The 144,179-nt window shown below is 44.8% G+C and overlaps 2 protein-coding genes across 2 annotated transcripts in view; one reads left to right on the top strand and one right to left on the bottom strand.

The window, feature by feature from the left end:
• Window positions 1-2,326, bottom strand: part of LOC147445138 (protein ANTAGONIST OF LIKE HETEROCHROMATIN PROTEIN 1-like) — a 2,397-nt gene extending 71 nt beyond the window's left edge. Inside the window, exon 1 of the mRNA XM_086527604.1 lies at window positions 1-2,326. This exon is cut by the window's left edge and continues 71 nt beyond it. Within this exon, the coding sequence (XP_086383730.1) occupies window positions 763-2,190 (1,428 nt within the window). The 5' untranslated portion in view covers window positions 2,191-2,326 and the 3' untranslated portion in view covers window positions 1-762.
• Window positions 2,327-28,884: 26,558 nt separating this feature from the next.
• On the top strand, window positions 28,885-136,442 carry LOC147445137 (biotin carboxylase 1, chloroplastic-like). The gene is made up of 17 exons (XM_086527603.1): window positions 28,885-29,097; window positions 29,518-29,566; window positions 29,704-30,104; window positions 30,177-30,318; window positions 30,408-30,506; window positions 30,587-30,643; window positions 30,745-30,816; window positions 67,336-67,425; window positions 67,508-67,567; window positions 67,635-67,820; window positions 67,904-67,996; window positions 69,153-69,234; window positions 69,328-69,434; window positions 70,512-70,587; window positions 134,003-134,049; window positions 134,130-134,192; window positions 135,937-136,442. The coding sequence occupies exons 2-17, from the start codon at window positions 29,540-29,542 to the stop codon at window positions 135,991-135,993; spliced, it is 1,659 nt and encodes a 552-aa protein (XP_086383729.1). The 5' UTR covers window positions 28,885-29,097; window positions 29,518-29,539; the 3' UTR covers window positions 135,994-136,442.
• Window positions 136,443-144,179: the final 7,737 nt, after the last annotated feature.

The raw sequence follows: 144,179 nt of genomic DNA, 5'->3' as shown, positions 1-144,179 counted from the left end.
ATACAAGGGTGAATCAGCTCTAAGAGAAACTTCAAAAAAAAGTCTTTTACACTTTATCGAGGCATGTATCTTTCTCAGCAAATCAATGAGAAAGATCCGATGCATATACATAGCTGCCGAGAAGTAATAGCTGAAAGGACACTGCTCTGCTCTGAAACATATTGAACCTCTCAATCAATGGTCATAAAGACCTGAATTATCTCATTTGAAGGCTCTTCTCTTGAACTTTCAAGTCATAAACCCCCATCTCTGCAGGTCAAGGCATGGAGCCGCTCTGCTAGGGAATTGCCTCCCATGCCAAACAAAGACCATTCAATACTTGGAAATAGTATCTTCAGTGGGAACAAGGGAAAATTAAGAGCACATCAATTTGACTTACAAAAAGGGGCAAGAGCCAAAAATAATCCACACAAAAATCAGAAACCTTCTGTATGCACAACCTGAATTTTACTTTTACCAATTTTCGAGATGTGTAAGTAGCTTCAGCTAAAGGAAACTAGCAAAAGTTGCCAACGAAGAATCCCTTAGGAAGACTGGCTTCAAAAATAACTTTGTAGTTCTCTTTTGATTTCAGTAAAGCCATACCTCTGCCACACCAATTTTGCTCTTTAAGGTGAAAAGAGCCAAGCGAGATGAAATTAAGAGCCACAATATACTCCACCTGTATCTGAAAATAATCATCCAAGGCTTCTCAAAAAGTATCCAATGAATCCTTGGAGCTTCTCCCAAAGAGGATAGAGTAATGGATGAACACTGGTTAAATTATTCCTGCATAATGAGGTTTCGGCAAAGACTTTCCCTTGCCTCATTCGCTTCATAACTATACGCATCCTCCAGATGGTCCAGATCATCTGAATCATGCTGAGTAATAGCATCAGCCTCAGGGAAATGAATTCCATCCACCCCACCTGCATCAATACACATGTTGTGCAATATGCAGCAAGCATGTATCAATTTTGGCACCCGCTCAAGATTTGGCTGTTTCATTGTACTTTGCAAAATCCTCCACGTTCCCTTGAGCCTTCCAAACGCACGGGCAACGTCAACCCTCGTGAAATGTAATTTGTCATTGAACATCACTCTTGCAGGTACTCTGATAAGTTCCCTTTGTGAATATGGTGTCATCAACCATGGCAGTAACGGATACTCCGAATCACCTACAACATACTCTCCTATAAAGGAGTCGCCAACTTGTAAAGGCAGCCCAGTCAATCTCTGCCCATTGCAGCACTTGATATAGAAGGATGACTCCTGTAAACATTTTGCATTACTCAAAGAGCCTGGATAGCCAACACACACATCTAGAAACTTTAGGTCTGTATCCACAACTGCCTGAAGCATCATACTGAATGAATGTGAGCTGTTCATCCAGACATCTGCAGGCTCTCCAGACGGCAGCTCCATGAGCACATGAGTCGCATCAATGGCACCACAGCAGTTGGGGAGCCTATGTTTCTCAAAGAAACCATCCTTGACCCGGGCTAAGCCCTCTGCTGTCATGGGCCATTGCAAAAAACCCGATGCATGTTGACGCACGGACGAGATGAATTTGTGGACTACTTTCACAACTGTAGAGAGGCCACATCCAAGGAGTTGGGAAATGCACTTGAGGGTATAACCTGTTGCTAAGCGCATGACAGCAATGGCAACCTGGCGTTCAACTGAAAAAATCCGACCTTCGACACACCGTAGAGACATTGGTATCTCACCCTGCTGCATATCATCTTTGCATAATCCACAGATATTGGTTAAGAAGCCAACAGGGAGCCGAAACACATCTATGTAGTCTGGATCATCTTCCCTAGCGAAGCCAACATGGTGATTCCACCAATGCACAGTGCGCGGCTTCATGTAAGAGTCAGGGCGAGGATTTGTGAGCATCGCATGATAGGGATTAGAGTGAGCCCCAACCTCTTCTTCATCCGGAGGGTCTTCGACTGCCTGATCCTGAGACATGTCATACTCTGGCGATGCATGCATGAAGGCATCATCTTCCTCGTCTTCTTCTTCATCATCAGGGTCATATCCATCGATGGAGAAGCCAAACGGATTCACAGAGGCAGTGTCCTGGAGAAGAAGGTTCCAGAAACGAATGCAGGATTGAGCACAGTGTGCTGCCGCATAAAGCGAGGGTCCAATAGAGCTTCGTTCCAGTGCATTGTCATCCACGCTGCCACGATCCGTAGCCATGGATAGAGCTCAACGCTCCAACCTGCGAGCCATACCTCTCCTCCCACACGCAGGCACGCACGCCTTCCCAAATGCCACCGCTACAACCCTGTTTCACTCTGTTGCCCAAACTTCATGATATAAGCGACAGCTTGGGTTGAGTCTTTAGGGTTTATAAATGCACTGAAAATACATGTCAGTAAGATTTGGTAAAAGCTGTTGCCCCAGTCAAGGGATCGACGGCTGAAAACTAATCAGCCGTTGATCTATTCCAATGGAAAAAAAATAATAGGGTTCCTTGCGTCGCGGCGGCCCACTTAACCCACGACCTCCCCCTCCACAGTAACCATCTGAGCTGCCCCGCGTCGACACTCCCCTATGTGTATAGAAACCAACCCCCCCCCCCCCCCCCCCCCCCCCCCCTTGCAGCGGAGATCCGACGGCCCAAATCACACGCGTCGCCGATAAACCGCCCCTCCCGTCCATCCCTTCACTCTCCCCCCGTGTACTTATATACGAGGTCACCCCCCCCTTATAAATGCCACGCCCAAAAGTAGAGGGATCAACGGCAGAGGTTTAATCTGTTGTTGATCTCATCTTCATGTAATAAAAAATTTAGGGTTCCCACCGTCGCAAATGCGCCTCGAGCCCTAGACCTCGCACTCAGCACTCCCATGCTCTATCCAACCCACTTGTCACGCATTGCTGCAAGCACCATGACTCCATAAGTATAAAAACCTGCCCCCCCCCCACACACACACAAAACAAAACTATATCGCACGGGGTCTTGAATGCTCTCGGGTTGTGGGATCGACGATGGTGGGTTACACACGTGCGGGGTCAACACCTACCAAGTGACTTAAACCCATGACTTGCTCACTGGCAGGCAAGTGGCCTAACCATGTGGGCGTGTAGCCATCCATAGGAAAACACACCATCATATATTAAACACACACAGGCAAAAGGAAACTCACTGACAGTGCGCACTAGTTTTGCCTTGTTTGCCCGTCGTCGATCCCACCGCTCCCGCTTCCATCAATACTCTTGTGTGATATAGTCTTAGCGCTGTGATATAGTCTTAGCGCCTCCCCCCTCCCCCCCCCCCCCCCCCCCCCCAAAAAAAAAACCCTAATTTGACAACCTCTTTCCTACAATCAACGCACTCTAGATCAAATGAGGGTGCCTTACCAAATACATCCTTCTTCTACTCCAGCATGTCATACACAAAGAGTCCTACACCACGTTGTTCACTAGCAAGATGCAGCTCTCTTGTTTAGTAGCATGGGATCTTCCTAAGAATGAGTCAGATACTTTGGGATGGAATCAAGCACGGTTCTTTGCAGTTGCTCTTGCAACTCTCTCCTCTCTTTGGCTAAAGCAAACTATGTCAATGCAACTCTCTGAAGTGAACCATCTGAATTTCTTACGGTTTTCACATGTGACATATCAATGGAGTACCTTGTTTTCCCTCATAAGAATGATAATTCATCTTCATTGACCTCAATTTCAAGTTCCTCTTCAGCACATTTGTCTTGACCTTGAACTCATTCTCTTTAGTGGTTATCATTTCTATCCATGTTGTTCCGGTCTATACATTCATCATTGTCACCGGTTTACCAGATATTTATCCCTACGATTATCATGCTCTATGTGAGTCCTTCAATCACCCTCCATATGGTTGCAATCCTTCTATATTCATCCTCTTTGTCATGGTCTCTTTGTCTTTCATACCTTATCTTCGTCTACCGCAATCTCCATCATCATGTCGATCATCATCTCTTCTGCAAGTTTTGTCATCGTGTCGATTGTCACGTTCACTTCAGCTATCATGCTCTTGCTTTTCCTCTTGCTCGGGTTTGTTGCTTCTTAATGAATGTTACTCATGCTTGTGTCTGCTTGGGATCACTCCTTGATGGCTCTTAAACGGTGCCAAAGGGCTCACTTTATATGATGTTGAATTGCTCCAGTGGAGGTCTTTACAAGGACACCATGCTTTTTGTTGGTTAAAATGCTATGGGCACAACGACGCCTTTATTTTCAATTGTAACTTTATTTTCATCATTGCCAGCATATCAATTGTATCTATCAAAAGCATGCAAAGAAGGAACCCCCTAGAACTGCAATGGTATCTATTCAAGAAGAGGGCAGTCTTCAACTTATAAGTCCCTTATGTTATGCATGGGGAGAAGTGAGAGAACGTGATGCACTCGTCCTCTTTGATTCTAGTTCCACACAAAATTATATATGTGTGGGATTATCATTAAAGTTAGGGATAAGTGCTCACGAGATGGGACAAACATATGCTATTGAAGGACCCTTTGAAGGCCAAGAGACTCCAATCACACCTTTGATTGGAAAGTTAAGGCTTCATGTTCAAGGGTATGTGGACAAAGAGGGTTTTCTCATCACTCCACTCAAGAATGACAATGTGTTGCTTAGAGCACCTCCATCAAGTTTCTAGAGAGGTCGATAGCATTTCAGCACAAGGGTAGCAACATCACTCTATGAGTCAATGAGTCTCATGATTCCCATTGTATCTCATGATTCCTTTGAAAAAACAATAAAGATCTATTTATGCTTACATGATATTTGTCAAGGATGCTCCTAAAAATAATGTTGTCTCTTCTAATGGTTCATCAAAAGTACAAAGTGATTTCTATTCATTTCTAAATGAACATGCTGATCTTTTTATCGATGACATCCCATGAGAGCTACTTTCTAGAAGTGGGATGACGATCGTAGGATTGAGCTCATACTAGGAAGCTCTCCTCCTAACAAGACTCCTCATCGAGTCTCACCAACTCAACAAGAGAGGAGATTATGTCAGAAGTCAATGAACATGTGTAAAAAGAAATGGTAAGACCTAGCTCTTCACGATTCTATTCTCTTGTTTTATTAGTACACAAACAGGATGGTACATACAGAATGTGTGTAGACTATCGTGCATTAAACAAGATAACATCAAAGAACAAATTTTCAATCCCAAGGATTGAGAATTTGTTTGATCAACTTCAAGCATCTACCTACTTTAGTAGAATAGACCTTAAAAAGTGGCTACCATCAAATACAAACTGTATTGGAAGATATTCACGAAACAGCCTCCTTTAGGATTACCTTTGGCTTGTATGAATATCTTGTCATTCCTTTTGAGCTAATGAATGCTCGAGCCACATTCAATCAAATGATGGAAAGAATTTTTTGTGTACATAGGGCTTACACCGAAGTATTCTTTGATGTTATCACAGTCTACTCTAAGTCCTTAGAAGAACACAAAGAGCATCTCAAAGCAGTGTTTCAAGCATTGCAACAAAATAAGTTATTCATTAATCACAAAAAGGGTGACTTCTTCTTGAAACAGGTTCAATATTTAGATCATATTATCTCAAAGCATAGTATTTGTAATGGAAATGGCCTATGAACTTTGAGGATAGAGGAATTAAGAGAATTAGAGTGAGCATTTTCATGAAACTACTTTGAGAACATAGGGGGTGAACTTAATTAGCGGTAGGCAACATAACCATAATGCCTAATTAACTTGGCATGAACAATAATTTTTGCAAGAAAGAGAGCTAGAGAACTTGACAACAGTTGAGGACCGCCTTTATGTGGAGCGCGTCCCCCCTTCAATAGGCTTTTGTATTATATATTCTCCCATCAAGAGAGACTTGGTACATGTGACCTAGGTGATGCAATGAAGATGGAAAGCTTCATACATCACGAGCATAACATAATCCTTGGTAAAAGAATTAACCATCCCCAGCCTCAGTCCCAAGGCCTCAAAAACCTTCGAAGGTGGAGAGAGCTAGCGGGGAATGCGGGTAGGGAAGAGGAAGAAGAAGTATCATACGAGAAAGAGATAATTCCTCACTTATCATCACTCTTCTTGCATTGCATAGCATAATAACATAATGATGATGATGAAGAAGATGGAAAACTTAAGCATTGGAGCATGGCTCTTGGTTGGATTTGCATTCCATAGCCAAGAGTGTTGGTGTAGGCTCTCAACTTCTTAACAAGCTTGGGGAACGAGATGGAGCTCTTGCACTTTGCACCTCACACAATGAGAGAGAGAAAGAGAGAGAGAGAGAGAGAGAGAGAGAGAGAGAGAGAGAGAGTGTGGGAGAGTATACCCCCCAAGCTAGCCATCTAATTGCATGGTCAACCCCCTCTTCTAGCTCATGCTTGTGGCTCATTGGCTCTCTCAAGCCTAGCCAATCACAAGCCCTGGTCACAACTAGCAATAGAGGTAACCTTTGGACAAGTGTCCTCCTTTCCCCTTAGAGAGAGAGGACTTGATAAATGCTTAAACAATTAGTTAAATTATCATTGGACCCCTTTAGAGACCAACCAATAGGATTTAGGTACACTATGAGGGCAACTAGCTAGGGGCTTGCCATTTGCCTATTTGAGCAAGGGGTGTCCTTTGGGTGAAGATGGAGTAAGTCAGCACACCCCCCCTACTCTTAGGGCTCTCCCCCTCCTTTGTAGGCTCATGCTTGACTTTTTGGAACACTTTAATCCCCTCTAGCATCTTAGTCATGAAGCACCTCAAGCACCATAGTCAACAAGCACCTCAAGAACCATAATCAACAAGCACCTTAGTCAGCAAGCACCTCAAGCTTTGGCCGGGTTCCCACCTCAAGCACAGCCCTAGCTTGCCTAAGGTTAAAGGAATTTTAACACTAACCTTTGAGAGGTCTTTAATGAAGCTAACCCTAAGGTCTTTAATTCTCCATTAGTTAACCTTGCTCTTTGACATACCATCTCTCATTTGGACCCCTTTAACCTTGGCCCCGTGTTGAGATAGATCCATAAGCACATGTCTATATTCTAACCCTTGTTCCTGTATATTCTCCCACATTAAATGATCAGTTTAATATGAGAAAATCATTTGGGTTGGTTACATATTATATTTTATGAAAGTATTTGTATGGATTCACCAAAGCTTGAGGTGATAAATGAATGGCCTAAACCAAAGAATCTACATGAGCTATGAAGTTTTATTGGAATGTGCTCATACTATAGAAGATTCATTGCAAAAGTATTGGGCATAGCAGGACCATTACTCAATTTAACCAAGAATAATGTCAAGTATGTATGGAAATGAAAAGGAGAGAAAATCCTTTACTAAGCTTAGAGAGAGACTCGTGTCTCAACCTATCTTGGTGCTAGCAGACCTCTCATAGCCATTTGAGTTCCTCCATTGTGATGCTAGTGGTGATTACCTTGGAACGATACTACTTCAAGAAGGGCATGCCAAATGCACTCTGATGAGAAGATTCTTGGCATCTATGAAAAAGAGCTTCTAGCTCTCTTACATGCCTTGGATACATGGAAGCATTACTTACTTGGGAGGCCCTTTATCATTCGAACGGATCACAAGAGTCTCAAGTACTTCATGAAACAAATCAAGCTTTCCAACAAACAAATGACGTGGGAAAATTTCCTTTCACAATTTCAGTTTCACATTGCTCACATTCTTGGCAAGCACAATCAAGTAGCTAATGCACCCCATGTAGACCTCGATGGAATGCCATGTCAATAGCCCCTCACAATGATCTAACCTCTATGCTAGATGAGTACATTATTGAACCAAATTTTTGAGATGTTATGTCTGTCATAGCACTAGGGAAGATGCAAGAACCATACGTGGTTCAAGATGGCTATCTTCTCCATGGCTCTTGGCTATGTGTTACCAAAAGTTTAAGATATAAGGTTATGTATGAAATGCATGCTCTACCATATGTTAGGCATAGAGAGATTCGGGCAACGATGAATGCAATTGAGGCCTATTTCTTTTGGCATGCAATGAAAAAGGACATACAATAATATGTGACTCAATGCATTACTTGCCAAAAAATCAAATATGACCAGTGGAAGCAACTTGGTTTGCTTTAGTCGTTTCTCCATGGGAGAGTATCACAATCAGGGATTTTATTAACATGATCACAACACGCAAACATGTTAACGGTGAGTGATCACTTTTTAAAACACGTGATCACGTTAAATATTCACATGACCTTCCCATTAACCTAGAAAAACCACCCAAATTGGTAGTCTTGTCGAGCTTTTCCATATCCCGGGAGGCAATCACAAAAATTTCACGCGATCACGTAATTATAAAAACCATGAAATTTGCTATGGATTTTATCTTTGGCTTAACAAAGTCTATCCGTGGGAATGCAGGGATATGGACAATAGTAGACAGGTTTAGTGTAACATTAGTAACTTGTGTGTAGCGGAAATTGATAGCATAGTGAGCATTTCATTAAGAACAAGTTCCTAATGAGCATAGAGAGAGTACTTAATTTGAGAAAGCAACATAACAACTTGCACCTATCTAATTTGGCATTGAAAATACTTGAAAAGAGAGAGAAATAGAACAATTGACAATAGTTGAGGATTGAATTTACATGGAGCCTGTCCCCCCTCCATAAAGGCTTTGTATTATATCTTCTCCCATCAAAGGAGACTTTTGTACAATACAATTCTTGTGTTACTTGATAAAACTCGTTGGTGCAATGAAGATGGAATCTTCATGCACCAAATTATGCTTGAAAAACACACCTAGTGTCCCTAGCCTCAGTCCCCAAGACCTCACACACCTTCAAAAATGGTGAGAGCTAGCAGGGAATGAGGAAAGATTGAGAGGAATAAGGTTTGTCTTACGAGAAAGAAGTATTCTCCTCACATAATCACTCGAATAGCATAGTTTAGCTTAGTAATTAGCATGGTAGAGGAAATGAGCATGCTATTGAAGCTTGGCTATTGATTGGATTTGCATTCCATAGCCAAGACTTGTTGGTGTAGGCCTCTACTTCTCAATGCTTGGAGAAGGAGACAGAGTTCTTCTTGCACACATGAGTTGTGTGTGTGTGCGCGCATGCATGTGTGTGTGTGTGTGTAGCATTGTGTTAGTAAAATGCAGCCCTCTCTCTCATCTTGGTTTACCCCTCTACTATTTGCTTATGCTGGCCTCCCATTGGCTCTTGAAAAGCTTAGCCAATTACAAATTAGAAGCATGATTGCTGATAGCCTTTTGACAAGTGTCCACCTTTCCCCTTTTGTTAGAGCTTTAGGTAATTAAATAATTCAATTAAACTCTCATTGGACCTCTTAGTCTTCTGGCCAATAGGAATCAGGTAAGTGCTCATTGGACCCCTTGGTAGACTGTCCAATGGTCTTCTAGGGAGATTAATTTCTATTGGTTCTTTTATCGAGCATTTTTTTTAATTGATTAGACTAACTTTACTCTAACCTAATTCTCATTGGTCCACCTCTATGGCCATCCAATAGGATTTGAGGGGAGATTGGGAGCAACTGGGCTAGGAGCCTAACATGTGTCCAGTATTTCCTTTGTGTAAAAAGGGAGCTTTGGAGAGTGTGTGTGTGTGTGTGTGTTTCTCTCTCATCCCCTACTAAAAGGGCTCACCCCCTCCTTCCTAGGGATGTGGGAAGACTTTTTAGTCTTCCCATGACCATCCAATTTTCCCCTTGCTTTGGCCATTGGATAAATGAGTTAATTTTTGGAACCTTAGCCTATGGAAGTCTTAATGGAGCTGAACCTTAGGTCTTTTAAGCCCCATTGAAGCACATTTCTCTTTTGCAAATTGTCCCCCTTTGGATCTCTATTTTCCCTCCTTTGGATCCGTGACAGAGACCGATCTGGCAGTCTTACGAATATTCTAGCTTTTACTCCCATGGTACTTCCCCATATTAAATAATCAGTTTAACATGAGAAAAATATTTGGGAGTATTAGATATTAGTTGTTACGACATTACCTCTCTCTTTTACCCTACGACACCATTCCAGAATGGATGACTAGTCCATTTGGTGTTTGAGAGCCTTAGCTGCCGCCGCAAGCATGTCTGCACTTTAGTACTTCCCCATATTAAATGATCAGTTTAACATGAGAAAATCATTTTGGGAGTATTAGATATTAGTTTTTATGACATTACCTCTCTCTTTTACCCTACGACACCATTCCAGAATGGATGACTAGTCCATTTGGTGTTTAAGAGCATTAGCTGCCACAAGCATGTCTGCACTTTAGTCCGTATCAATCTTCCATAGTAGAGTGACAAACTCTACTTGTTATTCAGGAGACGTCGTCCCCACAAACATGATCCTAAGCATGCATACTTATTAACATGTGCGCACAATATAGAAAAAGAGAGTCTTGTAAGACAAAAACTTTGTTCATTTAAACATATTTACATTTGCTTACTCTAGGGAATCATTGTAAGCATTGACAAGGTTTAGGTTATCCTTTAATCGTATGCCTTGCATCCATATAGCATCTTCAAAAGGATAATTTTTAAACTTGATAAGGTATCATAAGATAGTATAACCGCCTCGTAATACCTTGTCTTCATGTCGGAGAATGGACTCGGGCTGCAGCACCTCTTCTTGGTCCTCGATCTCTGATGGGTCTTCAATAATTGCTTCTTAAGGTGGCTCTCCTTTGTAAGGCTTTAGTAGGCTCACGTGGAAAGCATTGTGTATGAGCCAATGGCTGGGCAACTTGAGTTGATAGACCATCTCATTGATTAGCCTAAGAATCTGGAAGGGACCATAGTACCCCTTTTCTTAATTTAGCATAGTACTTTTGGTGTCCCGTAGGATTCTTTCCCTTTGTGTCCCTTAATTGAGCCTTGGGAAACTTAAGCAAGACCCAATCATTTTGTTTAAAGGCTAGCGATCTTCTGTGCTTGTCAATAGTAACCTTTTGCCTTTGATGAGAGGTGGATATAGCATCCTTAATCTTTTGGAAAGATTCTTACAGGTCTTGGCTATATTCATCTAGATCGAAGATCTTCCCATGTACCTTCAATAGTAGCAGGGGACTTTTTGATCTTCCCTCTATCACCTCAAAAGGTGCTTTTCCCGTGGAAGTATGTACAGTGTTATTGTAATCATACTCCACTAAGGGTAAGTATTTCTCCCATTGGGAATTTTGATCTATATTATGGCATAAGCTTTTAGTAGATCAAGAATAAGTTAGGTTGGCTATTTCACTTTGGACATCCGTTTGGCGATGATAGGCCGAAGAGAAGTTTAGCCTTCTACCTAAATTCTCAAAGAAACCCTTCCAGAAGTTACTCATCATTATAGGATCTCTATCTGACACTATGGACATTGGCGAGCCCTGGTACTTGAAGATTTGTGATATAAAGAGGGTTGCCATTTGATGGGCCTTGATAGTCTTTTTGACAGGTATGAAATGTGCTTGTTTGATAAACCAATCTACTTTTGTCCATATTCATGTATTCCCATGGATAGACTTGGGTAATGCAAAGATATAATCCATGGATATGCTCTCTCATGGTGAATTAGGGATTGGCAATGGTTGAAGCAATCCAGGTTGCTTCCCTCTATCAAACTTCGTTTTTTGGCATACCACACATTTTGAAACATACTCTTGTATGTTTGCTTTCATGGCAGGCGAATAGAAATATGTTTCCATCCCTTTTAGGGTAGACTGAGCCCCTCTATGCCCCGCATAAGGAGGAGCATGAGATTCATACATTACTTTTTCACATAGTGAGTTAGTAACGCATAGTTTATTACCATAGATAAGATAACCATCTTGTAGGGTAAATGATTCTTCCTTCTTCCCTAGTGCAAGGGCTGAAATCACATCTCTAAAATCAGGATTGATATACTCATCTATCATAGAAGATGGATCATTGTGAGTTGCTATGGATATTGCATTCACTCTCGGTCGTCTTGAGAGTGCATCGGCTACTGGATTATGCTTGTCATCAATGTGAGCAATATGAAAATGAAATTGCAAAAGAAATTTGCCCACCTCATTTGTTTGTCAGAGAGCTTGGTCTGCGTCATGAAGTACTTAAGGCTTTGATGATCCGTTCTCGCAGAATGAAAGGAGTCCCCAATAAATAGTGCGTCCACGAATCTAGAGCATGTAGAACTGCTAAGAGTTCCTTTTCATATATGCCTAGAGCTTGCTCAACAGGGTCAAATCTTTGACTTTCATAGGCTATAGCGTGCCCTTCTTGGAGCAAAACAGCTCCAAAACAATCACCACAAGCGTCGCATTGGACCTCAAATGGCTTTGAGAGATCCGACAGTGTAAGCACACATTGAGAGATAAGCTTCTCTTGAAGCTTTTTGAAAGCATTGTTCTCCTTGGTGGACCATATATACCTAATGTTTTTCTTGGTTAGGTCATATAATGGTCCTGCGATTTGTGAGAACTTTTCTATGAAGCGTCTATAGTATGCACACATATCTATAAAGCTTCTTAGTTCATGCAGATTCCTTGGATTAGGCCATCCTTTTATTACCTCTAAGTTTGATGGATCCATTTGGATGCCATCTTGAGGGATAATATGACCTAAATATTGAATCTCTTGTAAGAAAAATTCACTTTTCTTTCGGTTTATATAAAGCTTATTCTCTCGTAAAACTTGAAATATTACTTGGAGGTGTTGCTTGTGTTTGTCTAATGAATTAGAGTAGATGATTATATCATCAAAGAGCACTCTAGTAAAGGTTTGGTGAGGCACGAATAGCTTCTCCATCAAGCGGTTAAACGTGGCTGGTGCATTGGTCAAGCCAAAAGGAATGACAATGTACTCGTAAAGACCAAAAGTAGTCCAAAATGCGGTCTTTACAATGTCTTGATCAACTATCCTTATTTGATGGTAGCCACTTTTTACTCAATACTACTGAAGTAGGTTGACCCTTGTAGCTTATCAAATAGATCTTCTACCCGTGGAGCAGGAAACCTATTCTTGATAGTGATTCTATTTAGGGCTTGATAGTCGATGCACATACGATATGTGTCGTCTTTCTTTTGCACTAATAACACCGGTGAACAAAATGAAGATGAGCTAGGCCTAACCATGCCTTTCTCAACTAACTCATGCACTTGCCGCATAATCTCCTCTTGTTGAGCTTGAGAAACTCTATAAGGAGGTTTTTTAGGCGGTGAAATACCTGGAAGAAGTTCAATTGCATGGTCGTCATTGCCTTGTTTGGGAGGTAGTTCACAAGGGATGTCATCAATAAAAACATATTGGAACCCCTTGAGGAAGTTGGATAACTCTAATTTCTTTTGATTATTTATATTTTCTTTTGCTAAAGCATTAGGTTCATTTTGAGAATCTTTAACATAAATCATGTCCACGGAAATAGAGCTCTTTATTGACTTATTGAAAGCTTGCTTATGTACAAGGGGCATGTTACTACACAACTCCTTAGCATCTATGTACATATCTTTTTCCCTGAACCTAAAGTAGATTTGCCTTTCAGGGAATTAACATTGGCAGCAATGCGAGCAAACCATGGTGCCCCTAGGATTACATCCTCATGCTTGAAAGGAGAGATGAAGAAATCCTCCTTGTCCACATAGCTTTAGACATGAAGCCTCAATTTCCCAATTAAGGGAGTGACTGAGGCTTCTTGCCCCTTGAAAGCACCATCAGCAGGTAGGACATCTCCCCTCTCATAGGCTTGGATGCCTAGCCTGGTGGCCAACTATGCGGATATGAAATTGTGAGTAGAACTAGGGTCAAAGAGAATGAAAGCATCATGTTCTCTTACCTTTCCCCAAGCATGACATAGAGGAGATCCTTTGTGATGAGCATCTTCTTCTTGAATTTCGACCAAGGTAGCTCTAAGAGGCACGATAGGCGTGCCATTGCTCCCCACAGTTGAAACAACGGTTATCTTTTTGATAATGCTCTAGCTCTTCAGGAGAGAGTTTATTTTTGCCTTTATAAACTCAATTCTCCTTAGCTTTTTGTTGTTGGCGTTGCCTTTGGGGGACTTTTGGATGTTGTCCTTCCCCTTAGGCTCGGTAAGGTCCTTGTTTTGCATGAGCCCCTTGTTGGAAATTGATTCTTGAAGCCACCATGGTATGGTGTATAACCGCAGATATGGTGCATGGCCTTTGGGAGTTACTCCACCATATTCTCGGCTAAACCCACACAAAATTATCGGAGAGAGTCCTCTTTTGGAAGTCTCACTAGGAGCTTTCCTAGGTACTCTCTCTTCTTGGTGGGGAGTTTGGAGAATACCATGGGTGGGCAATTGTTGTAGCGCTTCACCTTGGAGGGATGGGTTGCCCAAGGCTTGTTGAAGCCTAGAAACAAGATAGTTTACAAGCATAGGGGCATCATTAGTTGCTCTTTCATTAGCAAAATCAAAGCTATCAACATTCATTTCAATATCTTTTCCCTTGTCAGCCATACTAGCAAATTTAAAGCGTAAATTTATACTTGTTCTTTGGCACTTCAAGCTGTAGTTGCTACTCATCTTTACCTTCAAAGATAAGCACTCAAGCATCTATACCCGTGGCTCGAATATTATTAATTGCAAGGAATAGAAGAGAGGGTTTAACAGAGCCAAGCCAGCACCGGTTCCTATCAAGCTTCTAATAGCTCAATAATGGTTAAGCCATAAGCAAGCCTTATAGGACTCCATTATTAAGACCATAGCTCTCGACAGTGTCCCCGTTAACTGCATAAAGCAGGCATGCTTCAAGGATGAAAAATCTATATTCTACTTACTCTTTTGCAATTAATAACACCAACCATTTGTAGAAAGCTTGAGGACCTCTCTTCTTGTGCAAGAAAAGATAAACCAGTAGCTTGATACCAATGTAACATTTAATGCACTAGTAACTTGCGTGTAGCGGAAATTAATAACATAGTGAGCATATCATTAAGAACAAGTTCCTAATGAGCATAGAGAGAGTACTTAGTTTGAGAAAGCAACATAGCAATTTACACCTAGCTAATTTGGCATTGACAATACTTGAAAAGAGAGAGAAATAGAACAATTGACAACAATTGAGGGCCGGATTTACATGGGGCCGGTCCCTCCTTCGTAAAGGCTTTGTATTATAGCTTCTCCCATCAAAGGAGACTTTTGTACAATACAATTCTTGTGTTCCTTGATAAAACTCGTTGGTGCAATGAAGGTGGAAGCTTCATGCACCAAATTATGCTTGAAAAACACACCTAATGTCCCTAGCCTCAGTCTCAAGACCTCACACACCTTCAAAAATGGTGAGAGCTAGCAGGGAATGAGGAAAGATTGAGAGGAAGAAGGTGTATCCCACGAGAAAGAAGTATTCTCCTCACATAATCACTCTAATAGCATAGCTTAGCAGAGATGATCATGCCATTGAAGCTTGGCTCTTGGTTGGATTTGCATTCCATAGACAAGAGTTGTTGGTGTAGGCCCCTACCTCTCAATGCTTGAAGAAGGAGATGGAGTTCTTCTTGCACACATGACTTTTGTGTGTGTGTGTGTGTGTGTGTGTGTGTGTGTGTGTGTGTGTGTGTGTGTGTGTGTGTGTGTGTGTAGCATTGTGTTAAGAGTAAAATCTAGCCCTCTCTCTCATCTTGGTCAACTCCTCTTGTTATTTGCTAATGCTGGCCTCCCATTGGCTCCTGTAAAGCTTAGCCAATCACAAATTAGAAGCATAATTGATAGCCTTTTGACAAGTGTCCCCCTTTCCCCTTTTGTGAGAGCTTTAGGTAATTAAACAGTTCAATTAAACTCTCATTGGACCTCTTAGTCTTCTGGCCGATAGGAATCAAGCAAGCCATTAGGCTGTTGGATGCTCATTGGACCCCTTGGTAGACTGTTTAATGGTCTTCTAGGGAGCTTAATTTCTATTGGTTCTTTTATCAAGCATTTTTTTAATTGATTAGACTATTTTTACTCTAGCCTAATTCTCATTGGTTCACCTCTATGGCCATCCAATAGGATTTGAGGGGAGATTGGGAGCAATTGGGCTAGGAGCTTGACATGTGTCCAGTATTCCCTTTGTGTAAAGGGGAAGCTTTGGAGTGTGTGTGTGTGTGTGTTTCTCTCTCATCCCCTACTAAAAGGGCTCGCCCCCTCCTTCCTAGGGATGTGGAAAGACTTTTTAGTCTTACCATGACCATCCAATTTTCCCCTTGCTTTGGCCATTGGATAAATGAGTTAATTTTTGGAACCTTAGCTTATGGAAGTCTTAATGGAGCTGAACCTTAGGTCTTTTAAGCCCCATTGAAGCACATTTCTCTTTTGCAGACTGTCCCCCTTTGGATCCCTATTTTCCCTCCTTTGGATCCCTGACAAAGACCGATCTGGCAGCCTTACCAATATTCTAGTTTTTACTCCCCTGGTACTCCCCCATATTAAATGATCAGTTTAACATGAGAAAATCGTTTGGGAGTATTAGATATTAGTTTTTATGACATTTAGCAAGCATGCTCATTTTGTACATATAAAAAAAGACCATTAAGGAACCACATGTGGCACAACTATTCATCTCTCCAATATTTAAGTATCATAGTTTGCCAACAAGTATTGTTTCCAATAGAGATCTTATAATGACCAGTAATTTTTGGAAGGGACTCTTTGAGAATCTTGGAACAAAGCTCAATTTCTCTTCAACCTATCATCCACAAAGGGATGGGCAAAGTGAAATTGTGAACTCATCATGTAATAGAAGTAGACCAATGCAACCAATGGGAGAAGTATCTACCTTCAGTAGAATATGCATACAACAATATTGTGCATGGAAAAAAAACCTTTGAGGGAATCAAAGGAAGGTCAAAAGTTTCCCCCATTTTGAAAATGCATGGGAAGATCTTCACCTACCGATGAGTATAGCCATGACTTACACGATGCTTTTGATAAGATTAAATTTATCTCTATGACACAACAAAAGCACAAGGCTAGTGTTGACAAGCATAGAAAAACTCTTCAGTTCAAAGAGAATGATTGGGTTCTCTTAAAGTTTCCCAAAGCTTGCGTAACATACACTACGGGCAAAAGTTGACATGGAGAACTTATAGGTCATCCAAAGTACTATGCAAAATTAGCATGCAGGTATTATGGACTATTCTAAATTCTACGGCCAATCAATGAAAGGGATTATCAACTTAAGCTACCTTCTCATTGGCCAATTTATAATATATTCCGTGTAAGTCTACTAAAGGGCTACAAGGGTGATCCACCACAAGAGCTAGTAGCAGAAGATCCTCCATAATTTGAAGGGACTGAAGAGATAATGCAACTCGAGTATATCATGTGTCGATGACAAGGTGCTATGCAATGGTTAAGTACTACGTAAGTATCTCATTAAATTTAAAAAGTACCCTTTTGAAGATGTTGAATAAATGCAAGAGTCATAACTGAAGTATAGTGTGTCAGTTGTAGCATGATTCTCTCTTTTCAATTTTGTTGTCTTAAGTTCTTCATAACGTTTAAATGTAATGTGTATACATACCAAATGTTTACATACTCGCGGCAAAGTTGCTCCCCAATATTAAGAGTAGATTGCACATAAAGGTTTTAGTGCTAACAAGGTAGACATACTTGCAACAGATTTTCTCCCAAGTGCCAAGTAGATTGGTTATCTACTTTGGAACAATGTCCAATGTGCAAAAAGTGGATCCTTAGCAAAAAGCCAAGGGACCAAAGATATTTGTTGGCTTCCTCAAATCTTTCCAACACTGTCAACACAACTTTGATTCATTGAATCAAAATAAATTCAGCAAAACAATTGATTGAGTAATCACAACACACACACACACACACAGAGAACAACATAAACAAAAATCAAAACACAAAACACCATATTGGGTATCAATCATCCCCCTAAATCAATATGATTCTTAGGATCCATACAGATTCCTTCACCAAAGACAATGTGACTTAAATATTCAATTTCAATTTTGAAGGATAAAATTTTCTTAGGATTCAAACAAAGTTGGTTTCATGAAACCGTTTAAAAACCAAATATAAATGTGCATAATGATCTTTTGCATTCTTACTAAAAATAAAAATGTCATAAAAGAAAACTACATCACAATCTTGATGCTTCAAAAAGATGCAATTCATCATGCGTGAAAATATAGAAGGTGCATTTGTTAAACCAAAATGCATTACAAGGAATTTATAATGATCAAATTGTTTTCAAAATGTGGTTTTATGAATATCACTTTTCATCATACGTATTTGATGATATCCGTATTTAAGATCTATCTTACTAAAAATAAATGCACCACAAAAGTATCAAGTAAATGATGAACACGAGGAATAGAAAATGATTCTTTATCATGAATTTATTAAGTGCTCTATAGTCAATGCACAAATGATAAGTACCATTTTTTAAACTAAGAGAGCTAGTGCACCAAAATGTGAACTACTTGGCTTAATTAAACCATGATTTAATAATTCTTTAATTTGATGTGATGTTGAATTTCTCTTTGTTCAATTTGATTGGTTCTTGACAAGGTGTGCACTCCTTGGAATCAACTCTATTGTGTGGTCTTCCACTCTAGAAGGAGGTAATCCTGAAGGTAAATCTTCAACAAAAATTCTTTATATTTCATCAAAAAAATTTCGTGAGGAGACAATTGATCTTCATGTGTTTCAATTTCATTGATTAGAATAAAATATTGTTTGTTATCTTTTCAAGTTAATCTTTTAGTTTGAGTGTGACTAAGAAGAGGTTCTAGTTCTAACTTTCGGTGAGCTTGTAATGTGAAAGATTTTTTATTATGTGTGACAATGAGTGTATGCTTATCATAGTCAATCTTTGGATTGCCCAAAATTAAATCTATGTTTTGCAATGGTCAAAAGACTTTGCTCCATTCATTATCTTTTCATTACTCATATGCGTTTATTGTATGTTCATTACCGTATGTTCAATTGGGTTAGATTGCATGTGTAGCTTTCTCATGCTCTAAGACTCAATTTTGTGAAAGGGACCACAATCAGGTCCAATGGGTGAGAGGAAGAGTAGGTCAATCCTCGAGACAAAATGGAGGTGAGATGTCCTGGTTAAATCACATAGCCCGCCATCCTTGGACTAACTATCAGGGGGTTGCATGTTTCCTTGATGTAGGAGAAGAAGGTGACTAGCCTTTGGCACTTGAGAAGAAGGGAAAACATGGTGGGATGGTCCATGACAAAACGGAGGTGAGTTGCCCTAGTTTAATATCAATTGTAGCCCTGGTTTATCTGCATGGCCCGTGCTTGGCCTAGCTATCGTTGTAGGCCTATAGCCTAAAGAGCAGGGCATGCATCCTCTTGGATTTGTCCCACCTTCTAGCCACAGGTGGATCCAAGGAATATTTTTAAGGTCAAGGCAAGTAGAAACATGGACAAATCATTGAGAAACATTGATGAGAGTGAATTGGAGGATGCAAAAGTTACTATGGTGAGGGCCCAATCTCGTTCATCGTCTTTTCTTCGGTTGTATTCTATCGAAAACATACCTAATATGCTTTTTTATCATGCTTGCAGGATGTCAATTGCAAGGGAAAGAGGAAGCTTGAGGACAAGAAGTTGGAAGAAAAGGGGGTGTTACCATATATGTGGTAGTGATGTGTGTGAACGCACTTAGGAACCTCGGGGCACTTTCTCCCTCACTAGGAGGTTTTCTCCCCCTGCATTGTATATGCACCCATCACCTTAAGGCTAAATTATCTTTCTATTTCCACACTAAGAGATACACTCTCTGTTGTGTTACTTGAGCTTCTTCATCTTCTCCAAGCTATGTATGCATCCCTTTATCCCTAATTCCAACAATTGTTATCAGAGCAAGGTGCGTCTTCTAGGGTAGCATCGCCAGCAACCTCTGGTTACTTTCTCCACATTGGCTGAGCCTTAGTGAGAATCAATAGGCCTAGTAATACTCCTAGTAATCTCAAAGATCTTGTTGTGCTCATAATTTCTATTCGAGCTTATTTTGTCCTTTATTTCCACTATGAGCATTATTTCACAAGCAATTCCGTCCTTTTGTGTAGAATTTCTATCATTGAAATTTTTGCAAAAGAGTCCCTTTCAGCTCTCTTTGGGTTGAGCTATATAGAACATGTTAGACCTACTTTGGGTTAAACTATAAAGCACATTTTAGTTCCTTTTTTGGGTCAGTTTTTGCATCGAGTGTAGTCACTCGCCATGGCTAACAACAACACAAATGTTTTCAAGATATTTGTTGTTGTGGACAAATTAGATGGGGATAGCTGCCCCATGTGGGCTTACATGATAATGTATTTTCTTTTGTCAAAGGGAGTCTAGAATGTTGTGTAGGGCATTGATGTATGTCAACCTTCTATGGATACATGCTCTATTGAGGATGTTGCAGGTTCTAGCAAATCTATTACTGCTAGAGTTATTTTGCCTACAGTTGAGCAATCTTGTTGGGATGTTAGAGATGCATAGGCTTATGCATTGATTGTATTATATGTGGCACTATTGCTTCTCACATTCCCTCGGCAAAATCAGCAAAACAAGCTTGGGGTACTCTGGTTGGTCTTTATGCAAGTTGCAAACGAGGCTAAAATTGCATTGTTGCGTAAAGAGACGGAGTCAAAGATAATGCAAGAGAAACATAAAATGGACACTTTTTTTGTTGGTATCAAGGATATCAATGAGAAACTCATTTTTGCAAGTGAAGTTATTTATGACAATTCACTTGTATAAACTATTCTTGATGTGTTGCTATACTCTTACCAGAATTTTGCTACTACTTGAAGACTTATGACCAAAGGAAATTCTCCAAATGTCATGTTTCATTCATTATGTACATTGTTGTTACATGAGTCTTTTTCAAGAAAGAACATGGCTTAACGACATGTAGTTGCATAGGCTTTTATTGATGTTCAAAGGGAGGCCACTTCTTTTGTGACTAGCAGATCACATGTGTCTAGTGCTTTTGCTAGAAGATCCTTTGGGAATTTGGGTGAAAAAGGCAAGAAGAAGATGCATAGCCATTATTGCAAGGCTATTGATCACGTGTGTCTAGTGCTTTTGCTAGAAGAAACTCCTTTGGGAATTTGGGTGAAAAAGGCAAGAAGAAGATGCATTTCCATTATTGCAAGGCTACTGATCACTTGATAAAGCAATGTCCTAAATTGAAGGCAAAAGTAGCCAAGAAGAAAGAGGCTCAATCTACTACCAGTGCAACTATTGTAGTTACTTTTGTAAATGGAGATTGCGATGTTGATGTAAATGTAGAGTGGGCATTTAGTTCATACTATACTTAAGATCCTTCTCTCAAATGATGCATGCATGCCAATTGCGGCAGAGTCAAATGTTTAGTACTTTGATAGTTGTGCTACAAAGCACATTACTTCACTATGGGCTAGACATAGAGGATTTTGGGCTACTTTTGGAAAGATCAAGGACCACTATTGGTGGAAGAGCATGTATAGATGCGGTTTAGTTCATGAAAACTTGTGCCACATGTTAGATTTACCCAAACATAGGGCATCATGATGGTTTGCATCCTACATACCATTTGTGTATGCATTTTAAATGGGTTGTGGATTTCGTCACCCTACTTGTAGGTCTGGGGTATATTGTGTTTACAAGGACGCTTGCATTTTTGTAACCCCTCCCCTAGCGTTTTTCATAGCCAACCCTCAAGCGTTTTTGGTGGGTAGCCTTGACTCACTTATGTAGTAATACTAGGGAGCACATGCAATGTCCCTTCATTTAGGGTGATGGGCGGAGGATCTTTCCCTTCAAGTCTTTCCCTCAGGGCATCCCATCCTGTGGGCATCTTAGTAATAAGAGGCAGAGCGCCTTGCCTTGTGTGTCGGCCTAGGAGAGTAGATATTATCACCATCTCTAGAGGGCATCCATATTGGCGGCCTTGAGGCGTCTCTCTCTCTCTCTCTCTCTCTCTCTCTCTCTCTCTCTCTCTCTCATTCTCAGATATTCTATCTCTTTCTACCTCAATGACCTCTCTTCTCCACAGTTGGCTTGTTCATTCATTTGGCATTGTAGGGGTCCTCTAGTGTCAGAGGATCTTAACCGAGTTGATCCAAATCAAAGTTGAGGTGTCCATGGGATCGAAGGCCAATTCTACCTTGAGGATTGATTGGGTGCTTTGACTACCTACCAAGGTAGAAATGATTGTATTATTATTTTGAGGCACATTTGAATTTACTTCCAAAGCACATGGCAAGTAGTAAAGCCCAAATTCATTGCCCTCTTCATCCCTATATTTCAAAGTAAACTCCATCACATTCAAATAATTGAATATAATAGTCCTATTTGGAGCAGTGTTCTGGTGTATGGGCTTAACACTCTTGAGAGAGAGAGAAGCTTGAAGTATTTTCCCGTCTCATCTTTATAAAGCCACATAACCTTACATAATGAAACAGTAGGATGCGTTTGGAATTGACCTACGAACATGTGATCACGCATTTGTGGTCTTGTCTTGTGGACAATATTTGGCACTAGCTTTGTGGCACCAGGCTTTGGCTTTGTTGGGCCAGGGCTAGAAGCTTGAATAATGGGAGGTCTCTTATTACAAAGTACACTTCCCATCTAGGAGGAGACAACCCATAGCTAGTCAATTGGGAGGAAAATACACACCATATAAGACAGACAAACTCCAAGCATAGACACAAGTATCAAGTTAGGTTCCAAGTGTTGCCATGATTTTAGAATAGAAATATACCAACATTTTCATAAGTATAAAAATCAGAGAGAGGATCCCTACAAGCAAACTTTTAAGATGTGCCATGCCTTTTCTTATATGTTGAAGATGTTGCCATAAACCAAAACATCAAAGTGTTATCATCAGCCAAATGGGTTTCCCAAGGTAGATGCAAAGTTTGTTTAAAAACCAAACCATGTGAAGTAGAGTTGTAAAGAAATCATAAGCTAGGCATACAAGTAAGAGTCCACAACTAAGTTCTACCAGACCAAGAACACAACACAATAAGAAGTATAAGATCTAGTATCACAAATGTGTCAAATGTGAGCAAAAGTGCACAAAGCTAGACCCATCCGTCAACTAGATCACAATCAAAAGAAAATTTTCCACTACATTGAGCTCCTCAACTCCTTTGTCTTCCATTGCTTGTTCATACAATTTGTAGAATTTTGATATATCTAATACCTCAAACCAACCTACTTTGTCCTTGTTTCAAAGTCTCTCGCAATGTGCTCATTTAACAAGTGTTGATGATGTAGAATATTAGAAATTTTTTATAGGATTTTTTGCATCTTGTTGTCCTATTCATTTGACATGCTTTCAAGCTTCTCACCCTAGCCAATTTCACGTTGGATTCACCAAAAAAGATGTCATATAAGAATTTTCTAGCGAGGGGGTTGGGAAGGCATTGGGTCTCTAACTATGAGAAGTTGTGAGCTAGACAAATTGGAATAGAGATGAGATGACCAACAAATAGAGAATTAAAATAGCTTTTATTGGTTGAATCAAAATCAATAGAAGAAAGCATTGCTATGACAGACTGTAACCCCACAGGAGGTACATACCATCATCATATCAAGCTCAATGAGTGCTTAAACATCATGGCAACAGACACTTGGAGCTAAGGGATATCTTTGACTTGTTATGTATAAAAGTAGTCACAAGTTCCTGTAAGAAATGCGAAATACAATAAGGATCTAGTAGCAAGGAGAGTAAAGAGAGATATGATGCAAAGTAGACTAGTGGCAAATCAAAAACTTTAGATTAACACACTATTACAGTGATGGTGTCATCCACCCATGCACTCTCAAGGTAGAGCTTAGATGGCAATTTAGACAACTAGAGCAAGTAGAAATACAAGGGACTAACAATCCTTCAACAAGGATGTGTTGTGTGTGTCAAGTGTGCACACCATTCAGCGGATTACTCATGAGAAGGCCTCCTTATATAGATGTAAGGGAGCTTCTAAACACCCATGTGTAGCTGCCCTTAGATAGCCAAGTCCAAGTAGAACTCGGTCATGCGTCCATGTGTGTGTGGCTGCCCTTGTGTAACCAAGTCCAAGTAGGACTCTCCCAAGCGCCCATGTGTAGCCACTTTTGGGTAGACAAGTCCACCTAGAACTCAGTTACTAGCCAAGGAAATATGGCCACTGGCCAAAGACCACGAACAACCGGCCACCAACCACCGGGACTATCCCATTAGCAAAAACTTTGTCTCCCTATGCAAGCAAGTCACTATAAAGCTACTCATATCGAACAACTTTTGCATTCAATGGCTATATCTTAGCATCCTTGACGTCCAACCTTGCTTGCATAATTGCAATCAACTTCAATTGGGTAGCCAAGGTGACTTCCTCGCTTACCATCTCCAATATTGTCTCATAATCCTCTAGGCCGAAGCACAAAAAAATATTCTTGTGGAGCAGCTAGAGACCTCTTCCATGTGTGTCAACAACCTACAAACATGATAAATGCCGCATGGAGATCATTATGTATAAAGTGGTATACTCCTTAGTTGAAATAGACCATTAAGCATATCAAAGATATCATGTTGCACTATCGCAATGCTTCTAACTATGTCTTAGAACTCAAGATCCACTAGTCAAGTTCATCTCTCTATGGTCTTGATACACTACTCAAGATTGTCGCTACTCCAATATCTAAAATCAAACACAAGCAAGCACAACCTACTACAATGTAACTCATGTTTACCTACATCTATACTGACTTTGTGCTAGTGCTCGAATCCTTGTGACAAGTTAAACATTGTCCTTTGAGAGTCTCCACCAAGAGAAAAGATCATTTCATTAAGCACTATGGGAGAGAAGGACATTGAAAAGTTCAATGGTGAGGGCTTTCACACACAAGGAACCAAGTTGAGAGGCTACCTTAATTATATTGTCTCTTTCAGCCTAAGCAGTTGCTCCTTGGGTAGAGAAGAGTTGCTTGTGTTTTGTTCACTTCCACCATGCTCACAATCCCTAATCCTAGGCGTACACCACACATTTCAACTTGTCTCTAGTACCAAGTGTTAGGGGTCCAATCCCCCAAAGCCTTCCAACTATCCTAGATTCATGGACAACTGACTGTCTTTCAATAAAAATCAAGTTGTATTGATGAAAAGAACAACTGAGGGACAATCCAAACCAATTATAAAGGGATGCCAATTACAGTTCAAAATTATAGACTTTTAAAGTCTAAAATTATCGACTATACCATCCTTCACATCGAAATTCGTATCAGCCCATGGTGTGGTTTGCATATGTAGGATTTCTCATATGTGCAGAGAAACTTTGCCTAGGAGCCATGCCCTAGCAAAACTTCAAACCCAAAACTCAAAGATGAAGAAAGAGAGACTTCTGTCAGCTTCATGAACTTAAGCAAATAGCCGACCATGTTGAGCATGTTTGCCGCCTTTGACAAACCATAGGCATGACAGAGAGAGCTCTATCTTACCAGCAAAGAGCCGGCCATGCCAAACATCTTTAAACTTTTATCCATTCTAGCAATAGGTCTTGCCTTTGCATCCAAAATTTACTTTAGATACCTTTTGGAGACTTTCTTCAATATACAATCATATAAGAAGTTAAAAAATATCACATAATCATAAAAATTACCAACCTTATGGAACTTGCTCGGTCATGTGCTCTGCATGATGCCTTGGTTGGTCTAGAAACCTTGCTTGCCGTGGTGGATCCCTTGTGTGGTTGTTGATCTTTGACCTTGTGCTAGGCAAATGGTTATCAAATGGTTGCCAAAGTCACCCTGAATTTGGCACTTTTGTTATGCCACCATATTTGAATCATAGCAAGGTTCTTACGAGCAAGGGGTTTCAACCATGGTAACCACCCAATTCAGAGTCAGTGTATTATTGCTACGTTGACTGTGTACGCCCCTTATGAGCCAAATAGCCTTTAACTAGCCATACTCGGCCCCTTGTGTGGACTCTTAACCCAGCACCAATCAAAGCTCTTTTTTCAAATTGGACACCTTTGGGTGGGAACACCGCCTTGTCCACTTAAAGTGACAGCGCAACAATGAGAGAAAGATAGAGAAACCACCCGCCATCATAGCCTTGTCATTTAGCATCCTTGCAAAAATGAAATGGTTCATCCTGATCCTGCGCTCCCAACAAGCTCACCCACGCTCAATTTCATGTTGGGTTCGTCTCCTCATTGTGCATGTAAGGGCGGCTCCCACGAGGCCCTCATCCTCTGTTATCCACCTATGTTGGCCCCGCCTTGCAGGAGTTGATTCTTGCACGAGCTTGCACACCATAATAATGGCAACGAGATCGAGAGAAGAAGGGAGAGAGAACATCCATGCTTCACGAACTTTGCCTTGCTTTCCCCCCTCTTCCGTTCCCCTTCTCCCCTGAGCTCTAATACCAATATGAGAGACTTGGAAATGGCACATCCATCTCTCCACCCATCCATGCCATATATAGGCCCTTGGCCTACTATATATAGCCCCTTGAACTGCATGAGCGTCTCGGCCCTTGGTCTACCCATTCCTACATTTTATCCGACACTAAGAGCCTTTGTAAATATATATTTTAAACTTGGTCATTGATCTTCACATAAACCAAATCAATCTCTCCTACAATGACCTTCTCTTTGACAAAATGGTAATGAGACTCAGTGTGTTTTGTGCGGGCATATAAATTGGATACTTTGCCAACATATGCTGCTAGTGTTGTTACAATAGATGATCACACTGTATGGAATCTTAGTGCTCAAATCTCCCAAGAAATCATTCATCAGAAGTTACCATTGCAGCACCTCTATATTCAAAATTTATGCTTGATAGAGCTAGATTGGGTTGTTTTCTTACTTCTCCAACCGATCAATCTCGTACCAAGTGAGAATGCATAACCGCTTGTGGAACTGCTATACATAATGTCACTTGCCCATTGAATAACCATAAAGACAAAATTTAGCATTCTTCTCATAGAACATGCCAAATTTTATGGTAGCCTTCATAGATTTCATAATCTTTCTCTAATTGCATCAAAATGACTCTTATAGAGTTTTTGCATAAACTGGCTTACAACACCCATTGCATAACTAAAATCTAGCCTTGTAATTATCAAGTAAACGAGAATTCCAAACATTTTTCCATACAAGGTAACATCCTCAATGTATTGACCATCATCAAACAACTTCATGTTTTGATCCGAAGTGTCAATTGGTTTGCGACCTATCATGCCATACTTTTTGAGCATATCCAATGCATATAGCCTTCGTATCATCCCAATGCCCCTTATGGCATCAATGATTTCAATGCCCAAAAAATATATCAACTCTCCAAGATCCTTCATGAGAAATTGGAGTTCAACAACTTCTCTTTTACATAAAAATTATTTGCATCATGACTTCTCGACAAAATCAACTCATCAACATAGTGACAACAACAAAAACCTCTCCATCAACATGCTTCACAAACAATGAGCAATCCATGCTAGACCTTCAAGAATTCCACCATGTCCACAGGGTTGGGCTCTCCCCATGCCTCTATGTCGTTGTAGTCATTGTAACTAGTCATTGTAACCTTGATCCAACACATTTCTATCATCACCTCTTCCACCATGGTTTCCATGCCCCATAATTTCCTCTTCAACCTCTATTGTTTCCATGACCCCAGGAGTAAAAAAGAGGATCTCGAAAATTACTCCCGGTGTAGATAGTCCAGCTTTGCCCAATTTCACCTCTTCTTATAGGCACAAATTGGTCAACTCTTCAAAGTCTAGCATATGGCCTCAAAGTCAAATAGATGTATCCAATGACTTGTCCTCTGAACCCAAACCATTCATAGTAACAAAAACTCAAGTTATCACCTAAAACTTCAGCATTTACAAGTCCTTTTAGTGATTTGCTTTATCTCTATCACACAATTTGAAATCAATCTATTTCCTCAAACTACAGACAATGTGGTATTTGTTCCTGGTACTTTTCATGGCTCTGTATGTGAAGTGTTCATGTGTGCAAAAATCTCCCATGCTTCCTTCAAATGTGGTATGACATAGATTATGTGATAATGTTATGTTTTACATGTTACACATAAGTGTCCTTGTGTGTTCGATCATAAACAAGCCCTAACGATAAGCTATATCACATTCTCCAAACTCACTACAAAAACACATGTCTATGGTTGTCCTTTCTTTTTGGATTTAGATAGTGACATTAAATTGGTCCTTGTTTGCAATGTGTAGATGAGAGTTCTCTAGTAGATTTACAAAGTTATTGCTCTCCACCTTTGTTATTGTGCTTTAGCAACGATTTGATATCTTGTTTCTCTCTTCGCTCTTTAAAGTTCAAATCACATGGAGCGCAAGTTGCTGTTCATTAATATTCATCCATACCTGAAGGAGGTGTCGATGTTGCCTTGTTGTTGCTTCAAGGGTATTGGGTTGCACTTGCTGCTCTAATACTAAGACACAACAAAGGTGAGCACAAGCATGTGCATGGGTAGAGAGATAAAACAGTTTGAGCAACCAATTGGCCAGAGACATTCATGGAGGAAGGCATGGGCAAACATAGCATGGATAGGGTAGAAGACCCGGTTTAGGGATGCCAAAATTGGAGGGAGCCTTGTAATAGCTTTGTTGATCCATTTCAAGCAACCATAAACTTGGCTAAAAGCTGTGGACCTGGGGGCATCTCCCATAGAAGGCACCATCACCTGTGTGAGGCCTCATAGAGAACATAACAAAGAGAACTGCACTTTTCCTAGTTACAAAATCGTGCACCAATCATGGGTCTACTGTGGGGGGAACTCTTTGCATTGCAAATGGAGAGTCAACACATCACCTTCATGCTACCATTCACCCCATCCATGTCATCTTACAACTGGAGCAACGCATATGACCTGACCGTAGGGAGTCGAGGGACTCAAGCGAAGGAGCAAAACTTTAGTTCAATTTGAAAAAAATCCACGTCACTAATTAAACCCACTAACTGTGACATACTTCGGGATAAACGCGAGAGACAGCCTGCTATTGGTTAACACTGTCTGCATGCGAAGAGTTCGTATATAAAGTTCGTTCTGTCAAATGGGCAGCGGCACTCAGCACTGTCCCTCCCCCATAGTCTCTCTCTCTCTCTCTCTCTCTCTCTCTCTCTCTCGCACGCGCGCGCACTCACGCACACACGCACTATTGATACCAGTTAGCTAGATCTACAAACGCCCGAAACGACTGCGACAGCTTCGACAAGGTACACTGTCTCTGTGTGAGCTAGGCTGGCCCTCAGAGAGAGAGAGAGAGAGAGAGAGAGAGGGAGAGAGAGATTTATTTTCCAGTGCACGCAATTGTATTCGTGCATGTATACTATGCTTGTACTCCACAAAATGCTACAGAATGCCAAAGGATTCTTGGAAGCTACATGTAGAAACAACACTGCCCCTTTGTCCATGGGATTGTGATTGGACTCCTTGACACACTGAGCATACCATTTCGCAGTTTAAGACGTAGTCTTATGGCTTGCCTTTAACATCGCAATGAATCTTTTGCCAATCTTTTTCTCAGTATTATTTGTTTCACTCTAGAGGATCATTCATACTTGAACTGCTTCATGCAGACCTAAGAAATAAAAATTATATTCCATGCAAATTTTGACTCGGATTTCTTGTGATAGATACTTCCCGCGGGAGACAGCAATGACAACTCAATCTCTATTTATGGGGGTATGTCAGGAGTTGTTCAATTCACAAAAATGAAAACTTAATGTCATAGTTGTTTATCTTGGCCCTCAAGTGCCAAAGAAAAAGCTTTTTCAATGGCTTTGTCAATCTCTTCATAGCTGGCCTTTAATTGATTCCAGGGTCCTGGAATGGCAATTGCTTCATCAAAGGGCCTTGAAGGTCAATCATGCAGGTTATTCTCATCAAAAACCGGAATTGGCATGGTTGTAAAGAGCGTGAGAAGTTCCAATAGCAGTTTTCAGAGTGGGTCAGGAGCAGAGAGCTTAAATTATTCTGCGGGAAATTTAGCGAATGGCTCAATGCATGGTAGATCTCCCAAGAACTCAGCAGTTTGTGTCACATGCGATTACCAAAAGATCTTGGTAGCAAACCGAGGTGAAATTGCAGTGCGTGTCATCCGGACTGCTCATGAGATGGGCATTCCATGCGTGGCTGTGCACTCGACAATTGATCGTCAGGCCCTTCATGTCCAACTTGCAGATGAGGCTGTCTGCATTGGGGAGGCTCCGAGCAGCCAATCGTAAGTGTCTTATTTGCTTTGTAAATAAGATGGAAGAATTAAAGACTTTTTACATCTTTTAACTTTTGTTAGGTATCTAGTTATCCCCAACATTGTTTCTGCAGCAGTGAGCCGTGGCTGTACAATGCTTCATCCTGGCTATGGTTTTCTCTCTGAAAATGCAACATTTGTTGACATTTGTAGAGATCATGGCCTCAACTTCATTGGGCCTAATGTGAGTGTTCATGGCTTGATTGCCAACATGTCTAGTGTCACCTGATTGTACGCTAATGAGGGTACTCAGTATTGTTGTTGCTTTCTCAGCCGGAAAGCATACGAGTAATGGGTGATAAAGCCACAGCACGTAAAACAATGAGAAAGGCTGGAGTCCCGACAGTGCCTGGCAGTGAAGGGCTCATAGAGGTAATCAAGAGCACTATACTCAACTTGCGTATTTTTAGGGCTTGCTTTTCTTATCACTAACATCTGTTTATGTGTTTTAGACTACAGAGGAGGCCATTAAGGTGGCTCATGAAATTGGTTTCCCTGTCATGATTAAGGTGGGAAGACTATGATGAGAATCATTAAGTTTGTTTCTGAAGAGGCAAATTGCTGTGTCAACCTTCTGTGAAGCTATATTCAGAGTTGATTGTTGTGTCAGGCAACAGCAGGGGGTGGTGGTCGTGGAATGAGGTTGGCTAATGAGCCAGGAGAGTTTGTGAAATTGTTACAGGTTTCTCTTTTTAACATTGACTCTTTTCTAGCGCGCTTTTACTTTTCTTGCAATTGTGCATCCCCAGTTTATTCAGGAGTTTTTATTCTTGATTGGTGTATATGTGAGATGATGACAGTTTTTGCTTTTTGTTTTGTCTCTTGGCTTCTGTCTGTGCACTAGCTAGTTGCACAATAGGCATTCCTGTTTGCAAATGTGTGTATATCTTTTGTAATGGACTTGGACACTCCAAGTCCAGATTCTACCGCGACACGACAAGAATTCACTTCAAAACAGTGCACAATTCACAATTGATTCGACACGGCCCGGCGGGGTTCCGTGCCTAGAGATATTGGCCCCAAAGACTGGCACTCCTTTCTCTGAGAAGTGGGAGGCCTGCCCACACTTATAAAGGGTTTACAAGGGATGCCAAAAGCAGAGCCCCAAAAGCTGAAAATCAAGAGCCTTTTAAAAATAAGGCAATGCTTCAAAAGCTCTCTCTCTCTCTCTCTCTCTCATGCTTTTGCGTAAAATAAAGCAACTCCCAATTTCATAGGATTTTCCAGCCCTTGGCGTAGAAAAGCAGCCCACGCAAAAAGCTATTCTGTACGTAATATGCCATGTCAACATTCCGCGATTTGCACCGCATTTTTCGGGCCAGTCCGTACGGCAGTGCCACGTCATCATTTCAGCAGGTTTTTCCGCGGGACTGTCCATGCCAAAAGGGGTAGGTGTATGTGTACAAGGGTTGCCACGTCACTGGATTGTGACATACCCCCCTCTTGAAAGCATTGTAATCGCCCTCGATTACGCCTGCAAAACAGACAGAAGCCATAAACTGTCTTAGCAGACACTAATTGTTAGTACCGACGCACTAGGAACACACATCTAGCACATGTACCAATCGACAGCCACATCACAGGACATCACATGACAAATCACATTCAACATTCATTCGGATCTCAGACCATGATTTCTCGGCAATGCAATTAGCAATCGCATCTAGATCCACTCAGGACCTCATAGATGCCCGATTGACTAATCCCTGTTGCAACCATGTCTATCGAGATCATTCAGACCAAAATGCTGCAGTCATTTCTTCTATCAGCTCTTGCACTTAAACAAGTCAAGAACAAATCAGTTTCATATTATTGGGAATTCCAGTTCATAAAGTCATACGGCAGAATACTGTCAGCTCACAGTATCCCTAAAACTCAAAGAGACATCTAATATAAAAAATCGAGGCAATCTGTTGACAAAGGTGTCACAAGGCGGGCACCAGGTGCCAATAGAAAAGAACAGGCTGAACAGACTTTTAGCACTTCAATAACAACTGTTCAATAACAACTGAACTGAGAGAGAGAGAGAGAGACGACATGCGACATGAAGTGGCGGAATTCCACCCTAGAGAGTATTGGCCCCAAACCTTGGCGCCCCTTTCGGTATTTCTTTATATTACTGCTGATTCGCAAAGTACAACAGCCGGGAGCACCTCCTCTGCAATCTGCGCGTTGAAGAGTGCCAGAGAGGGCCCCCAAGGCTCATATTTAAAGGCCCAAAGCCTAAAAGCATCAAATATGAAAAGCTGACCCCAAAAAATCACTTTCCTAAAATTTCGGGATTTCCCTAAAAATCCGCCTCGAATTACGGGACGTCCGTACAAGTGCCACATCATCATATTTTGATGTGCAAAGTCTTTTGAGTGTGTTCTGCTTTATTTTTAATGCCTTTATGTCACTTGGGGCTCCATTGGACGGGGTCCCCATAAGTTGGTAGGACTTCTTCTTCTGTTGCTTGTTCTTCTTAGGGTTTCTAGAATTAGGGTTTGCAGGTTTTAGGGTTAGGGTTTCCAAAATTAGGGTTTCAACAGTTAGGGTCTGGCAGAAATTAGGGTTAGGGTTTCTGCTCTCGGGCAGCCACATCATCTGTAAGTTGGCTCCATTCTTTAGGCTTTGACACGTCAGCACTTTGTTACATCTCCCCTTCTTGAAAGAGAGTAATCATCCTCGATTACAGCATATCTGCAAAACAACTCAAGTTAGCTAAAAAATTTCCGAGGGTCATTCCGAGGGACAATCAGTTTGCTCTTTTTATTAAGGAGTTAGCTTCTCCTTTCTGCTCTTTTGATCAAGGAGTTAGTTTCTCCTATCGGTTGTTTTGATCAAGGAGTTAGCTTCTCCTTTCGTCCAGATCGGAACTCTTGATATTCTTGCGTAGTAAAATTAGCCATCACCCAGACCGTACTGATCTTCCTCGGGTGTCTTGATGCACTAAAATTACATACCCAGGCAATCTCATCCAATTAGGAATATTCAGTGGTTGGCACATCACAATGCAACACAAATGCTCACATATGCATGTTACAAGACATAGAAACTGTAACTGGCCTATTCAATCCAAAAAGGGCGGTAGACTTTACTTTAAACCTTGATTTAGCTTTCACCCATTTAATTTGTCGTCCACTTTACCTGTACTTTCAAGACACAACAAAGGGGAGAGGGATACAGGCTGCTAGATTGCACCTGTATGAGTAGACCGACACTAGATTGGCCCCTAACTTAGGCGCCCCTCTCGGTATTTCTTTATTGTTCAACAGAGGGAATAAACGCTGTGGATCCCTACAAGCTGCCCCGCACAACCTTGGCTGAATTTTGACTGTTTTGGCCTGATTTCGGCAGCATAACTGTACTAGAACCCTTCATGGTTAGTATTCCCACGCATTAAATGACTTTCCCGACGCATACGAGCACTTTGCAAAACCTGGCGAGAATCTGCAGCACGCTGAATTCTCTGTTCTCAGCCCCGAAAATGCGCCAGATCACCTGTACAGCGGTCCCCTCGCGTCCCCGAACCTCCTGGGGGTATAAGGGACCGTTTAGGGCCAAAACCCTAAACCTGCAAAAATACACAGCAGGCTGTAATTTACTGTTTCGGGCTCCGTTTCGCGTGCCGGTCGCATCCGTAGCAAGTCCTTGAGCTCCCGCACCTGTAGGGCTACTTGCCCTTTGAATCGGACGAGATTTCTGGCGTGAAACCTCTCCGAATTCACCTGTACCTACGGGGGATTAGCCGCTAGCTAATCCAGTACCTGTGCAAGAGGCTCTTGCCTTGGCAATCGCGCATGAACCCACACAACTGTACATTGGTCAAATGAAAAGCCCACTAGAGGGGCATAACATACTGCCATAGAGGAGAGAGAGGGCAGTGCGTAGCGTGCAGGGCATCACTTTTGGCACCGCACTATACATAGGAGGGAAAGCAAGCACTCCATAGCTCTTAAACTACGACAAAATCTGAAAATGAGCCTCTCCTAGCTTAAAATTCAGCGCCCCCTTCTCTTGCATGAGGAAAGTGCACCAGAAGGTGCCACTTGGCACATTTATAAGCATTTTCCTGTTTCGGGATTGCCGCCTAAAAATCTCCCAACCGGTTGCCCAGTTGACTTCACGGCAGAGTAAGAAAATGTTCCCCTTGTCATTCCGGAGGTAATGACGCAAACACATTTTCAGGTCCCAAAATAGCAATTCCCTAAATTTTAGGAGATGCTGCCATTGTATCTTTCTAGGTCATCTGACCCTCTTTGTACACTGTGGCCACATCCAGAACTGAAATGTAGCCTCTGTAGCAAAGGATTCGCTTTGGCTAGTCAATGATCCCACTTAGCTAACCACAGTCCTTGTCCAACCTTAGTGCTCTCTTGCCCTCAGGCCTGGACTCCCTCTGGACAGTTCCACACTAGCTATGCAATGCAGGGCAGTTAGATTTCCCGAGGGGTGTTTCCAAAAAGTGAAAGTAAATAGATAATAAGAAAGAAATCAACAAAAAGGATAGATAGTAGTCACACGCTGGTGACATAACATAAAGCCGCCGTGAACACTCCTCCCGCATAACCTAACAAGGTCTGGGCTGGGAGATATTCAAGGACTCCCTCATCACTCCTCCCGCATAACCTAAAAAGGTCCGGGCCGGGAGATATAGAGGCCTTTTACAACCAAACGCCCCCTAGACTGCAGCCTGCGTCGTTTGGAGGTGCTGAAAGTAACCACTGCTCATACTAATACTCCTCCCGCATAACCATCTAGGTCCGGGCCGGGAGTCACAACAACAATTATTTTACAAGCATACAACCAAACGCTCCCCAGGCATCGGCCTGCGTCGTTCGGAGGTTTTCAAACATACAACGAAACGCTCCCCAGGCATCGGCCTGCGTCGTTCCGAGGTTCAAACAATACCAAAACAATATTTCTCACTTCTCCACTCGGGAGTAAAATCACCAATCATTGAAACCAGTATCAAACCAGAGTCAAACAATTCAAATCGGCACCAAAACAGGTTCAAAACAAATACCATCCATTTCAAACAAATTCCAAACAGGATCACCAAACAAGATCAAACAAAACTCAAACTTAAAAAGCAATCTCGACATTAGTCGAGCTCGAAAAGTCGACTGACTTTCCATCTTGAAACCTGCACCAAAAATTAGGGTTAGGTTCCTTCCATGAGGTCGTAGCCGAGCACGGCATGGTCCATCAGCTCTTGGACAGACTATTTCTTTGGCGGCGATGGTAGTCCCAAGAGATAGCAATCACACTAAACCTCCAAGGTCATTTGCTCGTGAAGAGACATCTACTGGGAGATGTCGAGAAACTTCAAGTTATAATCTGCTAGGGTTTCTATGGCAAGCATTTCAGGATACCCCACTCTGCCAGAAGTTGCACTCCGAAGGAAGATGTCAGAAACCATATAACTTCGGGCAAAAATTTTCTTGAAAGCTTGCCAAGTACTTGGAGTATGCTGCTTGGTAGCTGTAGACATCAACATCTGCATGGCACTGCTTTTGAGAAAAACAGTGACTTGAAACAAATCTGGATCCTTCTCTTGCAAGGGATCTTAATTGGCTTATGCCCTGTAAGACATGAGCGGTGAAGAAGGGAGTGCGCGATGAAGTAAGGGTGGGAGTGGCTGATACTTCAAATATAATTCAATTCCAATAGCTCTGTCTGCTCTTTTGTAGGACCGGTATGCTTTCAGAAAAGCACACGTCTAATGCTCTGATACCACTGTCATAAGGCGGGCACCACGTGCCAATAGAAAAGAACAGACTGAATAGACTTTTAGCACTTCAATAACAACTGTTCAATAACAATTGAACTGTTCAATAACAATTGAACTGAGAGAGAGAGAGAGAGAGAGAGAGAGAGAGAGAGAGAGAGAGAGAGAGAGAGAGAGACACGCGACACGGAGTGGCAGAATTCCACCCCAGAGAGTATTGGCTCCAAACCTTGGCGCCCCTTTCGGTATTTCTTTATATTACTGCTGATTCGCAAAGTACAACAGCCGGGGAGCACCTACTCTGCAATCTGCGCGTTGAAGAGTGCCAGAGAGGGCCCCCAAGGCTCATATTTAAAGGCCCAAAGCCTAAAAGCATCAAATATGAAAAGCTGACCCCAAAAAATCACTTCCCTAAAATTTCGGGATTTCCCTAAAAATCCGCCGCGAATTCCGGGACGTCCGTACAGGTGCCACATCATCATATTTTGATGTGCAAAGTCTTTTGAGTGTGTTCTGCTTTATTGTTAATGCCTTTATGTCACTTGGGGCCCCATCGGACGGGGTCCCCATAAGTTGGTAGGACTTCTTCTTCTGTTGCTTGTTCTTCTTAGGGTTTCTAGAATTAGGGTTTGTAGGTTTTAGGGTTAGGGTTTCCAGAATTAGGGTTTCAACAATTAGGGTTTTTGGCAAAAATTAGGGTTAGAGTTTCTGCTCTCGGGCAGCCACATCATCTGTAACTTGGCTCCATTCTTCAGGCTTTGACACGTCAGCAGTTTGTTACAAAGGAGCGGAGCAACTCCCCTCTTGTGTATACCCATTGCACTAGATTCCGCCCAAGCTGAGTTCGGGGTTCCATTTGGAATAGACTATGCTAAACCAAAAGCTTCAAGGTAAAGATTCACAATCTGAGAAGTATCTGCTAGGTCCTCCTCCTCCATCCACTTCGCATCCAATGCAGGATAGTTCTTGAATTTAACCAAGAACCGCCTTATTACTTTTACCCTTAATCTTTCTGTCTTTATGTGCCAATATCTGTTCGAGAACAAGGATCTCCTCGTTTTCTTCCACTTCGGGTTGCTCATTAGGCTCCCCATCTTCATGATACCATTGTAATGGACTTGGACACTCCAAGTCAAGATTCTACAAGAATTCACTTCAAAACGGTTCATTGTTTACAAATGATTCGACACGGCGCGACGGAGTTCCGTGCCTAGAGATATTGGCCCCAAAGACTAGCGCCCCTTTCGGTATTTCTTTTTGTATTAATTTGCAACTCAAAGTACAAGGGAGTGGGAGGCCTGTCCACACTTATAAAGGGTTTACAAGGGATGCCAAAAGCAGAGCCCCAAAAGCTGAAAATCAAAAGCCTTTTAAAAATAAGGCAATGCTTCAAAAGCTCTCTCTCTCTCTCTCTCTCTCTCTCATGCTTTTGCGTAAAATAAAGCAACTCCCAATTTCGTAGGATTTTCCAGCCCCTGGAGTAGAAAAGCAGCCCACGCAAAAAGATTGCATTCCGTACGTAATCTGCCACATCAGCATTCCACGATTTGCGCCGCATTTTCCGGGCCAATCCGTACGACAATGCCACGTCATCATTTCAACAGGGTTTTCCGCGGGATTGTCCATGCCAAAAGAGGCAGGTGTGTGTACAAGGGCTACCACGTCAGTGGGTTGTGACATCTTTTGACAAAAATGCAAAGAAGCTCATTGCATACTCGTTTGCATTGAAAATGATAAGTCTTTCAAGTATATTAAAGACAAGAATGCTGTGTGAGAAAAAGCATCATACCGAACCATAATGACGTGAATTCTTTTGAAATGGGAAGTAGTAGTTTTTTAGTCTATCCAAAGACGAGAACGCCTTGTGACACTAGATCATCATATCAACCAAGGTGTCACAAAGTGATGACGTGCCGGACAACAGAAACCCTAATTGCTGCCAGAAACCCTAATTTCCGGAAATTGCGGAGGCTTTAAAATAAAAATAAAAAATAATATATATATATATTTTTTGGGGAAAATGATGAGTGACGCGAATTTTGCTTTTAAAAAAAAAAAAAAGAGAAAAAGACTCTCTAAGAGAGAGAACTAATGCTTTTTATTTTAAAAGCTTTTGGGGCTCTGCTTTTTGGCATCCCTTGTAACCTTTAAATTAGAGGTGAGGGCCTCACTTCTCAGAGCATCTGGATGCAGAGTTTGAGAGTGAAACCCTAACCGCTCTATTGTACTTTGATGATTGCTTAATATAAAAAGAAATACCGAAAGGGGCGCCAGTCTTTGGGGCCAATATCTCTAGGCACGGAACTCCGCCGGGCCAGTGTACATCTATTGTGATCTGTGACTTGTTTTGAAGTGGTTATTTGGTGCTGTCGCGGTTGATTCTTGACTTGGAGTGTGCCAAGTCTGTTACAGTGGTATCAGAGTACGGCCGATTTCTCTTCTACGGGAAATCCGATCCCCGAATTTTTTTTTCCGCGGCACCTATGGCTTCAGGCAATGATCAGTCGACTCCCTCTGCATCTGGAGATGCGGGCAGGGATCCCAACGAAGATTCCGGCAGAGAGTATGGCCCGCCTTGGCCTACTTAGGCGCAGCGGCGAGAGATGGAGCGTCGCCAGTTGATAGGCGATGCAACAAAGATGATGCTCAATTTTGCCAAGGACCCGAAGATGGCAAAATATATGAACCAGACCTCTTTGGAAGAGGCACAGACAGAGTGGCAGAGAACCACAACCACTCCCGAAACCCGCTCTCAAGAAACCTTCTGCCTCCAAGAAAATATACGGAGAAGGAACTAGAGACCGTGGTTGATGCACGGATTGCTCAGCTTTTCGACGTGCAAAAGAAAGGTAAAAAGCACGGCAAAAAGCAGAAGAAAGGCACTGACTTCCCGGGATATTTGGGTCGTCAGTTGACATTTGACAAGGCAAAGAAACGGAAGAAGCGTGTTTGATTTGAAGGAGTACCCAGTTCTTCTTCTTCTTCTTCTGACAGTTCTTCTAGCTCCTCGGATTAGAGCGAAGAAGACAGAAAAAGCAAAAAGCGAAGCAAGAAACAAAGCTTCAGAAAGGGCAAGAAAAAGGCAAAGAAGGCTACATCTCGCCCAGAGACTGACAGTTCTACTGAGGACTCGTCTACAGACAGCTCAAATTCCGATGACGGAAAGTTTTATGCGAAGAAGAAGAATTTTTACAAAGCCAACCACTATGACTTTCTCGAAGATTAAAGCAAGAAAGTCCGAGAGTTTAAGGAAGGTGGCTACTCGATCAAGTTTGATACTTTTCAGGATACTTAGATGCTTCGAAGGCTTTGTCTTTTATACAGCAGTTTGACATCGCTTTCGCGGGAGGACGCTATTTAGAGCACTCCAAGATTCGGAGAGTTGCCTCTTACTTTAAGGGGAATGCTCGTACTTGGTGGTCCACGCTTCTATTAAGCAAGACTGTGCCAGTTACATGGCTGAAATTCAAGAGGCTTTTTATTTCTTCTTGGTTGACTCAAGAGTTTGAGCGAGATATACGAGCTGCTTGGAACCATCTCCGGATGACCAAGAGCGATACAGTGAATTCTTATTGTGAAAGATTCTAGAGCTCTTTTCTACCCGCCTCTTCATTCAAGAAGATCTTGTTCAGAGAACAGATTGAGCGGTTTACCTTGGGTCTACCTACAGAGATCCGAGATCACTGCTTGGAACAGAAGTCAGCTTCTATTCAGGAGTTGATGAGTCATGCGACGCGGGGCTTTGCCATTCACTTTGGCAGGCTGACCTACCCCACAGATGAGGCTATGACACAACGAGCCGAATAGACTTCTGGGAATGAAAGTAGAAAGAAAAAAGAGCAACCAAGAGAAAAATGATGCACGACCCAAGCTTACTCCTGAGGAGAGAGCTCGCTTCATCAGGAGGGGAAGTGCTTCGGATGCGGGGAACAGGGACATATCTCCGCGAAGTGCCCTAATAAGGCACAAAAAGAACAGAATGATAAAGACGACGACATGCCTGAGAGTTCGAGAGTAGCGGAGGAATGTGGCAGAAAAGGCAGATAGAAAAGCAAAACTGATACCACATGGCGTGGGACCTGCACGGAATCTAATGAATGAAAGTACAAACTTTGCCGCTTTTGGGGCAAAGTGAAGGATCAGGAAGCTCTTTTGAAGGAGCCAAGGCCAACTTCTTTTCACTTGGAATTGGCGGCTCGATTTGGAATTACGCGCGACAGACTGACGCCACAGGCAGAGGTAGTTCGACTGGCACCCGGATGGGATGTTGCCATTACACCGCATTGGCAAACTTTGTTTGCAACGACAGGGGTGTTCAGGGCACGCGAGTGACGTTCTACTCAGGATCCCTTGGTACCACAAGAACTACGCTGTGGTTGACTACCGCGCCGAGAAAGCGACTTTGATAAATGAAGGGCTTAGAGATTGTACGTGATGAACTTCAGTTTCTTACTCATTCTTTTGGGAGAGAACTGAACGCTGGATAAAGGTTGAATATGTTTTGACCTGATCAAAAGAACGCCAAGATTTTTCTCCACACTCATGCCGATTGCTTTTCAGAGGGCCTGAAGATCAAACCATTGATCTGATACCTGGAAGCACACCACCGAATCGGCCACCTTATCGTGTGAGCCGAGTATAGAATGAAAACATTATGAACCCAGTGAAAGACCTCTTGGAAAAGGGTCTTGTCCAGCCTAGTACTTCACCGTATTGCTCTCCAGTGTTGTTGGTTTTGAAGAAAGATGGATCTTGGAGAATGTGCATCGATTATAGAGCTCTCAACAAATCACCATCAAGAAGAGATTTCCGATTCCTAGGATCGATGATATACTTGACAGGTTACAAGGATCCTCGTGCTTTAGTAGGATTGACTTGAAGAGTGGATATCATCAGATCAGGCTAGCGCCAGGAGACGTCTACAAGACAGCTTTTCGGACGACTTTTGGGTTATTTGAGTTTTTGGTGATGCCTTTTGGCTTAACCAATGCTCCTGCGACATTTAACCGGATGATGGACAGGCTTTTTCGAGAGTACAGGCTATTTGTTGGCACTTTCTTTGACGACATCATTGTTTTCTCCAAGAATGAGGCCGAACACAGAGATCATCTGCTTCAAGTCTTTCAGGCATTACGAGATCACACGTTAGTGATTAATGCAAAGAAAAGTGAATTTTTCCTACCAGAGATACACTTTTTGGGACACATTGTGTCAGCATCAGGAGTGCAAATGGACCCGGCCAAGATAGAGACTATCCGTGATTGGCCCGATTTGAGGAATGTCCATGAAGTTAGAAGCTTCTTGGGACTGTGTTCGTACTACAGGCGGTTCATAGAAAGTTTGCAGAGGTTGCTTCCCCTTTGCATACCTTGACACAGAAAGGAGTACCTTTTTCGTGGGGACCCACAGAGGTGACTGCCTTTCGGACATTGAAAGAGAAATTGACTACGGGACCTATTTTGACTTGGCCGGACTTGCAGAAGTCATTTGAAGTATATTGTGATGCTTGTGATCGTAGTCTGGGTGCGGTCTTGATGCAAGAAGGCCATGTCATAGCTTACGAGAGCAGTTTGTTCTCTAGGCCGGAGATGACAGCACAGATCTATGAGAAAGAGCTTTTGGCGGTTATCCATGCTCTTACTCAGTGGTGGCATTACCTACTTGGAGCGGATTTTACTGTCTTTACAGACCATTAGAGTTTGCGCTACTTCTTGTCACAGAAGCAGCTTTCGGAAAAGCAGATGCGGTGGGCGAACATCTTGTCACAGTTCCATTTCCAAATTGTCCATGTGCAGGGACAGAAGAATGTGGTGGCAGATGCTTTGTCTTGGAAACCGTTGGTTCTGGCTATTTCCGCGATACATCATAGGAGCTTCGAGGATATGGTCGATCGGTATGCCACAGATACAGATTTTGCAGATATTTTTCACACGGATACGGAATGGGGAGACAATAGCGGGATACTCCCTTCGGGAAGGCTACTTGATGAGAAAGACTATGTTGTGCGTTACACAGCCGTTGAGGGATAAGGTTATGACTGAATGCCACTGTCCACCTTTTACGGGTCACCGCGGCATTGCTACCACCATGAAAGGGGTAGACAGATACTTCTTTTGGCCGTGACTCAAGAAGGATGTGGAAGAGTTTGTGCGCAGTTGTTTGGTATGCTAGAAGGTCAAGTTTGACAGGCATAAGGCACAGGGATTGTTACAGCCTTTACCCATACCCACCCACCCCTGGGAAAGTATTGCAATGGATTTCATTTTTGATCTCCCAAGAAAACAGAATGATCACGATGATTTTCCGATTACATGGCACGCCTGAGACGATTGTCTCCGACAAAGACCCCAGATTTATGAGTTTGTTTTGGAAGGCAATTTGGGAGAACATTGGCACGTGGTTGCAGTTCTCGTCATCGTTCCACTTGCAGATTGACGGGCAATTTGAGATTGCCAATTCAGTGACTTTAGATTTATTGAAGTCTTGTATCTCGGATTAGAAGACTCAATGGGAAAAGAACTTACCTTTGGTGGAATTTGCCTACAATAACACGATACACTCTTCGACGGGGAAGACGCCATGTGAGATTGTTGAAAGTGCTGCGAAGGTTCCATCCTTCTTGAGCACGAAAGATTAGATATTGGAAGCGGATGAATATTCGCGAGATTTGGATACGGCTTTTGCCAAGGTTCGCGAGACTTTGCAGGAGTCTCAAGAACGATAGAAAAAGGCAGCGGATCGCCATCGTCGCGTCTTGAAATGAAGGAGGATGATTGGGTGCTCTTACTTTTGAGAAGGCACGCCTACGAAAGAAAAAGGGAAAGGAGAGGCTTTTTCCAAAGCTTAATATGCGATACTACGGACCTTTCCAGATCACTGACAAGATAAATGATGTCTCCTTCCGATTGAAACTGCCAGATACTTGGAGGATTCATAATGCATTGCATGTGAGTCTCTTGAACCTTGTTAAGGGTGATGTGCCTGATGATGGGGAGCCTGATGAGCAACCCGAAGTGGAAGAAAACGAGGAGATCCTTGTTCCTGAACAGATTTTGGCACATAACGATACGAAGAAAGGTAAAGTCCGAAGGCGGTTCTTGGTTTAGTTCAAGAACTTTTGTGCATTTGATGCGAAGTGGATGGAGGAGGAGGACCTAGCAGATACTCCTCGGATTGTGAAACTTTACCTCGATGTTTTGGTTTAGCATAGTCTACTCCAAACGGAACCCAGAAACTCAGCTTGGCCGAAGATCTGGTGCAGTGGGATGCACAAGAGGGGAGTTACTCCGCTCCTTTGTCAACAGATGCCTCGATTTTGATACTAAAGTCACTGATGTCTCTTTGAGCTTCAGGGATACTGAGAGCTGACAGTATTCTGCTGGATGACTTTATGAAATGGAATTCCTGATTATGATACTGATTTGTTCTTGACTTCTTGTGAGTGCAGGAACTGATAGACGAAATGACTGCAGCATTTTGGTCTACTTGATCTCGAATAGACATGGTTGCAATAGGGGTTAGTCAATCGGACATCGATGAGGTCCCGATTGGACCTAGATGTGATTGCTAGCTACATTGCCGATAAATCATGGTCTAAGATCCGAATGAATGTTGAATGTCATGTGATGTCTGGTGATGTCTTGTGATGTCGTGTGATGTGACTGTCGATTTTGTACATGTGCTAGATGTGTGTTCCTAGTACGTAGGTACTAACAGTAAGTGTACTAATAGTAAGTGTCTGCTAAGACGGTTTATGGCTTTTGTCGGTTTTGCAGGCGTAATCGCGGTCGATTACAATTCTTTCAAGAGGGGGGTATGTCACAAAGTGATGACGTGGCAGACAGCAGAAACCCTAAAATTCCTACAAACCCTAATTTTTACCAGAAACCCTAATTTTCGGAAATCGCGGAGGCTTTATTTTTTTTTTTTTTTTTGGGGAAAATGATGAGCGACGCGAATTTTGCTTTAAAAAAAAAAGAAGAGAAAAAGACTCTAAGAGAGAGAGAACTGATGCTTTTTATTTTAAAAGCTTTTGGGGCTCTGCTTTTTGGCATCCCTTGTAACCTTTAAATTAGTGGTGAGGGCCTCACTTCTCAGAGCATGTGGACGCAGAGTCTGAGAGTGAAACCCTAACCACTCTCTTGTACTTTGATGATTGATTAATATAAAAAGAAATACCGAAAGGGGCGCCAGTCTTTGGGGCCAATATCTCTAGGCACGGAACTCCACCGGGCCAGTGTACATCTATTGTGATCTGTGACTTGTTTTGAAGTGGTTATTTGGTGCTGTCGCGGTTGATTCTTGACTTGGAGTGTGCCAAGTCTGTTACAAAGGTGCATCATGAAGTGCGAAAAAGGGGAATCAAAAACCACAAATAGAATCATGCTAATGGAAAATCCTCATATTTGCGCTCTTTGTATCTCATCCAAGCTATTAGAAATAGAGTTTATTGACCTCTCATATTGGTGAAAATAAAACGGATGAACTAAGAGATTTAAATAAGTGAGAACTGTGTTGGGAGAGCATCTGGACAATATGATGAAATTCTCGTTAAGTGCAAGGACAAGATAGAGTTGCAAGGGATGCGTTGTTAATGAAGTCCTTGCCATAAGAAGGCTTCAAGAACAAGTTGTATCGCCCAAAGGTGATGGAGGTGAGAGAAAGTTGGCCCTCTTTTAGTGAAAGGTCGTTTATGTGTGTCCCTAGAAATGTTTTCTTAGTCTTCAGGCACTTGATCTCTTTTGGCCATCCGAGAAAGATCGAAGTTAAGGCCTTTGGGTCCTTGTAGACTTAGAAACCGTCTATTCACCTGACAAGGCGATAAAAACACCACAACACCACTAAACTGAACAGCTAATTGAACTTGAAAGAACACCGTAGACAAGAGACAGGGCGGCGGAGTTCCACTCTTAGAGATACTAGCCTCTTAGCTAGGCACCCTCAGTGTTGTTTTTATTGATCATGTGTTGCGGCGGCTATAACTATTCTATGTGACCTCACACACAACGTGGGCACCCTAGCCTCTTACTTATAGCTTTTGGTGTTAGGTGCAGCGGATGTGAATCTTGAACTTTGCTCAAAATGAGTGCTCCCAACTGTGCTCAAGGGTTCCTTTTAATTACGGAAGGGAGAGCCTTCCGCTCCTTTAGTGAGAGAGTGCAAATGATCACAAACAGTGGTAAACACTGTGAATGAAGGTGCTGAGACTGAGAGATAGAGAGAGAAGAATACGACACCAGAATGTTGTCAAACCCTCCTCCAAAGACCCCACTCTCTATGGCGAGAGCGGTCTACTATTGATTGCACAAATCTCTACAATGCAATGGACTTGCCGACGATGTCGACGACGATGAGACGGGCTGAAAACTGAAAACGCTAAGGGCTGAAATCTGCAAATCTTGTATCTGCTGAATTCTGACTCTATGTCGGTGATGACGGTGATGACGACGATGCAATGACGACGCGCTGAAAACGCAGATGCTGAAATCTGCGAATAGCGGGCTGAATCTGCAAAAGCTGGCTGATCTGACCGTGTGGCGAGGATCTGTTGCGGGAAGGTGAGATTTGCGAGGTTTGGGGGAGTGCGGTACGGAGGCTAACTGCTAAAAATGCAAAACGCTGGTGCTATGGGCTGAACTGTTGCTGGAAATTGCACAAAGCTAAGGCTTGTCTGCTGTTCCCAAAACGCTATGCTGAAATTGGTATCTGCTGCAGAAACGCTAGGGGATCTGCAAACGCCAAGCTGATCTACAACTTGCAAAATGCTAGGGCTGATCCAGTTGATGAAAATGCCAGGCTGTTCTTGATGGCTGAAAACGCTAGGTGTTCCGCTGGGGGGTCTTGCTGAGAAGGTGCACTGCCAGACTTGTGGTCTCCGCTGCCTCTTCTGCCAGAAAGTACTAGCGCTAGGTTTTCTTATATATATCCTTAGCCATTTTGCCCTACCTAGTTTCCCAACAAAGTCACTGATTAATAATAAGTGAAAAATGGCTAAAATAGGGAAAATAGGTTCTGTACATTGTAAAATGCTCCCGATGGAATCTGATGGTAATGCTGATGATCATGTTGTGTGCAACCAGAGGATACGCATCTACTCTAAGTGCCTGGACATGCACGGTCTGCGAACAGACTCACAAAGGTGCCATAACACTTCCTAAGCTAAGTGAACCCTTGTCATGAAGTAGCTTGTCCACATGCACATAAGGTTATATGTGCACGTGACATTTGCCCCCCAAAAGCGATGATCAGTAAAGACCGTGAAAGCGGCTCCAAGTAGATACCACTGTGTAAGAGCATGGATCAGTACTAATAGCTCTCTTTCATAAATCTGTGCTACCAATTCTGGCCTTAAAAACATTCTGCTTTCATAAGCAATCACATGGCCTTCTTGCATCAAGACCGCTCCTAGACTACGACCACAAGCATCACAATAAACTTCGAATGGCTTTTGCAAGTCTGGCAAAGCCAACACTGGTCCAATAGTCAATTTTTCCTCAAGTGTCTAAAAAGCAATCACCTCTGTCGGTCCCCATGAGAAAGGGACTCCTTTCTGAGTCAATAAATGCAAAGGCGAAGCTATCTCTGCAAACTTCCGAATGAACTGCAGGTAGTAAGAACACAAGCCCAAAAAGCTTCTAACTTCATGAACATTCTTCAAGTCAGGCCAATCGCGGATAGTCTCAATTTTGACGGGATCCATTTGTACTCCTGTTGTTGAGACGATGTCTCCCAAGAAATGTATCTCTGACAAGAAAAACTCGCTCTTTTTGGCATTAGTAACCAATGTAACAAACTTGGACACTCCAAGTCAAAAATCAATCGCGACAGTACCAAATAACCACTTCAAAACAATTCACAGATCACAATAGCCCGGCGGAGTTCCGTGCCTAGAGATACTGGCCCCAAAGACTGGCGCCCCTTTCGGTATTTCTTTATGTATTAAAAATCAATGTCAGAGTACAAGAGCGGTTAGGGTTTCACTCTCAGACTCTGCGTCCAGATGCTCTGAGAAGTGAGCCCTAAACCACTAATAAAAAGATTACAAGGGATGCCCAAAAGCAGAGCCCCAAAAAGCTTTCAGGTCAAAAAGCAATCTCTCTCTCTCTCTCAAGAGAGCCAGTAAAATAAAGCAAATCAATTCTTTCTTTCTCTCCAATTCTTGTGTAGCAAAAAGCTGCCAAAAATTGTGTTGCTAGGAACTTTTTCCTACCTCCGTGATTCACGCCACAAATCCCGGAACTGTTGCCACGTGGCACTGGCGCCAGATTTTAGGGTTTCCAACCACTTAGGGTTTGAGCCGGCAGTTAGGGTTAGGGTTTCCATAAATTATGGTTTCTGCAAAATTAGGGTTTTTGACAGAAATTAGGGTTTGCAGGATTTTTAGGGTTTCTGCTGCTGTCGGTAGCCACGTCATCACTTTGTGACATACCCCCTTCTTGAAAGCATTGTAATCGACTGCGATTACGCTTGCAAAACCGACAACAGCCATAAACCATCTTAGCAGACACTGATTGTTAGTACCTACGTACTAGGAACACACATCTAGCACATGTACCAAAGCGACAGTCACATCACAGGACATCACATGACATTCAACATTCATTCGGATCTTAGACCATGATTTATCGGCAATGTAGCTAGCAATCACATTTAGGTCCAATCGGGACCTCATCGATGTCCGATTGACTAACCCCTATTGTAACCATGTCTATTCGAGATCATTCAGACCAAAATGTTGCAGTCATTTCGTCTATCAGTTCCTGCACTTAAGAGAAGTCAAGAACAAATCAGTATCATAGTCAAGAATTCCATTTCATTAAAGTCATACAACAAAATACTGTCAGCTTTCAGTATCCCTGAAGCTCAAAGAGACATCAGCGACTCTAGTATCTAAATCAAGGCATCTGTTGACAAAGGAGCGGAGTGACTCCCCTCTTGTGCATCCCACTGCACTAGATCTCCGGCCAAGCTGAATTCTGGGTTCCGTTTGGAATAGACTATGCTAAACCAAAAGCATCGAGGTAAAGTTTTACAATCTGAGGAGTATCTGCTAGGTCCTCCTCCTCCATCCACTTCGCATCCAATGCAAGATAGTTCTTGAACTTAACCAAGAACGGCTTCGGACTTCACCTTTATTCTTCGTATCCATATGTGCCAAAATCTGTTCAGGAACAAGGATCACCTTGTTTTCTTCCACTTCGGGTTGCTCATCAGGCTCCCCATCATCAGGCACATCACCCTTAACAGGTTTCAAGAGACTCACACGGAATGCATTGTGAATCCTCCAAGTATCTGGCAGTTTCAATCGAAAGGAGACATCATTTATCTTTGGAGTGATCTGGAAAGGTCCGTAGTATCTCATACTAAGCTTTGGAAAAAGCCTCTCCTTTCCCTTTTTCTTTCGTAGGCGTGCCTTCTCAAAACATAAGAGCACCCAATCATGCTTCTTCAATTTCAAGTCGCGACGATTGCGATCCGCTGCCTTTTTCTGTCGTTCTCGAGACTTCTGCAAAGTCTCGCGAATCTTGGCAAAAGCCGTCTCCAAATCTCGCGTATAGTCATCTGCTTTAAAAATCTTATCTTTCGTGCTCAGGAAGGGTGGAACCTTCGCAACACCTTCAACAATCTCAAATGGCGCCTTCTCCGTCGAAGAGTGTATCGTGTTATTGTAGGCAAATTCCACCAAAGGTAAGTTCTTTTCTCATTGAGTCTTCTGATACGAGATACAAGACTTCAATAAATCTAAAACCATTGAATTGGCAATCTCAAATTGCCCGTCAGTCTGCAAGTGGAACGATGACGAGAACTGCAATTGCGTGCCAATGTTCTCCCAAATTGCCTTCCAAAACAAACTCATAAACCTGGGGTCTCTATCGGAGACAATCATCTCAGACGTTGGTACACCAAGAAAATGTCGACCCAGGGAAGTGCTAACAGCAGGTGTATGGCAGTATACAGGAAGGTGTCAGAGTGCTTGGCCATGTGCTAGATACAGATTGAAACAAGCGCGACTATGATGTGCATGGCAAATGTGGCCCTTTGTAGGTAAAGTCGTGGGTTTTGAGCTATATGAGTTAGGAAGCTTAAAGGTGGTGCAGTAGTGGTATTTATGCTGGATGGGTGGTCAAGATCAGTGCTTCAAAGTTTTTCATGTGCTCGGGTGAAGGTGCTTTGCCATTCATCAGTTGGATATCGCATCGAGTTTGAAGAAAAAAACAATCGTGATGGTCGTGTTGGGGAACCTCTAATCGAAGTACGACAATTGAGGGGTTCTTTTTATGCTAGGTATTAAAGGCTTGGTGTTAGTCAACAAGCAATGTGGTTGTTTCCATTTGGTATACTCTGGTATGTGCATCCATAGGCAGGAAAAAGGTGTAGCAGAAGGTAGCTATGTATGGCGTGTGCAAGGGGGCCAAGCCAGAAGCTTTTTTTAAAGCTATTAACAGGAAAAAAAAAAAACGAGTTGCAGTGGTTGACAAGCTGTGTATGCAGAAGGGGGCGCCATCTGGGAGGCTGAAGGAGGAAAGCGCCACCTGGGTGGTTTGCATGAGGAGAGGCCGCCAGAGGCTTGCATGGGAAGGCGACACAGCAGGTAAAGGGCCGCCAGGGCATGAAGAAGAGGAGACTCACCAGGGAGTCCGTTGCAGGAGAGGGTTGCAGGAGGCTGGCACTGCAAGGAGGGAGTAGTTAGGGCCGCCAAGGGGAAGGCCAGTGCATGAAGAGGAGCCAGTGATGGCGCGAAACAGAAAAAAAGGCCGTGCTGGCGCTGTTTTGGAGAGCCACGGGGTTGGCCGACGACAGTGAAGGGGGGGCTCGGGCCGTTTTTTTGCCAAGGACAGGGAGGGCCCACGTCAGGTGGCAGGGTTGCAAGGGTGCCAGTTTTGGCAAGACAGGAGGTGAGCATTCTGGGCGCATGCAGGAAAGAGGAAGGGGGGCACTGAGTGGAGCCGGGGTGGCCGACTACAGGGGGAGGGCTGCCAAAAGGCAGCACTGCAGTTGGTGGTGAGGAGAGAAGGGTTGCAGGGGTATGGGGGCGGCAGTGGAAAGCCAGGGCTGGCCAGTGGAAGGAGAGGACCGCCTTGAGAGAGGGCTGCAGGGCAGCGATACAAAGAAAGGAGGAGACCTGCCAGTGATGGCGTGAGGCAGGAGAGGGTGGCCGAGCTACTGAGGAGAAGGCTATTGGCCAGAGCTACAAAGGTGGGAGGAATTTATAGAGCCACGGGGTGGCTGCATGTACAAGACAAGGAGGCGACCATGGGTTGCCGAGGGGATGATCCGTGAAAAGCGGGTCTTGGGGAGCTGAAAGGAGTCAGGGGCTGCAAAGAGAGGTTGCTTCAGTCAAGGAGAGGAAGCCGCCAAAGCAAAGAACCTGCAAGGAAGGTCATAAGTCAGAGGAAAAAGCTGGGTGGTTTTTTGGATGGTCCGACCCGAGATGAAGGAAAAATTAAGGCACCTCCATCATGTTCTCAGAAGTATACTATAGTACTTTGTCCCTGCTATTCACAACGCTATGTTATGTGTTTCCCCGCTTGCTCGGAAGCCTATGCATGTGTCGTTTATTTGAGTGACTCAGGTACAAGTATGGTGTAAGTTCTGGTGTGTATTGAAAGAGGGGATGCTCTCTGTATGATTGTGATATATGTTATGAGGATGAAAGCTTGAGAGGAAATTGGGGTCTGTCAATGTTCTTGGGATATCTGAGGCCGCCGAAATGGCTTATATGTGATTAAATGGTGTTATGCGTAAAGGTCGAGATAATAGAGTACGTGTTTTGTGGTCGAATGTTTGCAATTAGGGATGGTCGGGATTGGGCTTGGACAATAGCTGTAGCAGATTGTGTATCTAGGTGTGTGTTTGCTAGGGGATAGGGGTGCTGTGAGATCACTGAGCTATATAGAGGCTATCAGATAAGGTGCTGGTGGTTTTCCCATTTCCCCCTTTCCAACGTGCTATGTAATCGGAAAATCATCGTGATCATTCTGTGTTCTCGGGAGATCAAAAATGAAATCCATTGCAATACTTTCCCAGGGGTGGGTGGGTATGGGTAAAGGCTGTAACAATCCCTGTGCCTTATGCGTGTCAAACTTGACCTTCTGCATACTAAGCAACTGCGCACAAACTCTTCCACATCCTTTTTGAGTCTCGGCCAAAAGAAGTATCTCTCTACCTCTTTCACGGTGGTAGCAATGCCGCGGTGACCCGTAAAAGGTGGACAATGGTATTCAGTCATAACCTTTTTCCTCAACGGCTGTGTAACGCACAATATGGTTTTTCTCATCAAGTAGCCTTCCCGAAGTATCTTGCTGTCTCCCCATCCAGTATCCGTGTGAACATATCTGCAAAATCTGTATCTGTGGCATACTGGTCGACCATATCCTCGAAGCTCCTATGATGTATCGTGGAAAAAGCCAGAACCAACGGCTTCCGAGACAAAGCATTTGCCACCACATTCTTCTGTCCCTGCACATGGACAATCTGGAAGTGAAACTGTGACAAGATGTTCGCCCACCACATCTGCTTTTCCGAAAGCTGCTTCTATGACAAGAAGTAGCGCAAACTCTAATGGTTTGTAAAGACAGTCAAATCCGCTCCGAGTAGGTAGTGCCGCCACTGAGTAAGAGCATGGATAACTGCCAAAAGCTCTCTCTCATAAATCTGTGCTGTCATCTCCGGCCCAGAGAACAATCGACTCTCATAAGCAATGACATGGCCTTCTTGCATCAAGACCGCACCCAGACTACGACCACAAGCATCACAATATACTTCAAATGACTTCTGCAAGTCCGGCAAAGTCAAATCTGGTCCTGTAGTCAATTTCTTGTTCAATGTCTGAAAGGCAGTCACCTCTGTGGATCCCCATGAGAAAGGGACTCCTTTCTGTATCAAGGTATGCGAAGGGGAAGCAACCTCTTCAAACTTTCGTATGAATTGCCTGTAGTACGAACACAGTCCCAAGAAGCTTCTAACTTCATGGACATTCTTCAAATCGGGCCAATCACGGATAATCTCTATCTTGGCCAGGTCCATTTGCACTCCAGCTGCTGAGACAATGTGTCCCAAAATTTGTATCTCTGGTAGGAAAAATTCACTTTTCTTTGCATTAATCACTAACTTGTGATCTCGTAATGCATGAAAGACCTGAAGCAGACGATCTCTGTGTTCTGCCTCATTCTTGGAGAAAACAATGATATCATCAAAGAAAGTGCCAACAAATAGCTTGTACTCTCGAAAAATCCTGTCCATCATCCGGTTAAATGTCGCAGGAGCATTGGTTAAGCCAAAAGGCATCATCAACAACTCAAATAATCCAAAAGGTAGTCCGGAAGGCTATCTTGTAGACGTCTCCCGCCCCGATTCGGATCTGATGATATCCACTCTTCAGATCAATCCTGCTAAAGCACGAGGATCCCTGTAACCTGTCGAGTATATCATCGATCCTAGGAATCGGAAATCTGTTCTTGACGGTGATTTTGTTGAGAGCTCTATAATCGATGCACATTCTCCAAGATCAGTCTTTCTTCAAATCCAACAACAGTGGAGAGCAATACGGTGAAGTACTATGTTGGACAAGACCCTTTTCCAAGAGGTCTTTCACTGGGTTCATAATCTTTCATTGTGTACTCGGCTCACACAGTAAGGTGGCTGGTCGGTGGCGTGCTTCCAGGTATCAGGTCAATGGGGCTGATCTTCAGGCCCTTTGAAAAGCAATCGGCATGAGTGTGGAGAAAAATCTTGGTGTTCTTTTGATCAGGTCAAAACATATTCAACCTTTATCCATTGTTCAGTTCTCTCCCAAAAGAATGAGTAATGAAACTGAAGTTCATCAAGTACAATCTCTGAGCCCTTCATTTATCAAAGTCGCTTTCTTGGCCTGGTAGTCAACCACGGCGTAGTTCTTGTGGTACCAAGGGATCCTGAGTAGAACGTCACTCGCGTGCCCTGAACACCCCTGTCATTGCAAACGAAGTTTGCCAATACTCGGTGTAATGCAACATCCCATGCAGGTGCCAGTCGAACTACCTCCGCTTGTGGCGTCAGTCTGTCGGGCGTAATTCCAAATCGAGCCGCCAATTCCAAGTGAAAAGAAGTTGGCCTTGGCTCCTTCAAAAGAGCTTCCTGATTCTTCACTTTGCCCCAAAAAGTGGCAAAGTTAGTACTTTCATTCATTTGATTCAGTGCAGGTCCCACGCCATGTGGTACCCGTTCTGCTTTTCTATCTGCCTTTCTTGCCACGTTCCTCAGCTGCTCTCGAACTCTCAGGCCTGTGGTCGTCTTTATCATTCTGTTCTTTCTGTGCCTTTTTAGGGCACTTTGCGGAGATGTGTCCATGTTCCCCGCATCCAAAGCACTTTTCCTCTCTGATGAAGCTAGCTCTCTCCTCGGGAGTAAGCTTGGGTCGTGCATCCTTTTTCTCTTCCCTTTTTCTTTCTACTTCCATTCCCAGAAGTCTGTTCGGCTCGTTGTGTCATGTTCTCTTCTGTGGGGTAGGTCAGACTGCCAGAGTGAATGGCAAAGCCCCGCGTCGCAACTCCTGAATAGAAGTTGACTTCTGTTCCAAGCAGTGATCTCGGATCTCTATAGGTAGACCCAAGGTGAACCGCTCAATCCGTTCTCTGAACGAGATCTTCTTGAATGAAGAGGCGGGTAGAAAAGAGCTCCAGAATCTTTCACAATAAGCATTGATTATATCTTTCTTGGTCATCCGAAGATGGTTTCAAGCAGCTCATATATCGCGTTCATATTCTTGTGTCAACCAAGAAGAAATAAAAAGCTTCTTAAATTTCAGCCATTTAACTGGCGCAGTCTTGTTTAAAAGAAGCGTGGACCACCAAGTACGAGCATTCCCCTTAAAGTAAGAGGTAGCTCTCTGAATCTTGGAGTTCTCTGAATAGCGTCCTCCCGCAAAAGCGATGTCAAACTGTTGTATAAAAGACAAAGCCTTCGAAGCATTCGAGTATCCTGAAAAAGTATCAAACTTGATGGAGTGGCCACCTTCCTTAATCTCTCGGACTTTCTTGCTTTTATCTTCGAGAAAGTCATACTGGTTGGCTTCGTAAAAATTCTTCTTGTTCGCATAAAAGTTTCCGTCATCGGAATCTGAGCTGTCTGTAGACGAGTCCTTAGTAGAACTGTCAGTCTCTGGGCGAGATTTAGCCTTCTTTGCCTTTTTCTTGCCCTTTCCGAAGCTTTGTTTCTTGCTTCGCTTTTTACCTTTTCTGTCTTCTTCGCTCGAATCTGAAGAACTAGAAGAACTAGAAGAAGAAGAAGAAGAAGAATTGGGTACTCCTTCAAATCGAACACGCTTCTTCTGTTTCTTTGCCTTGTCACATGTCGACTGACGACCCAAATATCCCGGGAAGTCAGTGCCTTTCTTCTGCTTTTTGCCGTGCTTTTTGGCTTTCTTCTGCGCGTCAAAAAGCTGAGCAATCCGTGCATCAACCACCTATTGTAATTTCTTCTCTAAATATTGTTTGTGATCAGAAGGTTTCTTGAGAGCGGGTTTCAGGGGTGGTGTAGTGGTTTTCTGCCACTGCGTATGTACTTCTTGAAAAGAAGTCTCGCTTATATATTTTGCCAATTTCGGATCCTTCGCAAAACTGAGCATCATCTTTGCTGCATCGCCGATCAATTGACGACGCTTCATCTCTCTTTGCTCCGCCTGAGTAGGCCGAGGTGAGCCATACTCTGCCGGAATCTTCGTTGTGATCCCTGCCCGCATCTCCAGATGCAGAGGGAGTCGCGACTGATCCTTGCATGAAGCCATAGGTGCCGTGGAAAAAAAATTGGGATCGGATTTCCCGTAGAAGAGAAATCGGCCGTGCTCTGATACCATTGTAACAGACTTGGACACTCCAAGTCAAGAATCAATCGCGACAGCACCAAATAACCACTTCAAAACAATTCACAGTTCACTATAGATTTGCACTGGCCCGGCGGAGTTCCATGCCTAGAGATATTGGCCCCAAAGACTGGTGCCACTTTCGGTATTTCTTTAAGTATTAAAAATCAATGTCAGAGTACAAGAGCGGTTAGGGTTTCACTCTCAGACTCTACGTCCAGATGCTCTGAGAAGTGAGCCCTAAACCACTAATAAAAAGATTACAAGGGATGCCCAAAAGCAGAGCCCCAAAAAGCTTTCAGTTTAAAAAGCAATCTCTCTCTCTCTCTCTCTCAAGAGAGCCAGTAAAATAAAGCAAATCAATTCCTTCTTTCTCTCCAATTCTTGCGTAGCAAAAAGCTGCCAAAAATTGCGTCGCTAGGAACTTTTTCCCACCTCTGTGATTCACGCCGCAAATCTCGGAACTGCTGGCACGTGGCACTGGCGCCAGATTTTAGGGTTTCCAACCACTTAGGGTTTCAGCCAGCAGTTAGGGTTAGGGTTTCCAAAAATTAGGGTTTCTGTTGTCGGTAGTCACGTCATCACTTTGTGACAACCAATCTATGATCACGCAATGCCTGAAAAGACCTATGGCAGATGGGATCGGCGTTGTGCTCCATCCTTGGAGAAAACTATAATATCATCAAAGAAAGTGCCCACAAAAGATCGATGCTCTCGGAAAATCCTATTCATCATTCCATTAAAAGTTGCTGGAGCATTAGCAAGTCCAAAAGGCATCACCAAAAATTTGTGTAAACCAAAGCTTGTCCGAAAGGTTGTCTTGTAGACATCTCCTGGAGCAATTCTGATATGATGATATCCTCTTTTCAAATCAATCTTGCTGAAACAAGAGGATCTGTAAAAAAATTGGACACCCCAAGTCTAGATTCTACCGCGACACAGCAGAGATTCACTTTAAAACAACTCACAAAAGACGACACGGCCCGGCGTAGTTCCGTGCCAAGAGGTATTGGCCCCAAAGACTCGCGTCTCTTTCGGTATTTCTTTTTATATTAATCTGCGTGCAAAGTACAAGGGAGTCTGCGGGAACTCACACTCGGAGTATGCGTCCAGATGCTCTGAGTAATGAGGGCCCAACAAATATATTTATTGTTACGAGGGTTACCCAAAAGCAGAGCCCCAAAATCTCAAACTCAAAAGCTTATTAAACTTAAAAGCTTTGCTCAAAATCTGCCAGTCAAAAGCAGCCAGCGCAAATTACGGGCGTCTGTACACTGCCACGTCATCATGTCAGTGGAAACTACGGAGGTCCGTGCTGCCTGCCACGTCAACCTGTCAGCGCGTTTACCGATGGGATTTGCGGCACGTTTTCCGGTTGCTGCTGCCACGTCAGCAAGGGCTGTGTGTGTGTCCGAGGGCACTGCCACGTCACCAATTTGTGACATACCCCCCTCTTGAAAGAATTGTAATCGCCCTCGATTACGCCTGCAAAACAGACCGAGGCCATAAACTGTCTTAGTAGACATTGACTGTTAGTACCGACGCACTAGACACGACACATCTAGCACTTGCACAAATCGACAGTCACATCTTTGGACATCACATGACAAATCACATACAAATTCATTTCAAATCTCAGACCATGATCAATCGACAACTTATTTAATAATCGCATCGAGATCCAGTGGGGACCTCACGGATGCCGGATTAACTATTCCTTATTGCAATCATGTCTATAGAGATTTATGAGATTGAAATGCTGTAATCATTTCGTCTTTCAGTTCCTGTACTCAAACAAGTCAAGTACAAATCAATCATTTTCATTTTCGGAATTCGAGTTATAAAGTCATACAACAGAATACTACTTAGCCCTTTAATATCCCTGAACCCAAAGGGGACATCAATGACTCTATTCAAAATCGGGGTAATCCGTGACAAAGGAGCGGAGTGACTCCCCTCTTGTGGAGAACCGCTGCACTAAATTCACCCTCGCTGATGTCGCGGTTCCATTGGAGTAGACTATGCTAAACCGAATGTTCAAGGTAAAGTTCCAAAATTTGAGGAGTATCTGCTAGGTCCTCCTCCTCCATCCACTTCGCATCCAATGCAAGATAGTTCTTGAACTTAATCAAGAACTGCCTAATCTCTTTACCTTTTATGATTTATCTTTTTGTCCTTATGTGCCAATGTCTGTTTTGGAACGAGTATCTCCTTGCTTTCCTTCACTTTGGGTTGCTCATTTGGCTCCCCATCATCGAGCACATCGCCTTTAAAAGGCTTCAATAGACTCGCATGAAATGCATTGTGAATCTTCCAAGTATCAGGCAGCTTCAGTCTAAAGGAGACGTCATTAATCTTTTCTTTTATCTGGAAGGGGTCATAATACCTCATGCTAAGCTTTGGAAAAAGCCGTTCCTTTCCCTTTTTCTTTCTTAGGCGTGCCTTCTCAAAACGTAAGAGCACCCAATTGTCTTCCTTTAATTTCAAATCGCGACGGTGTCGATCTGTTGCCTTCTTGTGTCTTTCATGAGATTTCGCTAAAGCCTCTCGGACCTTGGCAAAAGCAGTGTCCGAGTCCCTCGTGTACTGGCCGGCTTCAACATCTTATCTTTCGTGCTAAGGAAGGGTGGAACCTTCGGAGCACCTTTAATGATCTCAAAGGCGCCTTCCCCGTCGAAGAGTGGATCGTGTTATTGTAGGCAAATTCCACCAAGGGGAAATATTTTCCCATTGAGTCTACTGATTAGAAATGTAAGACTTCAATAAATCCAATACGATTGAATTTGCAATCTTAGATTGCCCATTTGTCTACGGGTGGAAAGATGACGATAACTGCAATTGTGTGCCGATGTTCTCCCAAATAGCCCTCCAAAACAAACTCGTGAATCGGGGATCTCTGTCAGAGACTGTTGTCTCAGGCATGCCATGTAATCTAAAAATCTGTGCAATGAACAGTCTTGCTAAATGATCCGGCTTGACTGTTTTCTTCAATGGAATGAAGTGAGCTTGCTTACTAAATGTGTCACTTTGTGTCTTCGGGACATAAAAAATGCAATCCATTGCAATACTTTCCAAATTCCCAGGGGCTAGTGGGAATGGGTAAAGGCAGTTAACAATTCCTGTGCTTTATGCCTGTCAAACTTGACCTTTTGGCATACCAAGCAACTGCGTACAAAGTCGTCAACATCTTTCTTGAGTCTCGGCCAAAAGAAGTAACACTCCACACCTCTCAAGGTGGTGTCGATGCCGCGGTGACCCGTAAAAGGTGGACAATGGCATTCAGTCAGAACCTTTTTCCTCAACGACTGTGTAGTGCACAACATTGTTTTCTTTATCAAGTAGCCATCCCGTATGGAATATCCCGCTACTACCTCCCCATTCTTTATTCGAGTGAATACATCTGAAAAATCTCGATCTGTGGCGTACTGATGAACCATGTCCTCGAAGCTTCTATGATGAATCGCGGAAATAGCCAAGACTAACTGCTTCCAAGACAAAGCATCTGCCACCATGTTTTTCTGTCCCTAAAGATGGACAATCTGGAAGTGAAACTGTGACAAAACGTTAGCCCACCATATCTGGTTTTCTGAAAGCTGCTTCTTTGACAAGAAGTAGCGTAAACTCTGATGATTAGTGAACACTGTGAAATCGGCTCCGAGTAGGTAATGTCACTGAGTAAGAGCATGGATCACTGCCTAAAGCTCTTTCTCATAAATTTGTGCTGTCAATTCTGGCTTTGAAAAAAATCGGCTTTCATAGGCAATCACATGGACTTCTTGCATTAAGATCGCTCCCAGAGTACGACCACAAGTATCACAATATACTTCAAATGACTTTTGTAAATCCGGCAAAGTCAATACTGGTCTAGTAGTCAATTTCTCTTTCAGTGTTTGAAAGGCAGTCACCTCTGTGGGTTCCCACAAGAAAGGGACTCCTTTCTGTGTCAAAATGTGCAAAGGGGAAGCGTCGGTAGTAAGAACACAAGCCCAAGAAGCTTCTAACTTCATGAACATTCTTCAAATCTGGCCAATCACGTATAGTCTCGATCTTGGCATGGTCCATTTGTATTCTTGCCGTTGAGACGTTGTGTCCCAAAAATTGTATCTCCGGCAAGAAAAATTCACTCTTTTTGGCATTGATAACTAACTCGTGATCTCGCAATGCCTGTAAGACTTGTAGCAAATGGTGTTTATGTTCTGCTTCATCCTTGTAGAAGACTATAATGTCATCAAAGAAAGTGCCGACAAACGATCTATACTCTGTGAAAATCCTATCCATCATTCGGTTGAAAGTCCCTGGAGCATTGGTAAGGCCAAAAGGCATCACCAAACATTCATACAAATCGAAGCTCGTCCGAAAGGCTGCCTTGTAGACATCTTCCGGCGCGATTCGGATATGATGATATCCAATTTTGAAATCAATCATGCTGAAACAAGAGGATCCCTGTAGTCGGTCAAGAATATCATCGATGCTTGGAATCAGAAATCTGTTCTTGATGGTGATTTTATTGAGAGCTTTGTAATCAATGCACATTCTCCAAAATCTGTTTGTCTTTAAAACCAACAACATGGGAGAGCAGTAGGGTGAAGTACTCGGCTGGATAAGACCCTTTTCCAGAAGGTTTTTCACTTGGTTGATAATCTCTTCATTTTGGGCTCGGCTAACACGATAAGGTGGCCGATTCGGTGGTGTGCTTCCAGATATCAGATCAATAGTGTGATCCTCAGGTCGAGATGGGGGCAACTCGCCTGGCAGGCCCTCAGAGAAGCAATCGGCATGAGTGTGGAGAAAATCTTGGCGTTCTCTATCAAGTTCGGACATGTTCGTTTTGTGTTCATCATTTAACTCTTTCAAGTAGAATGAGTAATCAAAGAGACTGGATTTCATTAATTTGGAAATGGCCAAAGCCCATACAATAGGGACGGACTCGCCCTTCAACTTTACATCAAGTACAAATTTTCGGCCCTTTTCATTCGTCATAGTCGCTTTCTTTGCCCGATAATCGACCACGGCGTCGTTCTTATGGTACCAAGGGACTCCTAGGAGGATGTCACAACCTTCCAAGGGCATTATGTGAAAGTCCTCGTGCCCCAAATACCCCTGACAATGCAACCGACGCTTGCCAATGACAGGTGTAATGGCTATGTCCTGTCCAGGTGCCGCTAGAACTGCCTCTGCTGGTGGTCCCATCCTATCGGGTGTAATCTTGAGCCGTGCCGCCAATTCGGGTGAAATGAAGTTGGCCTTGGCTCCTCCATCAAAGAAAATCAAGGCTTCTTGATCTTTCACTTTGCCCCAAGCTTGGCAAAGTTCTGTACTTTCATCAATCAGGCTTGGGTCAGTGCCCATGCAACCTGGTGCCAGTCTGCTTTCATGTTGTCTTTTCTGCCACGTTCCTCTGCTGCTCTCGAACTCTCTGGCCTGTCTTCAGTTTGTTCTTGGTGTGCCTTTTTGGGGCGCTTTGCGGAGACGTGTCCATGTTCCCCGCAACCAAAACACTTCCCTTATTTGATGTAATTGGCCCTCTCGAAGAGTGAGCCGGGGTTGTGTATCCTTATCTTTCTTTTCTTGGGAACTCTTTCTCTTTCTACTTTCATTGTTAGAGGTTTGTCGGGTTCTCTCTGTCAAGATCTCAGGTAAGTCAAATTTCCCGAATGTATTGCGAAACCCCGTTTTGCATGACCCATCAATTCTTGAATAGAATTTGACTTTTGTTCTAGGCAGTAGTCTTGGATCTCTGTAGGGAGTTCGTAGCAAAAGCGATCAATCTGTTCCTTAAAATAGACCTTCTTAAATGAAGAGGTTGGTAGAAAAGAGTTCGAAAATCTCTCACAATAAGCGTCCAAAGAATCTCCCTTGGTCATCCGAAGATGGTTCCAAGCGGTTCGTATATCTCGTTCATACTCGCGAGTTAGCCAAGAAGAAATATAAAGCCTTTTGAATTTCAACCACTTAACTCGAGCTTCCTTTCTTAGAAGAAGAGTGGACCACCATGTTCGAGCATTTCCTATGAAGAAAGATGTAGCCCTCCTAATGTTGGAGTGCTCTGAGTAGTGCCCTCCAGAGAAGGCTATGTCAAACTGTTGATTGAGCATCTTGGAACCCAGAAAAGGATTCAAATTTAATCGATTGTCCACCGTCTTTGAATTCTTTTTCTTTCTTTCTCTTTGTCTTCAAGGAAGTCATATTGGTTGGCTCTGTAAAAATGCTTCTTCTTTGCATAAAACATATGGTCGTCGGAGTCCGAATTGTCAGAGGATGACTCCTCAGTAGAACTGTCAGAAACTGGGCGAAATCTGGGTTTCTTTGCCTTTTTCGTGCTCTTTCCAAAGCTTTACTTTTTGCTCTGCTTTTTCCTTTTCTGTCCTCCTCACTCGAGTTAGAAGAGCTAGAAGAACCGTCGGAACAAGAGAAGAAGAAGAAGTAGGTAGTCCTTCAAATCGTACACGCTTCTTCTGCTTTCTTGCAGATGCAAAAGAAGATCGACGGCCCAAATAACCAGGGTAGTCAGTCCCCTTGTGCTTTTTCACTTGCTTTTTGGATTGATTGTTCGCGTCCAAAAGCCAACTGATCTATGTCTGAAGCACCTCCTGTAATTCTTGCTCTGTAAACATCCTCGGAGAAGGAGGTTTCTTGATTGCCGGTTTGATGGGTGGTTCTGTGGCTTTCTGCCACTGGGTGTGCACTTCTGCGATGGATTGCTGAGACAAAAATTTTGCAAACTGAGGATCCTTCGCAAATTTAATCATCTGCTTCGTGCTCTCGTCAACCTGCTGTCAACATTCCATCTCTTTGAAGCTCGTACTGAGTAGGCCGAGGTGGCCCGTTCTCTTCCTTTGTTAAATCATCAAAATCTTGTTCGTGATCTCCTCCCGCATTAGCAGATGCAGAAGAAGTCTTCTTGTTGGAATCCATAAGTGTTGCGAGAAAAGGATCGGATTTCCCTGTAGAAGAGAAATCGCCCGCGCTCTGATACCATTGTAACAAACTTGGACACCCCAAGTCTAGATTCTACTGCAACACAACAGAGACTCACTTTAAAACAGTTCACACAAGACGACACGGCCCGGCGTAGTTCGGTGCCAAGAGGTATTGGCCCCAAAGATTGGCACCCCTTTTGATATTTTTGTTTATATTAATCTGTGTGCAAAGTACAAGGGAGTCTGTGGGAACTCACACTCAAACTCTACGTCCAGATGCTCTCAGTAATGAGGGCCAAACAAACATATTTGGGTTGCCCAAAAGCAGAGCCCCAAAATCTCAAACTCAAAAGCTTTGCTCAAAATGTGCCAGCCAAAAGCAGCTAGCATAAATTATGGGCGTCCGTACATTGCCACGTCAGCATGTCAGTGGAAACTGCGGAGGTCCGTACTGCTTGCCACGTTAGCTTGTCAGTGCGTTTTCCGACGGAATTTGCGGCGCGTTTTTCGCAGCAGCCACATCAGCAGGGGCTGTGTGTGAATTTGGTGGCACTGCCACGTCACCAGTTTGTGACAGGATCCCTGAAGTCTGTCAAGAATATCATCGATCCTTGGAATCGGGAATCTGTTCTTGATGGTAATTTTATTGAGAGCTCTATAGTCAATGCACATTCTCCAAGATCCGTCTTTCTTTAGTACCAATAAAACCGGAGAAGAGTAAGGCGAAGTACTAGATTGGATGAGACCCTTTTTAAGGTGGTCTTTCACTTGGTTCATGATTTCTTCATTTTGGGCTCATCTAACACGGTAAGGTGGCGAGCGGTTCGGTGGTGTGGTTCCAGGGATCGGATCAATAGTGTGGTCCTTAGGACGAGATGGAGGTAACTCGCCTGGCATAAGGCACAAGGATTATTACAACCTTTACCCATTCCCACCCGCACATGGAAAGTATTGCAATGGATTTCATTTTTGATCTCCCAAAGACACAGAGTGGGCACGATGGCATTTGGATTGTCATTGACAGATTTAGCAAGCAAGCTCACTTCATTCCAGTGAAGAAAACAGTCAAGCCAGACCATTTAGCGCGACTGTTCATTGCACAAATATTTTGGTTACATGGCATGCGTGAGACAATCGTCTCCGACAGAGATCCCCAATTCACGAGTTTGTTTTGGAGAGCTGTTTGGGAGAACATTGGCACGTGGTTGCAGTTCTTGTTATCATTCCACCCGCAGACAAAGGGCAATTTGAGATCGCAAATTCAGTTGTTTTGGATTTATTGAAGTCTTACATCTCTGATCAGAAGACTCAATGGGAATTTTTTTTTTGCCTTTGGTGGAATTTGCCTACAATAACACGGTTCTCTCATCAACGGGAAAGGTGCTGTTTGAGATAGTTCAAGGTGCTCAGAAGGTTCCACCCTTTCTCAACAGTAAAGACAAGATTTTTGAAGCCAATCGGTACACAAGGGACTTGGACACTGCTTTTGCCAAGGTCCGTGAGGCTCTAGAGAAGTCTCAAGTATGACACAAGAAGGCAGCAAATCAACATCGACGAGACTTGAAACTAAAGGAAGACGATTGGGTGCTCTTACGTCAAAGGCATGCCTAAGGAAACGAAAGGGAAAGGAGCAGCTTTTTCCAAAGCTTAGCATGAGGTATTATGGCCTTTCTAGATTAAAGAAAAGATAAATGATGTCTCCTTTTGACTCAAGCTATCAGATACTTGGAAGATTCACAATGCATTCCATGTGAGTCTCTTGAAACCGTTTAAAGGTGAGGTGCCAGTTGATGGCGAGCCTGATGAGCAACCCGAAGTGAAAGAGAGCGAGGAGATACTTGTTCCTGAACAGATTTTGGCACACAAGGAAAGAAAAGTGAAAGGTAAAGTGATTCGGCAGTTCTTAGTTAAATTCAAGAACTATGCGGCATTGGATGCGAAGTGGATGGAGGAGGACCTAGCAGATACTCCTCAGATTTTGTAACTTTACCTTGAAGCATTCGGTTTAGCTGCGTCTACTTCGAGAGATCCCGCAGATCAGGGTTGAATCTGGTGCACATGGATTGCACAAGAGGGGAATTACTCCGCTCCCTTGTCATAGATTACGTGGATTGAATAGAGTCACTGATATCCCTTTGGGTCCCAGGGAAACTGCTATGCTGACAGTATTTTGTATGATTTTATGAATGGAATCAATCGAGGGCGATTATAATTCTTTCAAGAGGGGGGTATGTCACAAACTGATGACGCGGCATGATCAGCTAATAAGGATACCACTGTAACAAACTTGGACACTCCAAGTCTAGATTCTATCGCGACACAATAGAGATTCACTTGAATTACTTCACAATTAGAAAATCAACACGACCCGGCGTAATTATGTGCCAAGAGAGATTGGCCCCAAAGATTGGTGTCGAAAAGAATAGACTGAACAACTTTAAGCACTTCAATAACAACTGAATTGAAAGAGAGAGACGACACGGGGAGTGGCGAAGTTCCATCCCATAGAGTACTGGCCCCAAACCTTGGCGCCCCTTTCGGTATATCTTTATATTACTTGAACTCAGTACAATGTCGATACTCGCGCTCTGCACCTTCACCCAGAAGAGTGCCAGAGACTGAGCCCTCTCCACTTATTTAAAGGCCCTTGGCCTTGAAAAGCAGTTTACATGAAAAGCTTGAAACTCAAAAGCAACTGGTCCAAAAGCTGGCGCTGAAAATCAGCTAGCGTAAATCACCGAAATCAGTACAGGCTGCCACGTCAACATAGTCAGTGCGAAACGCGAAAATCTGTACAGATTGCCACGTTAGAAAGTTAGTGCAAAATCCGGAATTCTGTACTCGCCTGCCACGTCATCAGTCTCCACGCAATAAGCTTGTGTGTGTGTGTGTGCACGCTGGTCTTGCTTTATTTTAACATCTTTAGGTCACTTGGGCCCCATCGGACTGGGTTTCATAAGTTGGTGGGAACTCTTCTGTTGCTTCTGCTTCTTCTAGGGTTCTGTGTGTTGGTGAAACTTCTTCTGCTTCTTCTAGATTTTAGGCCCCTCCGCCAGGATCTGCAAGTCGGCTCCGTTCTTCAGGGGCCTGACACGTCAGCAATTTGTGACAACTCGCGTCCCTTTCGATATTTCTTTTTGTTTAATCTTTGAGCAAAGTACAACTCTCGCGTGTGCTCGCTCTCAGACTCTGCGTCTAGATGTCCTGAAGAGTGAGGCCCCTTGGGCTTATTTATTCTTACAAGGGTTGCTAAAAGTAGAGCCCCAAAAGCAGTAAACTCCAAAAGCAACTTGGTCCAAAAGCTGCCATAAAAAGTCAGCAGCGTAAAAGGCGGAATTTTCGTATAGTTTTGCCACGTCAGCAGTCATCGTGTTTTACGGCCGTCCGTACAACTTGCCACGTCAGCAGCTTTTTACGCATTATTTCAATGCCTAGGTGTCCCTTTAGAGCCCCTTGGCAGTTGTCCATAAGTTGGAACAACTTATTAGTTGGTCATGCGGCATCATCAGTTTGTGACAACTCCTCCCGCATAACCTACAAAGGTCCGGGACGGGAGATATAGAGGCCTTTTACCCCCCCCCCCCCCCCCCCCCCCCCCCCCCCCCCCCCCCCCCCCCCCCCCCCCCCCCCCCCCCAAACCGTAGCTCGCGTCGTTTGGAGGTTCAAGCATACAACCAAACGCTCCCCAGACATCCTGTTTGTGTCGTTCGGAGGTCTTCAAGCATACGATGAAACGCTCCCTAGACATCCCGTTTGCGTCGTTTGAGGTTCGGACAATACCAAAACAACATTTCTCACTACTCCACTCGGGGGTAAGTCACCAAGCATTGAAACCAGAGTCCAACAATTCAAATTGGCACCAAGACACGTTCAAAACAGATACCATCCATTTCAAACAAATTCGAAACAATATCATCAAACAAGTTCTCAAACAAAATTCATAAAACTGCTAATTGAAACCAAAAAAGCATTCTCGACATCAGGCGAGCTTGAAAGTTGACTCGGCTTCCGTCCCGAAACTTGCACCAAAATTAGGGTTATATTTATTCCATAAATTTGTAGCCGACTGTGGCATGGTCCATAAGCTCTTGAATAGTTGAAACAGGCCTTGATAGACAGTGTTCTTGTGGCGGTGATGATAGTCCAATGATATAGCAATCACACTGGGCCTCCAAGGCGCCCCTTTCGTGTATTTCTTTATATTGCTTCAACTCAGTACAAGCCGGTACTCCACGCTCTGCACCTTCACCCAGAAGTGTGCCAAAGAATGAGCCCATGACACAAATTTAAAGGCCCTTGGCCTCTCAAACAATTACATGAAAAGCTTCAAACTCAAAAGCAACTGGTCCAAAAGCTCATGCTGAAAATCAGCCAGCACGATTTTAGAAAATCTGTACTGCTACCACGCTCTCTCTCTCTCTCTCTATTCCCCCCCCCCCCTTCAATTGGACTTTTGTAATAAATTATTTACTTATGTATTTAACTTTATCGATATTTTGTGCGCTCCTATTTTGCAACAAGTGGACTTGGGGAGAGGCTTGAGAGCCTTCTACTGGTCCTTCTTCGTGAAAGAAGAAAGGGTGTGACAAACAACAAGGAAATATGCAACCAAAACAAGAAAGACATCGTGGCGAGGGTCGACTTTGGACGATCTGATTGTTTTGGAGATTATTCCTGTAGACTACCAGAATATGTACAACGTGAATGACTTATACTAAATAAACGTGAAGGTAGCAAGAGGAGATGGTGGGAGCATCTTATCTATTTGAAGGCAGCACCATGGAAACCAAGAGACATCTGCTGCGGCCTGCCACCTTGGCTGCAACAATCAAAGAGACTTTTTTTGGGGACTTGGTCTGTGTTGAGTTGTGCCTTGCCAAATTTCGCAGTAATGGAGATTTTTCTTACAAATTGCTTTTACACATTGTCAAAGTAATTGATGTTTGTTGAGCTTTTTTTTATAAAGTCTTAATTTGTTGTTCCGTGAGTATATCAGATCCCAAATCTGTCACACAGGCTTGGGCACCATAGGTCTAGAATCTGTCGCGACACGAGAGAAAGATTCACTGAAAACACTTCAAAACTTTAAATCACAGTTTAATTCGAGACGACATGGCCCGCCGGCGTAGTTCTGTGCCCAGAGGTATTGGCCTCAAACCCTGGCGCGAGCAAAGTCACAACTCCCGTTGGGAACCTCCACTCTTAGACTCTGCGTCCAGATGCTCTGAGAAGTGAGGCCCTTAGGGCTCTTTTATTCTTACAAGGGATGCCAAAAGCAGAGCCCCAAAAGCTGTTAAACTCAAAAGCAACTTGATCCAAAAGCTTAAACTTAAAAGCAAAAATCCCCAAAAAGCAATGGGCTCCATAAACCGCCAAGAAGCAGTCAGCGTAATTTGCGGAAATCCGTACAGCCTGCCACGTTAGCAGCTATCAGCGCAAAACGCAGAAATCCGTACTGTCTGCCACGTCAGCATGCCGGCACAAATTCCGGAAATCGGTATTGCCTGCTGCCACATTATCTGTCCGCCTGCTGCCACGACATCAGTTTGTGATAAAATCTCCTTGGACTGTCTCCAGTTAGTGGCTGCATGTTGAAGCCTATTCTTGCCCATATGGTGTACCTCATGGATCCACAACTATTAGTGTTACTGCAAAAGGATGGTGCCCGTTTTCATGCAAGTGTCTCTCTATGGTAACTTGGTACTGGATTGGGTGGCTTGATTTGTGCAGCAAGCTAAAAGTGAAGCAGGTGCAGCTTTTGGCAATGATGGAGTTTATCTGGAGAAGTATATAAAAAATCCGAGACATATCGAATTTCAGGTGGATGAAATCTACCTGGCAATTCTTTTGCATACTACATTCCACTCCTTCAACCTGCCAATGTAAAATTCTGTACACATAGGTTCTTGCAGACAAACATGGAAATTGCGTACACCTTGGAGAGCGTGACTGCAGCATACAGGTTTGTTTTATGGTGATTTTGATTTCCTTCAAAATTTTTCCCCTTATTTTACTTCTTTGTCTTTCAGAGGCGGAATCAAAAGCTTTTAGAGGAGGCTCCATCCCCTGCTTTGACAACAGAGCTCAGACAGGCTATGGGAGATGCTGCAGTGGCAGCTGCTACATCGATCGGCTATGTTGGAGTGGGCACTATTGAGTTTCTTCTTTCTGAAGATGGATCTTTTTATTTCATGGAGATGAACACAAGGATACAGGTAGGAATTATCAAGATTCTTTGGGTTCTTTTGGGGCTTACAGAGAAACAGGTGAAAAGAGATTTTTTAACGTTTCTTTGCAGGTTGAACACCCTGTAACAGAAATGATATCCTCCACTGACCTGATCGAAGAGCAGATACGTGTGGCTTTGGGAGAGAAGCTTCGCTTTTCTCAGGTTTATAGTCAGTGAAGCTTTGTAGTTTCTTTGTGAATTATTATTCCATCTTGTTAAGATTCTGGACTTTCATTTCGCCACAAGCAGAGTGAATCCCCCCCCCCCCCCCCCCCCCCCCCGCGGGGCGAGAACACACACACACACACACACTTTTTTTGTTGTAAATCTGCTTGATTAATTTACAAGTGGGAAACCTCAAGACAAGAAATAAATCCTGTAGGTATCAAGAGTGATGTCTCCAGCGTCATAGGCAAAATATAGTGCTTGACCAAGAGACAATTTGAAATAGGGAAAGGGGTCAACAAGAGTGCCCTGGAACATTAAGGAGTTCCTATGATGCCAGATGGCCCACATAGTCCAAAATCTGACCCAGGTGAAGAACACCGCAAACTGAGATTGCTGTGACCGAAGCATCCCAAAAAGCCAAAATCCACACACACACACACACACACACACACACACACACACACACACACACACACAAAACCTCACCACAATCTCAAGTGGAGAATTGGCTGAGAAGGTGTAAGGATCTTACTAATAGCTTCCCACAATGGTGGATGATGTATTCTTAACACCATTTTTCACAGCTGCAGGATAAGAAAGAACCAAACCATCTGCATCACCACATCATCAACATGACATATACCACCCGTAGAGAGAATATATGCTTCTCTTGGATAGGCCAAAGCTAATGGCAAGCGCATGCACACACACTTCTCTTTTCCTTTCCTTGCTCCAAGTTTTCTTCCTTTCAAAAGCCCCCTCTCCTTCTGTTTTGGCTGCTAAGCCTCCAGGGAACCTTGCCAAAGTCTTTTTATAATGTCCTGTACTATCATCTCTGTTGGGAGAACTTGACTTGCTGCATGCAGTTTGAGGTATTAGAAATTTTTTTAATCATTCTTCAAGTGACCTGGATTTCATCTCTGTGGGGGGACTTGACTTATGACATGCAGTGTGAGGTATTAAAAAAAGATTCTCATCATTCTCCAATCCTTTTCCAGCTATTTGGCCTCCATGGGATTTAGTGCTTCAACTGCATGGTAGTATGTTCCTGATTTTGTTTTATGGAAAGAACCAGAGGTAGAGGTATTAAATTAACGGATAGTGCAGTCAACAAGTTTGCACCTAAGGCTACTCATGCGTTTGTTTGCAGGAGGATATCAAGTTCAAGGGTCATTCTATTGAGTGCCGTATCAATGCAGAAGATGCCTTTCAAGGGTTCAGGCCAGGACCAGGTGCCAAGTTCAGCCTATGGAAATGCGAGTCTAATCAGGACTGTTGTTTTGCAAATTGCAGTTCATTTCTCAGTGGCGTTTTTTGTATTCCAGGTAGAATCACAGGATATCTGCCACCTGGTGGCCCCTTTGTGAGAATGGACAGCCACATATACTCTGATTATGTCGTTCCACCCAGCTATGATTCCCTTCTTGGAAAAGTGAGATTCAGTGAGCCATGCTTAAAGTATGAAATACCAAATTGCGTGAAGCTCATATCTCTGGAATCTGAAGACTAGGGCTTATTTCTTCATGTGCAATAAAACTGGCTTCACCATGACTCGCCAAGACTTCGGTACCTATACCCATATGGATAGAGTACTGCCACTAGTAGTGGATGGTTATTGTAGCTGCAGGAACATTAGAACCGAAATAAATTTTTTCACCGTATGGGGGGCCAAACAAGGAATACAGAAAACCTGGCCCCTTTGTGAGAATGGACAGCCACATATACTCTGATTATGTCGCTCCACCCAGCTATGATTCCCTTCTCGGAAAAGTGAGATTCAGTGAGCCTTTCATGGGCCATGCTTAAAGTATGAAATACCAAATTGCGTGAAAGCTTATATCTCTGGAATCTGAAGACTAGGGTTTATTTCTTCATGTGCAATAAAACTGGCTTCACCATGACTCACCAAGACTTCGGTACCTATACCCATATGGATAGAGTACTGCCACTAGTAGTGGATGGTTATTGTCGCTGTCTAAATTAACAGGAACATTAGAACCGAAATAATTTTTTTCACCGTATGGGGGGCCGAACAAGGATAACAAAAAACCTGCATAAAAGGGAAACAACTGCAGAGCTGTAGTCAATTTTCCTTTTCATATAGAGGGGAGAGTACCATAGTGTTGGGGTGGGTTTAGTGCTTGTATGTCTTCTGCAAGTAAAAGTTCAAACCCTGCACCATTCAAATACATTTCCTCTTTCAGTTCCAATGTTTGTTAGAATAGTGTGATTATTCATCAGATGCTCAGGAATCTAGATGTAGAGCAGATTCCAAGCTTGACATAAGGCTGAGTGCTTTTGTACATGACATTGAATTTTTGCAAGCTGCTAAAAACTGCAGTTAATTTTCATGACATCCCATTTCAAAAGCATGCATTCTACAAGGAATTTTATGATGAAGCTTTTTTTTAATGTCAAAGCAAATCAGGTTACCAGATCATGCTTTCTGGGTAAAGACATGACTGCACTTTCATATTTACTTGGTTGTTTCTCTCCTGTATGCATGCAGCTCATTGTATGGGCACCAACAAGAGAACGAGCCATTTCTAGGATGCTACGTGCTTTGAACGATACCATTATAACTGGTAAAGCTTAATCTCCTTACCTTTGAGTGTTCAAGGAGTTGATTTTGTCTTGGAATTGCACATTAAGCATTTTTTTTTAACGTCTATGTCAGGCCGAAATCGGCCTATGAGACAAATCAAATGTACATTGTGTGTATGTCATCCGTCTATCGGAAAGACAAATGAAACAAAATTGATACAAAACTGAGCTGAAAGTAGGTAGTGGAGTATCTGAGGAGGGATGGAGCTCTATCTCTAGGGGTATATGCATGTCTGTATGCTCAAGGTAGTACAATCATGAGAATGCATCAAGCTATCTGGCTCCATCCTGTACTAATGGGGGGGTGTAAGATGTGGTACATGGGTGGGTCTGGTGCCAAGGCTACCCGGATGAAAGCTGTCGGGTCAGCCCTCATCTGAGCCACTCGCTCCTCAGTGGCACGGCGCTCCCGGGCTCGGATCTCCTCGATCTGTCGGTGGTGGGAGCTCGCGCCCCTGTAGCCTGTGACTCGTGGTCGTCGTCTAGCTCGGTTCACCTCCGCCTGTGGGAGTGTCACTCCCCTCTGAATGTCTGGTGAGGGGGGGGCGGAAATCCTCTGAAAGAAGTCTGTGAGCTGCGACTGTCTCCCCTCTGTCTGTGTAGCTGTGTGTGGCTGTAGTAGTGTGTCCCGATGGCTCTGTATCTCTAGTAAGAAACGTCCGAGCTGTCTCTGATCTCGAGATTCCATGATCTCTCGGAGAGTGGGCTGTCCTCTAAATAGGGCCTCATATCTGCCTCTGATCTCAGTGTATGCTCTGCATCTACATACAAAGTGCTCCTCACTCTCCACCTCCTCTGTGCAGGCTCTGCAGATTCGCTCCCCCCTCGGAACACCAGTATGTCTCCCGATCTCAATCTCTAACCTGTGTGAAGCCACTCTCAGCTGACCAATCGCCACCCGTGAGCTATGTGGCATATATGTGTCCATGTAGCGTGGTCTCTGTATGAACCCCCCAGACAATATGGTGAGAAACTGGTCTCTGTAATCTGACATCCTTGTCCCCAAGCTAGGTGCCTCCCAGACTCTCCTAGTGTGTAGCTGCCACAGATCCTGTCTCAATACCAAGTTCCTCTCACTGCGAGAGAGGTGAGCATATGGTGAGTGGGGGTCGTACTGGAATGGTGGTAGGCTCTCCATGTCAAGACCGTGTCCCTCAAACCATGCTCTGACCTGTGAGTACCATGCTCTCTCATGTCCACTCTCTGAGAGCTGTATAGCTGCCTCAAATGCTCTGAGAGAGAGAGAGAGAGAGAGAGAGAGAGAGAGAGAGAGAGAGAGAGAGAGAGAGAGAGAGAGAGAGAGAGAGAGAGAGAGAGAGAGAGAGAGAGAGAGAGAGAGAGAGAGAGAGAGAGAGAGAGAGAGAGAGAGAGAGAGAGAGAGAGAGAGAGAGAGAGAGAGAGAGAGAGAGAGAGAGATGGAGATGAAATGAAATGAAATGTTGTATTAACGTCTTCAAAAGGCCATAGTGACCTATGAGACCAGAAAGTTGCAAGGTGGTGGATTTGATACAAAGTCAGAGTAACAAAATAACCTAATCAACATTACAAAACAAAGATATATATTATGGGACTCTAGATTGGTCGATGTGAGCTAAGCCGAAAACTAAGCAAAAATGGGCGGCTAGTTGGGATAGCCGAATTACAAAATATCTAGCATCGGTCGTTGGCGAATCTCATCAATTTCCTCCATGGTTAGTAGTCTGATCGGGCGTCGTGCATGCCTAGCCAGCATGCTCTGAATCTTTTGACGTAGCCTCCGTCGATGCTGTGTAGTCTTGCGCAGTCGTCGGCGCCTGGTTTTCCCAAGTTCAATCGCTCGGTCAATGAGTGTGCCTCTGGTGTGAGACGGGGGGGAGCTCTGCTGTAGGAGTGGCTCTTGCGGCTATCCCGTGTTTGCTCTGAAGAAGTCTGTAATCCGTCTTTGAGACTGGTTAGCCTCGCCATTCATCAGGCTCTCTCTGTGTCTGCGCAGCTCGAGCAAGAACAAACCCAGGCATCTTTGATCTTCGTATCCCATTACTCTTGAGAGTGGTCCAAAACCCTCTCTGAACAAGCAATGGAAGCGGCCTCGTATTTCGTAGTAGACGGGGCAGCGGCATGTGTAATGCAGCTTTGTCTCAGGTTCCGTGTTACACAAGGGGCATGTCGTGGCCTCTGCTGGTACTCCGCTGTATCTCCCGGTTTCAATCCGCAGCTGGTGAGACTGTGCGTAACTGGCCAATAGCACATCGTATTCCATGAGACAGGTGGGTATCCATGTATCTGGGTCTCATCACAAAACCATCTTCTGTAAGCTGGAGAAGGTGGTCTTTGTAGAAAGCCATCTTTGTGCCCAGTTCTTGTGCTGGTTGTATCCATGTCCTCCTGGGGTCTAGTTGGGTCAGGTCTTGGCGGATGAGCTTGGTGATCTCCGACCGTGTAAGAATGATAGATTGTGCATCCAATGAGTACTGGAATGGTGGCAGCCTGTCTATGCTGAACCCATGCGCCTGAAACCATGATGTCATCTCCCCATACCAGCATGTTGTATCTCCTTGTATGGCTAACTGTCGAGAGGACTCAAGTGCTATGCGAGCATATCTGTCTCTGTGAAGTTCCCATGTGCGGTTTATGAAGGAAACTGATCTGGTGAGCGCCTCTACCACTAGTGGGGGGGCCGCCTGCTCTACTCAGATAATGGCCCGTGGTACTGATGCCTTGGCTCTAATGAGCCGCGAGATCATAGAGACGAGAGGTTTCTCCATGTTCCCCCATCCGTCTGTGCGACCCGGCCTCTCGTGGTGATCCAATGAAGGTCCCCATATCTCAGCCCCATAGAGCAATGCTGAGGCCACCAAGGTGTCAAAAAGCCAGAGCTTCGTCCGGGGTTCCTGAAACTGAACCTGCGAACACATCCTCTCTAATCTACCCAATGCTGCGTGGGCTCTAGTCAGTCTGGTCTCTGCTGCCCTTCTGAGTGAGAATGTGGGTCCAGTGAAAACCACTCCAAGGTAAGTGTAAGCGTCTGTGTACTCCACAGTTTCCTGGCCGTATGTGAATGTAGGTGCTGATCTCCTGATCCACTGTGCAGTGGTATTAAACACCATAACCTTGGTTTTACCAAGGTTGACAGACAAACCACTTTCGTGGGCAAACGTATGCAAAGCATCCAATTGGCGTTGCATTCCCTATGGGGATTCGGAGATCAACACAATATCGTCCGCATATAACGAAAGTGGAATCCATGTCCCTGCCAACTGTGAACCTTTATCCCCGTCCCTGTCAATGTAGTCAGAAACCTCATCCACATACATACCGAAAAGAGTAGGAGAGAGCGGGAAACCTTGCTTCACCCCAATAGTGGAGTTAACCGGTATTGAGAGTCCCTCCGGGGTGCGTACATGCCCTACCACTGATCTGTATAATGCCATGATCCCCCAAATGAGCTCTGTGGGTACTCCCATTTCCTGTAATCTGCGCATCAATCTAGCTCTGGTTACTATGTCAAAAGCTTTGCGGAAGTCCACAAAGCTACAGTAGATTCGTCTCCTATGGGATCTGCCTTCCTCGATGATGGCCCTGAGTGTCAAGATGTGGTCAAGAGTAGAGAAACCTCTCCTGAACCCTGCCTGCCCAGTTGCCCGCAGTCCTTCCCTCTCTGCCCATCTACTCAGCTGTTGCTCAAGAATGGATGCATACAATCTTGCCAGTGTGTGCCCAATCATAATAGTGCGATAGTTCCCAGGCTCCATGGGGTCTCCTGATTTGAAGATAGGTACGATCGTAGATAGGCTCCAAGTGTCTGGTAGGCCCTCACACATGGCACGGTTAAACATAACTGTTAGAAGCTCTGCTAGTAAGTCTTTGGCATGCATGAAAGGCTCAGCGACTAGGCCCTCATGATCATATGCTCTCCTAGTCTTCATCTTGTCAATAGCTTTTTTCACCATCTCAGCGGTGAAAAAGACACAAGTGTGTGGGCATGGATTAGGGGGGTTGGGGAGGGGTGGCTATCTAGGTACTGTGTATAGAGATGATGCGTACTAACCCCAGGTCTCTGTGGAGGAAATAGCCGGGGGGGGGGGGGGATTGCTCATGAAAGAGCCGCCACGCCTCGCGCGAGTCCTGACTCAAGAATAGCTGATATAGATCCTGCTCGAGTCGAGCCAAAAAAGCCCTCTTCTTCCACCGCACCAGGCGTCGGAAGTTCATCTGTGACTGTCTGTGAGTGATGTCCCCCAGCAACACCTCCCTCTGAAGTCTCGCTCTAGTCTGGCGGCACTCCTCATTGTACCAACTGTTCTGAGGCATGCTCCCAGATCGGCGGCTCTGCTCAGGCTGGGTGTGTGGGTATGCTTCTGCTGCTGCCTCATGTAATGTCTGTGTCAGTATAGTAGTTAGCTCCTCTAGAGGTCGCCCCGGGTCTTCAGTGCATAGGCGTCTGTAGATTCCGTCCATGTACATAGAGTCCGTCTCCCTTGTGAATGTCTAGCGAGTAGGGGCTGCTACTCGTGGCCTGTGTGCTACACTGAACTGGAAGGAGAGGGTCATTGACACCAGAGCATGATCCACTGCCACCCCGACCGGTCTGGGCCCAATTGTGAGATCCTGGATACTAGAGATGAGGTTCGGTTGTGCCATGACATAGTCCACCGTGCTGGCTCCATGTCTGTGTGGGAAGCATATAAAACCTCCCGCAGCAAGAAATCTCTGTAGGCCGTTCAAGATGGCCAATCCATGTGCAGTGCCCATGTCTATCAGGTGTCGCCCATACTCAGTATATTCCATATCGTGTGATACTCTGGAAAGGCCCGTCTCTGCCACATTTATCTCTCTTAGCATCTGCTCTGAAGTATCATAAAACACTGCCTGGTGATGGGCAGTCCTAGCATTGAAGTCCCCGAGGATGATAATGTCACCGTCCCTAGAGAACTCCCATATGTCATCATCCAAAATATAGAAAGGGGACTGTCCTCTGGGTGGTGCATAAACTGATGTACTCGGGGGAAAGTAACAAATAGCTAGATAGAGGTATCTGCCTGTCTCTGCTTTGAGTCTAACCCACATGTACCTAGCCTGATCGTCCCTGCGGGCTATATGCGGGCTATATGTATCAGTGGTTGCAGATCCTCTCTAAATAACACTCCTCCCGAGCCCTGCCCTCTGTGCTCTGAGCGTGTCTCCTGTCTGTAGGCTGTCTCCCATTTGTATCCATTGATGTGAGGCATGGATTGCCCAGGGGCCTGGTGTGTGTTCTAGTAAAGTTGTCCTCAAAAGCACCCACATCAAGACACATAGATCCATTGCAGTTCCAGGCAGCTACTCTGAGTGTGGTCCCATAAGACTCGCACCGTCATGTGGAGCGTCGCTCAAGTATTACCACTTTTTCGTCTCGTTAAAAAGCGATCTTGCCTTTTCCCCTTGCCGTTCTAATCTCCGGCATTACTTCCTGCATATGAGTGATCTGCGAGAGGGTGAGATCATCCCCGAGAAAGATGCCAGTCTCTTTAAGAGTTGGTCTTTTCTTCAAGAATGACTTCTTTGCCTCCATGGAGGGAAAATGGAGGATGAGTGCTCTTTCTTTTGAGGTCTCCACTGCCTCCGTTTTTCTTTATGTTGCCCACTCTCCATGCCCTTGTGTGTGTCGGCTCATGAATCCCCATCAAGGCTGTGAGTTCTTTTACTTCTTCGTCCACATTGCCTTTGTCTTTAAGACCGCAAATTCTCACATGTGAAGCGCGCACCCTTCTCCTCTGCTCCTCCTCTAGTGTCTGGTTAATGATGTTGTTTGGTGTGGACGTGGGCGTTATCTCCTTGTCTTTTCCTTTCTTGGCCAACTTGATCCATTTCTCGGCTTCGTCCACCTTCTGTTGGGTTTTGGTAAGAACATCCACCCAAGAAGTCGTCATTTCTTTGTGCTGTTCTTCTCCCTGTTTGATGGCCCGTACTTGTTCCTTGATCGTGTTGATTTCTTTGATTACCGAGGGTTGCAGTTATCCCTCTTCCAGTGTGTTTCTTGATCGGGCTTCGGCGAGTTCTTTCTTGAGTGACGCGATCTCTTCCTCTTGGGTCGTCACTCGGTCTTCCAACGTGCTTATTTTGCCCTCTTGGATCAGCACACGTCCTTCGAGTATGTTTATTGTGCCTCAGAGACTGCGGTTCATTTTGGTAATGGTCTTCGTCATTTCTTCTTTACATTTTTGAATGGCATTGTCTAGGGGGTCTGCTTTATCGTTCGTCTTCCTCATGCTCGATCGGCGTCCGCAAGGGGGTTGAGGCCGTTTGGCGTGCGGAGGGGAGTCGGCTGCAAGGGAGTCGCTAGATGCACGGGTGCACCACCCTAGCGGCGATCTCGGCTAGTGGTGGAGCGCGCGGCGGTACGGCCGGTGGGAGATAGCGATAGTTATAAATTGGAGAGTGAGAGAGAAGGGGGGGGGGGGGGGAGTATGGTAGAGAGAGTGAGAGAGAAGTGGGGGGAAGGGGGACAGGAAAAAAAAAAATAAAAAAAAATCCCTACCCGTAGAGGATAGACATCCTACGCGTGGGGGACATGAAAGAAAATAAAAAATAAAAATCCCTACCCGTAGAGGATAGACATCCTACGCGTGAAAGAAAAAAGGGGGAGGGCAGGGACAATCTATGCGTAGGACAGGGGGGGGGGGGGGGGAGACATACTATGCGTAGGGGATGAAGGCACATGCTACGCGTAGAGAATAGAGGCTAGGGCAACGTGCAGCGGGGGTGCAGCGCGCGAGTGCAGGCAGCGCGAGCGCGAGGGGCAGCGGGGACGCGAGGTGGACGGGGGTGCAGTGCGGGTGCAAGGCGGGGACGGGGGTGTAGCGCGGGGCGGCAGCGTGCAGACACAGGGCCGCGTCAGAGCAGCAGCAGGGGAAGGGAGGCAAGCGGGAGCGCGAGGGGCAGCAGGGGAGGGAAGCGCGAGCAGCAACAGCAGCAGGGGAGGGGAGCGCGGCAGAGAGAGAGAGAGAGAGAGAGAGAGAGAGAGAGAGAGAGAGAGAGAGAGAGAGAGAGAGAGAGAGAGAAATGAAATGAAATGTTATATTAACGTCTTCAAAAGGCCATAATGACCTATGAGACTCGAAAGTTACAAAGTGGTGGATCTGATACAAAGTCAGAGTAACAAAATAACCTAACAACAGTACAAAACAAAGATATATACTATGGGGTCCTAAGCTGGTTGATATGAGTGAAGCAAAAACTAAGCAAGAAAATCGGCGGCTTGTTGGGATAGCTGAATCACAAGAGATCTAGCATCGGTTGTTGGCGAATCTCATCAATTTCCTCCATGGTTAGTAGTCTGACCGGGTGTCGTGCATGCCTGGCCTGCGTACTCCGAATTTTCTGTCGTAGCCTCCGTCGATGCTGTGTAGTTCTTCGCAGTCGTGGGCGCCTGGATTTCCCTAGTTCAATCGCTCGGTCAATCAGTGTGCCTCTGGTGTGAGACAAGGGGGAGCTCTGCTGTGGGGGTGGCTCTTGCGGCTGTCCCGTGTCTGCTCTGAAGAAGTCTGTGATCCGTCTTTGAGACTGGCTAGCCTCGCTGTTCATCAGGTTATCTCTGTGTCTGCGCAGCTCGAGCAAGAACAAACCCAGGCATCTCTGATCTTCGTATCCCATGACACTTCAGAGTAGTCCAAAACCCTCTCTGAACAAGCAATGGAAGTGGCCTCGTATCTCGTAGTAGACAGGGCAGCGGCATGTATAGTGTAGCCTTGTCCTAGGTTTCATGTTACATAAGGGGCATGTCCTGTCCTCTACTGGTTCTCCGCTGTATCTCCCAGTCTCAATCCGCAACTGGTGAGAAGATGTGCGTAACTGGCCAATAGCACATTGTATCCCATAGGATAAGTGGGTATCCATGTATCTGGGTCTCGCCACAAAACCATCTTCCGTAAGCTGGAGGAGGTGGTCTCTGTAGAAAGCCATCTTCGTGCCCAATTCTTGTGCTGGTTGTATCCATGTCCTCTTGGTGTCTAGCTGGGTCAGGTCTTGGCGGATGAGCCTGGTGATTTCTGACTGTGTAAGAGTGAGAGATGGTGCATCCAATGAGTAATGGAATGGTGGCAACCTATCTATGCTGAACCCATGTGCTTGAAACCATGATGACATCTCCCCATACCAGCATGTTGTATCTCCTTGTGTGGCTAACTGTCGAGAGGATTCAAGTGCTATGGGAGCATATCTGTCTCTAGGAAGTGCCCATGTGCGGTTTATGAAGGAGACTGATCTGGTGAGCGCCTCCACCACAAGTGGGGGGGCCGCTAGCTCTGCTCGGATAATGGCCCGTGGTACTGATGCCTTGGCTCTAATGAGCCTCGAGATCATAGAGACGAGAGGTTTCTCCATGTTCCCCCATCTGTCTGAGCGACCCAGCCTCCTGTGGTGATCCAGTGAAGGTCCCCATATCTCGGTTCCATAGAGCAATGCTGAAGCCACCAAGGTGTCAGAGAGCCAGAGCTTCGTCCGGGGCTCCTGAAACTGAACCTGTGAACACATCCTCTCCAGTCTCCCCAAAGCTGCGTGGGCTCTAGTAAGTCTAGTCTCCGCTGCTCTTCTGAGTGAGAATGCACGTCCGCTAAAAACCACTCTAAAGTAAGTGTAAGCGTCTGTGTACTCCACAGTTTCCTGGCCGTATGTGATTGTAAATGCTGACCTCCTGATCCATTGTGGGGTGGTATTAAACACCATAACCTTGGTTTTACCTAGGTTGACAGACAAACCACTTTTGTGGGCAAACGTATGCAAAGCATCCAATTGACGTTGCATTCCCTCTGGGGATTCGGAGATCAACACTATGTCATCAGCATATAACAAAAGTGGAATCCATGTCCCTGCCAACTCAGCACCTTTATCTCCATCGCTGTCAATGTAGTCAGAAACCTCATCCACATACATACCGAAAAGAGTAGGAGAGAGCGGGCAGCCCTGCTTCACCCCAATAGTGGAGTGAACCGGTGTAGAAAGTCTCTCCGGGGTGCGTACATGCCCTGCTACTGATCTGTACAGGGCGATGATCCCCCAAATGAGTTTTGTGGGTACTCGCATTTCCTGTAGTCTGCGCATCAGTCTAGCTCTGGGTACCGTGTCGAAAGCTTTGCGGAAGTCCACAAAGCTACAATAGATCCGTCTCCCATGAGATTTGCCTTCTTCGATGATGGCCCTGAGTATTAGATATGGTCAAGAGTAGAAAAGCCTCTCCTGAATCCTGCTTGCCCAGTTGCACGTATTCCTTCCCTCTCTGCCTATCTACTCAGCTGTTGCTCCAGAATGGAAGGGTACAACCGTGCTAGTGTGTGCCCAATCATAATAGTGCGATAATTCCCAGGCTCCATGGGGTCTCCTGATTTGAAGATAGGTACGATTGTAGATAGGCTCCAAGTGTCCGGTAGGCCCTCACACATGGCACGGTTAAACATAACTGCAAGAAGCTCTGCTAGTAGGTCTTTGGCATGCATGAAATGTTTAGCGACTAGGCCCTCATGATCATATGCTCTCCCAGTCTTCATCTTGTCGATGGCTTTCTTCACCATCTCAGCAGTGAAAAAGACACATGCGTGTGGGCATGGATCAGGGGGGTTGGGGAGGGGCGGCTGTCCAGTACTGTTTACAAAGATGATGCGCACTGCCCCCAGGTCTCTGTGGAGGAAATAGCAGGGGGGGGGACTGCTCATGAAAGAGCCGCCACGCCTCGTGCGAGTCTTGACTCAAGAATAGCTGATATAGATCTTGCTCGAGTCTAGCTAAGAAAGCCCTCTTCTTCCGCCGCACCAGGCATCGGAAGTCCATCTGTGACTGTCTGTGAGTGATTTCCCCCAACAGCACGTCCCTCTGAAGTCTGGCTCTAGTCTGGCGGCAGTCCTCATCATACCAGCTGTTCTGAGGCATGCTCCGAGATCGGCGGCTCTGGTCAGGCTGGGTGTGTGGGTATGCTTCAGTTGCTGCCTCATGTAATGTCTGTGTCAGTATAGTAGTTAGCTCCTCCAGAGGTCGCCCCGGGTCCTCAGTGCATAGGCGTTTGTAGATTCCGTCCATGTATATAGAGTCCGTCTCCCTTGTAAATGTGTAGCGAGTAGGGGCTGCTACGCGTGGCCTGTGTGCTACACTGAAATGGAAGGAGATGGTCATTGACACCAGAGCATGATCCACCGCCACCCCAACCGGTCTGGGCCCAACTGTGAGATACTGGATACTAGAGATGAGATTCGGTCGTGCCATGACATAGTCCACCGTGCTGGCTCCATGTCTGTGTGGGAAGCATGTAAAACCTCCCGCAGTTGGAAATCTCTGTAGGCCGTTCAAGATGGCCAATCCATGTGCAGTGCCCATGTCTATCAGGTGTCGCCCATACTCAGTATATTCCATATCGTGTGATACTCTGGAAAGGCCCGTCTCTGCCACATTTATCTCTCTTAGCATCTGCTCTGAAGTATCATAAAACACTGCCTGGTGATGGGCAGTCCTAGCATTGAAGTCCCCGAGGATGATAATGTCACCGTCCCTAGAGAACTCCCATATGTCATCATCCAAAATATAGAAAGGGGACTGTCCTCTGGGTGGTGCATAAACTGATGTACTCGGGGGAAAGTAACAAATAGCTAGATAGAGGTATCTGCCTGTCTCTGCTTTGAGTCTAACCCACATGTACCTAGCCTGATCGTCCCTGCGGTGCAGGCTATATGTATTAGTGGCTGGAGATCTTCTCTAAATAACACTGTCACTCCCCCCGAGCCCCGCTCTATGTGCTCTGAGCGTGTCTCCTATATGTAGGCTGTTTCCCACTTGTATCCACTGATGTGAGGCATGGATTGCCCAGGGGCCTGGTGTGTCTCAGAGTAAAAGATGATTTCTCTTCTAGTAAAGCTATCCTCAAAGGCACCCACATCAAGACGCATAGATCCATTGCAGTTCTAGGCAGCTACCTTGAGTGTGGTCCCATAGGTCTCGCACCGTCATGTGGAGCGTCGCTCTAGTATTAGCACTTTTCCGTCTCGGTAAAAAGCGATCTTGCCTTTTTCCCTTGCCGCTCTAATCTCCGACATTACTTCCTGCATATGAGCGATCTACGAGAGGGTGAGAGAAAGATGCCAGTCTCTCTAAGAGTTGGTCTTTTCTTCAAGAATGACTTCTTTGCTTCCATGGAGGGAAAACGGAAGAAGAGTGCTCTTTCTTTTGAGGTTTCTCCACTGCCTCCATTTTTCTTTATGTTGCCCACTCTCCATGCCCTTGTGTGTGTCGGCTCATGAATCCCCATCAAGGCTGTGAGTTCCTTTACTTCTTCGTGCACATTGCCTTTGTCTCTAAGACCGCAGATTCTTACATGTAAAGCGCGCACCCTTCTCGTCTGCTCCTCCTCTAGTGTCTGGTTAATGATGTTGTTGGGTGTGGACGTGGTCGTTATCTCCTTGTCTTTTCCTTTCTTGGCCACCTTGATGCATTTCTCGACTTCGTCCGCCTTCTGTTGGGTTTTGGTAAGAACATCCACCCAAGAAGTCGTCATTTCTTTGTGCTGTTCTTCTCCCTCTTTGATGGCCGGTACTTGTTCCTTGATCGAATTGATTTCTTCGTTACGGAGGGTTGCAGTTCGCCCTCTTCCAGTGTGTTTCTTTATCGGGCTTTGGCGAGTTCTTTCTTGAGTGACGCGATCTCTTCCTCTTGGGTCGTCACTCGGTCTTCCAGTGTGCTTATCTTGCTCTCTTGGATCGGCACACGTCCTTCGAGTATGTTTATTGTGCCCTAGACATTGCGGTTCATCTTGGTCATGGTCTCTGTCATTTCCTCTTTGCATTTTTGAATGGCATTCTCTAGGGGGTCGGCTTTATCGTTCGTCTTCCTCATGCTTGATCGCCGTCCGCCAAGGGGTCCCTAAACGTACGTGTGCATCCACACTAGCAGCGGGCGCAGTTGCTGGCTGAGTGGGGTGGCGCGTAGCTGCGAGAGAGTGCACGGGAGATAGAGGGAGAGGGGAGGGGGTATAAAAAAGAAATAAGATAAAATAAAGTGAAATGGTAAATTAGAGTGCAGACTAGAAATAGAGAGAGGGAGGGGGTATCGAGAAGAAAGAAAGGAAGAATAAATATAATAAAATGATATGTTAACGTCTTCAAAAGCCCAAATTGACCTATTAGAGCAAGCATATACAACAATGGGAATGTGATATCATAAAATTAAAAAAAAAAAGAAAAAAAAGAAGAAAAAAAAAAAAACGACCTCCTACGCGTAGGAGAAGGGGACGGACATGCTACGCTTAAAAAAAGAGGGGGGGGGGGGAAGGGCATCCTACGCGTAGAGTAAGGGGGGACATCCTACGCGTAGCGGGTATAGAGAGAGGGGGGTACTTTACGCGGGCAGCGGGGAAGCAGGGGAGTAGCTAATAGCGGGGCTGTGCATGCAGAGCGAGGGGGAGGGGGGCGGGGTTGCGAATGTAGCTCGAGGGGAGGCGCGGCAGAGAGAGAGAGAGAGAGAGAGAGAGAGAGAGAGAGAGAGAGAGAGAGAGAGAGAGAGAGAGAGAGAGAGAGAGAGAGAGAGAGAGAGAAATGAAATGTTATATTAAGGTCTTCAAAAGGCCATAATGACCTATGAGACCCGAAAGTTACAAAGTGGTGGATCTGATACAAAGTGAGAGTAACAAAATAACCTAACAACAAAGTGGTGGATCTGATACAAAGTCAGAGTAACAAAATAACCTAACAACAGTACAAAACAAAGATATATACTATGGGGTCCTAAGTTGATCGATGTGAACCAAGCAAAAGACTAAGCAAAAAATGGGCGGCTTGTTGGGATAGCTGAATCACAAGAGATCTAGCATCGGTCGTTGGCGAATCTCATCAATTTCCTCCATGGTTAGTAGTCTCACCGGGCGTCGTGCATGCGTGGCCAGCGTGCTCCGAATTTTGTGTCGTAGCCTCCGTCGATGCTGTGTAGTTCTTCGCAGTCGCTCACGGGCGCCTGGATTTCCACAATTCAATCGCTCGGTCAATCACTGTGCCTCTGGTGTGAGACGAGGGGGGGCTCTGCTGTGGGAGTGGCTCATGCGGCTGTCCCGTGTCTGCTCTGAAGAAGTCTGCGATCCGTCTTTGAGACTGGCTAGCCTCACCATTCATCACGCTATCTCTGTGTCTGCGCAGCTCGAGCAAGAACAAACCCAGACATCTCTGATCTTCGTATCCCATGACTCTTGAGAGTGGTCCAAAACCTTCTCTGAACAAGCAATGGAAGCGGCCTCGTATCTCGTAGTAGACGGGGCAACGACATGTATAGTGTAGCTCTGTCTCAGGTTCCATGTTACACAAGGGGCATGTCCTGTCCTCTGCTGGTACTTCGCTGTATCTCCCTGTCTCAATCCCCAACTGGTGAGAAGATGTGCGTAACTAGCCAATAGCACATCGTATCCCATGAGACAAGTGGGTATCTATGTATCTGGGTCTCGCCACAAAACCATCTTCCGTAAGCTGGAGAAGGTGGTCTTTGTAGAAAGCCATCTTCGTGCCCCATTCCTGTGCTGGTTGTATCCATGTCCTTCTGGTGTCTAGCTGGGTCAGGTCTTGGCGTATGAGCTTGGTGATCTCTGATTGTGTAAGGGTGAGAGATGGTGCATCCAATGAGTAATGGAATGGTGGCAGCCGGTCTATGCTGAACCCATGTGCCTGAAACCATGATGTCATCTCCCCATACCAGCATGTTGTATCTCCTTGTATGGCTAACTGTCGAGAGGATTCAAGTGCTATGCGAGCATATCTGTCTCTAGGAAGTTCCCATGTGCGGTTTATGAAGGAGACTGATCTAGTGAGTGCCTCCACCACAAGTGGGGGGGCCGCTAGCTCTGCTCGGATAATGGCCCGTGGTACTGATGCCTTGGCTCTAATGAGCCGCGAGCTCATAGAGACGAGAGGTTTCTCCATGTTCCCCCATCCGTCTGAGCGACCCGTCCTCCCGTGGTGATCCAGTGAAGGTCCCCATATCTCGGTTCCAGAGAGCAATGCTGAAGCCACCAAGGTGTCAGAGAGCCAGAGCTTCGTCCGGGGTTCCTGAAACTGAACCTGCGAAAACATCCTCTCCAATCTACCCAATACTGCGTGGACTCTAGTAAGTCTGGTTTCTGCTGCTCTTCTGAGTGAGAATGTAGGTCCGCTAAAAAGCACTCCAAGGTAAGTGTAAGCGTCTGTGTACTCCACAGTCTCCTGGCCGTATGTGAGTGTAGGTGCTTACGTCCTGATCCACTGTGGGGTGGTATTAAACACCATAACCTTGGTTTTACCCAGGTTGACAGACAAACCACTTTCGTGGGCAAACGTATGCAGAGCATTTAATTGACGTTGCATTCCCTCTGGGGATTCGGAGATCAACACTATGTCATCAGCATATAACCAAAGTGGAATCCATGTCCCTGCCAACTCAGCACCTTTATCCCCATCGCTGTCAATGTAGTCAGAAATCTCATCCACATACATACCGAAAAGAGTGGGAGAGAGCGGGCAGCCCTGTTTCAGCCCAATAGTGGAGTGAACGGGTGTATAAAGTCCCTCTGGGGTGCGTACGTGCCCTACTACTGATCTGTACAATGCCATGATCCCCCAAATGAGTTCTGTGGGTACTCCCATTTCCTGTAATCTGCGCATCAGTCTAGCTTTGGGTACCGTGTCGAAAGCTTTGCGGAAGTCCACAAAGCTACAATAGATCCGTCTCCCATGAGATCTGCCTTCCTCGATGATGGCCCTGAGTGTGAGGATATGGTCAAGAGTAGAGAAGCCTCTCCTGAATCCTGCCTGCCCAGTTGCACGTATTACTTCCCTCTCTGCCCATCTACTCAGCTGTTGCTCAAGAATGGATGCATACAACCGTGCCAGTGTGTGCCCAATCATAATAGTGCGATAATTCCCAGGCTCCATGGGGTCTCCTGATTTGAAGATAGGTACGATTGTAGATAGGCTCCAAGTGTCCGGTAGGCTCTCACACATGGCACGGTTAAACATAACTACTAGAAGCTCTGCTAGTAGGTCTTTGGCATGCATGAAATGTTCAGCCACTAGGCCCTCATGATCATATGCTCTTCGAGTCTTCATCCTGTCAATGGCTTTCTTCACCATCTCAGCAGTGAAAAAGACACATGTATGTGGGCATGGTTCGGGGGGGTTGGGGAGGGGCGGCTGTCCAGGTACTGTGTACAAAGATGATGCGTACTGACCCCTGGTCTCTATGGAGGAAATAGCGGGGGGGGGCGGGGGACTGCTCATGAAAGAGCCGCCACGCCTCACGAGAGTCCTGACTCAAGAATAGCTGATATAGATCCTGCTCGAGTTTAGCCAAAAAAGCCCTCTTCTTCCGCCGCACCAGGCGTCGGAAGTCCATCTGTGACTGTCTGTGAGTGACGTCCCCCAACAACACCTCCCTCTGAAGTCTGGCTCTAGTCTGGCGGCAGTCCTCATCATACCAACTGTTCTGAGGCATGCTCCCAAATCGGCGGCTCTGGTCAGGCTGGGTGTGTGGGTATGCTTGAATTGCTGCCTCATGTAATGTCTGTGTCAGTATAGTAGTTAGCTCCTCCATAGGTCGCCCCGGGTCCTCAGTGCATAGGCGTTTGTAGATTCCGTCCAAGTATACAGAGTCCGTCTCCCTTGTGAATGTCTAGCGAGTAGGGGCTGCTACGCGTGGCCTGTGTGCTACACTGAAATGGAAGGAGATGGTGATTGACACCAGAGCATGATCCACCGCCACCCCAACCGGTCTGGGCCCAACTGTGAGATACTGGATACTAGAGATGAGATTCGGTTGTGCCATGACATAGTCCACCGTGATGGCTCCATGTCTGTGTGGGAAGCATGTAAAACCTCCCGTAGCAGGAAATCTCTCTGGGCCGTTCAAGATGGCCAATCCATGTGCAGTGCCCATGTCTATCAGGTGTCGCCCATACTCAGTATATTCCATATCGCGTGATACTCTGGAAAGGCCCGTCTCTACCACATCTATCTCTCTTAGCATCTCCTCTGAAGTATCATAAAACACTGCCTGGTGATGGGCAGTCCTAGCATTGAAGTCCCCGAGGATGATAATGTCACCGTCCCTAGAGAACTCCCATATGTCATCATCCAAAATAGAGAAAGGGGACTGTCCTTTGGGTGGTGCATAAACTGATGTACTCCGGGGAAAGTAACAAATAGCTAGATAGAGGTATCTGTCTGTCTCTGCTTTCAGTCTCAACCACATGTACCTAGCCTGCTTGTCCCTGCGGGCTATATGTATCAGTGGCTGCAGATCCTCTCTAAATAACACTGCCACTCCTCCCGAGTCCCACCCTCTGTGCTCTGAGCGTGTCTCCTGTCTGTAGGTTGTCTCCCACCTATGTCCACTGATGTGAGGCATGGATTGCCCAGGGGCCTGGTGTGTCTCAGAGTAGAAGATGATGTCTCTTCCATTAAAGCTATCCTCAAAAGCATCCACACCTAGATGCATAGATCCATTGCAGTTCCAGGCAGCTACTTTGAGTGTGGTCCCATAAGTGTCACACCGTCATGTGGAGCGTCGCTCAAGTATTACCATTTTTCCGTCTCGGTAAAAAGCGATCTTGCCTTTTCCCCTTGCCGCTCTTATCTCCGGCATTACTTCCTGCATATGAGCGATCTATGAGAGGGTGAGATCGTCCCCGAGAAAGATGCCAGTCTCTCTAAGAGTTGGTCTTTTCTTCAAGAATGACTTCTTTGCTTCCATGGAGGGAAAACGGAAGAAGAGTGCTCTTTCTTTTGAGGTTTCTCCACTCCCTCCGTTTTTCTTTATCTTGCCCACTCTCCATGCCCTTGTGTGTGTCGGCTCATGAATCCTCATCAAGGCTGTGAGTTCTTTTACTTCTTCGTCCACATTGCCTTTGTCTTTAAGGCCGCAAATTCTCACATGTAAAGCGCGCACCCTTCTCGTCTGCTCCTCCTCTAGTGTCTGGTTAATGATGTTGTTGGGGGGGGAGAGAGAGAGAGAGAGAGAGAGAGAGAGAGAGAGAGAGAGAGAGAGAGAGAGAGAGAGAGAGAGAGAGAGAGAGAGAGAGAGAGAGAGAGAGAGAGAGAGAGAGAGAGAGAGAGAGAGAGATGAAATTAAATGAAATGTTATATTAATGTCTTCAAAAGGCCAAAGTGACCTATGAGACCAGAAAGTTACAATGTGGTGGATCTGATACAAAGTCAGAGTAAGAAGATGACAAAATGACAAAATAAAATTCTATGGAATCCTAGATTGCTGGGTGTGGACTAAGCATCTAAAACAACTAGCTGGGATAGCTACATCATAGGAGATCCAGCATCGGTCGCTGGCGGATCTCATCAATCTCCTCCATGGTTAGTAGTCTGACCGGGCATTGTGCATGTCGAGCCAAAGTGACCCGGTCCTTTGATGCACCCTTTGTCGATGTTGTGTAGTTCTCCGCAGTTGTGGGCGTCTAGATCTCCCAAGCTCAGTCGCTCGGTCGATCAATATGCCTCTGGTGGAAAGCGACGAGCTCTGCTGTGGTAGTAACTCCTCCGGGTGTCCAGTGGCAGCTCTAAAGAAGTCTGTGATCTGTCTTTGAGACTGGCTAGTCTTTCCTCTCATCAAGCTCTCTCTGTGTCTAACAAACCCAGGCATCTCTGATCCTCGAACCGCATGACTCTAGAGAATGGTCCAAAGCCCTCTCTGAACAAGCAATGGAAGCGGCCTCGTATCTCGTAGTAGACGGGGTAGTGGCACGTGTAGTGCAACTCTGTCTCAGGCTCGATGTCACACACTGGGCATGTACTGGCCTCTGCTGGTACTCCGCTGTATCTCCTAGTCTTGATCCGTAGCTGGTGTGAAGATTTGCGTATCTTGCTAATAGCACATCGTATCCCATGAGACAGGTGAGTGTCCATGTATCTGGGCCTCATCACAAAACCATCCTCCGTAAGCTGGAGGAGATGCTCTCTGTAGAAAGCCATCTTCGTGCCTAGCTCCTGTACTGGCTGTATCCATGTCCTCTTGGTGTCTAGCTGAGTCATGTCCTGGCGAATGAGCCTAGTGATCTCGGATTGTGTAAGAGTCAGAGAGGGCGCATCCAGTGAGTACTAGAGTCTAGAAAGGAGGCAATCTGTCTATGCTGAACCCATGCGCGTGAAATCATGACGTCATCTCCCCTTACCAGCATGCTGTATCTCCCTGCAGGGCTAACTGTCGAGAGGACTCAAGTGCAAGGCGTGCATATCTGTCTGTGGGAAGTTCCCACATGCGGTGTATGAAGATCTGGTGAGCGCCTCAACCACCAGTGGGAAGGCAGCTAGCTGTGCTCGTATAATAGCACGTGGTACTGAAGTCTTGGCCCTAATGAGCCGCGAGATCATAGAGACCAGAGGCTTCTCCATGTCCCCCCATCCATCACTGCGGCCTGTCCTCTCGTGATGGTCCAGTGAAGGTCCCCAAATCTCAGCTCCATAGAGCAATACAGAAGCCACCAAAGTGTCAAAGAGCCAGAGCTTTGTCCGAGGCTGTTGAAACTGAACATGTGAACACATCCTTTCCAATTTACCCAATGTTGCATGAGCTCTGGTCAATCTAGTCTCTGCTGCCCTCCTCAATGAAAATGCTGGCCCACTAAAAACCACTCCAAGGTAAGTGTTAGCATCTGTATACTCCACCTTCTCGTGGCCGTATGTGAAGGTGGGCGCTGACCTCCTAATCCACTGTGGGGTGGTATTAAATACCATGACCTTGGTTTTACCAAGGTTGACGGACAAACCACTTTCTTTGGCAAACCTATGCAAAGCATCCAGGTGATGTTGCATCCCCTCCGGAGAGTCAGAGATCAAAACAATATCATCAGCATATAACAATAGTGGAATCCATGTCCCCGCCAGCTGTGCACCTCTATCACCATCTCTCTCAATGTATTTAGAAACCTCATCTACATACATACCAAATATATATATATATATATATATATATATATATATATATATATATATATATATATATATATATATATATATATAGAGAGAGAGAGAGAGAGAGAGAGAGAGAGAGAGAGAGAGAGAGAGAGAGAGAGAGAGAGCATTGATGAGACAACAGCCAGGCCCACTCGTATGCGTTTCTGGTTACATTCATGTCTGTCTCATGCCTATCTGCAACAGTTTTGGTCCGCCATCTGGGATTTACATGCAGCTCGTCGTATTTCTTTTTTCATGTGGATGATTACGCATGCTGGATTTCCAGTTGGGACTTGGCTAGCTACTATGGGTCATGATCCGTTATGTACTCGCTGTCCTTTACGACTCCTTGAGTCAGCTGCACATTGTCTTTGGTCATGCTCAGCTTCCCATGTAGTGTGGCTTGCAGTTTGCTCTCTACTTAGCAGAGCACGTGTTCAACATGGATTTATTACTTGGGGATCTGTCTCATGGTTGATGCCGATGCGCGGCCCCCATCTTTTTTACGAGGGCTTAGACACAGATCTAGCTTTTATGCTTACCTCGGTTGGTTATCAGCGCGGGACTTTGGCTATGCTATCACGGATTGCTTGGCAGGGGGGATTCTCAGACACGTGATGAGGTTTTTTCAGTCATCACTAGTATTACACTTTGGAATGTTTGGAGAGCTCGTTGTTTCCACATTCTCAGTGCGGCTCCACAGCTCCTTCAGGATACCCTCACTACCATTTGGCTGGATATCATTCACACCCTGATTTGGCAGTGGGATTCTTCCTCAGGTGCATCTCGAGTAGCCGAGGCTCGCCGTTTTGCCTTCCTTCGGCGTTGGGCACGATACCCACTCTTTTTCACACTTACAGGTGGACAGATTACGTGGCATTATGCCCCTCCTCAGTGGTTTCTCTTGCACTCGTCACACTGGCCACCATGAAATTGTTTTAGTCGAGTTGTCACTATAGTGGCTCTCCTCCTTACATTCATCTTGTACACCCCACGTGATAGGCTATTTTGGCATCCGCTGGGGATTATATTGTACTCAGTAATATACAGCCCTGACTCTTTCCAGAGAGAGAGAGAGAGAGAGAGAGAGAGAGAGAGAGAGAGAGAGAGAGAGAGAGAGAGAGAGAGAGAGAGAGAGAGAGAGAGAGAGAGAGGAGAGAGAGAGAGAGAGAGAGAGAGAGAGAGAGAGAGAGAGAGAGAGAGAGAGAGAGAGAGAGAGAGAGAGAGAGAGAGAGAGAGAGAGAGAGAGAGATGAAATGTTATATTAACGTCTTCAAAAGGCCAAAGTGACCTATGAGACCAGAAAGTTACAATGTGGTGAATTTGATACAAAGTCAGAGTAACAAGATGACAAAATGACAAAATAAAATACTGTGGAATCCTAGACTGCTGGGTGTGGACTAAGCAGTTAAAACAGCTAGCTGTGATAGCTAGATCATAGGAGAGCCAGCATCGGTCGCTGGCGGATCTCATCAATCTCCTCCATGGTCAGTAGTCTGACCGGGCGTTGTGCATGTCGAGCCAAAGTGACCCGGATCCTCTGATGCAGCCTCTGTCGATGTTGTGTAGTCCTCCGCAGTCGTGGGCGTCTAGATCTCCCCAACTCAGTCGCTTGTTCGATCAGTATGCCTCTGGTGTAAAGCGACGAGCTCTGCTGTGGTAGTAACTCCTCCGGGTGTCCAGTGGCAGCTCTAAAGAAGTCTGTGATCTGTCTCTGAGACTAGCTAATCTTTCCTCTCATCAAGCTCTCTCTGTGTCTGCGCAGCTCGAGCAAAAACAAACCCAGGCATTTCTGATCCTCGTATCGCATGACTCTAGAGAATGGTCCAAAGCCCTCTCTGAACAAGCAATGGAAGCGGCCTCGTATCTCGTAGTAGACGGGGAAGTGGCATGTGTAGTGCAACTCTATCTCAGGCTCGATGTCACACAGGGGGCATGTCTTGGCCTCTACTGGTACTCCGCTGTATCTCCCAGTCTCGATCCGTAGCTGGTGTGAAGATGTGTGTATCTGGACAATAGCAGATCGTACCCCATGAGAAAGGTGAGTGTCCATGTATCTGGGCCTCGTCACAAAACCATCCTCCGTAAGCTGGAGGAGATGCTCTTTGTAGAAAGCCATCTTCGTGCCTAGCTCCTGTACTGGCTGTATCCATGTCCTCTTGGTGTCTAGCTGGGTCAAGTCCTGGCGAATGAGCCTGGTGATCTCGGATTGTGTAAGAGTCAGAGAGGGCGCATCCAGTGAGTACTGGAAAGGAGGCAATTTGTCTATGCTGAACCCATGCGCCTGAAACCATGACGTCATCTCCCCATACTAGCAGGTTGTATCTCCCTGCACAGCTAACTGTCGAGAGGACTCAAGTGCAAGGCGTGCATATCTGTCTCTGGGGAGTTCCCACATGCAGTGTATGAAGGAGACCGATCTTGGGAGCACCTCAACCACCAGTGGGGATGCAGCTAGCTCTGCTCGTATAATAGCACGTGGTACTGAAGTCTTGGCCCTAATGAGCCGCGAGATCGTAGAGACTAGAGGCTTCTCTATATCCCCCCATCCATCACTTCGGCCTGTCCTCCCGTGATGGTCCAGTCAAGGTCCCCAAATCTCAGCTCCATAGAGCAATACAGAAACCACCAAAGTGTCAAAGAGCCAGAGTTTCGTCTGAGGCTCCTAAAACTGGACCTGTGAACACATCTTTCCAATTTACCCAATGCTGCATGGGCTCTGGTCAATCGAGTCTTTGCTGCCCTCAGTGAAAATGCTGGCCCACTGAAAACCACTCCAAGGTAATTGTAAGCATCTGTATACTCCACCTTCTCCTGTCCGTATGTGAAAGCGGGCGCTGACCTCCTGATCCACTGTGGGGTGGTATTAAATACCATGACCTTGGTTTTACCAAGGTTGACGGACAAACCACTTTCTTGGGCAAACCTATGCAAAGCATCCAGGTTGCGTTGCATCCCCTCCGGAGAGTCAGAGATCAAAACACTATCATCAGCATATAACAATAGTGGAATCCATGTCCCCGCAAGCAATGCACCTCTATCACCATCTCTCTCAATGTAGTCAGAAACCTCATCTACATACATGCTTCACCCCAACAGTGGAGTAAACCGGTTTGGATAGACCCTTTGGGGTGCGTACATGCCCCACTACTGACCTGTATAATGCCATGAACCCCCAAATGAGCTTTGTGGGTACTCCCATCTGCTGTAATCTGCGCATCAATCTCGCTCTGAGCACTGTGTCAAATGCTTTACGGAAATCCACAAAGCTGCAATAGATTTGTCTCCCACGTGATCTACCCTCCTCAATGATGGCTCTGAGTGTCAAGATATGGTCAAGAGTAGAAAAACCCCTCCTGAAACCTGCCTGCCCAGCTGCGCGCATCCCCTCCCTCTTTGCCCATCTACTCAGCTGCTGCTCAAGAATAGATGCATACAACCGTGCCAGTGTGTGTCCAATCATGATGGTGCGATAGTTCCCAGGCTCCATAGGGTCTCCCGACTTGAAGATAGGTACAATAGTAGATAGGCTCCAGGTATCAGGCAAGCCCTCACACATGGCAAACATAACTGCTAGAAGCTCTGCTAGTAAATCTCTGGCATGCATAAAATGCTCAGCCACTAAGCCATCATGATCATATGCTCTCCCAGTCTTCATCCTGTCAATGGCCTTTCTCACCATCTTAGCGGTGAAAAAAACACGTGTGCGGGCTTGGATCGGGGGGGTCGGGAAGGGGGGGCTGCTCAGGAACTGTGTACAAAGATGATGCATACTGGCCCCAGGCCTCTGTGGAAGTGATGGCGGGGGGGGGGGGGGGGGGGAGTGTTCATGAAAGAGCCTCCGCACTAGTCGTCGGAAGTCAATCTGTGACTGCCTATGAGTGATGTTCCCCAAAAGCACCTCCCTCTGAAGTCTAGTTCTAGTGTCCTGGCATTCCTCATCATACCAACTGTTCTGGGGCATGCTCCCTGAACGACATCTCTGCTGAGGCTGGGTATGTGGGTATGCCTCTGTTGCTGCATCATGTAGTGTCTGTGTCAGTATAGTAGTAAGCTCCTCCATAGGTCGCCCTGGTTCCTCTGTGCACAGGCGTCTGTAGATCCCATCTATGTATACAGAGTCCGTCTCCCGCGTGAAGGTGTAGCGAGTAGGGGGTGATGTCCGTAGCCTATGTGCTACACTAAACTGAAAAGAAATGGTCAACGATATAAGAGCATGATCCACTGCCACACCAACAGGTTTGGGTCCAACCGTGAGGTCCTCAATACTAGAGATGAGGCTTGGTTGTGCCACGACATAGTCCACTGTGCTGGCTCCATGTCTGTGTGGGAAGCATGTGAAACCTCCCGAAGCAGGAAACCTCTGTAGGCCATTCAAGATGGCCAGTCCATTTGCGGTGCCCATGTCTATCAGGTGTCGTCCATACTCAGTATATTCCGCATCGTGTGATAGTCTGGACACGCCCGTCTCTACAACATCTATCTCTCTCATCATCTCCTCTGAAGTATCATAAAACACTGTTAGGTGATGGGCAGTCCTAGCATTGAAGTCCCCCAGAATGATAATGTCACCATCTCTAGAGAACTCCCATATATCATCATCCAAAATAGAAAAGGGGGACTGTCCTCTGGGTGATGCATAGTCCGACGTACTCGGGGGAAAGTAGCAAATAGCAATGTAGAGATATCTGTCTATCTCTGCTTTCAATCTCACCCACATGTACCTAGCCTGCTCATCCCTGCGGGCTATATGTATCAATGGCTGCAAATCCTCTCTAAATAACACTGCCACTCCCCCCAAGCCCCGTCCTCTGTATTCTGAGCGTGTCTCCTGTCTGTAAGCTGTCTCCGATCTGTATTCACTGATGTGAGGCATGGATTGCCCAGGGGCCTAATGTGTCTCAGAGTAGAAGATGATGTCTCTTCCAGTAAAGCTATCCTCAAAGCACCCACATCAAGACGCATGGATCCATTACAGTTCCAGGTAGCCACTTTGAGTGTGGTCACATAAGTCTCGCACCGTCATGTGGAGCGTCGCTCCAATATTACTACTCTTCCATCTTGGTAAAAGGCAATCTTGCCTTTTCCCCTTGCTGCTCTAATCTCCAGCATTACTTCCTGCATATGAGCGATCTGCGAGAGGGTAAGATCATCCCTGAGAAAAATGCCCGTTTCTTTAAGAGTTGGCCTTTTCTTCAAGAAGGACTTTTCGCTTCCATGGAGGGAAAACGGAGGATGAGTGCCCTTTCTTTCGAGGTTTCCCCACTGCTTCCATTTTTCTTTATGTTGCCCACTCTCCAATCTCTTGTGTGCGTCTGCTCATGAACCCCCATCAAGGCCATGAGTTCTTTTACCTCTTCGTCCACATTGCCTTTTGTCTTTAAGAGTGCAAATTCTCACATGTAAAGCGCGCACACGTCTTCTTTGCTCCTCCTCTAGTGTCCGATTAATGATAGTGGGTGTGGACGTGGACGTTATCTCCTTGCCTTTTCCTTTCTTGGCCACCTCGATCCATTTCTCGGCTTCATCCGCCTTCTGCTGAGTTTTGGTAAGAACATCCACCCAAGAAGTCGTCATCTCTTTGTGTTGCTCTTCTCCCTCTTTGATGGCCCGTACTTGCTCCTTGATAGTGTTGATTTCTTTGATTACTGAGGGTCGCAATTCGCCCTCTTCCTGTGTGCTGCTTGATCCTGCTTCTGCGAGATCTTTCTTGAGTGACGCAATCTCTTCGTCTTGAGTCGTCACTCAGTCTTCCAGTGCGTTTATCTCGCTTTCTTGGATCAGGACGTGTCCTTCCAACATTTTTATTGTGCCCAATAGATTGTGGTTCATCTTGGTAATAGTTTCCGTCATTTCCTCTTTGCACTTTTGAATGGCATTCTCTAGGGGGTCGGCTTTATCACTCAGCTTCCTCATGCTTAATCACTGTCCGGAAAAGAGCATACATAAGCATCCACACTATGCATACATTGTCTCCCGCATCAAGCATTCCATTGTGGGTAAAGGTACAACCACAATCCACTGTGGGCGTCAACCTTAAAACCAAAATAATGAGGGGCCTTGCACCCAATGTCCTGGTCTGCTCCTGTTCTAGCAACTGTAGGAGAATCGGCCTTTTTGATTATTGTGATTTTTCTTTTGCTTTTTGGTGGGCAGTGCTTTCCGCAGGGAAAATCAAATTAAAGCAAAGCAGAGCAAAGCAATGCCATGCAATTTTCAATTTTCAATTGATTTGTGTTTTAATGCCATGGGCGAGGGCGACCTTAAACCGAGCGAGGGCAAGGATAGAGGGCGAGAGGCGAGGACGAGGAAAACGGGGGGGGGGGGGAGATAAGACGAGGGGCGAGGAGATAAGACGATAGGACAAGGGGCGAGGGCTAGGACGAGGGGCGAGGGCTAGGGGGCGGGGGGTGAGGGATAGGAGGCGAGGGCTAGGGGGGCGAGGGGGGGTGCAAGGCGAGGGCAAGCGGGTGCAGGGCAGGCGAGGGGCGAGGGCTAGGGGCGGGGGGCGGGGTGCAGGGCGAGCGGGTGCAAGGTGAGGGCAAGCGGGTGCAGGCTAGGACGAGGGCGAGCGGGTGCACAGAGAGAGAGAGAGAGAGAGAGAGAGAGAGAGAGAGAGAGAGAGAGAGAGAGAGAGAGAGAGAGAGAGAGAGAGATGAAATGATATATTAACGTCTACAAGAGGCCAAAATGACCTATGAGACCAACTGATTACAATGATGAGTCTAGTACCAAGTCTGGGTACAAACAAGAAAACTACAAACAAAGAAATGATAGGAGTGCTACCGACTCCTATGGGTGGCTGGTAGGCTGAGCAATGGTATCATGCCATAAAGGTACAAAGTGGGGATAAGTGTCACCATGATACAATATAGCAGTAGCATGAAGCCTATCCCGATCGACATTCTGGGTGTCGTGCTAGAATCCTGTGGATCCTCTGCCGCAATCTCCGCTGGTGCTGCGTGGCCCCCCTCCTCAGTCGCGGTCGTCTCGATCTCCCTAACTCAATAGCTCGATCAATGAGAGTACCGCTGATGTGTGTATGGGTGGGAACCGAGCTCTCTGGTGGTGGTGTCCTCTCTGACTCTGTGGTACTCAGACTGAAGAAATCTGAGATGCGTCTCTGGGACTGTCTCTGTCTTTGCCCATTCAATAGAGCATCTCTATGTCTCTGAATCTCAAGTAGGAATAATCCGAGACATCTTTGATCCTGATATCTCATGACTCTGTCTAACGAGTCAAAACCATCTCTGAATAGACAATGAAAGCGTCCCCGTATCTCATAGTAGACTGTGCAGCGACATATGTAGTGAAACTCTGTCTCTGGCTCTGCATGGCATAACTGACATATCCTACTATCTGCTGGTATGCCTCTGAATCTACCTGTCTCAATCCCAAGCTGGTGTGAAGATGTGCGAATCTGGCCAATAGCACATCGTAACCTATGAGATAGATGTGTGTCCATGTAACTGGGCCGTGTGACAAATCCGTCTGTCGTGAGTTGAAGAAGATGTTCTCTATAGAAAACCCTCTTCGTACCCAACTCCCGTGATGGTTCTATCCATGTCCTCTTGCTATCAAGCTGGATAAGATCCTGCCGAATGAGTCTAGTAGTCTCCATCCGCGTAAGAGCCAAGGATGGTGCATCAAGAGAATACTGGAAAGGGGGCAGCCTGTCCATGCTGAAACCATGCCTCTGAAACCATGAGCTCATCTGTGCATACCAACATGATGTATCTCCCTGTAATGCCAGCTGTCTGGATGACTCGAGAGCAAGCCTGGCATACCTGTCCCTGGTGGTGTCCCATAAGCTGTGTACAAATGATACTGATCTGGTGAGTGCCTCAACCTCCATAGGTGGGGCAGCCAGCTCCGCTCGTATGATGTCATGTGGGACTGAGGCCTTGGCTCTAATCAGCCTAGAAATCATAGATATCAGGGGTCTCTCCATATTAGTCCATCCAGCACTGTCAATAGACGGTCCCCAAACCTGAACCGTGTAGTGCATAACTGAAGCGACCAAAGTATCGAAAAGCCAGAGCTTTGTTCGAGGTTCCTGGAACTGAACTTGCGAACAAATCCTCTCTAAACCACCTAGGGCTGCATAGGCACGAGTCAATCTAGTGTCTGATGCCACTTTCAGTGTGAACCTCGGTCCACTAAAGACCACCCCAAGATATGTGTATGCATCAGTGTACTCCATACTGTCCTGCCCATATGTGAAAGTAGGTGCTGATCTCCTAACCCACTGTGGCGTGGTATTAAATACCATGACCTTGGTTTTACCAAGGTTGACAGACAATCCACTATCCTCTGCAAAACTATGCAATGCGTCCAAATGTCTCTGCATACCCTCTGGCGATTCTGATATCAACACGATATCGTCAGCATACAATAAAAGAGGGATCCATGTCCCTGCAAGCTGTGCACCTCTATCTCCTCCTCTGTCAATATAATCAGAGACCCCATCAACATACATACCAAATAAAGTAGAGAACCTGCTGTTGCTCGTGGCCTGCGTAGCTCACAGCTATGCCTGGTTGGACAGCCCCCACGGGCGACCTGCAGTGCCCAGCGCGTGCACCATTTTCTGGCGAGAGAGAGAGAGACCTGCGCGCTGCTTGACACTTCTGCACTACGTGCCCTCTGTGCCAGTGGACCTTCCCTGCTCAGCAGCCCGCCAGAGAGCCCTTCACCCTCGCGCTCAGCAGTCCCCGCCAGAGAGAGAGAGAAAAGAAAGAAAGAAAGAAAGAAAGATTTTTAACGTCTATGTCAGGCCGAAATCGGCCTATGAGACAAATCAAATGTACATTGTGTGTATGTCATCCGTCTATCGGAAAGACAAATGAAACAAAATTGATACAAAACTGAGCTGAAAGTAGGTAGTGGAGTATCTATCGGAGAGAGAGAGAGAGAGAGAGAGAGAGAGAGAGAGAGAGAGAGAGAGAGAGAGAGAGAGAGAGAGAGAGAGAGAGAGAGAGAGAGAGAGAGAGAGAGAGAGAGAGAGAGAGAGAGAGAGAGAGAGATGAAATGTTATATTAACGTCTTCAAAAGGCCATAATGACGTATGAGACCCGAAAGTTACAAAGTGGTGGATCTGATACAAAGTCACAGTAACAAAATAACCTAACAACAATACAAAACAAAGATATATACTATGGGGTCCTAAGTTGATCGATGTGAACCAAGCAAAAGACTAAGCAAAAAATGGGCGGCTTGTTGGGATAGCTGAATCACAAGAGATCTAGCATCGGTCGTTGCCGAATCTCATCAATTTCCTCCATGGTCAGTAGTCTGACCGGGCGTCGTGAATGCCTGGCCCGCGTGCTCCGAATTTTCTGTCGTAGCCTCCGTCGATGCTGTGTAGTTCTTCGCAATCGCGGGCGCCTGGATTTCCCTAGTTCAATCGCTCGGTCAAGCATTGTGCCTTTGGTGTGAGACGAGGGGGAGCTTTGCTGTGGGAGTGGCTCTTGTGGCTGTCCCGTGTCTGCTCTGAAGAAGTCTGTGATCCGTCGTTGAGACTGGCTAGCCTCACCATTCATTAGGCTATCTTTGTGTCTGCGCAGCTCGAGTAAGAACAAACCCAGACATCTCTCATCTTCGTATCCCATGACTCTTGAGAGTGGTCCAAAACCTTCTCTGAACAAGCAATGGAAGTGGCCTCGTATCTCGTAGTAGACGGGGCAGCGACATGTATAGTGTAGCTCTGTCTCAGGTTCCATGTTACACAAGGGGCATGTCCTGTCCTCTTCTGGTACTCGGCCGTATCTCCCAGTCTCAATCCGCAATTGGTGAGAAGATGTGCGTAATTGGCCAATAGCACATCGTATCCCATGAGACAAGTGGGTATCCATGTATCTGGGTCTCGCCACAAAACCATCTTCCGTAAGCTGGAGAAGGTGGTCTTTGTAGAAAGCCATCTTCGTGCCCAATTCCTGTGCTGGTTGTATCCATGTCCTTCTGGTGTCTAGCTGGGTCAGGTCTTGGCGTATGAGCTTGGTGATCTCTGATTGTGTAAGGGTGAGAGATGGTGCATCCAATGAGTAATGGAATGGTGGTAGCCGGTCTATGCTGAACCCATGTGCCTGAAACCATGATGTCATCTCCCCATACCAGCATGTTGTATCTCCTTGTATGGCTAACTGTCGAGAGGATTCAAGTGCTATGCGAGCATATCTGTCTCTAGGAAGTTCCCATGTGCGGTTTATGAAGGAGACTGATCTAGTGAGTGCCTCCACCACAAGTGGGGGGGCCGCTAGCTCTGCTCGGATAATGGCCCGTGGTACTGATGCCTTGGCTCTAATGAGCCGCGAGATCATAGAGACGAGAGGTTTCTGCATGTTCCCCCATCCGTCTGAGCGACCCGTCCTCCCGTGGTGATCCAGTGAAGGTCCCCATATCTCGGTTCCATAGAGCAATGCTGAAGCCACCAAGGTGTCAGAGAGCCAGAGCTTCGTCCGGGGTTCCTGAAACTGAACCTGCGAACACATCCTCTCCAATCTACCCAATACTGCGTGGGCTCTAGTAAGTCTGGTCTCCGCTGCTCTTCTGAGTGAGAATGCAGGTCCGCTAAAAACCACTCTAAAGTAAGTGTAAGCGTCTGTGTACTCCACAGTTTCCTGTGATTGTAAATGCTGACCTCGTGATCCACTGTGGGGTGGTATTAAACACCATAACCTTGGTTTTACCTAGGTTGACAGACAAACCACTTTTGTGGGCAAACGTATGCAAAGCATCCAATTGACGTTGCATTCCCTCTGGGGATTCGGAGATCAACACTATGTCATCAGCATATAACAAAAGTGGAATCCATGTCCCTGCCAACTCAGCACCTTTATCTCCATCGCTGTCAATGTAGTCAGAAATCTCATCCACATACATACCGAAAAGAGTGGGAGAGAGCGGGCAGCCCTGTTTCAGCCCAATAGTGGAGTGAACCGGTGTAGAAAGTCTCTCCGGGGTGCGTACATGCCCTGCTACTGATCTGTACAGGGCGATGATCCCCCAAATGAGTTTTGTGGGTACTCGCATTTCCTGTAGTCTGCGCATCAGTCTAGCTCTGGGTACCGTGTCGAAAGCTTTGCGGAAGTCCACAAAGCTACAATAGATCCGTCTCCCATGAGATATGCCTTCGTCGATGATGGCCCTGAGTGTTAGGATGTGGTCGAGAGTAGAGAAGCCTCTCCTGAATCCTGCCTGCCCAGTTGCACGTATTCCTTCCCTCTCTGCCCATCTACTCAGCTGTTGCTCAAGAATGGATGCATATAACCGTGCCAGTGTGTGCCCAATCATAATAGTGCGATAATTCCCAGGCTCCATGGGGTCTCCTGATTTGAAGATAGGTACGATTGTAGATAGGCTCCAAGTGTTCGGTAGGCCCTCACACATGGCACGGTTAAACATAACTGCTAGAAGCTATGCTAGTAGGTCTTTGGCATGCATGAAATGTTTAGCGACTAGGCCCTCATGATCATATGGTCTCCCAGTCTTTATCCTAACAATGGCTTTCTTTACCATCTCGGCAGTGAAAAAGACACATGTATGTGGGCATGGGTAGAGAGAGAGAGAGAGAGAGAGAGAGAGAGAGAGAGAGAGAGAGAGAGAGAGAGAGAGAGATTTTATTATCGTCCTCGGAGGTCAAATATGACCTATGGGACCAAAGTTACATGTGATGTAGTATGTGTATGGCTGATGAGTGACTCTCGATGCTCCAAAATTGTAGTGATGAGAGTCGCAATGGAGAGCCCACACTTTGGCTGGGAGAGGAAAGTGTGTAGGTGTAAGTTATGGTTGAAAATGTGAGAGAAGCAAGTTCGGATGTGATCAAAAGCTGAGCACTCTAGTAGTGTGTGGTACTCAGACTTTCGAACTTGCAGTGAGCATAATGTGCACAATCGATTTGACTCTTCTCCATTGCCCCAACGCCCTATCTCGCATCGAAGGAAATGGGAGCTAAGCCGAATTGTTGCGATAGTGCGTATCGCGGACAGGGGAATAGGCTCAAGCATGTAAGTGTGAGTACGGTTTCCTCTGTCAGCGAAGAACATGGTTTTGTAGTTGGGGGCAATATAGGTGGTGTAATGTATGAAGCGTGACCCACCGGATTTCTCCCAAGCCGTAATACATTGGCGTTGTAGAAAAGCTTTATTCACTTGAGAGTCAATTGAAGCATCATGTAGCAAGTGTAATGCATCCCATTTCCCAAACCACTTCTTTATGTCTTGCATCCATCCCGTGCTCAAGATCTTGCTTTTATGCGTCTTTTGAACTTTTTTGCTTGCTTCCCATGCAATTGTAGGAAGTCAATGTGAGGGGTTTTGACGCATCTTTATCATGTACTCCACAACCCTTTCCATGCCCATAACCTCAATTGGAAGAGATCCCGACTCAAGAAGTAGGAGCATATATGGTGTTTGTGTCTTAACTTGGAGAAAGTTTGTAAGAAAACGCTTTTGGACATTCTCAAACTCTTTCCAAGTAGACTTTGAGATGCTCCCGCTCCACACTTCAACTCCATAAAGAAGAACCGGTGTCACCAATGCATCAAAAAGATACTTCTTGAGAACCCAACACTTGATGTTTCCCGCATTACACATGTTCTCAAATGCATAATATGCTCTCTTTCCCGCTTCCAAACGACGCATAGCACATTCATGCCACTTGTGATTGGATGGAACCTCAAGGCCAAGGTACTTAAAGCTCTCAACAACTTCAAGTGTCTCGTTGTTGTACACAATGCATGGCTTCTCCTTATGGTTGGTTTTCACAAGCATAACCTTTGTTTTGGATTCATTTACAATCAGCCCACTATGCAAGCAAAAGTTCTCAAGGACAACCATAAGCTTTTGTGCATCTTCTAAAGTGTGTGCTAGAAGCACTACATCATCCGCATACAACAAAAGCATGATTACCGCATTGCAAATAGTGACCTCTTCAATGCCTTCTTCTTGCATAAAGTCAAGTACCATTTGTTCCAATTGATCGATGCATAGACCAAAGAGAGTTGGTGACAATGGATATCCTTGTTTAGCCCCAATAGTGCTTACAAAAATTTCTGAAATTTCTCTTCCCATGCGCAATTGACAAATCACCTTCTCATAGATTCGAGAAACCGCAAGCATAAACTCACTTGGCACTTGGAGTTCTTCCATCCTTCTCCACAAATTGTTGCGTGGAATCATATCAAAGGCTTTCTTAAAGTCCACAAAACAACAATACAATCGCTTGCCTTTCAACCGACTTTCCTCCATGAGAACACGAAGAGTGACAAGATGATCAATGGTGTTATGGCATCGACAAAAACCCGCTTGTCCCTTTGCACGCTTGTCACTCTCTTCAGCCCAATCACTCAATTTCATCTCCATTATGCACCCAAACAACTTTTCCATAAGAGACCCAATCATTATAGTCCGGTAGTTGCTTACATTCTTTACATCCCCTCCTTTATGCAAAGGCTTAACCCAATTAGTACTCCAATCATAAGGCATACCATGTTGAAGTGCAAGAGAGAGAGAGAGAGAGAGAGAGAGAGAGAGAGAGAGAGAGAGAGAGAGTTACCATCGCCAGACAGGAAGCGCGCAGCTAGTGGCCTCTCTCGTCTCGTCCACTTCACCATCTTCACATCGGCTACTTCTTGTCTTCTGCGGGCTCTCTTCTGCGGAAGTATCTCACAGAGCCCTCCGTGATTCTTCCAGCACTCAGCCTGTTGGTGGAGAAGAGGTTCCCCTTGTTTGGATACACGACACTTCTGCTCCGAGTTGCCTTCTCCAGCACTTGCTTACATCCATCTTCTCTGTCTCCTGTGGATCCACTTAGCGGTATGGCTTCTACACCGGTATTGAGTCACCACCAAGAGACTCCCCTACCACCTGTTCGCTGGTTTGTGATTCCCGATCAGATCATGGATAGAGTGGATGTAGCCACCATTTTCTTACGTGAGCGAGCAGTTGTTGGCCGTGTCAGTGGCGCCTCTCTCTCCAGAGCTTCTCTCAGAGACTTTCTTCAGACTGCTCTCGGAACTCACCAGGGTAGAGTTGTGGAGGTCACATGCCTCGGTCAAGGCATCTTCATGGCTCAGTTATCGGACCAGGCCTCAGTTACTGTGCTTTGTTCGCGTGTACCATTGTTTTTGGAGGGAGAGCCTTCTATATTATGGAGTGGTACCCGTAGTTCACTGAGGACGAGTTCGAGTCCCGGCAGATTGCTCCGCGGTATCCCTTGACCTTGTCATTCCCTCTCTACTGCGACAGTTTGTACAGGAGGATTTCCTTCAGGCCTTAGCTTCATATTTTGGAGTTGTTCTTGGATCCATACGTACTTCAGGAGGACCACCACATATTCAGCTCTTTGGCTCATTAGAGATCCTGGAGACCATCCTTATCACAGGTAGAGGAGAGTACCATTTTACCCAGAGGCTGGTGGTTACCGGGAAACCAGGCCAGTGTCTCAGATGCCACGAGATGGGTCATCTGGCTCGCGCGTGTCCCACTCAGCCTGCTCTGAGACAGAGAGCTGTGGCAACCTATCCTCAACAGGAGCGACCCCAGCAGCACTCAACTACAGAGGCCACTCATCAGTAGCCTGTTTCGACTGGCCAGGGCACTGATGGATGGCGCAGGCACTGGGCGCAGGCAGACCTTTCAACGGAGAGATCGTCACGAGCTTCCTGTTTCACCGGTCTCACAGACCAGGAGTGCGTCACCGAGGTCTCTTCTGTACAGGCTACACCGCTTCCTGACCAGCAGCAGAGAGCAGTGGCTAGACCCCAGCTGAGTGACTATAGCCACTTCCCGCCACTACCAGCAGCATCTGCTCCTCGGGGCAGTCAGGCTCCAGCTCCTTTACCAGTCGACATGCAGGTGGACGTCGTGCCTCCCCCTCCACCTCCACCGCCTGCGGAGGCCCCAGCTAGTGCTTCCTCCCTACAGCTTGCGCTTTTGCCACCCACTCCTGTCCCCAGACTCCCTACCCATCCTCGTGTTTCTAGAGATTTTCTCAGCTTCTGTCCTCTAGAGTGGGATGTGGATAGAGCCGAGAACAGCAGGCCTGAGCTTGGCCCCTTCATGGTCAAAGTTTACATGGTGCAGAGACCTAAACGGAGCAGCTCCTCTTGTCAGTTGGTGGGTGGCAGGACAGGCCCTATGAGATCCTTCTTCTTACCTTTCACGGGTAAGGAGACTTGGTCAGAGGGGCGTGTGTTAGATTTTGTCTATGCTGTTACTCTACTAGAGTTGCAGGATTGGTTGGGAGACGCAGGAGCTGCTGCTTGTTTGTCTCAGATATTTCTGCAGTGCTGTGCGGCCTTAGAGTGGCTTGACAGAGAGTGTTGCTTTTGTTTGCCCATTGTGTTGTACTTGCGGGATGATTTTTCCATGCCTTCCTCTATGAGAATTTGGCTTGCAGATGTTCGCTCTTTTGTGGTTGCGGAGACAGTGTTGTCTACCTTTTTCTGTTTCTCATGGATTTGCATGTGCTATCATGGAATGTAAATGGATTGAGATCAGCTAGGCTTACCAGGAAGAGACAGGCCAGGGTTGGCACGGAGCTTCGAGCTGCTGTCAACAAGCCGGTTGATATTTTGATGCTTCAGGAGCACAAGTTAGCACGCCCTTTTGGACATTTGCTTGGGGTTGGCTCTCGGACCTTCTGGTCGCCTGCCATTGGGGAGCATGAGAATAGTTGTGGTTTATGCATATGTGTGAATGCACGCATGTCAGCTCTATCATTGCGTGCTAGGTCTGCATTTTGGACGCGATTGAATTCTGCTCTTCCAGTGGTTGACTCTTGGATTGTTGGAGGGGATATTGTGCTAACTCTTTCTATCTTTTGTGGTGTGTATGCCCTATCAACTACCTCATTTTTGTGCTAATTTCTGCCCTTGATCTCCGGAGTCATGACAGAAACTCAGTACGCTGAACTTTGTGTTGATGTATGCTCATGTGTGCGCGTGCGTGTGGTGTGTGTTGTGTGTTGTGTTGGGGAGCATATGTTAGTACCTAGTTTTACACCCACTATTGGGCACTGATGACGTTAGTGGGGATGTCGTGGTATTTAGTCAATACTATGCATGATGGAACTGATGGTTATATTGTCTTGTGGGTGACTACCATGGGTCTGTACCTTGCACTTTCCTCCAAGGGTGAATCTGGGCTTATCCTGGATTCATCTAGGTATATTTTTTAGTCGTATTGCGGACATGCAGACTTCACATTGTGAAGTTTTCGTCCGAGTTACGACCAGTTGATATATTGTGCTAATTCTTTCTATCTTTTGTGGTGCGTATGCCCTATCAACTACCTCATTTTTGTGCTAATTTTTCCGATTTAATGCTTCTTTTAGTGCTAGGATTCATTATGGCCGAGTCTGCCCTTGATCTCCAGAGTCATGACAGAAACTTAGTACGCTGAACTTTGTGTTGATGTATGCTCTTGTGTGTGTGTGCGTGTGGTGTGTATTGTGTTGGGGAGCATATGTTAGTACCTAGTTCTACACCCACTATTGGGCACTGATGACGTTAGTGGGGATGTCGTGGTATTTAGTCAATACTATGCATGATGGAACTGATGGTTATATTGTCTTGTGGGTGACTACCATGGGTCTATACCTTGCACTTTCCTTCAAGGGTGAATCTGGGCTTATCCTGGATTCATCTAGGTATATTTCAACAACATTGAGTCAGCCGAGGATTTTCAGGCAGCTGATCAGCCTCCGATTCTCATTTCGATTGCAACATCAGAGCAGACTGCTTGGGAGAGATTTGTGTTGCATATTCACGCGGTGGATGCCTGGCACATTCCATCTTTTACACGATTGCCTCACTCCTTGCAGTTCTCTTGGGGTTCACAGAGACAGAGAGGTAGATTGTAGAGCGATTGGACAGATTTTATGTGGGCCAGTGGGCTTCCTCTCTTGGAGGATCTACATGCATTTGGGGTGGTACATCTAGGTCTGATCATTATCCTGCTTCTATTTTGATAGCTTTTCGGAGGCCTCTGGCAGAGAGGAAGGGTTGCAGGATCCCAGATAGGATACTTTCTGATGTAGATTTGACTGAGGAGATTTCACGGATATGGCATGCTGACCCGACCTCTCAGCGCACACAGATGGAGGATTTCCAGTCTGATTTCCTAGCTGATTGTATCCGTTAGTCTAGTGTATTGTGTAGAGAGAGGACCATGTCCAGCCGCAGAGACCTTGAGCAGAGACGGCGATCTTTACTAGCCCCTTTGACCAGCACACAATGATTGTTACAGTTTTATCCGGGTGATGAGTTCTTAGCGGGGTGGCAGGCGGAGATCCTGGAGGAGATCCGCTTGATTCAGGAGAGGAGAGGAGAGTTTTCGAGTCACTCGAAGGCTGCACGATGGATTGCCTTGGGTGACAGGATGAATGCATCATTTTTTGCCACTCATAGAGAGAGACCTCCTGGTACGACACTTCGGGCTGTCTTAGATGAGCACGATTGCTTGCAGACGGACCCAGATTCAGTGATGAGGGTTGCCACCTCTTACTATAGAGAGCTTTTCACTGCAGAGACAACCACACCTGCCATTCGAGAGGCGAGACAGAGAGTATGGTCTCATACTAGACGCTCGGTCACAGCAGATACGTGTCATGCTTTGATGCTTCCTTTTACTCTAGAGGAGTTGCAGACTGCTATTGCGGATTTGGATCCTACCTCTTGCCCAGGGGATGATGGTCTTACTAGACAGTTCTTTCAGACGCATTGGGAGGCTGTTTCTGGGCCTTTATTTGCAGGTTGCCAGCAGATCTTTGTGTCAGGTCGGATGCCTTCATCATTGTGCTCTGGCTTGATTTCTCTTATACCCAAGGGGGGTGATTGTACTTCCTTGCGACAGTGGAGGCCAATCACCCTTCTACCTACGATGTACAAGATATTGGCCAAGCTGTTGGCAGCAAGAGTAAGGCCTCTATTACTGGATTTGATTCATGGGTCTCAGACGGCTTTTATCCAGGATAGATGTATCCTGGATAACCTTTTCTCCTATCATCAGGCTGTGGAGTGGGCGTTGGCGACTGGCACCCCCCTAGCTTTGCTTTTTCTGGATTTTGAGAAAGCATATGACAGAGCTGATTGGGATTTCTTGGAGGGAACCTTATTGCATATGGGGTTCCCCCAAGGTTGGATCACTGGGGTTTCTGCACTTTATAGATCAGTGAGGAGTGCTATTACCATAGGAGGTTACATTGGTGACTACTTTGACCTTTCTCGGTCGGTTAGGCAGGGATGTCCCTTGGCTGTATACATGTATCTATTTGTGGGTGAGGCACTTCCGGATTATATTAGATCTCAGCATGCAGACATTCGAGGAGTGGTTCTTCCGGTTGCAGGGGAGAGAAATCTGGATGATCAGGAGTTTGCTGATGACACCCTGCTTATGGTGCAGTATGTACTTGACTATTTGAGAGCCATGTTGGAGGTCTTGGATGTGTATTGCTTAGCCAGTGGTGCTCGCATCAACTGGTCTAAATCATACGGGATTTTGGTGGCCTCTGATGACATTCCGACATGGGGTGTAGAGGATGGTTTTACTTGGCTGCAGCCTGGTCAAACATGCCGGTACTTGGGTTTTCAGGTTGGTCTGGATGTATCCTCAGAGCAGCAGTTTATGCCGGTGTGTCTGTCTCTCAGACGGAAACTGTGTCATTGGTCCTCGCAGCACCTTTCTCTCTCTGGGAGAGTACTTGTTGCGAATCAGGTTTTACTGGCAACGGTATGGTATATCACTTCTTGCTGGATGCTTCATTCGGGCATCATGAAGAGGTTACGTTGCTTGATTCGTAACTTTCTTTGGGGTGGCTCAGATGGGTCCACTGTTACTAGGGCGCGTGTTGCTTGGCGGATGATCATTATGCCTAAGGAGAAGGGTGGTCTTGGTATCATAGATCCTGAGATGCAGTGCAGAGCTTTACTGACCAAGTTTATTGTCTGAGGACTATTTCCGGGCAATGAAACTCGGAAGGTACTCTTCAGATCTGTTTTACATACAGTGACACCTCGTTTTGGCACCAGAGACGGGATTAGATTCATCTTCAGTGATACTCCCTTGCAGATCGGGCATGTCTCCCCTTTTTTACGCTCTATTTTGCAGATTTGGAATTCCATGAGACAGGGGTTGGTGCGACGTCCTCCATCCTCCTTACAGGAGATTGAGAGACAGCCCCTTATCTGGAATTCCTATGTGTTGGACAAGGAGGGACGTCAGCTGGGTATGCGGACTTATATTGATTGGGCCGTATGGGATAGTGGTCCTGCTGCCTCCTTGCTTACTTGGTCAGAGGCCAGACAGGTGTCTGCGGATTTCTTGGCAGATGAGTATCATATTGGCAGAGGGGTCGCGACACGTATGGCAGAGATCGATACTGCTATTCCAAAGCTATGGGACATAGCTATTAGAGGTGACCATATTATGCCCGTGCATAGAAGCTGGGTGGCTGTCTTTTGACGGTTGGGGACATCCCATCTGGGTGCAGAGCTCATCTCTTAGGATGTTTTTTGTCCCAATGGAGCAGGACAGGACCCTTGGTCACATCAGATTGCAGTTCTCCCACACGGACTCCTTTCAGGAGATTCAGCAGCATACATGGACACCCATTCGCATTGTTGGGTCCTGTGGGACGAGAGGAGAGGCGGATCCATACTTCTCAGTGGATATGGCTCGCGCTGGAGGCTATGGATATAGGAGGGTCGTCCCTTATCGCAGGTTGCTTGGGATCCTGGGGAGTGGTGCTGGCCTGCGATGGACACTGACCAGGGCACAATGTCATTCTTTGAGTACACAGCTCGGATTGGTAGATGCAGCCTTCAGACTCACAGACCCACGAGACTGGGTCTATGGCTGCATTTTGGGCTGTCACTTGCTTTTTTGCATCAGTTTTGGGTGTGGATTTGGAGATTACGCATTGCATGCAGGATTGTTCTGTGCTTGTGGATGATTGCTCATGCTGGTTTAGCTGTGGGCACTTGGGAGCAGCGATGGGTCACGATCCCACTTGTATTAGATGCATCCTGCAGACACCAGAGTCTCCGATTCACTGACTATGGTCCTGTCGGAGTGCTTATCATATTTGGAGAGCGGTTGCACTGCTTCTCAGCAGAGCAGGACAGCAGTTTGGCTTCCTCACTTGGGGTGCTGTGGTTTGGTTGTTACCATATGTGGGGCCACATCTCTTCTTTGAGGGTGAGGATTCAGATCCTTGCTTCATGCTTACAGGTTCTGGTTACCTTCGTGGCACATTAGATATGATCCCAGCAGTGGCAGCTCAGACAGAGGACTGGTGCAGTATGTGGTTTTTGCAGTGGTGGTCTCCATATCAGTTTGGAACATTTGGCGGGCACGCTGCCTCCATGTTCTGAGTCATACCACTTCGGAGCCACATGACACCCTGGCTATGATTTGGCTGGACATTATTCGTACTCTCATATCCGAGTTTGACGAGTCCGCGCCTCAATCCAGATCAGCCAGGGATAGACATCATACATTTCTTAGACAGTGGGGCAGATCCTCATTGTTCTTCAGCATTATAGGAGGGCACATCAGATGGGAGTACTCCCCGTCACGCTGGTTCATCTTACATGCATCACACGCACCACCATGACATACCTCTAGTTTAGCATGAGACATTGTTCCATGCTTTGTACATGCACAGTTTGTATATCCTAAGAGTAGGCTACACTGGTACTCTTGGGGGTTCTATACTCAGATATACAGTCATGGTTCTCTCTCTCTCTCTCTCTCTCTCTCTCTCTCTCTCTCTCTCTCTCTCCGACACTGCACGGCGAAGTTTTGTGCCCAGAGAGATTGGCTCCAAAGATTGGGGCCCCTTTTGGTATTTCTTTATTATTGATGCTTCACAAAGTACAATGTCCGAGGGTCCTCGTTTCAACAATGTTCCCAAGTTGATCAGCCCGAGACTGGGGTCATGGCCACTTATTTATAGGCCTTGGGCCTTCCAAAAGCAGGGTACATGAAAAGCTTTGAGGCTAAAAGCAGCTGGTCCCAAACCGTAGCGCCAAAAGCTGCCAGCGCAAATCGCGGAAATCCTTACAAGTGCCACGATAGCAACCATCACAAATCATGGGTTGTCCGTACAATGCTGCCACATCAACATTCTCCATGCGATTTGGGTCTCGCTTTATTTTAAAGTAGGTTTTAGACCCCTCGGCCAGGGTACCATAATTTGGTACAACTTATGAGCTTCAAATTCTTTGATTTTGGCCTCTCGGCTAGGCTCTATTATAAGTTGGTAAGACTTTATCAGCATCTTTCACTGAGGTTTAGACCTCCCTCTGTATGGAGTACGCCCAAGCGGCCATGCCACGTCATAACTTTGTGACATACCCCCCTCTTGAAAGAATTGTAATCGCCCTCGACTACGCCTGCAAAACCAACATAAGGCAGAAACTAGTTCAGTAGACACTGACTCTAAGTATCGAAGCACTAGACAACACATATCCAACACTTGCACAAAGGCGACAGTCACTGAACATTCAATCACATTCACATCACTATCCCCGTCGAGATCTTGGATGAGAATTATGATCTATTGTAACGTATTTAGCAATCACATCCAATCCTCACCGATCTCTTGCAGATGTCCTGATTAACTAAATCTTGTTACTATCATATCCACATCACCTCTCAAATGAACAAGACCAAAATGCTATAGTTAATTCTATTCATCTTTCATACATGCACTCAAACAATGCACACATGAGAGAGCACATATAACAAATTCATTTTAGGAATTTCCATGTGGAAGTACTTCGTTTTATAAAGACGTAATACTGTCAGCCCGTCAGTATCCCTGAAATCACAAAGAAAATCAGTGACTTTATTCCATCTGGGTAATCTGTGACAAAGGAGTGGAGTATGTAACAGACTTGGACATTCCAAGTCGAGAATCTACCGCGACAGCACAAATAACCATGTCAAAACAGTTCACAGTTCACAATTGATTCGACACTGGCCTGACGGAGTTCCTTGCCTAGAGATATTGGCCCCAAAGACTGACGCCCCTTTCGGTATTTCTTTATGTATTAATCTGTGTTCAAAGTACAAGAGTGCGGGCAGGCGCTCACACTCAGACTCTGCGTCGAGATGCTCTGAGTTATGAGGCCCTGCCTGCTTATTTAAAGAGTACAAGGGATGCAAAAGCAGAGTCCCAAAAACTTCTCATAAGAAGCTGTCCATAAAAAAACTGCCCTTAAAGCAACTTTCAAAACTTACCTCTCACAAGCTCTCTTATGGTATTTAAAGCAAGGCTTAAAAATTTACGTAGCTTTCTCTCTCTCTCCCAACAATTGCGTAAACAAAAGCAATCCCAAAAGCTGCCAGCGTGAGTTTTAGCGTAGCCAAAATTCAGTGCCAAATCTGTCCGTACAGCCCTACCACGTGGTTGGCTGACTGCTCGCGAATGGCACCGCATTTTTCGGAGGATAGCAGGCCACGTCAGCATGCAGTCCGTGACCAGCAGGGCAGGAGTTGTGTGTACTGAGCAACCACGTCACCACTACTGTCTGCCTAGGACTGTTCCCTGCCAAGAGGGCGTGGATGTGTGCCACGTCACCAATTTGTGACATACCCCCTTCTTGAAAGAATTGTAATCGCCCTCGATTACGCCTGCAAAACAGATAGAAGCCATAAACTGTCTTAGCAGAAACGGACTGTTAGTACCTACACACTAGGAACACACATCTAGCACATGTACCAATCGATAGTCACATCACACGACATCACTAGACATCACATGATTCAACATTCATTCGGATCTTAGACCATGATTTATTGGCAATGTAGTTAGCAATCGCATCCAGATCCACTTAGGACCTCATAGATGCCCGATTGACTAACCCCTATTGCAACCATGTCTATTCGAGATCATTTAGACCAAAATGCTGCAGTACTTTCGTCTATCAATTCCTGCACTTAAAAACAAGTCAAGAACAAATCCGTTTCATATTCAAGAATTCCATTTCATGAAGTCATACAGCAGAATAGTGTCAGCTCTCAGTATCCCTGAAGCTGAAAGAGACATCAGTGACTCTATATTCTAAAATTAAGGCATCTGTTGACAAAGGAGCGGAGTAACTCCCTCTTGTGCATCCCACTGCACCAGATCTGCGGCCAAGTTGAATTCTGGGTTCCATTTGGAGTAGACTATGCTAAACCAAAAGCTTCAAGGTAAAGTTTCACAATCTGAGGAGTATTTGCTAGGTCCTCCTCCTCCATCCACTTCGCATCCAAGGTAGGATAGTTCTTGAATTTAACCAAGAACGGCCTTCTTACTTTACCCTTATTCTTTGTGTCTCTATGTGCCAAAATCTGTTCAGGAACAAGGATCTCCTCGTTTTCTTCCACTTCGGGTTGCTCATCAGACTCCCCATCTTCAGGCACATCACCTTTAAAAGGTTTCAAGAGACTCACATGAAATGCATTGTGAATCCTCCAAGTGTCAAACACTCTCAGTCGGAAGGAGACATCATTGATCTTTTTGGAGATCTGGAAAGGTCCATAGTATCTCATACTAAGCTTTGGAAAAAGCCTCTCCTTTCCCTTTTTCTTTCTCAGGCGTGCCTTCTCAAAACGTAAGAGCATCCAATCATCCTCCTTCAATTTCAAATCGCGACGATGGCGATCAGGTGCCTTTTTCTGTCTTTCTTGAGATTTCTGCAAAGCCTCACAGACCTTGGCAAAAGTCGTGTCTAAGTCGCGCATATACACATCAGCTTCAAAAATCTTATCTTTCGTGCTTAGAAAGGGTGGAACCTTCACAGTACCTTCAATAATCTCAAATGGCGCCTTCCACGTCGAAGAGTGTATCGTGTTGTTGTAGGCAAATTCCACCAAAGGTAGATACTTTTCCCATTGAGTCTTCTGATTCGAGATTTAAGACTTCAATGAATCTAAAACTAGTGAATTGGCAATCTCAGATTGCCCATTAGTCTGCGTGTGGAAAGATGAGGAGAACTGCAACGGCGTGCCAATGTTCTCCCAAATTGCCTTCCAAAACAAACTGGTAAATGTGGGGTCCTTGTCGGAGACAATCATCTCGGACATGCCATGTAATGTAAAAATGTGGGCCACAAACAGTCTCGCTAGGTGATCTGGCTTGACTGTTTTCTTCACTGGAATGAAATAAGCCTGTTTGCTAAATTTGTCAATAACAGTCCAGATACCATCATGACTACTCTGTGTTCTCGAGAGATCAAAAATGAAATCCACTGCAATACTTTCCCAGGGGTGGGTGGGTATGGGCAAAGGCTGTAACAATCCCTGTGCTTTATGCCTGTCAAACTTGACCTTCTGGCATACCAAGCACCTACGCACAAACTCGTCCACATTCTTCTTGAGTCTCGGCCAAAAGCGTATCTCTCTACCCCTTTCATGGTGGTAGCAATGCCGCGGTGACCCGTAAAAGGTGGTCAGTGGCATTCAATCATAACCTTTTACCTCAACGGTTGTGTAACGCACAACATGGTTTTCCTCATCAAGTAGCCATCCCGAATGGAATATCCCGCTACTGTTTCCCCATCCCGTATCTGTGTGAAAACGTCTGCAAAATCCGGATCTGTGGCATACTGGTCGACCATATCCTCGAAGCTCCTATGATGTATCGTGGAAATAGCCAAAACCAATGGCTTCCGAGACAAAGCATCTACCACCAAATTCTTCTGTCCCTGCACATGGACAATCTGGAAGTGAAAAGATGTTCGCCCACCGCATCTGTTTTTCCGATAGCTGCTTCTGTGACAGGAAGTAGCGTAAACTCTGATGGTCTGTAAAGATAGTAAAATCTGCTCCGAGTAGGTAATGGGGCCACTAAGTAAGAGCATGGACAACCACCAAAAGCTCTTTCTCATAAATCTGTGCTGTCAATTCCGGCCTTGAGAACAATCGACTCTCGTAAGCAATGACATGGCCTTCTTGCATTAAGACCGCACCCAGACTACGACCACAAGCATCACAATATACTTCAAATGACTTCTGCAAGTCCGGCAAAGTCAAGATTGGTCCCGTAGTCAATTTCTCTTTCAAAGTCTGAAAGGCAGTCACCTCTGCGGGTCTCCACGAGAAAGGGTCTCCTTTTTGTGTCAAAACATGCAAAGGGGAAGCAACCTCTGCAAACTTTCTAATGAACCGCCTGTAGTACGAACACAATCCCAAGAAGCTTCTCACTTCATGGACATTCTTCAAATCGGGCCAATCACGGATATTCTCTATCTTGGCCGGATCCATCTGCACTCCTGCTGCTGCTGACACAATGTGTCCCAAAAAGTGTATCTGTGGTAGGAAAAATTCACTTTTCTTCACATTAATCGCTAATTTGTGATCTCATAATGCCTGAAAGACTAGAAGCCGATGATCTCTGTGTTCTACCTCATTCTTGGAGAAAACAATGATATCGTCAAAGAAAGTGCCTACAAATAGCTTGTACTCTCGAAAAATCCTGTCCATCATCCGGTTAAATGTCGCAGGAGCATTGGTTAAGCCAAAGGGTATCACCAAAAACTCGAATAACCCAAAAGTTGTCCGAAAGGCTGTCTTGTAGACGTCTCCCGGCGCGATTCGGATGTGATGATATCCACTCTTCAAATCAATCCTGCTAAAATACGAGGATCCCTATAATCTGTCCAGTATATCATCGATCCTAGGAATCGGAAATCTGTTCTTGATTGTGATTTTGTTGAGAGCTCTATAATTGATGCACATTCTCCAAGATCCGTCTTTCTTCAAAACCAACAACATTAGAGAGCAATACGGTGAAGTACTAGGCTGGACAAGACCCTTTTCCAAGAGGTCTTTCACTTGGTTCATAATCTCTTCGTTCTGGGCTCGGCTCACACGGTAAGGTGGCCGGTTCGGTGGCGTGCTTCCAAATATCAGATCAATGGTATGATCTTCAGGACGAGTGGGTGGTAACTGGCCTGGCAGGCCCTCTGAGAAGCAATCGGCATGAGAGTGGAGAAAATCTTGGCGTTCTTTATCAAGTTCAAACATATTTGTCCTATCCTCATCACTCAACTCTTTCAAAAAGATCGAGTAAACAAACAGACTGGATTTCATTAATTTAGAAATAACTGAAGCCGATACAATAGGGATAGACTCGCCCTTAAGTTTTATATTGAGTACAATGGTTCTTCTCTGTTATCAATGTCGCTTTCCTCGCCCGATATTCAACCACGGCGTTGTTCTTGTGGTACCAGGGAATTCCCAAGAGGACATCACAACCTTTCAAAGGCATTATGTAAAAGTCCTCATGTCCGAAATACCCCTGACAATGCAACTGAAGTTTGCCAATGACAGGTGTAATGGCTACGTACCTGCCGGGTGCCGCTAGAACTGCCTCTGCAAGTGGTTCCATCCGATCGGGAGTGATCTCGAGCCGCACCGCCAATTCCGGTGAAATGAAGTTAGCCTGGGCTCCTCCATCAAAGAAGATCAAGGCTTCTTGGTCTTTCACTTTGCCCCAAGCTCGGCAAAGTTCTGTACTCGCCTATCGTGCTGGGATCGGTATCCACGCAATCTGGAACCAGTCCTGTTTTCATCTTGCCTTTTCTTCCACGTTCCTCAGCTGCTCTTGAACTCTCAGGCCTTTCGTCGTCCTTGTCGTTCTGTTCTTTCTGTGCCTTTTTAGGGCACTTCGCGGAGATATGTTCAGTTTCCCCGCATCCAAAGCACTTCCCTTCCCTGATGTAGCGAGCTCTCCCGAGGAGTGAGCTTGGGTCGTGCATCTTTCTTTTCTGGATTGCTCTTCCTCTTTCTACTTTCATTTGTCGAAGTCTGTTCGGCTCTTTACGTCATGATCTCATCTGTGGGGTAGGTCAAGCTGCCAGAGTAAATGGCAAAACCTCTTTTCGCATGACTCATCAACTCTTGAATGGAAGCTTTTTGTTCCAAGCAGTGATCTCGGATCTCTGTAGGAAGACCCAAGGTAAACCGCTCAATCTGTTCCATGAACGAGATCTTCTTAAATGAAGAGGCGGGTAGAAAAGAGCTCTGGAATCTCTCGCAATAAGTGTCCACTGTATCCTTCTTGGTCATCCAAAGATGGTTCCAAGCAGTTCGTATATCGCGTTCATACTCTGGAGTCAGCAAATAAGAAATAAAAAGCCTCTTGAATTTCAGCCATTTAACTGGCGCAGTCTTGTTCAATAGAAGTGTGGACCACCAAGTTCGAGCATTTCCCTTAGAGTAAGAGGCAGCTCTCCGAATCTTAGAGTGCTCTGAGTAACACCCTCCCGCGAAGGCAATGTCAAACTGATGTACAAAAGACAAAGCCTTCGAAGCATCTCTATAATTAGAAAATGTGTCAAATTTAATAGACTGTCCACCTTAATTAAACTCTCGAACTTTCTTGCTTTTGTCTTCTAGAAGTCATACTGGTTGGCTTTGTAAAAATTTTTCTTCTTTGCATAAAAGTTGCTGTCATCAAAGTCCGAACTGTCTGTAGACGAGTCCTCGGTAGAACTGTCACTCACAGGGTGAGATTTAGACTTCTTTGCCTTTTTCTTGCCCTTTCCGAAGTGTTGCTTTTTGCTTCGGTTTTCACCTTTTCTGTCTTCTTCGCTCGAGTCAGATGAGCTAGAAGAACTGTCAGAGGAGGAAGAAGAAGAAGAAGAACTAGGTACTCCTTCAAATCGAACACGCTTCTTCTGCTTTCTTGCCTTTTCAAAAGTAGACTGACGACCCAAATAACCCGGGAAGTTAGTGCCTTTCTTCTGCTTTTTGTCGTGTTTTTTAGCTTTGTTTTGCGCGTCAAAAAGCTGAGCAATTCGTGCATCAACCACCTCTTCTAATTCTTTCTGTGTATACTTCTTGGGAGTAGGAGGTTTCTTGAGAGCGGGTTTTCGGGGTGGTTTTGTGGTCTTCTGTCACTGCGTGTGCACCTCCTCAAAAGAAGTCTCGCTCATATATTTTGCAAATTTTGGATCCTTCGCAAAATTGAGCATGATCTTTGTTGCGTCGCCGATCAATCGTTGATGCTCCATCTCTCAACGCTCCGCTTGAGTAGGCTGAGGCGGGCCATACTCCTAGCCTGAATCTTCGTTGTGATCCCTTTCCGCATCCCCGGATGTAGAGGGAGTCGACTGATCTTTGCCTGAAGCCATAGGTGCCGCGCAAAAATATATAGGGATCGGATTTTCTGTAGAAAAGAAATTGGCCGTGCTCTAATACCATTGTAACAGACTTGGACACTCCAAGTCGAGAATCTACCGCGACATCACAAATAACCACTTCAAAACAGGTCACAGCTCACAATCGATTCGACACTGGCGCGGCGGAGTTCCGTGCCTAGAGGTATTGGCCCCAAAGACTGGCGCGCCTTTTGGTATTTCTTTATGTATTAATTTGTGTTCAAAGTACAAGAGTGCGGGCAGGCGCTCACACTCAGACTCTGCGTCTAGATGCTTTGAGTTATGAGGCCCTACCTGCTTATTTAAAGAGTACAAGGGATGCCAAAAGCAGAGCCCCAAAAACTTCTCATAAAAAGCTGTCCATAAAAAAACTGCCCTTAAAGCAACTTTCATTTTTTACCTCTCACAAGCCCTCTTACCTCTTATGGTATTTAAAGCAAGGCTTAAAACTTTACATTGCTTTCTCTCTCTCTCTCTCTCTCTCTCTCTCTCTCTCTCTCCTAGCAATTGCGTAAACAAAAGCAATTCCAAAATAACATTTCATTTCATTTCATTTCATTTCTCTCTCTCTCTCTCTCTCTCTCTCTCTCTCTCTCTCTCTCTCTCTCTCTCTCTCTCTCTCTCTCTCTCTCTCTCTCTCTCTCTCCTAGCAATTGCGTAAACAAAAGCAATTCCAAAAGCTGCCAGCGTGAGTTTTAGCGTAGCCAAAATTCAGCGCCAAATCTGTCCGTATAGCCTTGCCACGTGGCTGGTTGACTGCCCGCGAATGGCGCCGCATTTTCTGGAGGACAGCAGGCCACGTCAGCATGCAGTCCGTGACCAGCAGGGTAGGAGTTGTGTGTACTGAGCAGCCACGTCACCACTACTGTGTTCCGAGGACTGTTCCCTACCAAGAGGGTGTGGATGCGTGTGCCACGTCACCAGTTTGTGACAGAGTAACTCCCATCTTGTGCAGTCTCGACTGCACCAGATTCAACATGCTGATCATCGAGAACTTTTGGAATAGTCGAAGCTAGACCAAAAGCCTCACGGTTAAGTTCCAAAATCTGAGGAGTATCTGCTAGGTCCTCCTCCTCCATCCACTTCGCATCCAATGTTGGATAGTTCTTAAACATGACTAAGAACCGCCATACCACTTTACCTTTCACTTTCCTTTCCTTGTGAGCCAGTATTTGTTCTAGAATGAGAATCTCCTCGGTCTCTTCGAGTTCAGGTTGCTCCTCAAGACTGGCACCTCACCTTTAAAAGGTTTCAACAGACTCACATGAAATGAATTGTGAATCTTCCAAGTGTCTGGTAACTTCAATCGGAAGGATACATCATTGATTTTCTCTTGAATTTGGAAAGTGTCACAAAATGATGATGTGGCATGTCCACCTGGAAACTGATAGACTTACAAGATTATAAGTTGTTCCAACTTATAGGGTACGCATCCGATGGGGCCCTTGGGGACACATAGAGATAATAAAAAAAAGAAAGATCACGAAGATGTTGACGTGGCAAGTGCTGTACGGAGAGGTCACGAATTGCGTTGACTGCTGACGTGGCAGCGTACAGATTTTCGTGAATTGCGCTGGCTTTTGGGCTTGAGATGCTTTTGGACCTGACATTTGTCATTGTATTGCTTTTGGGGCTCTGCTTTTGGGCATCCCTTGTACTCTTTATAGGAGCCCTTGGGGCCTCACTCTGTCACGTCAGCATCTTCACGATGTTGCTTTTTTTAATTATCTCTGTGTGTCCCCAAGGGCCCCATCGGATAGGTACCCTATAAGTTGGAACAACTTATAATCTTGTGAGTCTGTCAGTTTCCAGGTGGACATGCCACATCATCATTTTGTGACCAAAAGGGCCATAGTATCGCATACTCAGCTTTGGAAAAAGCCGCTCCTTACCCTTTCATTTTTGCAGGCGTGCCTTCTAAAACCATAAAAGTACCCAATCATTCTCCTTCATCTGCAACTCACGTCGATGCTTGTCTGCTACCTTCTTATGTCGTGCTTGGGACTTCTCAAGAGCCTTGTGCACCTTGGCAAAAGCAGTGTCCAGATCCCGCGTGATCCCGCGTGTATTGATGTGCTTCAAAAATCTTATCTTTGGTGCTTAGCAAAGGTGGAACCTTCTTAGCTCCCTTGATTACCTCAAATGGTGCCTTTCCCGTTGACGTATGAATTGTGTTGTTGTAGGCAAACTCCACCAAGGGCAAATACTTTGAAATATATGACTTCAACAAGTCCAAAACCACTAAATTGGCTATCTCAGATTGCCCATCAGTCTGGGGTGGAATGAGGATGAGAACTGCAACTGCGTGCCAATGTTCTTCCAAATTGCCCTCCAAAACAAACTTGTGAATCGGGGATCCCTGTCCGAAACAATAGACTTAGACATACCATGTAATTGGAAAATCTGCGAGAATAGTTTTGCCAAATGATCGGGCTTAAATGTCTTCTTTACTAGAATGAAGTGAGCCTGCTTACTGAATCTGTTGATGACTGTCAAAATGCCATCATGACCACTCTTGAGTCTTTGGTAGATAAAAAATAAAGTCCATTGCTATGCTTTCCCATGGTCGAGTAGGTATGGGTAGAGGCTGTACAGGACCTGGTGCCTTATGCCTGTCAAACTTGAACTTTTGGCATACTAAACAAGTGCGAACAAACTTGTCCACATCCTTTTTGAGCCTTGGCCAGTATAAGTAACGTTTGACACCTTTCAAGGTGGTATCTATGCCACGGTGGCGTGAAAAAGGTGGGCAATGGCACTCTGTCATAACCTTTTCCCTCAACAGCTTTGTAACGCACAACGTCGTTTTCTGCATCAAATAGCCTTCCTGTGTTAAAAAGCTTGCAACTGTCTTCCCACTTTGTAACTGGCTATAGATGTCTGCAAAATGAGGGTCGGTGGCGTACTGATCTACCATATCCTCGAACTTCTATGATGAATCACTGAAATAGCCAAAACTAATGGCTTGCGAGACAACGGGTCTTCCACTTAATTATTCTGTCTCTGAAGATGGACAATGTAACAAACTCTGACACCCCAAGTCAAGATTCTACCGCGACACAATAGAGATTCACTTCAAACAGCTCACAAAAGACAACACGGCCCGGCGTAGTTTTGTGCCAAGAGGTATTGGCCGCAAAGACTGGCGCCCCTTTCGGTATTTCTCTATATATTAATCTGTGTGCGAAGTACAAGAGTCCGCGGGAACTCACACAGAGACTCTGCGTCGAGATGCTTTGAGTAATGAGGCCCAAAAGACTTATTTATTGTTACAAGGGATGCCCAAAAGCAGAGCCCCAAAATCTTTTTAATCAAAAGCTTCTAACTCAAAAACATTATGCCCAAAAGCTGCCAGCGTAATTTCCAAAATTTGTACGGACGACCATGTCAGCAAGCCAACGCATTTCGGAAATCTGCCACGATAACAATCAACGAATTTTGCGGAGATCTGTACGGCATTGCCGCGTCAGCTTGTTAGCACGTTTTCTGGGCCTGCTATCACGTGGCATGTCCTGCCGCAAGGTGTGTGTATCCGAGGGCCTGCCACGTCACCAGTTTGTGACAGACATCCTCGGAGAAGGAGGTTTCTTGATTGCCGGTTTAATGGGTGGTTCTGTGGCTTTCTGCCACTGAGTGAGCACTTTTGCGATGGATTATTGAGACAAAAATTTTGCAAACCGACGGTCCTTCGCAAATTTTATCATCTACTTTGTGCATTCGTCAACCTGTTGTCGACATTCCAGCTCTTGAAGTTCGTACTGAGTAGCCGAGGTGGCCCATACTCTTCCTCTGTTAAATCATCAAAATCTTCTTCGTGATCTCCTCCCGCATTAGCAGATGTAGAAGAAGTCGATTGCTTCTTGTTGGAATCCATAAATGTCGTGAGGAAAGGATCGGATTTCCCGGTAGAAGAGAAATCAGCCGCGCTCTGATACCACTGTAACAAACTTTGACACCCCAAGTCAAGATTCTACCGCGACACAGTAGAGATTCACTTCAAACAGTTCACAAAAGACGACACGGCCCGGCGTAGTTCCATGCCAAGAGGTATTGGCCCCAAAGACTGGCGCCCCTTTTGGTATATTAATCTGTGTGCCATGTACAAGAGTCCGCGGGAACTCACACTCAGACTTAGCGTCCAGATGCTCTGAGTAATGAGGCCCAAAAGACTTATTTATTGTTACAAGGTATGCCCAAAAGTAGAGTCCCAAAATATTTTTAATCAAAAGCTTCTAACTGAAAAGCATTATGCCCAAAAGCTGGTCATCGTAATTTTCGGAAATCCGTACGGATTGCCACGTCAGCCAATTAGCGCGTTTTACAAAAATCAGCCATGTCAACAATCAATGGATTTTACGAAGATCTATACAGCATTGCCATGTCAACTTGTCAGCGCGTTTTTCGGGCCTGTTGCCATGTGGCATGTCTTGCCGCAACGTGTGTGTATCCAGGGGCATGCCACGTCACCAGTTTGTGACATACCCCCCTCTTGAAAGAATTGTAATCGCCCTCGATTACGCTTGCAAAACAGACAGAGGCCATAAACTGTCTTAGTAAACACTGACTGTTATTAGCGACGCACTAGACACAACACATCTAGCACTTGTACAAGACGACAGTCACATCACCGGACACACAGGACATCGAATGACAAGTCACATAAAAATTCATTCCAAATCTTAGACCATGATCAATCGACAACTTATTTAGTAATCGCATCGAGATCTTGTCGGGACCTCACGGATGTTCGATCAACTATTCCTTATTGCAATCATGTCTATAGAGATTTATGAGATTGAAATGCTGCAATCATTTGGTATTTCAGTTCCTGCACTGAAACAAGTCAAGTACAAATCAATCATTTTCATTTTCGGGAATTCGAGTTATAAAGTCATACAGCAGAATACTACTCAGCCCTTTAATATTCCTGAAACCCAAAGGGGACATCAATGACTCTATTCAAAATCGGGGCAATCTGTTGACAAAGGAGCAGAGTGACTCCCCTCTTGTGCAAACCCGCTGCACTATATTCACCCTCGCTGAAGAGTAGACTATCAAAGTAAACTATGCTAAACCGAATGCTTAAGGTAAAGTTCCAAAATCTGAGGAGTATCTGCTAGGTCCTCCTCCTCCATCCACTTCGCATCCAATGCATGATAGTTCTTGAACTTAACCAAGAACCGCCTAATCACTTTACCTTTTATCTTTCTGTCCTTATGTCCCAAATATCTATTATGGAACAAGTATCTCCTTGCTTTCCTCCACTTTGGGTTGCTCATCTGGCTCCCCATCATCAGGCACATCATCTTTAAAAGGCTTCAATAGACTCACATGAAATGCATTGTGAATCTTCCAAGTATCGGGCAGCTTCAGTCTAAAGGAGACGTCATTAATCTTTTCTTTTATCTGGAAAGGGCCATGCTAAGCTTTGGAAAAAGCCGCTCCTTTCCCTTTTTCTTTCTTAGGCGTGTCTTCTCAAAATGTAAGAGCACCCAATCGTCTTCCTTTAATTTTAAATCGCGACGATGTCGATCTGTTGCCTTCTTGTGTCTTTCGTGAGATTTCGCTAAAGCCTCTCGGACCTTGGCAAAAGCAGTGTCCAAGTATCCAAGACCCTTGTGTACTGGTTGGCTTAAAAAATCTAAATCTTTCGTGCTAAGGAAGGGTGGAACCTTCGGAGCACTTTCGATGATCTCAAATGGCGCCTTCCCCGTGGAAGAGTGGATCGTGTTATTGTAGGCAAATTCCACCAAGGGAAAAAATTTATCCCATGAAGTCTTCTGATAAGAAATGTAATACTTCAATAAATCTAGTACGATTGAATTCACAATCTCAGATTGCTCATCTGTTTGCGGGTGGAAAGATGATGAGAACCGTAACCGTGTGCCAATGTTCTCTCAAAATAGCCTTCCAAAACAAACTCGTGAATCCGGGACCTCTGTCAGAGACTATTGTCTCAGGCATGCCATCTAGTCTGAAAATCTGTGCAATGAACAGTCTCGCTAAATGATCCGGCTTGACTGTTTTCTTCACTGGAATGATGTGAGCTTGCTTGCTAAATCTGTTGATGACAGTCCAAATGCCATCATGCCCACTCTGTGTCTTCGGGAGATAAAAAATGCAATCCATTGCAATACTTTCCCGGGGGCGGGTGGGAATGGGTAAAGGCTGTAACAAACCATGTGCTTTATGCCTGTCAAACTTGACCTTTTGGCATACCAAGAAATTGCGTACAAAGACGGCTACATCCTTCTTGAGTCTCGGCCAAAAGAAGTAACGCTCCTTCAAGGTGGTGTCGATGCTGCAGTGACCCGTAAAAGGTGGACAATGGCACTCAGTCAAAATCTTTTCCCTCAACGGCTGTGTGACGCACAACATCGTTTTCTTCATCAAGTAGCCATCCCGAATGGAATATCTGGCTCCTACCTCCCCATTCTCTAATCGAGTGAATACATCGGAAAAATCCAGATCTGTGGCGGTGAAGACTGTGAAATCCGCTCCGAGTAGGTAATGTCACCACTGAGTAAGAGCATGGATCACTGCATAAAGCTCTTTCTCATAAATCTGTGCAATCAAGTGTGGCTTTGAAAACAATCGGCTTTCATAGGCAATCACATGGCCTTCTTGCATTAAGACCGCTCCCAGACTACGACCACAAGCATCACAATATACTTCAAACGACTTTTGCAAATACGGCAAAGTCAATATTGGTCCAGTAGTCAATTTCTCTTTCAGTGTCTGAAAGGTAGTCACCTCTGTGGGTCCCCACAAGAAAGGGACTTCTTTCTGTGTCAGAATGTGCAAAGGGGAAGCTACCACTTCAAACTTTCGAATGCACTGCCGGTACTAAGAACACAAGCCCAAGAAGCTTCTAACTTCATGAACATTTTTCAAATCTGGCCAATCACGTATAGTCTCGATCTTGGCCGGGTCCATCTGTACTCCTGCTACTACTGAGACGATGTATCCCAAAAAGTGTATCTCTGGCAAGAAAAATTCACTCTTTTTGGCATTGATAACTAACTTGTGATCTTGCAATGCTTGAAAGACCTGTAGCAGATGGTGTCTATGTTTTGCTTCATCCTTGGAGAAGACTACAATGTCATCAAAGAAAGTACCGACAAATGATGTATACTCTGTGAAAATCCTATCCATCATTCGGTTGAAAGTCGCTGGAGCATTGGTAAGGCCAAAAGGCATCACCAAACATTCATACAAACCGAAGCTCATCGGAAAGGCTGTCTTGTAGACATCTCCCGGCGCGATTCGATCTGATGATATCCGCTTTTCAAATCAATCCTGCTGAAACAAGAGGATCCCTGAAGTCGGTCAAGAATATCATCGATCTTTGGAATCGGAAATCTGTTCTTGATGGTGATTTTAATATTTATTTAGAGCTCTGTAATCAATGCACATTCTCCAAGATAACAACACCGGAGAGCAATAGGGTGAAGTACTCGGTTGGATAAGACCCTTTTCTAGAAGGTCTTTCACTTGGTTTATAATCTCTTCATTCTGGCCTCGGCTAACACGGTAAGGTGGCCGGTTTGGTGGTGTGCTTCCAGGTATCAGATCAATGGTGTGATCCTCAGGTCGAAATGGAGGCAAACTCGCCTGGCAAGCCCTCAAAGAAGCAATTGGCATGAAGTTCAGACATGTTCGTTCTGTGTTCCTCATTTAACTCTTTCAAGTAGATCGAGTAAACAAAGAGATTGAATTTCATTAATTTGGAAATGGCCGAAGCCGATACAATAGGGATGGACCCACCCTTCAATTTTACATTAAGTACAATTTTTCGGCCCTTTTCATTCGTCAACATTTCTTTCTTTGCCCGATAATCGATCACTTCGTTGTTCTTATGGTACCAAGGGACTCCTAAGAGGACGTCACAACCTTCCAAGGGCATTATGTAAAAATACCATAGTCACAAGGGATGCGTTGTGAGGAGTGGGGATGAGGCTCAAATGGATTTTTAGTGTAAAAAAGAGGGCGGGACGGCAAGTGGGGATGGAAAAGTCCAAAAATGGGCGTCCCCTGTGACTATGAAAAATACCCATGACAATGCAACCGAAGTTTCCCAATGAAATGATTAATGACTATGTTCCGTCTGGGTGCCGCTAGAACTTCCTCTGCTGGTGGTCCCATCCTGCCGGGTGTAATCTTGAGCGGCGCCGCGAATTCGGGTGAAATGAAGTTTGGCCTTGGCTCCTCCATCGAAGAAAATTAGGGCTTCTTGATGTTTCACTATGTCCCAAGCTTGGCAAAGTTGTGTACTTTCATCAATCAAGCTTGGGTCAGTATCCATGCAATCTAGTACCGGTCCTGCTTTCATCTTACATTTTCTGACACGTTCCTCTGCTGCTCTCGAACTCTCTGGCCTGTCTTCAGTTTGTTCTTGCTATGCCTTTTTGGGGCACTCTGTGGAGATGTGCCCATCTTCCGTGCAACCAAAACACTTCCCTCCTTTGATGTAATTGGCCCTCTCTCGAAGAGTGAGCCGGGGTCGTGTATCCTTATCTTTCTTTTCTTGGGAACTCTTTCTCTTTCTACTTTCATTGTTAGAGGTGTGTCAGGTTCTCTCAGTCAAGATCTCATCAGTGGGGTAAGTCAGATTTCCCGAATGTATCGAGAAACCCCGTTTCGCATGACCCATTAGAATTTGACTTTGTTCGGCAGTAGTCTCGGATCTTTGTAGGGAGTCCGCAACAAAACCGCTCAATGTGTTTCTTGAAAGAGACCTTCTTAAATGAAGAGGTTGGTAGAAAAGAGTCCCAAAATCTCTTGCAATAAGCGTCCAAAGAATCTCCCTTGGTCGTCCAAAGATGGTTCCAAGCGGTTTGTATATCTCGTTTGTATTCCCGAGCCAGCCAAGAAGAAATGAAGAGCCTTTTGAATTTCAACCACTTGATTGGAGCTTCCTTTCTCAAAAGAAGAGTGGACCACCATGTTCGAGCATTGCCTTTGAAGAAAGATAGAGCCCTTCTAATCTTGGAGTGCTCTGAGTAGTGCCCACTAGAGAAGGCTATGTCAAACTGCTAAATGAAGGCCAAAGCCCTCGGAGCATCTCGGAACTTAGAAAAGGATTCAAATTTTATCGATTGTCCACCTTTGAATTCTTTTGCTTTCTTGCTTTTGTCTTCGAGGTAGTCATATTGGTTGGCTCTATAAAAATGCTTCTTCTTTGCATAAAACATATGGTCATCGGAGTCCGAACAGTTAGAGGACGACTCCTCTGTAGAACTGCCAGAAACTGGGTGAAATCTGGGTTTCTTTGCCTTTTTCTTGCCCTTTCGGAAGCTTTGCTTTTTGCTTCGCTTTTTACCTTTTCTATCCTTCTCGCTCGAATCACAAGAACTAGAAGAGCTCTCAGAAGAAGAGGAAGAAGAAGAACTGGGTAGTCCTTCAAAGCGTACTCGCTTCTTTTGCTTTGTTGCAGATGCAAAAGAAGATTGACGACCCAAATAACCAGGGTAGTCAGTCCCCTTCTTGCGCTTTCTCACTTGCTTTTTGGATTGATTGTTCGCGTCCAAAAAGTGACGGATCTGTGTCTGAACCGCCTCTTGTAATTCTTGTTCTGTAAACATCCTCGGAGAAGGAGGTTTCTTGATTGCCGGTTCAATGGGTGGTTCTGTGGCTTTCTACCATTCAGTGTGCACTTCTGCGATGGATTATCGAGACAAAAATTTTGCAAACTCAGGGTCCTTTGCAAATTTAATCATTTGCTTCGTGCTCTTGTCAACCTGTTGTCGACATTCCATCTCTTTGAAGCTCGTACTAAGTAGGCCGAGGTGGCCCGTTCTCTTCCTTTGTTAAATCATCAAAATCTTCTTCGTGATCTCCTCCCGCATTAGCAGATGCAGAAGAAGTCGACTGCTTCTTGTTGGAATCCATAAGTGTCGTGAGGTTCTGGTAGAAGAGAAATCGGCCGCGCTCTGATACCACTGTAACAAACTTGGACATTCCAAGTCAAGATTCTACCGTGACACAACAGAGATTCACTTCAAACAATTCACAAAAGAGACTGATCTGGTAAGCGCCTCAATCTCCATAGGAGGGGCAGCTAGCATTGCTCGAATGAGTGGGATACGGAGGCCTTGGCTCTGATCAGTTGAGAGATCATAGATACCAAGGGCCTCTCCATACGTCTCCAACCATCCTGGCCTATAGAAGGTCGCCATGTCTGCACCCCATACAACATAGCTGAGGTTACTAAAGTATCAAAGAGCCATAACTTTGTTCGAGGTTCTTGGAACTAAACCTGCGAACACATCCTCTCCAAGCCTCCCAAGGCCTCAAAAGCTCTAGTCAGTCTAGTCTCTGCTGCTCTCCCCAAAGAAAACCTCGGCCGAGTGAAGACAACCCCAAGGTAAGTGTATTTATTTGTATAGTCTACAATCTCCTGACCATATGTGAAAGTCGGTGCTGATCTCTTGATCCACTGTGGTGTGGTGTTAAACACCATACCTTGGTTTTACCAAGGTTTATAGACAATCCACTATCCTCTGCAAAACTGTGTAATGCATCCAACTGTCGCTGCATACCCTCTGGTGAGTCAGAGATCAACACAATATCATCAGCATATAACAACAATGGGATCCACGTCCTTGCTAGCTGGGCACCTCTATCACCGGCTCTGTCAATGTAATCAGACACCTCATCAACATACATACCAAATAGAGTAGGAGACAATGGGCAACCCTGTTTCACCCCAATGGTGGAGTGAACTAAATCAGATATCTCCTCCGGAGTGTGTACATGTCCCATCATTGATCTGTATAGAGCCATAATCCCCCAAATCAACACTATGGGCATCCCCATCTCTTGCAATCTTTTGAGAGAGAGAGAGAGAGAGAGAGAGAGAGAGAGAGAGAGAGAGAGAGAGAGAGAGAGAGAGAGAGAGAGAGAGAGAGAGAGAGAGAGAGAGAGAGAGAGAGAGAAATGAAATGAAATGATATATTAACGTCTACAAAAGGCCAAAATGACCTATGAGACCAACTGATTACAATGATGAGTCTAGTACCAAGTCTAGGTACAAACAAAGAAAACTACAAACAAGGAAACTAATAGGAGTGCTACCGACTCCTATGGGTGGCTGGTAGGCTGATCAATGGTATCATGCTATAAAGGTACAAAGTGGGGATAAATGTCACCATGATACAATATAACAATAGCGTGAAGCCTATCCTGATCGACACTCTGGGTGTCGTGCTAGAATCCTGTGGATCCTCGGCCGCAATCTCTGCCGGTGCTGCGTGGCTCCCCTCCTCATCAGTCGCGGTCGTCTTGATCTCCCTAACTCTATAGCTCAATCCATGAGAGTACCGCTGGTGTGTGTATGGGTAGGAACCGAGCTCTGTGATGGTGGTGTCCCCTTCTCCTCTGTGGTACTCAGACTGAAGAAATCTGAGATGTGTCTCTGGGACTGTCTCTGTCTTTGCCCACTCAATAGAGCGTCTCTGTGTCTCTGTATCTCAAGTAGGAATAATCCGAGACATCTTTGATCCTGATATCTCATGACTCTATCTAGCGAGTCAAAACCATCTCTGAATAAACAATGAAAGCGTCCCCGTATCTCATAGTAGACTGTGCAGCGACATATGTAGTGAAACTCTGTCTCTGGCTCTGCATGGCATAACTGACATATCCTACTGTCTGCTGGTATGCCTCTGAATCTACCTGTCTCAATCCCAAGCTGGTGTGAAGATGTGCGAATCTGGCCTATAGCACATCGTAACCCATGAGATAGATGTGTGTCCATGTAACTGGGCCGTGTGACAAATCCGTCTGTCGTGAGTTGGAGAAGATGCTCTCTATAGAAAACCCTCTTGGTACCCAACTCCCGTGCTGGCTCTATCCATGTCCTCTTGCTATCAAGCTGCATAAGATCCTGCCGAATGAGGCTAGTAGTTTCCATCCGTGTAAGAGCCAAAGATGGTGCATCAAGAGAATACTGGAAAGGGGGCAGCTTGTCCATGCTGAAACCGTGCCTATGAAACCATGAGCTCATCTGTGCATACCAACATGATGTATCTCCCTGTAATGCTAGCTGTCTAGATGACTCAAGAGCAAGCCTGGCATACCTGTCCCTGGTGGTGTCCCATAAGCTGTGTACAAATGATACTGATCTGGTGAGAGCCTCAACCTCCATAGGTGGGGCAGCCAGCTCCGCTCGTATGATGTCATGTGGGACTGAGGCCTTGGCTCTAATCAGCCTAGAAATCATAGATATCAAGGGTCTCTCCATATTACTCCATCCAGCACTGTCAACAGACGGCCCCCAAACCTGAACCCCGTAGTGCATAACTGAAGCGACCAAAGTGTCGAAAGCCATAGCTTTGTTCGAGGTTCCTGGAACTGAACCTGCGAACAAATCCTCTCTAAACCGCCTAGGGCTGCATAGGCACGAGTCAATCTAGTGTCTGCTGCCACTTTCAGTGTGAACCTCGGTCCACTAAAGACCACCCCAAGATATGTGTATGCATCAGTGTACTCCATATTGTCCTGCCCATATGTGAAAGTAGGTGCTGATCTCCTAACCCACAATGGCGTGGTATTAAATACCATAACCTTGGTTTTACCAAGGTTGACAGACAATCCACTATTCTCTGCAAAACTATGCAATGCGTCCAAATGTCTCTGCATACCCTCTGGTGAGTCTGATATCAACACGATATCGTCAGCATATAATAAAAGAGGGATCCATGTCCCAGCAAGCTGAGCACCTCTATCTCCTCCTCTGTCAATATAATTAGAGACCTCATCAACATACATACCAAATAAAGTAGAGGACAGTGGGCATCCCTGTTTCACTCGGATAGTGGAGTGAACTATGTCAGATATCCCCTCTGATGTGCGTACATGGCCCATCACTGAACTGTACAATGCCTTAATCCCCCATATCAGCTCTGTGGGTACCCCCAATTCTATAAGTCGGCGCATCAATCTGGCCCTCGGTATTGTGTCAAAAGCTTTGCGGAAATCCACGAAGCTGCAGTATATCCGTCTACCATGTGCTTGACCCTCCTCAATGATAGCTCTGAGTGTAAAGACATGTCTAGTGTGGAGAAACCCCTCCTGAAACCAGCCTGCCCAGGTGCCCGTATGCCCATAATCTCTGCCCAACTGCTCAGCCTATGCTCAAGGATGGATGCATATAATCGTGCCAATGTGTGTCCCACCATGATAGTACGGTAATTCCCTGGCACTGTGGGGTCTCTTGTCTTAAAGATAGGTACAATAGTAGATAATCTCCAAGACTCAGGGAAGCCCTCACACATGACACGGTTGAATAACCGTGCAAGCATCTCTGCCAACAAATCCCCAGCATGTATAATGTGCTCTGCTACCAAACCCTCATGATCCTGTGGCCGTCTGGTCTTTATCATGTCAATGGCCTCCTTTACCATCTCAGTGGTAAAGAAGGTGCTCGTAGCTGGACATGGCTGCATACTGCCCCCATATCTCTGTAGAAGTAATCACTGGTGGGGGGGACTGCTCATGGAATAGACGCCAAGCCTCTCCTGAATCTCTACTAAGGAAGAGCTGATATAAATCTTGCTCCATCTGGACCAAGAAAGCTCGCTTCTTCCGTCGCACTAGTCGTCGTGTAGCAATACGAGACTGTCTATAGGTGATCACTCCCAATGTAAGCTCGCGCTGTATCTGAGCTCTACTCTGTCGACACTCCTCATCATACCAGCTGTTCTGAGGCATGTGCCCAGAACGACGTCTCTGACCATGCTGAGTGTGTGGGTATGCCTCTGTCGCTGCCCCATGTAATGTCACTATCAGCATAGATGTGATCTCCTCCACTGTGTATACTGGCTCTGATGTGCAAGCCTACGTATCTCCTCTGCATAGACTGAGTCAGCCTCTGGTGTAAAAGTATAGCGTGGATGTCTACCACCCCGTGAGATGTACTGTACTGAAAGGAGACTGATAATGTCAAAAGTGCATGATCTATTGCTATCCCTACAAGCTTGGGCCCCACTGTGAAATCCTGAATGTGAGAGATAAAGCTCCGATGTGTCAGAACATAGTCTACAGTGCTGGACCCATGCCTGTGTGGAAAACAAGTAAAACCTGTAGACAATGGGAAAGTCGGTAAGCCATTCAGTATGGCTAAACTGCGAGTAGTCGTCATCTCCCTCAGGTATCTCCCATATTTTGTATGCTCTCTGTTGTGTGAGCATCTCTCAAGTCCCATCTCCTCTGGCTCTAGCTCTCTAAGCATCTCCTCTGAGGTGTCATAGAAGACCGTCTGTGAGCTGCCTGTACGGGCATTGAAATCCCCCAGGAGTATGATGTCTCCATCTCTGGAGAACTCCCAGATATCATCATCAAGTACAGAGTAAGGAGACTGTCCTCTGGGTGAAGCATATACTGAAGTGCTGGGAGGAAAATAGTATATGGCGATGTACAAGAAACGTCCAGTCTCTGCCCTTAGCCTCGCCCACAAGTATCTGGCCTGATCATCTCTCCGAACTATGTGCAGTAGTGGTTGGAGCTCCTCTCTGAAAAGAACTGCTACACCTCCTAATCCTCTAGTCCCATGCGTAGATCTGGTGCTTGTCCGGCAAGCTGTCTCCCATCTGTATCCTGATATGTGCGGCATCAACTGTCCTGGAGCCTGATGAGTCTCTGAGTAGAAAACAATGTCTCTGTCTCTGAAGCTACCCTCAAAGGCCCCCACATCAAGTCTATACGAACCATTACAGTTCCAAACCGCCATCTTGAGAGTGGTCCCATAGGTCTCGCACCGTCATGTAGAGCGGTGCTCTGTAATCACTACTCGTCCATTTCTGTAAAAAGCTAACTTTCCCTTCTCCCTTGTTGCTATAATCTCTGGCATGACCTCTCTCATATGTGCAAGCTGTGAGAGCGTAAGATCATCTCCTAAAAAGATACCTGTTTTCTTGAGGGTTGGCCTCTTCTTTAAAAAGTCTTTCTTTTCTTCCATGGAGGGAAAGCGTAAAATGAGAGCCCGTCCTTTTGAACTCTCCCCATTACCTTCACTGTTCTTGCCCACTCTCCAAGCTTGTGTGTGCGAGGGCTTCTCCACCCCCATCATGGACATGAGGCTCTTCACCTCTTGGTCCACCTTATCTGAATCTTTTAGGCCGGTCACTCTCACGTGTAGAGCGCGTACCCTTCTTCGTTGTTCCTCTTCAAGTGTCTTGTTGATGATGTCAGGTGTAGTCGGGATTTCCTTGCCCTTTCCCTTCTTGACAACTGCAATCCATTTTTCAGCCTTATCCATCTTCTTTTGCGTTTTGGAGAGAACCTCCACCTATGAGGTCTTCTTTTCTCCTTCCTCCTTTATTTCTTTGACTTGTGCTCGTATACTATTCAGCTCATCGATCATTGATGGCTGAATTTCTCCATCTTCAAGGCGTCCTCCCTCTTTGGTTTCGTCGAGTTCCTTCCTAAGGGCTGAGATGCTACCTTTTAAAGCTTGAATCTCATCCCGGAACTCCTTGCGTTCTAGTTCCCTCGCCTGTTCCTCCCTCTTTTTCCATTCAAGAATTAAATTCTTCTCTTTCTTCCACTCATCCATGTGGGCTTTGCATTCTTTCAACTCCCTTTCAATGGCTGTCATCCTCTTGCTTGTGACCATGTAGTGCGCCGCCATCTTTCTTGCCTTATTTGTTTCAGTTATTTGATTCACTTTCTAAGAGAGAGGAGAGAGCGACCTATACGCACTGCATTATGCATACATTTGTTTCCACATTCAACGTACATGGCATATATTTGCTTTCCGTACGTGTCAATGTGCAATTTCTGTGAATTCTGCAGTTTCCAAATTCCTTGTAAAAATCCCTGCAGTTCTGAAAAATGAGGTTTTTGAAAATTCGAAAGTTCGGAAAATCCGGAAAAGCCGAGACTGTGGGAATTCCTGTGGAAATTCCTCCTGGAATTTTTTGAATTTTGCCGGGTGTATGAAGGGAGAGGGAGAGAGAGAATGGCCTCTCTGTTGTTAAAAGAGGGCACCTACAGGGCGTGTGCAATCTCTCACAAAGTCCAGCGTGGACTCACTTGCCAGCCTGGAAGGATTTGCCAGCGTGCCTTTCGAACGTAAAAAGGTAAAATCGATGGCCTTGCTGGAGAGCTGCAGCGCGTGCAATTTTCGGAAGGCTACACCTTCGTTTGCAGCCGTCAAGAGAGAGAGAGATGCCCTCGCGCTGCGACCTGCTGTGGGCAGCGACCTGCTGTGGCTGCTCACTGATGCTCACTGTCGGGGTGGTTATTTGAGGGGCTTGAGAGAGAGAGAGAGAGAGAGAGAGAGAGAGAGAGAGAGAGAGAGAGAGATTATTCTGGTCGATTATGCAGGCATACCCACAACCATTGATTATCACAAGCTGATTCTACAGATACAAGTAATTGAACGTCCCTAGTATTTCGTTACATAAGGTTGGCTTGGTTAGCCATCATGCTTATCTTGTTCATGACTCAACAGGACTTCAAAGATGGAAAGGTTGATACTGCCTTTATTCCAAAACACGAAGAAGAGTTAGCTGATGTAAGTTCGGCTCTTTGCTTTTCTTTTTTGTTTTTCCTGGATGGCCTGCTTTTATCAAAACTTGAAAACTCTTGCAGAATTCCCTTAGGCAGCTTCGCTATTTAATTGCTTACGTCTTAGTATCATAAAGTTTTTTCGAACTGTCTGGTTTAGAAGCTTGAAACCAAATATGCTTAGAGGCTTGAACCAAATTATGCTCATCTGTTTCCCTTTCCTTTTTTTCGTAATGTGCTGTTTTTATTGAAAGGCTGGCAGTGACAATTCTCTGAGGCTGTTTCACTATTTAATTTGCTTACATGTTGGCAACATAAAAAAATTTGTGACTTTTTTGGTTTAGAGATTGATGTTGATGATAAATGCCTTGATTGGGAGTATTGCTGTTTCACTATTTAATTTGCTTACATGCTAGCATCATAAAAAAATTTCCGACTTTTTTGGTTTAGAGATTGATGTTGACGATAAATGCCTTGATTGGGAGTGTGTGCGCTATTTTCTCTTACTTTTAAATTTTTCTTGACTTTGTTCTAGTACTGCTTTTGTCATGTAGTTTGCTTATCTATGTGCTATTTGTTCTTACTTTTACAAATTTTCTCCTCTTTGCTCTAGTTCTGCTTTTGTCATGTAGTCTTGGCATCTTCTTCATTACTTGTTTATAATATTTTTCATGTTAGAAAGGATTTTGAGCAAAGTCCGGATCTTTTTTGGACTTTATAGGAAGTTTATTTGCAAATCTTTTCTTTTGAAATGGTCAGCCTGGTTAGTAGTTAATTCAGTAAAAGCAAGTGCTAACCGTTATCATAGCTAAGATTGCCCATCATCTTTGGAGTGTGATAGGGACTCAGTTTTTTGGTTTTAGAAAGCAATCTCTTATTGGGAACTGATTCTACCCAAACCTGCACCTATCCTTCTGCAATGATGACATGAGTACGGATGTAACACCAACTCTATATGATCCCGCACTGATTCTTCTGCACTGATGTCACGAGTACTATGTGATATGTTGTAGCTGCTGTCCAAGCAATGCATAATCAGTGATGCAGGATCTTTTTCTGTTTGGAGAGCAACGGACAAGCAGTGAAGTTATGTCAAGCTTTATAGATCGTATATAATTCAAGCCAAACTCTTAGTTAAGGCAAGAATCCTCTTATGCCATGCATTAACTCTCTCTAGATTCTCTGCTCACTCTAGATAGTGCTGGTTTTCTCTGTCGAGATTGATTTCTGCTGGTAGAATTTCAACCTTTAGAACTTGCTCACTTTTCTGCAGTCTGTCTGTTGGGCTTGAAATCACATTGTGTGTTTCTACCGTAATCGAGAATGGAATATCTTCATGTACGCTTGAGCTCCGGCTAATTTTTCCTCCCTACTCCATTTCACAGCAGATTGACCTCCCAGAAATACTACCAGCATAGTTGGCTGAGTGCTCCATATCGATAGACTTAGTATCTCAAGAAAATAGGGCTTTTCTTGAAGCGCAAGGTTTAAGTTGCAAGGGACATCTCAATGATGCCTCAGCCTTTTGATTGTTTGTCCTCTCAATTGTTTGTAGTAAATTTTCACTGAGATGGTTTCCAAAGGTTTTGTTCTCTCATCAAATCCAAGAAGGGGCCATGTGGGATCCCATCTTTGAATTGAACGTGCGTCTGGTCATTACCTTGCATTGTTTCATTTTAATGACAAGATTTTTTATGAGACTGGTGATCATGTTTGTCTTGAAAGTGATACTTAGCCTGCCTATTTTGCAGCCTAATGCTGGAGGACGGCTCGTAGTTGTGAAGGAAATGAGCAAGGCATTGGCTTAGTGTATTTTCTCATGTTCAAAAATTTGTAGAACCAGTTTTGCAGGTGTATTTTGAATCGTCTTGAGAGGCTTGATTGATCCTGAAGTGAGCAGGAAGTTATCTTCTTGAGGTTTTATCTTCTTCCCCATCACGCGAGAGCGGAGCGTGCCCCCACCAGATTCCCTCTCCCTCTCTCTCTCTCTCCTCCCAAGCGATTGTTTTGTTTGCTGGATATTTGTGATAGAATCTCTTTATATGAATGCTTGCAGAAGCAAGAGGGAGGGCTCATTGTGGTTTTGCAGCATTATAGTAGCACTCTTGTAAACATGTAACACGAGTGTGGTGTCTTTCGCCAAGAAAATATGTCCTACTGAATTGCAACACGTGGTGTCGAAGAACGCTTAAGATGATTACATTATTAAGACTACCACAGAAGTTAAACTTAAAAAAGACATGTTTCAGCATCCAAACTAACCTTCAATGTGGAATTAGACCAAACTTTGTTGGTTTTGGGTAGTAAAAGAGAACTAAGGGGATTAAGACTTCGGTAATATTGGGCCAATGTATAATATTTTTATTTCCACTGTATTTGATGTTATGCCTTGTAGTTTCACGCTGGCACTCTAAAGCCATAAAATGCAAAGTAAGCCACACCATGTAAGGCTCTTGACTTATCAAAATCAAATGAAGGGACCAATTGAAGAAGTGAGAACAAAAGAGGAATCAAATATTTTAAATGAAAAGGTAATCCAATCAATGTGGGAAACAATAAGAATTCAAATGTATGCCTAACTCTCCTATGTTTGAGAAAGGTAAGAGTAAAACTTGAAGCTGGTTCGCAAGTGAAGGGAAGAGTGCATTTGCTAGTTGACCTAATCCAAGGAATATACAAGAGTTATGAAGCTTTATAGGTATGTGTGCATACCATAGACGCTTCATAACAATATTCTCCCTAATAGCAGGCCTATAAACCCTCATTGAAAATGACATGTAGATGCATGTTGGTAGCATGAGAAAATACAGTGGCCCATTCCAGTAAATAGAACCAAATAGATAGTCTTCATTGCAAAGAACAAAGTCTTGCTTAATAGTCTTTAAGTAGGCTTAGGATGTCATTATGTTTGTCTTTCTCCCTTAATTTTAATAACACTCGCTCTTCTCTCAGCAATTTCAAGGACACACCGTATAGTATAGGAAATAAACTTTATGGTGCCATCCATGGGACATTGAATAGAGCTTTGGGTTGTATTCAATTATTATCCTTCTTATGCAAAGCATGAAATCCATGCATATATAAAGTAATATCAAGGGCTTTCATAGGTATGTAGCTCCTGATAATGATGCAAGAGAATCTCATTCGAAAGCACCTTGGATGTAATGTGCTCCATTTGTAGGGGTGGTTTCGATAAGATATTTGATCAACACTCTTTGACACTTTGGTCTCCTTGTAATGAATGATTGTGTGAGAGCTTGCTCATGGGACATCAAAGTATTAATCAATGATCACGAACTTGTTTGTTTCTTGGTGGACTCTAGATAAAATCGGATGGCCCCTTTTAGAGTGGAAACAAAATGTCCTTCAAAGTGGTGATGGAAAATGGGGTGCATCTTTTGAACTGCTTGGAGCAAAACTCTTAAGTTTCATTGATGGATGCATTTTGGACCCATCAAGGCATGATAATTGCCAACTGATTTCCTTAGGCACAAGAACAAATAACTTTCTTGAAAGCTTTTTGTTTAGTTTTTAATAATGCATAAGGTTAGAGCTTTGTCATCCATAACTTTGCAGATTCATTTCAATACGTATCGGTGCTTGTTTGAAATCCATACAAAGAGACGTTTTTTCTTTGTTTTGGTTGAGATTTTCATGTGTGTTTGTGTTTCCACATGTAAGGTTAATATATAAGGTCCGATGGTCTATTGGTGTTGGCCTTCATTGGCCAAATGTAAAACTCTTCACGTGATACATGGTGGCTTAAGAGAGTACATAGAGTCAATCACACTATCTCCATTGTGTTTTTTACACGTAAATAATGGGTTTCACTGCATAAACATATACCTTTCAAATGAGTGTACATGTACTATTACACAAGTGTAAAAGTCACATCATTTCATGGTGATCCGGTTCTTTTTCATTCATTGGAGTACGATCTTAGAAGTGGACTTACTTTAACTTCCTTGAAATGGATGGTATATCAAATTGTTGTATATCTTGTTGCAATGTTTTTGTGTAGGCATTTATATCCCCAAAAACAATAATATCACATTTTCTTTGTTCTCTTTTAAATCAATAAATGATTGATCTCTATCTAAGCAAGCACAAAAAGGAGAGTTTTGATAAAGAATGTAGCAATTGGTTATAAAAATGAGTGTTCTTTTCGGTATCATGTTTTCAAGGTATACATAGCGTTTGTGCTTGTTATCTTTTACAATTGATTCAAAATCTTTAACCCTTAATCATACATCATATCTCTTCTTACTCTCTTTGTTGCTTGGGAATTTACCATATCAATGATTGTATATTATGTTTGTTTAGCACATTAAACCTTTGTGCGTCATGCTCCCAAGTTTCTACAAGAAGTATAACATTGGCCTTGTTAGCTAGTTCATGTATGTCAATCCCTATATTCTATGGATATTCATTGCAATTTCAAAAGCATACTTTCAATTGCATAACATTGGCCTTGTTAGCTAGTTCATGTATGTCAATCCCTACATTCAATGGATATTCATTGCAATTTCAAAAGCATACTTTCAATTGCAACTTGGCCTCATAGATCATGTGTTCCTATTTGTTTGATGGATTCATCTCTTTCTTGAGCATGTTTTTTAATGGAATGTGTCCTTGTTTTTCGTATTCCTATTCTTGTATGTCTTTTTCAACGCGTATTTTTCTATAAAATAGTCCAATCTTTACATACAACACATTATGTATCTCTCAAATAGATTCAATCATTATCAAGAATAATCTTTTGCTTGGTCTCTTCTGACATAGTGCATATGATTGGCCTTCTTTTTTAGTGAGGGGGTCCTTGATTACCACCTCTAAGTGTCCCATAAACTCCTGATATACCAAAGTGGATTTTAAAGAAATCTTCAATTACAATGGTACGAGAAAGAGGTGTCTCTAACTTCTCTTTGGAAATACAACGAGTGACAAATATACTTAAAACGCTGCTCCTGTTCCTTCAACTCTCTATGTCCACATTCTAATATTTGTTGTTTGGACCACAAGTTGTACGAAAGAAGTATTGGAAACAACATTGTTATCACATACATTAGCTCAAGACTCGGTTGTGCATACATTTTTCATCTCTCTTGCATTAAGACTCATGATATCAACTTCTACTCTTTCATAGAGGGCCATGCCCTACTTTGCTTATGCGATCCTTCGAAGTGTTGGAAGAGAGTGTTTACATTCTTCGGCTTCCTCATCAAACTAAAACAATACATTGCTTCTTCGACGTGTTTTTTTTTGTAAGAGAGCGTTTATATTCTTTGGCTTCCTTGTCAAACTGCATCAAACCTGGTTTTTCTATCTCAAGGGTCCTCTTGAGATTCTCATTTTCAACAACAAGAACCCTTATTGTAACTTCGTCCTTGCAATTTCATCTAAGTATTCAAGTTGCTTGTTTATGACCTTTTGCAACATTACCAAGTTTGTCATAATAACGGTCTCTGACGTCATTCATAATGGCTCCGTTTCTCTTTCCATCCTTAGGAGTTTTCGGAAGAGAGAGAGAGAGAGAGAGAGAGAGAGAGAGAGAGAGAAGAAGAAGAAGAAGAAGAAGAAGAAAAAGAAGAGAAGTGGGGGGTTGGGGAGAGGTCGCCCACTATATGGAGGAGAAGGAGAGGGGAGTGATGTTGGTCCAAGAGCCTAATGGTAGTTGATGGGGGTTTTGGGGAGAGGTCACCCAATGGATGGAGGAGAAGGAGAGGGGAGTGATGTGAGGTATGGGGGCAATTAGGTGCTTGTTGATGTTGTTGGCTGGAGGGTGTTCACACTCGCACAACGAGCAAGACGCGCATTGGAGGAGATATAGAGGTAGGTTGGGGTGGTGTGGATGGCAGCGAGGGAGGTTGGTGGCAGTTGACGAGGTTGGTTGGAGGTCGCAGAAGGAGCTGGAAGTTGGTGGTGGATTAAATAAAATAAAAAAGAAATCGCTTTATTTTCTAATTCTAGAGCAATGCTGCATTCATAGTAGCAAAACCAAAGACGCCAAGGTGCTACAAACATATTGTCGAGTTCATTATTCTAGGTCCACCACTTCTTCAAAATCGTGCTTATATCTATTAAATGAGCTTTTGAATCCTCACATATGTTTGATGTCGATGTGATTTAATAAGAAGTTCTACTATAATTGTTGATTTGTGAACCTCTTAAGGATGCAAGCGTGTAAACATGAGTAGATCTATAATATAAATACACAAAAGTACATAATCAATCAAGAGAGCAAGCAATCAAACAGAGTTGGGACATGATCTTGAAGACTTGAAAAACTGTGTGTGTGTGTGTGTGTGTGTGTGTGTGTGTGTGTGTGTGTGTGTGTGTGAGAGAGAGAGAGAGAGAGAGAGAGAGAGAGGGGGGGGGGGGGGGGGGGGGGAGGGGCGGGCGAGGGGGCTCATGTTGTTGAGCCTTCATCTTAATTTTTTGAATCTACTAACTTGCGCACCCTGCCTTCGACAGGTCTCGCTTGCTCTTACCAACAATACATGTGTGTGTGTGTGTGTGTGTGTTATCTTTATACATTTCCCCATGACACGCATGGTATTTATAAAGTTTGGATCCGTCATTGTTCATTTATGTCACTTCTTCTATAATATAAAAATTTCTCAAATGAAGACATAAATGTTGATATATGGATTTAGAGCTCATGTTTTTATGTCGTTAAAAATTCATCAAATCCATGTTGCCAAAGCCATTGTTCATTCATGTCACTTCTTTTATAATATAAAAATTTCTCAAATGCAGATATAAATGTTCATCTATGGATTTAGAGCTCATGTTTTTATGTCATTAAAATTCATCAAATCCATGTTGCCAAAGCCATTGCAAAAATCAACCCTTCTTTCGAAAACTCCTTGACCCTTTTTCTCATGTCCATGCTCATGTCAACTTCTTGCATAACATGACTAACCTTCAAGATGCAAGAATAATTGACTGGATGTGGAGAAGAGCCTCATTTTTCATTTGGGTAAAACATCCTTTCCCTGCCCATCTTATGCATGCTCCCAAATGATCCTATCTAAGAAACACTCCCTCATATTGAAAGCTCGTCATCACAATGACGATGCACGTATCATGTTATTTATGTACTTTAACATTTGGGCATGATGCCCTTCAAGCTATTTATGTGCTTTTGACAATTCGATTCAAGTTATGTAATTAAAGTTAGATATCTTGTGCCAGCCACCAAAGGATGATGGTGAAGTCTCAAGTGTCCAGGCTTCAAAGTGTACCCTAGCTGTAGCAGATTCTTGCCTCCTTCCATCGAGCTACTAATACTGTCGTCCTTGTGCCTACCAACCTTCTCACTACCACCGCATGCACATGCTCACCTTGAGTTGATGCAGTGTCTATGTAGCCCATGCATCCAACAACCCTTGTTTGTCACCTACGTCCATGCTCCTCAACAAGCCTCCGCTTGTGCCCTATTGATGTCGCCCATAAGGTGCGCTTGTGTTTTATTCGTTCTTTTCGAGATTCCTCCCCCTGCCAGAGATTCCTCCTCCCAACTCCAGCCATATCTATCACTGTTGAGACTACCGTTTTCAGTGTCCAATTGGGGGTCATGAGACTGGAACACGCAACATCATCGGCATCATCTTGTAGAAGTTCTCGTAACTGCCGACATTATCCTGCACCAAAACCTAACCCTTACAATTATAGTTGACAGTGATCTGCGCCTGCTTCCTCAACAACCACTGCGAGCAATCCTCGTGATATGCGCCTCCGCCCAGTGCTCGAAAAAAACTTTTTTCCAAAAACTTGGCAAACCTACATATGTGAAACAACAAAGGTAAATTGACAAAACTTGAAGGTTTTTATAGCGAATTACACTAATTTTTTCAAGATTTTGTAGGTTTTCTCACCTTCAAATGTAAAATTTAGAGGTAAATTTTAAAATTTGTAGGTGGGATTACACTAAACCTAGGTTTTTTTTGAGCTCTGCCTCCACCCTCAACAGCCAATGCGAGCAATCCTAGTCCAACAACCAACGCGAGCAATTCTCATATGTCCCCCTGCCTTGACTGCTGTCTGTTTGGATTGTCCCCTTTTAAATGGACCTTGCCTCATATCAACCAAGATTCCCCGTTTTTATCGAATTTACTGCAGCAAGTACCCCCTACCCCTACTTGATCAATTTTTAAAGAAAAACTCTATAGGCCTAGCATACAATATGACCAAATTGCCTCTAGAATAGAAAAATGATATTGCCCCCACCTAGGAAAATGGATGCCTTATATAGTTCAAGCTAGTGTGGATAGATCTCAAGGTCTATTGAAATTTTCCTTTAGTTATTAAGCTAAGAAGTATTGGGGAAGAGGAGCTCACCTCTAGCCGGTAAAAGAAAAACCTAGTTACTAGTTTCCATTTATTCAACAATGCCTTTTCTAGGAGTCTAGCAACTAGCAAGCTTAGCCTTTAAAATCCAAGTGCTTGACATAGTCTACTTAAATAAAACATTCAAACTATAATCAAGAGACAAGCAACATTTATTGGCTCCCATTTACTCCATGATTACTTTTCATACATGACATAACCATGTACTTAAGATCGTCCATTGAAAATCTTACACATTGTTAGTGGACCTTAGAGGTTTTGTGCATAGCCTCAAGTGCCTAGATGAAGTGGCACAAATCTTGTGACTTTTGCAAAGATTGGCCCCTTCCCCACACCAAACATTGGGAGAGCCATAGGAATTGAAATCAAATGGGTGTAAGTAACTAGTGAGAGTGCTGCCTTATTGTGGGATTTTAACATAGTAAAAGCGAGGAAAGATTAATCCCACACCTTTGAGCATCCTTACTAGGTTAGAACTTGCTAGATTGAAAGCTCTATATACCAAATGGGTACTCAAAGATATCTAGATGGAATAACAACTCCTTAACCATTGTCTTGGCTCAAGAAAAGATCAAGCGAGTTAAGGTCTATTAGCTCCTCAGACAGGATCTTGCCAAAACCGAGTTGAATTCTTCAAATAATTTTGTTGTGACTTTGATCATCCAATCCTAGAAATTGGTTCATCAAGATTTTCTAGGATGGATAAAAGTTTAAAGAAAGGGCTCATCAAACTCATCCCAAAGCAACTGAATTAACTATACCATCTTTATGATAACCATGTTTTACAAGAACTTTGTAAAATACATTACACAAATATTGTTTCCCATCTTGGATAAAGTCATTACCCCTCATCAACATGGCAAAGATACATTTATGATAATATCTTGGCAGCAATGGTGGGTAAGGAGTATGCTAACTTCTCCATATAGGAAATCCTCTTGAAATCCTTATGAGAAAGACAGTCTTGACTTTAGGAGGTGGAAGACATTTCTACCAAAATTTTAATGTTATTTTACTATTATTTAATAATTAGATAATGCAAATTGAAAAATTGATATAGCTTGAGTCTAATAGAGTTCTCTCGATACTAATTATCATGGTGTATGGAAAATGAAATGCTTATATAACCATTAAGAAATCCCAAGAAATATAAGATTTCTTTATATTATTTAAACCATAATTAAATAAACAAGCAATTATTTGGGATTTTATATATGAGAATTAATCCCGCAAGAGAATAGTATCTCATGAAATTATAATATAATTTCATAAAAATATATATAAAAGTATAAATATCCGCCCGTTAGATTATGCTTACCACATCATTAATTGCTTTTCTAAGGAAATATCTTAATATTTTTCTACGATGGACGTCCTTCAAACTTGAAGGATGATTTCAAGTTATGAAGAAATATTTTTGTGGGGTGGGCCTCCCTATAGGAAATCGGGACCTATGACTAGGCTAACCACTTGGGCAGTCAACTGGGATAATTGGACACATGTGGAAACTCATTTGGCAGATAAGTGAGCTCTAATTAGAAATTTGGGAGACACCTCCTTGTTGAAGGGGGAGAAATACTAATGGTAATGGCAGAGAAGGTGGCTCCCTAATTAAGTTATTCAGCTATCTTATTAATTACCT

The sequence above is a fragment of the Adiantum capillus-veneris genome, chromosome 13 (assembly GCF_014529385.1).
Source record: "Adiantum capillus-veneris isolate H3 chromosome 13, ASM1452938v2, whole genome shotgun sequence".
In the NCBI taxonomy this organism is placed as follows: domain Eukaryota; kingdom Viridiplantae; phylum Streptophyta; class Polypodiopsida; order Polypodiales; family Pteridaceae; genus Adiantum; species Adiantum capillus-veneris.
The sequence above is the reverse complement of the archived record's forward strand: the minus strand, read 5'-3'. Positions and strand labels throughout refer to the sequence as shown.

Excerpts from the sequence above, each read along its gene's own strand:
- LOC147445137 (XM_086527603.1), top strand. The coding sequence starts at position 29,540 with ATGACAACTCAATCTCTATTTATGGGG. Across the intron at positions 67,821-67,903 it reads AGATGAACACAAGGATACAG|GTTGAACACCCTGTAACAGA; the intron begins GTAGGAATTATC and ends GTTTCTTTGCAG. Across the intron at positions 69,235-69,327 it reads AGGGTTCAGGCCAGGACCAG|GTAGAATCACAGGATATCTG; the intron begins GTGCCAAGTTCA and ends TTTGTATTCCAG.